This window comes from Cyrtonyx montezumae, unplaced genomic scaffold (genome assembly GCF_038088225.1).
Source record: "Cyrtonyx montezumae isolate F1298 unplaced genomic scaffold, pur_monq_1.0 scaffold_41, whole genome shotgun sequence".
Taxonomy (NCBI): Eukaryota; Metazoa; Chordata; class Aves; order Galliformes; family Odontophoridae; genus Cyrtonyx; species Cyrtonyx montezumae.
In genome coordinates, this window is record NW_027072047.1 from 2,521,847 (window position 1) to 2,666,025 (window position 144,179).

At 39.9% G+C, this 144,179-nt stretch overlaps 3 protein-coding genes across 3 annotated transcripts; 2 read left to right on the forward strand and 1 right to left on the reverse strand.

Annotated features, from left to right (window-relative positions):
- Positions 1 to 394: 394 nt before the first annotated feature.
- On the forward strand, positions 395 to 7,345 carry DNAJC25 (DnaJ heat shock protein family (Hsp40) member C25). The gene is made up of 4 exons (XM_065747063.1): positions 395 to 688; positions 1,731 to 1,883; positions 3,647 to 4,117; positions 6,612 to 7,345. Exons 1-4 carry the CDS (start codon positions 395 to 397, stop codon positions 6,732 to 6,734), a joined length of 1,041 nt encoding a protein of 346 aa, XP_065603135.1. The 3' UTR covers positions 6,735 to 7,345.
- Positions 7,346 to 9,878: 2,533 nt separating this feature from the next.
- On the forward strand, positions 9,879 to 15,514 carry GNG10 (G protein subunit gamma 10). The gene is made up of 3 exons (XM_065747064.1): positions 9,879 to 10,030; positions 12,932 to 13,063; positions 14,610 to 15,514. Exons 1-2 carry the CDS (start codon positions 9,950 to 9,952, stop codon positions 13,055 to 13,057), a joined length of 207 nt encoding a protein of 68 aa, XP_065603136.1. The 5' UTR covers positions 9,879 to 9,949; the 3' UTR covers positions 13,058 to 13,063; positions 14,610 to 15,514.
- Positions 15,515 to 19,650: 4,136 nt separating this feature from the next.
- On the reverse strand, positions 19,651 to 71,036 carry SHOC1 (shortage in chiasmata 1). The gene is made up of 25 exons (XM_065747073.1): positions 70,992 to 71,036; positions 68,004 to 68,133; positions 67,325 to 67,406; positions 64,004 to 64,194; positions 60,944 to 61,106; positions 57,948 to 58,050; positions 57,086 to 57,242; positions 52,466 to 52,595; positions 51,545 to 51,639; positions 50,614 to 50,856; positions 48,317 to 48,763; positions 45,406 to 45,531; positions 42,794 to 42,970; positions 41,195 to 41,302; positions 39,361 to 39,548; positions 34,573 to 34,645; positions 33,601 to 33,670; positions 32,905 to 33,083; positions 32,285 to 32,390; positions 28,032 to 28,125; positions 26,898 to 27,029; positions 25,446 to 25,595; positions 24,182 to 24,353; positions 23,411 to 23,965; positions 19,651 to 19,761 (listed from the first exon to the last, which is right to left on the reverse strand). Exons 1-25 carry the CDS (start codon positions 71,034 to 71,036, stop codon positions 19,667 to 19,669), a joined length of 4,011 nt encoding a protein of 1,336 aa, XP_065603145.1. The 3' UTR covers positions 19,651 to 19,666.
- Positions 71,037 to 144,179: the final 73,143 nt, after the last annotated feature.

The following is a 144,179-nucleotide window of genomic DNA, read 5'->3' on the forward strand; positions in this document are numbered from 1 at the left end:
CCTAGCGGCTCCCCGCGGCCCCGCCCCGAGCCGGCGCGACCCCGCCGCGAGGAAGCGGGGAGGGGGGGCGGGGGTCGGGCCCGGCGCTGGTTGAGCACAAGCACGGATGCGCTGGAAGGAGTGGGGAGAAGGAGAAGCGCGGGCTCGAGCAGACTCCGAGCCGGGGCAGCCCGCGGGAGGGAGGAGCGGTCGCGGACACGAGCCCGGGCAGCTGCGGGCGCTCCATCCAACGCGGGACGGGGTGGGCGGGGCGGGGCGGGACGGGGTGGGCGGGGCGGGGCGGGACGGGGCGGGCTTTGCCCCGCGCACCGCTCTTTCGCGCCCCTTTCCCGGCGGCAGCTCGCATGCGCGGCAGTGGCGCGCTCTGCAGCGCGTCGCTCCGCTCAGCATCGAGATGGCGGCGGCCGGCGGCCGGAGCTGGCTGCTGTGCGTGTGGCTGTCGGCCGCACTGCTGTTGCCGCGCCCGGCGCGGGGACTGATCGAGGGGCTGTACTGCGGCCGGCGCGTGTGCTACGAGGTGCTGGGCGTCGGGCGGCAGGCCAGCAAGGCGGAGATCGCCCGCGCCTACCGGCAGCTGGCTCGCCAGTACCACCCCGACCGTTACCGCGGGGAGCCGGCCGCGGCGGGCGGCTCGCAGGCGGCGCACGAGAAGTTCCTGCTCATCGCGACCGCCTACGAGACCCTCAAGGTGAGAGAGTGGGACCGCCGCCGCGGCCGGAGCCGCTCCGGTAAGAGACAGCGCGGGGCCCGGGCGGGAGCGGAACCCTCGGGCGGGCGGCGGCGGCGGCCCCGCGCGCCCCGGAGGCGGCGGCGGTGCGGACCCCGCGGCGGAGGTCGGAGCCCGGGACGGGGCGGGATGCGTCCGTGTCTTGCGGCGGAATGCGCCGAGTCGGTTCTGCGTTCCTTTGTGTACGCTCAGCCGGGGGAGGAAAACGCCGCCGATGTATTCCGACGGCTTAAGAACGTGGCGGGGTGGGGGGGGACGGACGGACTGCCCTTGGGAACCCTTCGGGGAGTTCCGCTTCGCGTACGGCTGTGTCTTGAAGCAGAAAAAGCGTCGCTAAGCGGCGGACTTTGCAGGTGAGACCTGCAAGGAAAACCAGACGGGGCGAAAATGCGTGGGCTGGCCGCGGTGCACATAAGGAGCGGCAGAAGGAAACCTGCAAGCGTTTTAAGGTCGATGGGGGAAAGAAACTTGAACTTTTAGGAGTAGAAAAGGAACGCTGACAAGTTAAGGCTGACGAAGTTTAGTTTCTCATCTCGTAATTGCCTGGGTGAAAGTGAAAACAGTACGATTTTGAAACGGCATCTTTCCAAGGAATCGAGACAGATTTCTTAGCACCATAAGCAAATCCTAAAAGGTTTGCAGACAGTGTTTTGGTAGTTGGTTCGTCCGGAAATCTTTTCCTGTCAGCTCCAGCACACCCGATTTCTGATTCAGAAAATAAATTTGCTGATTACATGAATTTCAGTTGCCTGTCTTTATTTCAGTATTAAGTCAAGTCATTTCAGAGTATATGCTTATGCCCTTAAGCCTGTCAGGTGCACCTGGGGTGATGAGGGTAAGAAAAAACAATTTAGCATGTAACAAAAAGAACCAAAGAATTTCCTCATTGCTTAGTAGCTGTGCTTTAGCAGATTTTGTAACAGCAGAGTCATTCACAAAGTAACAGAGTAAGTGAAAACAGCCATCTGAAACCTATGCTTACTTTTCCTCTCTGATTCCACAGGATGAAGAAACACGTAAAGATTATGATTACATGTTGGATCATCCTGAAGAGTATTACAGACACTATTATCACTACTACAGCAGGAGGCTGGCACCTAAAGTGGACGTCCGAATAGTGATTCTGGTTACAGTGTGTGCCATCTCTGTGTTTCAGGTAAGATTTCACCTTCATGCAGCAATGTCCAATGAATTTCTGAAATGGAAGAGATGTGTGGGCAGATCGTGTGGCATGACAGCCTTCAAGCAGTGCCAGCAAGGAGGTGCTTGTATGGCTGCTGTGGTGAACTTCCCCATGGCATCTGTAACAAATCAGAAGAGTCAGGGTGTGATGAGTGGATTTTGACTGCACTTGGTAGCTCAGACAAAGGCACAGTGTGCAGTCAGTGACTGGCTTATTCTGACAGCAGGGTGTTTCATGTTTCATGCAGTCTAGTGCAGCTCTCTGGAAGTTACTTAGTTCTGTGTGGCAGGCTAAGAGCAGCCTGTTCTGTGCACAGAGCAGAGTGGTGCTCTGAGGCAGAGTATGTCAGGTTTTCAAGCTGTATGAGGTTTTTTTTTTTAAAAGATAACTTTCAAAGTAAACTGAAAACTCAGTTTAGATGACAGTAGTAAATATTGGGAATGTTGTTTGCTAATGTGTATTTTATACAGTAGTTTATTTTAAAGACCAGTTTAGTGAAGTTTTCTTCACTGAGCGTGGTAGTTCCAAGCTCAAGGAAACAATCTGTGTTCCAAATGGGAGAAGTTGTGTTGTTGCTGACAATTGCTTTAGCTAGAAGAAGGTATACAATATACAAAAAGCTTCCATTAGATGATTCCAAACTTCCTTAAAAAATCTCCAGAAGTTAGTATTTAGGAGATGAAAATGCAGCTTGGTCTGTGGTCTAGACAACTGTCTTTTTAATTGGAAGGCAAAAAAAAAAAAAACAACAAAACATGGAGATCAGACTTTGAGAGTGTGAAATATTAAATCCCAGTGGCATACTCAGCCAAATACTTAATTTTCCATCAGACTGACTTGTAATGACGCTGTTTCATTCTACCTCTTATTTTGGCTATGGAAGTGCTCACTTTGCCTGTAGGTCACCTTCCAGATTATTAAATACAACTTTACACTGAATTAGCAAACTGATTTGTCTTTCTCTTGCTTACTGGTGTTTTTGCTTCTTTTGCTCTTGTTCAGGTTGTATAGTGTGTACCTGTGTGCTCTGCTGTTTTCACAAATGAAGATGCTGCCTCTTTAAAAAAAAAAAAAAGGCACAAATGGCATGTTTATCTCAAACGCTATTTCTATTATTACTTTTTTTTCCACCAATTGAAATTTGGAGGGTAGATGGAGGTTCGAGTGGGGTACTGTGTCTTGTAAATTCAGCCCTGTCCGACAAACACAGTTATCTTGTACTTAAGTCATGGTTAATTAACTATGTAAAGTGGATAATAATTTTATAATGAAATGTTCATATTCTGGACTTCTGAGAAAGGCCACCACAGCTCCATGTAAGCTTAGTTTAAAGCAGTGGGAGATAACCATCTTCTCACGAGCAAAAACAACGTGAGCAATGTCTTTCTTTACACTCTGCTTGACCTTCTTTGTCACTGTGTATTGCTGAGTGATAAATATGCATCACACATACACGTGCTGTGCATGTCATGCAGCAGTGTACATAGTTATGGCTGTTTCCCAGGTGCCATATGGGGTTTGGAAGAATAAATACAGCTTCTGTAACCTTCAGTTTTTCTGAAAGCCTTCAGTTTTCACCCTTGCTGTAGTGCAATTGTGGTTAAAGGGATATGAAGATATTTTTTTTTTTCCTGGCAAAGCTCCAGATAGGAATGTGTTCATGTAAAGACATGGCTTATTTTTTTATTGTTGTTTTTTGTTTGTTTGTTTTTACTTTTACTGTTCTTAAATTACAGTTCTTCAGCTGGTGGAGTAGTTACAATGAAGCTATCAACTATCTAGCTACAGTGCCAAAATACCGTATACAAGCTACTGAGATTGCCAAGCAACAAGGTTTACTCAACAAGACCAGAGAAAAAGGCAAGAACAGGAGGTCTAAAGAAGAAATTCGTGAAGAAGAGGAAGAAATAATCAAAGACATTATTAAAAATAAAATAGATATAAAAGGCGGTTATCAGAAGCCCAAGATATATGATATCCTTCTGTTTCAGATCCTTCTTGCTCCTTTCTACTTGTGCAAGTACGTGATTTGGTACTGTTGGTGGATTTATTGTTTCACTATTAAAGGGCAAGAATATGGTGTGGAAGAGAAGCTGTATATCATACGGAGAAATATGAAAATGTCTCAGTCTCAGTTTGACAGCCTAGAAGATCATCAAAAAGAGACCTTTCTTGAACGGCAGCTGTGGATACGAGAAAATTATGAGGTGAGTGCCTAGGGAGGAAAAGCTAATGTTATTTATGCACCATTCCCAGAGTAAGAGCAGGTACGTTGCAAAGGTGTTTGGCACAGTGATGTGGGAAGCGCTGCTTCAATTCTAGCTATTGCTGACTATGTTTAAGATGGTTGGAGAAGCACTTGCTCTGTTTTCTTCAACATCTTATGCTCACGTGCTGATAGGCAGCAGCTCCGGAACATGCCCATGGATGTAAGAAGGGATTTGCTTGCTCAGGGCTCTCATCCACCTGTGACAGTCAGCAAATCTGTGAATATAAGATTTACTGGATGTGACGGCAGGCTGTCGTGTGACAATGTGATATGGCAAAGTTCTTGCAGTACTTTAAAGACCATGGTTCTCCAAACAGTAGCAATTCTGTAATGAAGACCACCTGTAACTCCTATTATATTAGTCGCCTGAGCTGTTAACTCCCTTTTAATAACTATCCCTTTTATAACTGTTCTTTTGCTTCCACTGAGTCTGAGGCTGTTCTTTCTGTGCTGTATACCTGCTTAATTAGAAATGGTGTATGAAGTATCACAGGGCACAACGGCTGCTTCTTGCCTGGGATAGCCTGTTGCTAAAAAGCAAACTTATTTTTTATCAAGCTTCCTGTGAGAGCCCCAGCATGAAATTTGCATTCCAGACAACTCTGGATGCCAGGAGGTGGCAGATTGACAAAGCAGTCTCATTGTTGCACTGAAACTCATCTGTGGGCCATCTGGGTAGGAAGTTTCCAGAAGAGAAACTTCTTCAAATTCTCCTTCAAACTAGAAGGAGAATTTGGCCTGCCCAAGAGATGTTGCTGCTCTTCTGCTTCTCTGAGAAAAGATGGCAGAACTGCTTTTGCTTCTGATGAGGGGCACCAGAGGGAATATCTCCTTGAAAACGATTAGAACTGGATCAGTTTAGAAACTTGAAGAGAAAAATATTAGAATTGATGCTAATGTAAGGAAAGGAATAGTCATCAGATTAGCCATATGTGTTGAGTTGGGATAGGTTTTCTTGAAAACAATCTGGAAGTTTAAAGAGCTGATAATGTTAGCAGTCAAAGCATGTGTCCTAAGGAAAATGTAAGATAGAATGGCTGTTCTGTTGTAGAGAAAACATTGTATGGTTTGAGATGCTGTTTCTAACTGCTGTGCTTCTGTTCACTGAGTGTAAAAGGGCTATATTTATAAGAGGGAAGTCTCTTTAGCCCAGAGTCATCTGTGAAGGCCAGCAGCTGACTTTTAATGAAGAATACAAGACATTTGCACCCAAATAGCAATATTTCTCCCTTGCAATCTGCAGCTTCAGAACTTCCTGAACAGGAAATGTCATAGCTAACAGCTTTAGTTAGTTTTCTTCAATAAATACATCTATCCATTCCTTGAATGCATTGAAATGTTAATTGTGTACAGTGTTATCTAGTTGTGAGTTCAGCAATATCTGCAGAGAATAGATTTTTTTTTTTAAGACACCCAGACACCTGCTGATTATTGTTTGTATGGAGAATAAATTATAGGGAGAAGTAATCACATTCTGTTGGCGAATAAATTATAGGGAGAAGTAATCACGTTTTGTTCCATTTTACTCATGTCACCAGTTATTCTCTGTACCAGTACAGTAGACTTACTAAAAATTCAGTCTTGCCTCCTCAAGGCTGAAAATAGCTGGTTACTTTTATTACCACAGCTGCCTGTCTGCATATTTAGTTGTTTTTTTTCCAGTGTCCTTTTAGAGAATATGAGAATTCAATATATTGGTACATTGTATATTGAGCTGGTGTATTTATAAAGTCATCAAGAGTATTAATAAAAACCCAAATTTTTCATTTCCTTGAACAGAGAATTCTGACAACATAAACATTGTATGTTGTCTGAAATATATACTGGTATCTACATGAATTCCTTTCCAGAATAAAGTTGTTGATACTGTTGCCTCTTCTAGATAATGGACTGCTGTTGAAATCTACAGATATCAGCAGTGGCACCCTTTCTTGCCATGTTGTCTTTACTTGTCGTTCATACTATCAATGCTTACTGTAGAGATTCTAACTTAAACCGAATTAGGAAAATCATTGCAGTCTAACTGAAGGTGGAATATAAGCAAAGTGGGAAGCTAAACTGCACTGAATGGTATGTGTGCTGAGCAGAGATTCAAAATGTAATGTATGACCAGTTCTTTACTGGCAAATTTTTTTCTGCTGATTGCATGAGCATTTACTTCTTAGAACAAACAGACAGTAAAATTGGTGATTACAGCACAGTCTTCCAATGAAGTAGTTCAGCAAAAATCCAAAGTGTCTCAACTATACCTTCTAGGCACCTAGACTGAGAGCTCTTAGGCCACATGTAGATGAGGGTCTTCTGCTGTGCCACTCTTCAGCTTTCTTTGGAATCAAGATGACAGGTGGTTGAAGTACTAAAGTTCACACCCCACTAAAGGTTCACTGAAGATTTTTCTTTGGCTTTATTAAAACCTTCCATCTGTCTTCCAGGTCTATAAACAAGAACAAGAGGAGGAATTAAAGAAGAAGATGGCTATGGATCCCCGATGGAAGAGGTATCGGAGGTGGATGAGAAATGAAGGACCTGGAAGGCTGACTTTTATTGATGATTGAAAGTTGGTGAACACAAAGTGTGCTAACGTCGGCAGCGATCTGCAAAACTTTTTCACTACATCATTCAGAGTTTTATCTGCTGGTTTGGCAGTGACCTAAAACTCAGGAATTATTAAGTCAGGCCGAAAAATAGTACAGATTTATGGTTTTTATAAATCAGACATATAAAACAAGCTTAGCTCGATGTGTATACCTTACATGGGGATCTTAATGTGGAATTCATTATTTCAAATAATGTATTTCCTCTACATATTTCATACTCCTGATGAATGGAGTTTCATACTTTCAGTCTCTCTGGAAATGTTTCTTGATCTGTCCTTGAAAGTCTTGGTTTTCATTTCTAAACCGAAGGGTTCATGTGAGTGAAAACACACAGAAAATTTTGAAATTGCCATTAAGGGCTCTGAAGCAAGGGCCATTTCCTGCTTTCTTCTCCTCTCCTAACACCTACTTTTCAACTTAATTTTTACAATGCCATTTTTTTTTTTATGTAGACAATATGGGGATTATACCAGACTACTTCTTTTGCTATTCCTTCTCCAATTGGAAATTAATTTTATTCTTTGTGGGAATAAATGATGCATGATTGATCACCGTTATGGTGCAAACAAGCCTTAATTCTTTGTTCTACAGAGTGGTTCATGAAATAGCATACTTAAGTCGCTTCTGTTTGGTTTTGAATCTTGTACATTAGATTGTACCTACTTGTTCAGAACAAGCGTACCAGTGAATAGTAGTCCACTAAATGTGAAATTTCACCAAAGTATTGGTAAGGGGAAAATGACCCTTTTGTTTAAAAGGGCAATCTCGATGCCTTATGTAAATAAAATTTTATATAATATACATCCTGAATTTGTTTTAAATTTAAATCAGAAGTATTCTTTATCCATTCTGATTAGTCTGATGAGACGTCAGCATAAATAGAACTCAGCAATTCCCTTTGCTTTCATCTGTAACTCAAGCCAGGTCTGAGTTTCCACAGTTTGATTTCCATTTTTCTACTCAGGAACTTTAACGGGGAAGAAGTATGCAGGGCTTGTAGACAGGGCGCTTCTGTCTCTTCTCACGTCTGTGAAGATCTGAATCTGTGCAAGTTGGTTTTGGGAGAGGATCTCTTAAACTTGCTGCTGCTTCCAAAGCTTGTAATAGTTAGAAGTTTTGAAATGCTTATAGACCCAATTTCTTAAGTATGACAGTTCTGATTCTGTGAAGGTGGCCAATCATAGAATAATCTAATCTGGGGAAAAACTTCAAGATCTCTAAGCCCAACCATCAACCTGACCTACTGAGTCCCTTAACTAAACCATGCTCCTTACTCTTCACCTGTCTCTTACATACCTCCAGGAGTGGGGATTCCACCACCTCCCTGTGTAGCTGTCACCAGTGCTTAGCCAGCCTCTTTGAGGAAATTCTTCCTGATATCCAGTCTAAACTTCTCCTAACACAACTTCAGGCCACTACCTTACAACCTGTCACTTGAGAAAACGGACTGACACCCACCTTGCTGCAATCACGTTTTCTGGTATCTGTAAGAGAGCAATGAGGTCTTCCTTCAGCCTCCTCCAGACTAAGCAACACTAGTGTAAACAACCCATTCTTCACGCATCTTTTTTTTTCTAGTTCCTTTACCGGCTTAGTTGCTTGCCTCTGCATGCACTCAAGCAACTCAAAATTTTTCTTACAGTGAGTGGCTCAATCTGAGCACAGTATTCAAGTTGTGGTCTCACCAGTGCTATATACAAGGAGCCAATCCCTTCCCCAGTTCTCACTAAGCTATTTCTGTTGCAAACCAAGATGCCATCAGCATTCTTGGCCACCTGGGTGCACTACTGGCTCATGTTCAACTGAGCACTGATTGACACCCCCAGATCCTTTTCTATTGGGCAGCTTTCCAGATACTCTGCCCAAGGCCTGTACCACTGCGTGAAGCTGTTGTGACCCAGATGCAAGTCCCAGCACTGAGCCCTGTTGAGTGTCATTTGGCTGGTCTCAGCCCATCAATCCAGCTTACCCTACGCTACCCTCCTTGTGTAAGAATGAGACGGTGTTGCTTATCCAATAAGGCAAGGCAGTTATCCCTATAAAATAAGACAGTAAGAGTACTTCTATGTAGACACAGCTTCATGGGCAAAGAAAGAGCTGACAGCTCAGCTGCTCTCACCAGTTTCCTCCTTTTATACTATAGAAAAGTGTTTGAGTGATAAGATTGGTCGCACAAATAGGCAGGCAAGACCAAGGCCACACATCTATCTTCCCCCCTTTTAGGTTAGTTCTGACCAAGATTAATTTTTTGGCCTGATTCTGCAGCAATTAATAGGTGCCTTGGCAGGGCTTTCCCAGGGAGGATAGAGCCCTGTCTTTCAGCAGCAGTAGCACCTCGTCATTATAAAACAATGGCTGATATCAACTGCAGAAATGTGATAATCAGTGAAAATCAGCAGGTACACTGCTGCGGGTGGAAAAGAGCCATTGCACAGTGTTGATTCTGAATTTCTGATTTCTTCTACACATGATCTCATTGAGGATACCAAGACAGAGGCATAAGCTCGTGGGTTGTGAGCAGAATTTGCTGGGTGATGTCATTTGAATCTCTATGATGGAGGCTAGAAGAAGCAAGTGCCTGACACAGAGCTGTCAGGTTGCAGTGACACCTTGTTAGCTGAGGTCACCAATCATTTACAGCCTAAAGTCTTACTTAAGTTCTAAATGTACACATCTTAATCATATATTTTAGGACCTATTTTATCTTGAAATTGAGTCCACGAAGCAGCATCATATACAGATTGAGAAAAGTGCAGTTACAGCACTGAGAGTTGTGTTAATATGCTTCGTGAGCCCAGTGTAAACGGACTTTGGAGAGAACTGCCTACGTGAACAGGAACTGACCGTACTGTGTAGTGGTGAGGTCTTCGTGTGGCTGCCCTCGTGGTGAAGAAAAACTTCCTTACGTCCATTACGAACCTCCCCAGCGCCTCTTCGTGCCGTTCCCGTGCGTCCTTTTATCACTTCCTGGGAAAAAAGAGACCTGTCTATAATGGCATCTTGAAGGAAAAAGTCGGACTCACGCGTGGAAGATGGAGATCATCACCCGACGATCGCTTCTGGGGGGCGGAGCGGCCGCGGCCCCTCCCCCGGGCGGCTCCCGCGGTGCCGGCAGAGCCGAGCGGGGCCGTGCCGAGCCGATCCGCGCCGTCCCGTTCCTCCGTGCCCGCGTCATGTCGTCTGCCGGCAGCCTGAGCACCATGCAGCGCCTGGTGGAGCAGCTGAAGCTGGAGGCCGCCGTGGAGAGGATCAAGGTGAGCCGGGCTGCCCGAGGGGAGCCGGAGCTGCCCCGCTTCGCTCTCGGCGGGGCCGGGCGCGGGTGGCGGTGCGGGGCGAGCTCTCTGCCCGGAGTGCGAAGGGCGCGGGGGGCTGTGGGGGCTCCGAGCGCATCTCCGGGTCCGCCGCCCTTCCCGGACCCGCGGGGTAAGCGGCGCTTCCTGGCGGGAGGCCGTGATGAATAATGGAGCGTTAGTTGTGCTCCGACGGCCGCGCTCCACTCGCGGCCGCGCCCGACAGCTCCGCGCAGCCCCGCGCGGGGTATTTTCCTACCAGCTGACGGCTCGGGGATGCAGGCGATTTTCTACGCATGCATGAACCTTCTCCTGCTGCATATTTCTAGACAAAGACAGGCCGGTGAGGCAACACTGTCATCTGTCTGCTCCGATGTTCTTTTTCTCTTTTTCCTTTTTTATTTTTGGTTTTCTTTTTCTTTTTCTTTTTTTTTTTTTCCTCTGTCAATCCACAGGCAGCCCTGCAGTCCAACCTTGGTTCCCAGCAGGTGCAAGGTCCACAGGTTCTTCAGGGATGTGACTCTTATGCACAGAATCCATCAAAAGCTCCAAAGCAATAGAGGTCAAATTAATGAGCATCCTGTACTTCCCTCTGCTCTCACCACCTCTGTGCATTCTCCATTTTTCTCTGGCCAGTGGCAAAACGCTAGCTTCCACTGGATTAAGTTTATGGTCTTACAAATGATTTTGTATGCCTTTTCTCACTGCTCCTGCTCTGAGCCGTTGAAAAATGGAAGCGTCCATTGCACCACAGTGAGTGCTGAATATTGCCTTGACTGATTTCTTAATGCTACTAAATGTTATTAGTGACCAATGTGTTTGGCAGGTGTTTGATGCACTAACAGTGACCACAGCTCCTCATGGCAGTGTGTGGGAGCCTGTGAGAAACACCACAGTGCAGAACAGAAATGCTCTGTGACAAGGGGTTGTTATCCCACGGGGAAATAACTGACTCATCATTGTTGTTGCTTTAGATTGCATCTGGCCTACATCTCTCTGTTATGGCTCATTTTGAGGGAGATTATATCCCCCTCCCCTTCTTTAGGTGGCTGCAGCAGATCCAGTTTGTTTACCTGGGATTGCTTTGTGAAGGTAATAGATACTCACCTGGACCTTACAAGGCTACATGGTTATTATGACTTTGGGGGGCTATGGAGGCTGGACCTCTATGAGGCTTTGGTCTCCTCTTTCTCTCAACACTGTGTACCACAGTCTCTTTCCAGGTCTGTTCCAGGAACCTCTTGGTGTCCTTTTGCAGCAGCAAACCAAGCGAAGCATGACAAAAAATGTAATCCAGGCTTCTTGATACAGAGTGTAAAAATAACAAGGGATACATCTGGCTGGCAGAAACCAGGTGGATCAGCTTTAGCTAGTAGTGGGATAGGAGAAAACATTGTTTGGGCTATTTTGAATACACAATGTGTTTTCAGGAGGAAGCTGAATATGAAAGCAGTTTTATAAATACATCCCACACTACAAGTTCCAGTGGTGATTTTGTTTACCCTGACAGCTAAAAATGTAGACAGGAATAGTATTTTCAGAAAGAGGAAACCATGAAGGAAAGAAGTACCCCCACACGTCTTGCACGCAGGAGGAGGCTGCTGCTCAGAGCATGTTTGTGCTGGGATGAAATACAGAAGAAATCCCTGTAGTATCCACGTGAGCTGGAGGAGTAGAGTGCTCTGGGAGCTTGTGCAGGGCAAAGAGTGGAAGATCTTTTCTGGAACTCAGCGTGCTGAGGGCTTAAGTGTCAGCCTTGTGATTGAGGCAGGGACATTAATATTCCAGGGAACCAACAGGGCTAGGCAGGGTGGAGTCTGCATCTTCCTTTGCAGCATCCATAAAGAGGTTGTCCCCGAGAGAGAGACAAGTGGCAAAGCCTGCTGAGCAGCAGGGAATCCTTACTGCAGATGTTCTTCCTTGTGCTTCTCCCAAGAGGATCTGGCAGGCTGTGGGAAAATGTTTCTCTCAGCAATTCTCTGAAGTGCTAACATCTGCTGGAAAGTTAGGCAGTTACCAGGATGAGTGTTCTGAAGGAGAGCTGGCAGGCAGGGAATGGGACAGCAGCAAAACAGTGAACAAGAGCATCCGCCAGGCCAAATTTACTGTTGTACTTCCAGGTGTTGTCAGATTGGATGGCCCAAATGAAATGCCCACCGAGGCTACAGGGTGGCTCCTTCAGTCCAGAGGCTGGGGAGTGTGGATGGTTATCCTGGCTCATCACTCCTCTGATGACACTGCTACACTGCATAGAAGAAAAAGCAGTATTTCAGAAGTTCTGTGGTGGAGGTGGGGTCAGAGGAGAACTAGTATTCCAACAATATGCTCAGGATTTCCTTTCACCAAAATGTGGCAGACAGCGTGAACATAGGTGACTCCCTGTAGCTGTTGTCAGTGCATGTCCTAGAAACTGGGGACAGTAACGATTTGGACCAAAAGCTTTCCATCCTCATCCTCTTGCTTTCTTTTCTTATTGAATTTTGTGTTGCTGAATAGTTTGGATGTAAAAGTCCTTTTTGTAAATGATCTGAGAATGTAAGAACTCAAACACAAAACTGTACTGTACAACAGAATGGAAAAAGTTGTCGTCACAGCCTTGTCTCTTTCAGTGAGGATGCGTTCCACGGCACTCATACCTCAACCCTATGGGCAGCTCTGGTTCATCACCAGTGTAGCAGGACATGTGCCTCATCAGAGCTCTGCAGATGTGTGCTTGTGCTGATTTACTTGCTGTTTTAGAATTCAAGAGCTGGCTTGGCTTCTAACCAACTGTTTGACAGAGTTTCTTCAAGAGGAAATGCTCAATAGATGCTTGTGAATGAATTAGTTTCCTCTCTAGATTTGTTTTTCTTTTTCTGTACTCAGGTCTCCCAGGCAGCTGCAGAGCTCCAGCAATACTGTATGCAAAACGCCTGCAAAGATGCCTTGCTGGTTGGGGTTCCTGCAGGGAGCAATCCCTTCCGTGAGCCCAGATCCTGCATTCTGCTCTGAAATCAGGTAACAAAGTCACAGATACCACCACCATAGCTCTCGTTTGAAAGCTCTCATTTGAAAGCTCTCAATTGAAAGCTCTGGCAATGTCAAAGAGACACTGTGATAGATGCTTGAATTTTGAAGTCTTCACAACAAGTTGTTTGCCACTTTCCTGCTAGCTCTATTTTGTGCTTTTTTTAGGTATGGCAACTGAACTATGGCTCCTTTTTACTGTTCTTTCTTTAGTTTCTGCCTGTTTGTTTTTACATTTGAACTCACTATCAGCATCTAAAATAATAAAAACTTCCCATGTGTAATTGACAATACCAGAAACAAGAACAGTGGTGTACCTAGCTTGAGGAAGTGAGATAAAGCTGTGGTACTTGCATGTGTCTTGGACAAGATCATAGCTTTGGCAAGTTTTGTTAAAAATACATTTTGCCTTTGATATCCTACACAGTTCATTTGGCAGTATCTGTCTCCTTAGGGCTTTTGTTTTGTTATGGTTGATTTAGCATTGTTGGAAGCAGAGCAGAGCTGGAACAGATCTTTGCTTTCCAACTCTCCAGTTCTCACTCTTGTCTCTTCAGTTTGTCACACGGATGTCAGTGATCACAGAAGGAGGAAGAAACACCATGTATGCTAGTAGACTTGGGCAGAGTCACACATTACTTTTGTTCACAAATCTTATTTCTTCTACAGGATGAACAGATGTGGAAGTAGGACCATCAGAAGGGGCTATTCTTCTGTAAAATTAAAATAGTTCCTACTAAAGAATTGAGAAAGCTACAGGGGGGGGGAACAAACATTGAATTCTCTTATTTATTTGAGAATGATATCAAAGTGAAATGGAATTGTTTGCTGTAACACCAGAATTTAAAATTGAATTCATAACATTTGTAGGGTCTTCCCCCTCTCACTGCTGGAGTGCTTGAGCTTACAGTCACTTTTTGCCTTATTAATAGCAGGGTTCACATAGGTCTCCTACATAGGTCTGAAAAACAGAATTGAACAGGAAGAGAGAATGCAACTAAAGCTTCAAATGTTATTGTGGAAAAACTGGGGTAGAAGAAAGCACAAGCTGAAGACTTCCTTAATTCAGGTGTTATCCCTTAATTCTCCCTGCATCAAATAAAGTTGATAGTGACCGTTGCACGTTTACATGTTTTTCTGTTATTAAAGCATCCTTTTTGGGTTTGTGAGTGTTATTTCTAGAGTTTGATTTTGATTGCATCATCAAAGCAGGATGTGAAGTACTTTCCCAAGCTAGACTTTGGTGGTTGATGTATGATAGTTTTAGACGTGTAGCTGGGATCAAGATATCTTTCTATCACTTTTTGCCGTTATTTTTTCTAGTTGTTAGATTAGTTACCTTAGGATCATAAAAAAGAGAGCAAAATGGAAAAAGCCAGCGTAGAAATTTTGCAATATTCAAGGATGTCAACATCCACCAGAGGAAAGTGGCTATTCAGGTTTTCTCTGTTCAAATGAGCTTTTTGTGATATAAATTATATGTGAAATGTATCAGAATAGGAAGAAAGCACTTAATAATCTCTTTTTCCTTTAACAGGGAAGGTCGTCAGAGAGATGCATTGAAGCATGACATGACTAACAATGGCCTTTTCCTCAAGAAAAGTATCTCTGTGCCCTTACTTCTGTGTGGCTAAAACTTGGATATTTATCTGTTCATTCTTGTGCGTTCGTACCTCACTATTTTGCTAATGTTTTTATAGTTTTTTAATGTAAGTAGGGTTCTTTTTTAAAGACACCATTGTTACTACACTATACTATCTATACAAATGCTACTTGGGAAGTTTACATTTTAGAGAACAAAAACGTGGTTATTTTTACCAAATTTCCTATTTCTAACTTGGTAGGTTATTAGGCTGGAGTGATAGTAAAAACTATTTGTATTTTCCAAAACAGAACATCTGAAAAATGAGCTGTTAAAACATAAAAACAAATGTTGACAGTATTACAAGAAGTGTTCTCAGAAGGAAGTTTTCTTTAAATAGCAAGACCTGAAACCAGCGACACTGTGTTTTTTTTTTTCCAAGTGCTTCTAAGTTCACAAACAACACCTCTTAGAAACTGCTTAACACTGTGTGTAGCACACAGTCTTGTTCCATAAGGCATATTACTTGCAAAAGTCCTAAACCGTTTAATGTTTCTTGTTATTTCTGTTCATAAACATGCTGCCTTTGTGGAATCTTACATTTAGATCTATAAAACGTAACCAAACTCACTGTAAAAACACAGAAGTGTCCAAGGATAGTTGCGTGCATGATTTTCAAGGTTTGAAGTACACAGAATTTCCAAGTTCCATGAATAAAACGCTTGTTCATTTGCCTTCACTTTTCTATAAAACACTTTTACAAGGACGAATTTTTTCAGTAGGTTTTTCATTTTGTGTACTTTGTATTCTTTGTACTAATCTTTTAAAAGTTTGGAAATAAAATTCCTTTCCCTACTGGCTTTGATTTCATTATTTAATTGTAAAAGACAACAAATTACTTCTTGTACACTGAAGAAGATTCTTAGATTTTGCAGCAGGAGGGGAGGCTTCAAGCTATTTGCTTTTTTTTGGAACATAAGGTTAGTGTTGAAATTTTAGAAAATATTATTTAAAAGATCTAGTATATAGTTTTACATATATACTTATGCTGAATAGTGACTAAATTATTAGGCCCACTTAAAGATTTTGAAGTCTGCAGTGGGGCCTTCAGTAATCTGAAAGTACGATTTTCATTAATGCTAACTGAAATGGTACAGTAAATGTTCTGCGAACAGTTCAGGTTCAACAAAAGATTTTTCACACTTGCTGCCCTGCTGGGAGATACTGAAACAACAATAACAATACTACCAATGAAGTACAGAAGTGAATGTCCTTCCTTAAACGCCCTTCTTTGCTCCTGCTTCCTTTTCGTTGTAGGCTGTGAGAGTATGGCTGCCAGCTTTAATTTGAGTACTTGATGCATGCACATACTGTGGAAATCCAGATGAAATACTGTTGTTCTTATTTGCAGAGAGGTGCTTAGAGGCTCAGGCTGTGGTCAAAATGTTCATCTCAGGGAGCAGGGGAGAGAGCTGAGAGTTTGATTCAAAAATCTCTGAACATCCAGCAAATGGCTACTAGGCACTGCCTCACAAATAAACCCTTTATGTTTCTTTTACCTCACAGAACAAAACATACCCGTAGCACCAAAACTTGTTATTCACCCTGGTGCCTGTGTTATGGAGTCACTGTTGAGCCCGCAGCAGAAGCAAACTGAAATGTGCAGGAGTGGGTGGCTGCTGCCAGCAGGTCAGTCTTAGCTTTTGCCTCTTGATTGCCCTGCCCTGCTCTACCTGGTGACTTTCAGCTGAAACACCACACTCAACATGTAACAAAAGTGCAGCACTTTGGAAACATATTGTGTATGCCTATGAAACAGAGAAAATATCCTAAGTTACAAGCAGCTACCTCTCAGAGGCCTCAGGTGCCCCATGCTCTGCTGAATAAAACACAGGACTTGAGTCTCTGGGGGATCCCAGCTGTGTCCATGCCTAACAGCAGCTGTAGGTGAATGCCCTGTCCAGCAATGTGAGATGGGCTGGCATGCTGGTTATACTGAAGTCCTGTGAAAGCAAGATACAGATTCAGATATCTGCAGAGGAGTGTGCTTGCTGCACTACTTTGCCTTCTGGGTACATGCCTTCATAGGATTGAAGGCCTTCATAGCAATCTGCAGGTTCCACAGGATGCCAATGATAAAACCAATTAAACGACTGCACAAATCTGTACTCATACGTGCCGAGCATGAGATACAGGGTCACCTTTTTTCTATTGTCCCTCATGGTGAGAAGTGTGATGAGTCCATCAGCAAGGCTTTTTGTTTTATTTTTAATTCTACAGCTGTGACCTAGAATCACCTAGAATGTCACAAATTTGATGCAAAAATGAGCGTACCTGCCACTGATGAAAGTCTGGTGATCAGGAAGCCTCTCATTCTCACACACACAAAAAAAATGCAATTCAAAAACTGCATAAAGCTCCCCCCAGGTTTGGAATTCTCATATATACCTGCTTTTTTCTTTTTGAGTGGCGGGCAAGGGAGGATTGACATAGCACTTATTTTTCTCTACATTAAACAGAATGAATTAGGGGAAGAGTCTTACATGTGACAAAGGTGTCATTATGTATGTAAACTGTTAAAGATTGAGTCACAAATAGAGTGAAAATTGAACGGTCATTGCAAGTTCTTTTCTGACATTGCCAGTATCTAAATGTATGCTGGTATTTTTCTACCTATTAGAAACTGATTGCAGATGACCCTTGAATTTTCTTCACTAGTTGAATGAAGGCAATACATTGTTTGCCTTTGTTTTTGTAGGAATTGACAGATTATCTGAACTAGCCTATAATGAATGTACACATTGAGTTCTGATGATGGACATAAATACATAGCTAGGGAGTGGCAGCTGTAATTTTCTCCACTGTGGTTATCTGTGAATGAGTTTTTGCAGAGCTGCGCTTTTCAAAGAAGAAATCCCTGGGCCTGGCAAGCTAGGAGACAGTTCTGAAAAACAGAGCCAAATCTGTGTTGTAAAGAGATGGAAAATGGTTAGGTCAAGCAGCCACAAGAATGGGCCAGAAATAGCAAGCAAACTGCGACTTTTATTTTAGTAGCTACTTTCTACTGGTCAAACAGTTAAAAAGAGCATGGCCAGCAGGACAATAGAGGTGATCCTCCCCTTCTACTCTGCCCTAGTGAGATCTCACCTGGAGTACTGTGCCAAATTCTAGGCTCCCCAGTACAAAAAAAGACAGGGATCTCCTGGAAAAAGTTCAGTGGAGGGCTACAAAGAGAGAAAGGACGTGCAACACCTCCTGCATGAAGAAGGGCTGAGTAACCTGGATCTGTTCAGCCATGAGAAAGGAAGACTTAAGAGGGGATCTGATCCATGTCTATAAATATCTAAGGAGCAGGAGGCAAAGGGATGAGGCCAGACTCTTCTCAGCAGTGTGTGGTGATAGGACGAGGGGAAATGGCCACAAACTGAAGCATAGGAAGTTCCACACAAATATGCATGGGAACTTCTTCACAGTGCAGTGATGGAGCACTGGAGCTGCACACAGAGGTGGTGGAGTCTCCTTTTCTGGAGATGTCCAAGACCCGCCTGGACGCCTGCCTGTGCAACCTGGGCTGGCAGCTGCTTTGGCAGGGGGTTGGACTCAGTGATCTCTGGAGGTCCCTTTCAACCCCTACAGTTTTGCGATGCTGTGGTTCTGTGAAACATGGAAACATTGGTACATTCACAATCCTATAGAAGATTTTATTAATACTACACATGAAAACTATTTCTTTTTTTAAATCCTGCAAATAGTTTGAATACAAATAACCTCTGGATGTTACTGTAAACTACAGTTGCTCCTGAAATTGCCATAGTACTTTTAGAAATTCTCAGTTAACAGTCAGAGCCGTGTTTTCACTGAGAAGCCAAAGCTGCCCCTCTAAGAACTAGTTGTATTTATCCAGATAATTAATATGTGCTTAAAGAAGACTCAGTAACAAGAAATGATTTTATTGCAGGCCTAAAACATACATACATTTTTTCTGTTACTGCATTAAACTTAAAAAAAAAATAGTGAGTTAGAAAACAGAACAACCTAAATGGCAGCCCACTGAACAGACACTAATATTCTGAAGCTGGCAGACTAGGTACGCATTCCAGCAGCGGCATGGAGTTACTCTCTACCACTGCCTCCACAAATATTTCTAGCTCTGTTGTCAAATCTTTTGATGGAGAGTGGGGACACATCTCTCCCCTGTAGCTTGCAACTGGGATGACTTTGTTGTTGTTTGTCTCCTATCCTTTCTTGCTGCAGCCTAGAATTTCTGGTACTGTCTCCCAGATGATTCTCATCTTCTTTCACCTGGAAGCAGTGTAGCAAGCTGAAAAATGGGTACATCAACAAACAGCCTCCACCATATTATGTTGAGAGTTGGAGACCAGTGTTATTTTCTGAATCAAATCTAAGAGAATCATGAAGTTCAACTATCTTTCATGTGCTGTCCATAGAACAGTGGTTTCTGTGGGTTGATAATGACTAAAACCACACTCAAGCCATAAAGGAACATCACAGGGCTTCCAGAGCAGCTGTCTGAAGGAATGAAGTGGAACCAAACCCGAAGGACAAGTTAGAAAGACCTCTTGCTTTATACACAAGGAACTTCTAAGACTTTATCATCTGTTTTGAGATCCAGGCAAATCCAGTCCTGCTATAAAATGTGGAAGCCTACATGCTCAGGGAGGAAACACAGATCTCTTGAAAACTCCATGTGCTTCAGCATGTTTTTTCTTTTTTTCCTTTTTTTTTTTTTTTAATGAAGAGTGATGAAGTAACTGTGTATGATTAATATGAACGAATGTGTCAGTATTTATATCAGTAATTCTCCTGGTTAAAGGAGCCAGTTTATTTAGTGAGAACTAAAAAAAGAAATCCTTATTTAGCTAGAAATCCCAAACACTAATTCCTCTTTAAAAATGAACAACAGCAAAACAATTAATACATTTCCACTCAAATACTTTAAGGATGGGGGACAAAAATAACCCAACCATGTGCCATGCATGTCACCATTCCATTCAAAAGAATTTAAGACGTGTTTGTCCATCAGCTCTTCCAGGGACTCTTTCACACATCAATCTCCTTTTTTTGATCCTTGGTACTTCTTCAAATCCTGAATCTGGCAAAGGAGTGGAAACAAAGTATAGGCATAACAAGCCAAAAATACAAACTCAACTCAGATGCAGTAACAGACTTCAGCTTTAGCAAGTATAGTTGGCATGAAAAATGTTAACTACCATAAATTAAATACATACAGATATTAACTGCTGATTACTATTACTCATCAGTTTGATGCATTTTATCCCATAATAATAGTACAGGACCTTATATATAAAATGAACCTGCACTGTGCTTAACCACAATAATTCAGTACAAATTTTCAAACTTATTTCTATTTCTTTAAGATTATAATCAGTACAATTCAGTAATTATAAAAGTTGATTCTTTTAAAACAGAGACAGAAGTTGCTCCCAAGTTAGTGTAAGAAAGTTTTCTGTACTCTTAAGGTTCGAGTATTTTTTACAATAAAATATTTGAGAATTTATTTTATCAGTATACTTTAATGGAAGAGAATTCTGTTTAGCCCTTACAAAATGTATTATGATAGAACTCTGACACTTATTAAAGAATTTCATCTGTGTCAGTAAAAACCGTGGCTTAGCATATTAACTTTAATTGTTTGAAGTTTAGGTAATAAGTTTTTCTGAAAATTACAGAAATCCCTGAAGGTTTCCCATATGTCTTTCTAACTCAACTCTGTATGTACTTCTTAAATCTGAGACTTCAGAAAGCTTTCATTATGTTTTTCGCATTACCTTGTACTTAACAGACTTGGATTTTCCCTTGGCTAATGGATGATAAAGTAAAACATGCCTGTTCTCCCAAAATATCAGGCAAATCAACTTACTCCTTTCTGATTTGATTCAGTTGTAGTAAGTATATCTTTGCCATATCAGGCAAGAGTATCACAGAAAACAAATCAGTGGGAGATCACATTGTTTTTTTGAGTTCGAAGTAACAGAAGAACCTGCCCTGATCATCTGAAACTACTGTGTCTAGAATTTTCTTCTGTCAGTGTCAGTTACAGGTTACTGATATACTGTTAACTATCAGCAATACTGCAGGTCACAATTTTTAATTCAACAGAGATGCAAAAAGTCTATTCATAATTTTGGTTTAGCATTTTAATTTTCATAGGTTGATTGAAAGCAGTTCAGCATATCCAATTAACTTCTCCTCAGTTTAGTGGCAAAATTGCCTTAAGTAGCTCATTAAACACAATGATACCAATTAGTTACTTATGCTTTACATGAATGAGTCTTACCTAAATAGTGAAAATATTTAATACAGTGCTGACTTTGCTCTCACCAGTAGTTTTAACTACAGACAGTAACAGAGAAAACATACATTATACTTTCTATACTGGGGGTTAGAAGCTTTATTTAAGAAGCTTATTTTTTAAGAACTTGCCATCTCGCCTTTTAAGAAGGAGCAGATTAAAAAAAAAGAAAACCTATTATATACAATAAAATAATATTTAGTCTAATAGTGACTGATGATATTTTCTTACTTATAATGCTCCATGTACACATACCATCTTATAAAAAAAATGCCTTAGCCTAACTGTTTAGGATGGATAAGAAAACAAAACAGAATCACAGAATCAGGGAATTGTCGGGGTGGAAGGGACCTCTAGAGATAATCATTGAGTCCAACCCCCTGCCAAAGCAGCTCACATCCCAGGTTGCACAGGCAGGCGTCCAGGCGGGTCTTGGATGTCTCCAGAGAAGGAGACTCCACCACCTCTGTGTGCAGCTCCAGTGCTCCATCACTGCACTGTGAAGAAGTTCCCACGCACATTTGTGCGGAACTTCCTATGCTTCAGTTTGTGGCCATTTCCCCTTGTCCTGTCGCCACACACTGCAGAGAACAGTCCAGCCTCGTCCCTTTGCCTCCTGCTCCTTAGATATTTATAGACGTGGATCAGATCCCCGCTAAGTCTTCATTTCTCATGGCTGAACAGACCCAGGTCACTCAGCCCTTTCTCATAAAGAGGCTCTAGGCCCTTTTTCATTTTTGTAGCCCTCCACTGAACTTTTTCCAGGAGGTCCCTGTCTGTTTTGTACTGGGCAACCCAGAACTGGACACAGTACTCCACGTGAGGCCTGACCAGGGCACAGCAAGGGGGAGGATCACCTCTGTTGTTCTGCTGGTCTCATTCTTTTTAAGGCACATCAAGATGCCTTTGGCCTTCTTGGCCACCAGGGCACACCGCTGGCTCATGGCCAACCTGTCATCCACCAGGACACCCAGGTTCCTCTCTTGCAGGGATCCTCTTCAGCAGCTCATCCACCAACATGTACTAGTGCATATGGTTATTCCTCCCTAGCTGCAAGATTCTTCTGTTAAACCTCATCTGGTTCTTCTCTGCCCAACTCTCCAGCCTGTCCAGGTCTCGCTGAATGGCATTACAGCCTACTGTCATGACAGCCATTCCTCCCAGTTTTGTATTGTCAGCAAACTGCTGAAGGTGGACTCTATCCCGTCATCAACTTCATTGATGAAGATGTTGAACAGAACTGGACCCAGCACCGACTCCTGAGGAACACCACTAAGTACAGGCTTTTGAGGGTTCGAGGGTTCTGAGGTTTTTTGAGGGTTGTCATTGGAAGCTCAAACCTGGACTTTGAGCTTCCAATGACAACCCTCTGAGCTCTGCCAGTCAGCCACTTCTCAACCCACCTTACCATCCACTCATATGTCCCACACTTGCTCAGCTTTGTAATAAGGATACTGTGAGATGGTGTCAAATCTTACTGAAATCAAGGTAGACTACATCCACTGCTCTCCCTCCACCATCCACCCAGCCAATGGTGTCATCAGAGAAGGCACCAGGTTGGTTGAGCATGACCTTCCCATAGTGAACCCATGTTGACTACTCCTGATACCCTACTTTTCTTCTAATTGCCTGGAGATAGCATCAGAATAAGCTGTTCCATCACCTTTCCAAGGACAGAAAACAAACAAGTAAACAAAAGTACTGAAAACAAAACAAAACAGAAAACAAGTGGAAAAAAAAAAAAGAAAAAACCCAACACAAAACCAAGTTTGAATTTTGTATGTAAAAACACGCTAAACTTTCTGTTAGATGAAACATGCATTGTACTTAATTTCAAGATTCACAGTTTAGCCCTGGAGACATTAGTTGTGAAGAAGAGTCATGGGAGACCTCAGTGCAGCCTTTCAGCATTTTAAGGTAGCCCATTATAAGAAATCTGGAGAGAGACATTTTACAAAAGCATGCAGTGATTGAACAAGGAGTAAAGGTTTCAAATATGCAAGATTTAGATTAGACAGGAAGAAGAAATTATTTACTCAGAGGGCAGTGAGGTCGCCCAGAGAAGCTGTGGGTGCCACATTCCTGAAGGCATTCAAGGCCAGTTAGGATCAGCAGCCCAATCCAGTGGATGGAACACTGCCCAAGGAAGGAGGTTTGAGCTAAGTGGGCTTTAAAGTCCCTTCCAACCAAAGGCATTCCATGATTTATATTTTAATTTCTTATTGCTCCAAACTGAACATAAATTCTTAGGAATTTTTAAGTGCACAAGAAATATAAGCACAAGAGTTTTTCACAACAGGAATCTTGATTTTGTTAGATTGGATTAAATATTTAAAGAAAATATTAATTTTAGTTTTATAGATAGTACTTTTTCTAATGAAGCTGCAAATAAAATTTCAGAAAATTTTCCTTTTGTACATACCTGTTATTTTTCTTCCTTTTCCCCGTAAGAATGGTGGACTTTGCTTTCTCTTTCCTGAAGGTTCTTGACCTTGGTTTTGGAAACACAGACTTTCAATTTCATCTGGATCAACAAGGGAATCAAAATGAACTAAGTTAGATGCAAATGAATTGTACGTGCAAGTGGATGAAAAGTCGTTCTGTGGAGTCTCATCATTCAGAATTTCTGAGCTCTTAAATGTTGTGTCTCTAAGTCCTTCCAGAAAAGCTGTAGAGCTGTCATGAGGTACACAGTCACTGAAATTTGTAAAGAAATCTTTTCCAGAATTTTTGGAGGAATAATCAGAGATACAGTGTGTCCTGAAAGCCTGACCTTTAACATGAAAAGAAGTGGTAGCACTTAGATGAGCAAAATCTTCACAGCCTTTTGGTACAACATAGACATTTTGTTTCCTTTCTGGAGCTACTTCTGAAAAACATAGTATCTCATGCATACCACTTGAAAGGTCAGAGTCCATAAAACCTTGATTATGTTTCAGTGGAAGAAATGAGGCTTCCGAATTCGCGTGAGGCGGCCCTGATGGAGAAAAAATTGAATCAATCTGTTTTAAAAATGAAAAATTTGCATATCTCTCTAAATTTTTCAATTAAAAAAGGAATCAATTGAGTACTGAAATGCAGTCTGTCTTTTCAGAACAATTGATCTTTCAATGGTTAGAAAATAAAGATGCTAATATACTTAAGACTTTCACCTGGTTTCAGACATGATACATTTTGGCAGTAATTCTATTACCTGTGCTGGTTTGTGCCTTAGGTAGCAACTCTAAAGGCTGACAAGTTTGCTTATAATCTGGATAGAATCTATTAAAGGTATTCCAGTATTCTGGAGGTGATGCATGTTTCACTGTTGTTTTCAGAGAAGCAGCAGCATTTCGGCTGTATGAAGAGGTAATGTCACTAAAATGCTGAAACCAAAGAAAAGCACTTGAGCAGTGTTTGTAGCATAAGTCTACATTCTCAAATAAAAAAAATTAAATCACTAGTAAGGACTGTAAGGCTTACATATAAATTTTTGTTTGCTGGAAATAAAAGACTTAGCAATATAGAAAGAGTCACTTATGGTAGACAATATGCCACCAGTCTTACATCTATGAAGAGACTAAGTACTAAACAGCATGTTACTTGAAACACAAGAAAACCAGTACCTTAATATACTCTCCTCCATAAGACAGAACTGAAAGAAGCACCTGCAGTGTATTGGTGCGTTTCACACATCGTGGAAGGATTAAACTGATGAAGTACTTTTCACTCAGTAAACACAGCTATACGCACACACGGTTATTGTAATAACATACGTAAGTTAATAGTGCCCAAATATCTGTTCCCTTGCCCTTCAACCTTAACTGAATGATTCAGGAAAGCAGGATGCCCTCCCGATTTCTTGACTGATAAAAGCTGTGTTTTTTACCTATCTAGCTGACAATGTAATTTTCCCAGACTTGGCTCAACTGAAACAGTAGCAGCAAACAACTGCAGCTGCAGACCGAATATCAGATGCCATAGCTTACAGAATCCTTTCTCTTAAATTCTAAAGCTCTTTCAAATGATTCGTGCAGTGATCTTGTGGTGAGTATACTACAGTGTAAAAAAGGATGTCAGAAGAAAGGAAAGGAAAAGGAAGAAAGAAAAACAACTGGAAAACAATTCATGTTTTATAAATAAACATGTATGCTCATAGGATCCTTGATATGATACAGCTTCGACTTTTTTACATTTTATTTTTCCGAGTGTTTTCCCAGTTAAGGAGTTTTTCCAGTTCTGATAATCTTCACACAAACATAATTATGGCTGAACAAAACCTGTTGAGTATTAGCAAGGGCAATAATTTAAATATGAACTCATATAAACACTGAAGTTTGGAAGTTATAACACACTGCTTAGTTCATTTTTAAATGACATTAGCAAACAGCCATGTAGCACCAGATTAAAAAAAGAAAAAAGAAGAATGACAACTGCACAAACAGGCTGAGCTAATACATAAATTACTTTTGACTGACCTTTAAAACTTTTTTTGGAACCTCTGGAAGGAGTTCCTGAAGTTGATCAAAGCTTGCAAGAAAAAGCCTGTTCAAAGAAGATTCCTTCTTTAACATTAGCTGAGCAACCAGGGGGTTGATACAAGGAAAAGTAAGCAAGTATTTCTCCATCTGAAAATTGAAATAACTTTGTCAGGTGTTTAATTTATTTTTCTTCCTTTAATTACATTCCTATCGATAGGTCACATCACAGAACTAGAGCTTTGAATCTGTGCAGCTCTAGATAGGTGTTTTATTTTTTTGTTACACTTTTAACAGTGTATCATTCCTGTTGAAGAGTAAATTTTTGCACAGTAGTTTGATAAATAGGAAGTACAGTAAAAACATATTTCTATAATCTTCTTATAGAAACCAGTGAATAATTTAAACGATTTCAAAACACTACCAGATTTACTGCTTATTCTCTGTTTTCAAGAGAATTGTTTAAGTCAAGACAAATCAACTAAACTACTTTGTTTTACAGAAGCTACATTTGTAAACAGCAGTGAGATAGGTGCCAGAAGCAGGAATTACTAGGTGGAGACTGAATGTCACACAAGGGGCTGTAACTTGAAAGTTGTAGTAATTAAAGAATGTTAGCTTTCAGTTCCTGACTTTCATAAAGCTTTGCATTCAACACATCAGGATCTAATGCTGTTAACAGAGATAAAATACAACCAATTACTTCCCTCAGTCTTGTCTGTTTTGTTTTTTTTAACAGTATCCTTAATATCTAATTTGGAAGAGTTATAATCGCGTATTTTACATTTGAAAGGCTATGCCCAGGACTTATTCAAAACGCTTTTGAATTCTGCAAGCTCTAAAAAGTACCTTGACTTTTTAAAGAGTTCAAACTTTTCATATAAGATGACTGAATCCTTTATGTTTAATTTGGAAACCTCAGTATACACACCAGAAAACATCAATATTTAAACAAGATCGGTGGACATGGTCCAGTCATATCTATTTCCAAATAATCCATGTGGAATTAAGCAGATCTTTACTTGCTTGTGGTAAAATAACTCTGTAAGCAACTCCACTGACTTCAGTAACGGATTAGCATTGACAAGTTTAGCTTACTGACCAAATGAGACACTATATTCTTGACTTTTACAGTTTAGATAGTTCAACAAATGTAGTGCTGAATGGATGCCACAGTCATATATAATAGCCTAGAGATGTGGCGGATACATTTCTCTACGGAGTAATTGTTAAAACACAGGGAAAATCCTACTTCTGATAACAAAGTTGTCAGATGTCAGAAGCTTTACATATGTGTGTGTATTTATGTATGTATCTATAACATATATACCTCCAAACACATATGTAAAATGTGTAAATTAATTAATATAGCAATATATTAAAAAAAATCCACCTATAAATTAGTCTGAGAAATGGGAAGAAAATTGTAGTATGACATAAAATTAAATAAACCTCAGATGGCAAGACAGAAAGCCAAGATCTGTCCAGCCATTTGTGGGGACTCAAACTAGATGTCATCAATACGTTGTCAGCTATTTGACGAATTAGCAGTGCTGTCTCTTCAATCCCTGGTGTAAGAACTACCTAGAAATAATGACAATAATTTTGGTTAAAGCTTATAGTAAGGAATAAAACTCCAAATGTCTTAACTGACAGTAGTAGTTAGCAGACAGAAAAGCTTAAGTGTGACCCTGAGCACAGTAGCTAGTAAGGTGGACTAACTAAACCAGATCTATGATCATCATACAGTTGAACTTCAACAAGTGACCACAAACCTGGCTCCCAATTATAGTCTTTACTTATACAAATCCAATGTAGGCAATATTTAGTTGCTTCTATAGATCTCTTACATTGTATCAGATTTATTGGCATGAGTTCAAAACAGGAAAATCTGAAATGCCCAGAATAGTTTAAGACCATTTGAAGAGATTAAGTAATTTCCAAAAAAACTGTTGACTATAGATAGTGCTGTATAAATGGATTGAAAAAATTTTTAACTTAACCAGATAATTTTGAAACAAACATTAATATGTGAATAAGCTTTTAAAAATTGTCTAAAAGGCTACTTCTTGCAAAAGGAAGACAGATGAATATTTTGCTCTGTTTTTTTTTTTTTTTTTTTTTTACTGTGAGCTATTCCAAATACTGCATTTTTTAAATTATAATGAATAAAAGCAAAATATCTCTAAGTCACATAATAAAAATGAGGCAAGCTAGCTGACAATACAAAGAAAACGTACACTTTCTTTTCCACTACGTTGATAATCTAAAGCTTCAAATTTAGGCATTAATATGATAATAAGAGGATTACTACACACTCAAGTATTCATAAAATTAAAGGCACAACCTTATTTCTTCAATTCTCATTGTAAAATACTGCCTAGCTTCTGCACAAATCTGATTCAGCTTCTACTAGAGTTAATTCATTTTTTACTGACTTTGGAAGTACTAAACTAAAGTTATCTTATTTTCTGAATTTCAAATTATTTCCCGTTTCTGTTATTGAATGTGTACTTTAATAAAATTCTTAGGAAATATCACACAGTGAAGATTAAAATAGAAGAACTGCTATGAAAAAAAAATTACCTTCACTTTAAAGTCTCCTGACTTCTGTGTAAGTTCTATCAAAGTGGCATAAATTAAAACAAGGTTGAGAAGAGTATCTCCTTTGAGACTGTACCTGTAAGAACAGTTTAATTAGACCATTAATATTTTATATGAACATGTAATAAATACTTCTCTGTTCTCTGTGTTAATAAATTTCTGTTGCCTGGAATTCAGAACACTAGTATACTTCCTTGAACATTATTATCTTTAAAAAGATAACAAGGGTATATTAAATGACTGAGTACTGAAGGAGACATTGTAAAGAAGAAAATGGAGCCTGCTTGCAGCAAAGAAAGCCTGGCCTAAAGAAAAAAACGCTGAATCAGGGTCAGTCACTGGAGAAAAATCATACACAGAGGAAAGGTGGTGTATGAAAAATTAACCACTTCCTTAGAGAGAAAACCTTGCAATAGGAAATGAAGGACTGTTTAAGAGCTGTTATTGATAAGAGTAGCACTTCCACGACAAAATAACTACTAATGAACTAGAAGAACACCGGAAGAATATCTCCCTCTTGGGAGTGATAGACTGTAATGCTAAGGTAGAAGTAATTAATAAACATGTTTCTACAGTGATTAATTTACTTCAGACACCTTAAAAGCATAGTTCTGATTGATTGCATCCCCAACACTGTGAATGTTCTGAACCTGCTGATTTGAAATATTAAAAAAAAACTTGCCCTACATTAACATTACCTGCCTCAAAGCCTCCTATTTTATTTCTTTAATTTGTATGTCTTGGGGAAGACTAGAACCAACATAAAATATGAAAGTCAACCTTGACAGTTTTTGTGGGCCCTCCACTGAGTTTTCTAGTGAAGATCAAGACCACAATGCAACAAGGTGAAAATTTTAGAGCACATCAGAAATAAAAATTTAGAATATTCACATTCTTCTAAGAGAAACGTATCCCTGCACAGAAATTCAAATAACAAAGAGTTTTAGCCTGTTCTGATACATAGCTTCCCTTAGCAATTACTTTGTTCTAAAAATACCAAGACAGCGAAACAATTTGTTTACTTACTCAAAACTCAGTCTTTCTCTGGAGCAGAAAACCACCCAACAGCATGTATATTGGAGTGATAATGCTGTCAGCTTCAATATTACATTGTCACAGGATTGCTCATGATTTAATTCATCCATATTCTACCATGAAATTAACATAAAAAGTAAAAACTAAATAATAAACATATTACTGTATCTGTCACAATGCTTTCATATGCATTGCTGTATTATACACAGTTAGATCAAACATGCTTATACATTACTATTAACTTTTTAAGACGTTCTAAGCTTTTGGGAGGTTTTATCAATGCAAAATACTGTTGCAAACCCTCATAGTAGTAAACATGACCTGTATAAATCACACTACACGTACAATGAATTTATGAAGTACAGCACTGCTAATTGCATAAGCACTTGCAGTGCATAGCATGTATGAATATCTTCCTGCATTGAGCTTGCAGTCCTATTTGATTATTTTATTCTTTATCAGTAATTGCTCTTCTACCGATTAAGGCACTTGTCCAGGTATGTAACAGAATTTACATACTACCCTGTCTTTTAAAGTATTACTTTTTTTTTATATAAAGGAGAACTAATTATTTTCTAAATTAATTCAGTCAACGATCTGAAATGGAAAGAATTATCATGCATAGTGGTACAAGAATATAGTCACACATATACTTAAGTGGTTATTACAACATTCACCTATACAATTGTATCCTCAGCTATGTATTTTAACTCTATTTATACAATCAATTTGAAGTGAAATATGATACTTCTGTGAAAAATGTCAGTAGTGAGAGAATATTTTCAGCTAATCTAGCTGGCATAGCCAGAATTTTTGAGTTAATGAATTTGGAAATAATTTGTGTCATGAGAAAATGCATGATTTTGATATTATTAAGAACTGAAGATACATTAGAAGTGTGCAAACATGGTTGAGAAGAGATATATCCCATTACAGAATTTGAACATAATATTTTCATTTTGTACCTGCAAGAAGACAGCAGTACATTCATCTATTGTCAACACAACATATCGATCTGTATCTCCAAGTAGCCTTAGGGAGTAACTGCAGCTTCTCTCAACAAAAGTAATGCTGTAGCTGAATAAGTCAAATTCTGTTACTAAATCTCAGTTGATTAAAATACTGGTATTTTCTTTAAGGAAATAAATAGCATTCATTTCTTAATACAATTTTTATGGTTGTGTGTTGTTTTCATTTTGTGATCTTTCTTAAAAGGTCAAGTTAACGTTGAGGCACATTCAAAGAACAAACATCACTGCAGAAGTAACATTCTGAAATACTACTAGGCTAAAACCAGTTAGACTCCCAAACCAATGGGACACAAGTTGGACTAGATGATCCTAGAGGTTTTTTTCAACATAGGTGATTCTAATTCAATTACACTGCTTGCTTTGTGGCATGTGACCTTGATATACACTCTTTGAGATTATAAAAAATGGTTAAAAAAATAATACAGAAATGAAGATAATTAAATAAAACAAATTACATTGATGCTTATGGAACAATAATTAAAATCTCCTTAACTTCTTTTGGAGTAATAACATGTATGTTGCATTTCTTTCCTTACTTTCACAATTGTGTAGCATGGGGAAAGCAAACTGGGTGAAAAATTGCTGACTGCTGTTTGCATGATTCTAAATTTTTTTTGACTGAAAGAGAACTGCCAGCAGCACATTATTTTACAAGCAGTGCCAGCAAAAACTCACTGAACGAACACTTCATGTTTAGAAACTTAGATGAGTCTTGGCTGACTGAGGCAGGAAGTTCAGGAGAAATGATGTCACATTAGTTGGCCTCATCCCCAGGAAACACAAGGGACCAGAATCTGATAGGAAAAAGTTTCCTAAAAATTTGTATGGACAGCATATTCAGCCATGAGCTGAAAGGGGAACTGTAAGTACCTTTGAAACTACCTCTGAAAATGTAGCTAGTGGCCAAGATGAATAGTGAACTGGAGCAGGCCAGTCTTCAGAAGTGTATTTCAAACTGAACCTTCAAATTTTTAACTTTAAGCGTTATTTCTGCCTGTTAAAATTAGGTATCAAAAACTGGAAAGTATCTTCAGCAGCACAGTGAAATTAATAATGTGCCTCTCTGGTACTAGGTTTAATAGATGATACTGCTATTTCCTTTCCTTTCCCTTGCCTTCCCTCTCCCTCTCCCTCTCCCTTGCCTTTGCCTTCCCTTCCCTTCCCTCCTTTTTCTTTCTTTCTGTCTTTTTTTTTTTTTTTTTTTTAATTTGACAGAAGACTGTCTTATTGAGAATTTATTATTAGGAAAGTAAAATGCAAGAAAGTTATGTCAAAGAAAACAATAGATATGAGCAATGGTTTACAAAGACAAATTTTTGTGCAAGCTGTAAAGGAATTAAAAATATTCAAAATCAACAACTGAATTATTTATTTTTAACATAGCCTCTTCCAAAAGCTGTGATATATCAAAAAATGAAATTTTACTTCATTTGTAGTAACTTGAGTACTTTAAAATCCAAAAATACAAAGCAATTGTTATGAAGCATTAATTAAACTTCCAAGTACAAAGAAATGGGGAAGCAAAACACGTTTGTTTTTTACAACACTGTGATTTTCAGAGAATACAGACAACTAAAACAGTTGTTTTCATCAAAAGTTCCAGCTCATCTTTAAAATAAAATAAAAAAAAATCAAAATATTATTCTCTGGTTGACATATGCATCTACAGAATAAATGAGTCCAGAGGAGATGACAAGGGTCATCAGAGAGCTGGAGCACCTCATCTGTGAAGACAGGCTAAGGGAGCTGGGCTTGTTCAGAGAGAAGATAAGGCTCTGAGGCAGACTTCACTGAAGCCCTCAAGTTAAGGGAGCTTAAAATGAGCTTATAACAGCAGGGAGCACTATTTTTTGTGTGGTCTGATAGTGACTGGACAAGGGGAAATGGTTTTAAAGTAAACAGGACAGGATTGGATGTTAGGAAGAAATTCTTCACTGAGAATGGTGGGGCACAGGCACAGGCTGCCCAGACAAGCTATGGATGCCCCATCATGGAGACATTTAAGGACAGGTTGAATGCGCCCTGCACAGCCTAATCCAGTGCCTGATTTAGTGCCCATGCCAGAGGTCCCTTCCAACACAAGGAGGGAATCTATATCCTAGAAAACTGCTTCTATACCCTGGAAAACTAGAAGTAATTAGTAAGATTAAACAGGTCATTTTCACTCACTGAGATTCCAAAAGCTGAAGAAAATCTGGCATGTTAAAAAGACCTTCTGTGGTGAGAAACACGTAAGGAATCTGTACATCCAGAAGAAATGAACCACAGTGATTCCCTGAAACATTTTGCATACATAAGACAATAGTTCAGTGAGCAAAAAGTTAGTTATATTTTGCTAAATTGATACATGTTCAAAACATGCAGCTTTTATTCATCCCCATTATAATGCTTCCATGATATGCTACTTTTTCCCCAAAATTAAAAGTCTTCTGAACACTTTTCAGATTAAGCTGTAGCTTAGATTTATTCTTCTCACACCAACATTCTGTCAGTATGAAGAAAGGCAGATACAGCTTTAATCTACTGTCAACAACCTGTAAACATGGCAGAAGTGTTTTACAAGAGATCATCAACACTTAATACCACATCCTAGCCAAAAATAGGATCATAACCTAAGAAAAACATCTTCCTATCCTTCTGTATAGATTATCAACAGTATTTGCCTAGTTTTATCCTTCATAATTTATGACTCATCCACAGATACACAAATGCAGCATTTCAGAGAATAGAAAATACTTCCCTCTTCTATGTCAGTCCAATTGTTTATTGCAAGTCTGGAAAGCACTTACCCATTTGTACTGTTTCAGGAAGGATGGTTTTAAAAGTCATGTATGTAATATTTAGATTTTCACACAGTCTTTTCCAGCAAGAGTTTTCAGAGTAATCATATTCTATCACTAATGAGAAGTGTCTCAAAGGGAAGTCACCTCCAATGTCCTGATTTTGTATAATAACACAGGAATATCCTCTGAGGATTAATAAATAAATATGTTCAGGTAGACCTACACTCACAACAAAATTAACACATTTTTACTTTGAAGAATTATGGTTGTTTGAGGTCTGTTCAGGAAAAAAAAAGCTTACCCTTCTTAAATTTAAAAACTGTGATTTCATTAAAAAGCTACTTTAAAATTTAAAGCTGCACTCCCCCATACTCCATATTTACATACATATTTAAACAATTCCTATCTTCCTGCATCCTCATAATTCATCATTATTTCAACTTTACATCTTTTATTTTACACACCAGAGATTTTTTCTAAAACACTTATTTGCAATTGCAAAGGAAGTTCCTCTAAGCCTTTTAACTAAGTATTTTACTGGTTTGGACAAAATTTTCTCCTCTCAGAATGAAGATGTAGATCAGTATTATGAAAATTTATCCAGAACAAGATACTACAATGAAAATGAACAAAACTTTTACCGAAGATAGCCATGAGAAAGGACTTCTGGCTATGTTTTTTAGAATTCAGATTTTAACTTACTTTCTTATGATATCTTTATAACTTAGAATGTTTTCTTTTTTCTTAGAATTCCAATCAATAGCTTTTAAACCTGCATAAAAATAATTAAAGTCTTAATCAAATTAATTGGCTTCTGCTAGTATAAAGCTAGTATAGAAGGAAACATTTTTTGCCACTATGTTTTAAATTCATGTACAGTCTTTGTATGCTTTAAGTTTTGCAAACACATCTGGAGATTGTAGCAAAACGTTGTAGCCTCCTTAGAAAAATTAAAGTTAGTTGGATTGGCTTGTGTTTGAAATCATGTCTTAACATATGAAAACAAATCAAACACTTACCAGTAAATATTATTATAATTAGTAAAAACATTGTGAACCCTTCTTTATCATATTCTGAAAGACAAGTTGTCTTCTTTTTAAAGATCACAGATAATTCAACTTTACTTTAAAAAGCTGAAGAATGGTACAATACATCACACTGTTGTTAAAGTTCAAGGAAAGAGTCACATACATAAGTTTTAGAAAGCAAGATGAAAAGAATCAGTGGCTTGGCCTATACGTAAGTACAGCCTCAAATATCAGTCTTCTAAATTATCCCTAAAACTTGGCATGCAAGGAGGAAAACTTCTGACCCTCAATCAACTATAAACAGGTAATCTGAGCAACTGATAACAATTATATTAGACAATAAGTGCCACATATCCTTTGTGTCCTGTTTATTACATTTTTGACTTGACACATGAACTCTCAAACTTTTGTAACAAGATACCATATCAGAAGTCTAAATCAGGTGAAAATTAAAAAGACAAATGAGGGAGAAAAAAAGGAAGGTATATAGAAGAGTTTGGAAACAGAAAACAGTGAAAAAAGCACATAGAAATGTCCCCCATGAAGAGAAGAAAGATGAGACATCTGAAAAAGCAAACAAAGAGAAAAACAGGTAAGCACAGAATACACAAACTTTTTCTTTTAAAAGTAGATTAAAATAATTTACCTTCCATTCTAGTTACAGTATTAATGAGTGCTGCTTTTTCTCTCTCAGAGTCCATTCTTGTTATGATAAGTATCTGGAAAAAGACAAATTAAAGAAGTAAAAACAAACTGTAAAAATCTTCCTTCAGTCTACTTAATATTTTTTGTTCTCTTTTAAGCCAAAAAAATATGAGATTGACTAGGCAGGTGACAAAAATGGAAACATCAGAGTTTTCCAAAATTACAAGTATATGCAAATATTATTACAGTATTTGGAGAAATTACACTATGGAAGACACCAGTACCCTAATTCACTTTTATGGACAGGTCTCTTCTAATAGAAGTCTCAAATCTGAATTTTTAAATCAATGAAAAAATAACATTTAAAGACACTACTTAAGACATTACACTATATTATTACTGTTGCACTAGATAGAATATTACTGTCACATTAGAGATATTATCCCTATGGAGGCAAAATTTAAACTGAAGATATTTAGAATTAAGGTGGTGATGTACTGGAGGGAGATACAACATACTGCCAAACTAGTGAGAAAGCTTTTCTGGACTGTAAATGGATTGCTTTGAAGCACTGAAGACAGACTCTTTCTAAAGACAGATTACATTTGATAGTCACTAAGTATTGCTGAAGATGGAAACACTGAAAAGATTAGAATCCAGCAAATAACGAAACACTGGCCACTACTGGAAAATATGTTTACCTTATCCATGATTTTTAATGGTACAAACTGAATTTGTATTAAATAATAGAAACATTTAAATAAGAATGTGTACACACACACAGGACTTGCACCAGACTTCCAGCTTCAGACAGGATGATATCTGAACTGGTATGAAATATTATGTGTGCTTTTCATGGTATAAACAATATAAGACTTTTAAGAAGACATAGATTGTCTAACTCTAAGACTCTAAAGGGACAAGATAATTATATATGTAAATGTCAAGACTCTGTTAGACATTATCAGAAAATAAATTCTGGGTATGTATCCACCTGGCAAGCTTACAACAGAAAGATTTCCACACGTTGAAGAGAACAGTCCCACGACTATGAAGTGGTTCCTTTCAAAACAGCTTTAGACTTCCATGACTTAAAATGCGGATCTATTTTTTAACTACACAATCAAAAAGTATACTCAATACATCCTGTTGTGAGCAGGTGATATTATAAGTGATATTCTACATGATCATAAGTAGAAATAAATCAAAATGAATCGGAAAGATCAGAAACTCATTTCAGATTTCTTTCTTATATTTTGTTAATAACTTATTGCTTACAAAGGAGATTTTTTATTCTGTTATAATCAATAGTAACTTTGGCTCATTTAACAATAACTAGATTATCATGTTTCATGTTGTACTATCAGATGCTGATATGATATGACAGAGTAAGAAATGACTTAAGTAATATGACTTTCACTTTGCATTAAAGCTAGAATACTTCTTCTGTCTCTTCTATTTGAACAAGACCTGTCACTGAATGCCAGTGAACAATGTTATAATTGTGGATAAAAATCACACACACTTAAATTCTTCAGATACATCCAAACTGGCAAGTCAAAACTCAGTTATATTTCAAAACTTAAAAAATCAAATCTAGTGGAGTTCATAAGAAAGGCAAAATTTTCACTGCACTGACATTAAGATTACAAAATTATCATGTGTCTCCTAGTACAGTATGATCCTGGAAAGAAAAATGCATTATGATTAAAAACAATAAAATGGTACTGAAATCAACATATAGGTACTACTGAAAGATGAACACCAAAACAATAATATTTTGTTTTAGGTTCTTCATTTCCAATTTAAATTCCAATAAAACTGCTTGGACTTGACTTCATAGCACACCTGTATTGGGGGCAATCCTGAGAACAAGTAAAAAAGTTGGGCAATGAGTGCACTGACAGTAGCCCTGAAGGGGCTTACAGGAAAAGCGGGGAGAGACTTTATTGAGGATCGTGGAAATAGGACAAGGGGGAATGGCTTTAAATTAAAAGAAGGTAAATTTAGGTAAGGTATTTGAAAGAAATTCTTCACAATCATAGAATCAAAGAATTGGTCAGGTTGGAAAAGACCATCAAGATCAAGTCCAGCTGCAACCAAACTATACTACCCTAACTCTAATAATCCACCACTAAATCACGTCCCTGAGCATAACATCCAAACAGATTTTAAACAAATCCAGGGATGGTGACTCAACCACCTCCAGGAGGAGCCTATTCCAGTGCTTAACCCCTTCTGTAAAGAAGTGTTTCCTGATATCCAACCTAAACCTTCCCTGGAGAACCTTGAGGCCATTTCCCCTTGTCCTGTCACTTCACTCGTGCTGCAATCACCCTTCAGGTATTTTAAGAGAGCAATAAGGTCTCCTCTCCGCCTTGTCTTCCCCAGACTAAACAGCCCCAGTTCTTCAATCTCTCCTCGTAGGGCATATTCTCAAAGGCATTCCCCAGCCCTGCTGCCCTTCTTTGCACCTCTTCCAGCACATCAACGTCCTTTCTGTGTTGAGGTGCCCAAAACTGAACACAGTACTTGAGTTGCTGCCTCACCAATGCTCAGTACAGGGGCAGGATGACTTCCCTAGTGCTGCTCACCACACCATTCCTCATACAAGCCAGGAAGCCATTGGCCTTCTTGGGCATCTAGATGCACTGCTGGCTCATACTCAGCCAACTGTCCATCAGCACACCAAAGTCCCTTTCTGTCAGACAGCCTTCCGGCCGCTCCTCCCCCAGCCTGTAGAGTTGCCTGGGGTTGTTGTGACCAAAATGCAGGACCCGACACTTGGCCCTACTGAAATTCACACAGTTGACCTTGGCCCATCAATCCAGCCTATTCAGGTCCCTCAGCAGTGCCCTTTACCCTCAGGCAGATCAACACTCCCAACTTGGTGTTGTCTGCAAACTCACTGAGGGTTCACTTGATTCCCCTCATTAAGATCTTATATATATATATATTTTTTCTCATTTCTGTTTAATTATGTGGGAAGTGTTCTGTAAATAAATAATACACAAATGAAAATAGTATTATTCCCTGCATGGAAATATTCACATTTTCTAAAAAAACCTTTTTGTAACAATATTTCTCCCACAACTCTATTATCAGTGTCATAACCATGCCTTACAGGTATTTGCTCATAAAAAATAAGGGGAGATTGGCTGGATACACTGGTCAAGCAGAGACTATGCATAACAACTACCATACACTCCAGCATGTCTGCATTCTGAGAACTACTGCACAAATACACAGCTCTTTCTTGTGCTACAAGTCCCTGCACCAGAAGATTGAAGCTGACAAATAAAAGATATGTGCAATTTATAATAATTGATATGACACAATATACTTTTCAGAGGAAAAACTACCATCTCCAAAAAAATGATGCTATCATACTTGAAAAGTCACGGTTGTCAGGCAAAGTCCCTGCTGACTGGAAAGAAGGAAACATCCCAGCCATTTTTAAGAGATGGAAAAAGGAAGATCTGAGACAGGCAGCACAGCTTCACAATTGGGTAGATAGTGCCTGATAAATCTGGTGGCCTTCTATGACGCAGTGAATGCATCAGTAGACAAAAGAAAGAGCAACTGCTGCCATCCACCTGCATTTCTGCAAGCCCTTTTTTAAGGTCCCACACCACACCCTCATCTCTAAATTGAACAGATATAGATTTGAATTCTGGATTATTTAGTGCATAAAGAATTGGTTGGATGGTTGCAGCCAGAGGAATGTGGTAAATGGCTCTATGTCCAGTTAGAATCTGGTCATGACTGATGTCCCTTAGGAATGTATCTTGGGGCTGCTGCTCAACATTTTTATCAATGACGTGACAGTGGGATTGAGCGTATCTTCAGCAAGTTTGTTGATGACACTGAACTGAGTGGAGCAGTTGGCACAATGGAAGGAAAGGTGACTTGGATAAGCCTGAAGAGTGGACCAACATGAACTTAAAGAGATTCAACAAGGTCAAATGCAAGGTGTTGTGACTGTGTTGGGGCAATGCCTGTGGAGCTCTGCAGAGAAGGACTTGGGAGATTCTGGTGGACAAAAAGCTGTACATGAACCAGCAGTTTGTGCCAGAAACCTAGAAGGCCAAATTTATCCCAGGATGCAGAGGGTGAATAGGGTGAGAGAGGTGATTTGACTCCTTATGCTTTGCCCTCATGAGACTCCACCTGGAATACTGAGCCCAGGTCTGGAGCCTCCAATGAAAGAAGGACTGGAGCTGCTGGGGTGAGTCCAGATGAAAGCCACAAAGATGGTCAGAGGGCTGGAGTACCTCTCCTATAAAGAAAGATTTATGAAGCTGGGCTTGTTTAGCTTGGAGAAGAGAAAACTCTAGGGAGGCCTCACTACAACCTTCCAGTACTTGAGAGTATTAATGTAGGTGGGAGACCGACTTCTTGTAGGGGCAGAAAGTGATGAACAAAGGGAAATGGCTCTAAGCTAAACGAGAGAACATTTAAATTAGATGTTAGGAAGTAATTCCTTACTCCAAGGGGGCTGAGGCACTGGAACAGAATTTGCAGAGAAGCTGTGGATGCCCCATCCCTGGAGGCATTCAAGGCTAGGCTGTCTGGGGTCCTGGGCAGACTGATCTAGTGGATGGCAATCCCTCCTATGGCAGCAATTCAAATCAGATTATCTTTCTGGTCTCTTCCAATCTAAACCATTTTATGATTTTGTGATTTTCCTTACTTAACAGATACCATTTCTCATTTAAATGTGTTTTTATAATTATTAATACATTTTAAATCAATTCATTTGCTTAGAGAGATAGTTTATATTGCCTACCTTAACACTGTGCTTATCTGTGTAAGTATGCACCCAATTTAACATTCGACATTGAAGCTCTGTTAGTTTCGGACTGGATTCATGCTTTTTCTGGCTGCTGTACTGTACAATCTTCAGCTGCCTCCAGATCTTATTCAAACAGGATTCTAAGATGTTTTTATAGATATCCTTTGCTGTAGACAAATATTCTGTTAATAAAACAACAACAAAAAAATCTAATTGCAGGACAAAAGACGTTTGCTAATTTGGGTACTTAATCTACACATACACTAAAATACGTGAGGGTAGCTTGCACAAAAAAGCTGAACACTTAATGGGAGATCAACAAGGAAGAATACTATTATTATTAAGCTTGTCTGTAACTGCCAGTTATAAAGACGCTACACCTCTTATAACGTCTACTATATGATTCCAGCTAGAGTTAAATTTCCGAAGCACTACATTCTATGTTTGTTATATTTAATTGGTCTGTATGGTTTATACTAAAGAAGTTCCAGTGTCTAAAGCTTTACTTGTCCTGTGTTTTTATTACTCTGTTCCCTATTATTGTAATTACTGCTGAGCTCTCAATTATGTATCTTATACAAATGGTGAACAATGCCAGAGTTATTCAGAAATGCATAAAGAAAAAAATAGATCTAAGATACTTATGTAATGAATCACACATCATCACACGAAGTCATAACAGTAAGTGAGAACCACAAGGCCTAAACTAAACTTGGTTTTCAAGAATCTTTTTAATTTGCCCAGTATCTTGAGGCAGATGTTGCTGGCATAAGGATGGACAGGTGCTGATTAACATAATAGGGAGAAACTTGTCCTTTCTCTCCCTCCCATCCTACTACTTTCTACTATAATAACAATTGAAAACAACTCTTTTTAGAACTCCTATGTTCATTCTGAATTTTTCTCCCCATTTTTAGTTGCTAAGAAGTGATTAGGCAAATACAAATCAATTATTTTCCCAACAGTTCAGCTTATGGCAGATGTTTTCCATTTTAAGTCATCTTTGAAGAAGCATTCTCCATGAAGGTGCAACTGAGAGTAACTCATGTTTGAAACTCGATGTTTTCTATCCCACAAACACAAAGGGATCTTAGGGCATCCAGAAAGCCACCATTTAATCTGTTCTGGTAGATCCTTCTGAAAAATCACTGTAAAATGGGAACTTGAGAAGCATGGCATTGTGGCTTTAGACATAAAATTAGGTTACAATTAATTTTTCAGATCCCAAATCTGAATGGAATAGTAGCAGAGAAACACAAAATGGTCACTGTGAGTCCAGTGCTAAGAAAGATCTGGATGGTAAATTCATAATCCCAGCCTTAGAATGCATCTGTTAGACAATATTTAAGATTGGTTGAAATAGCCTTAGTTTTAAGTCTCATTTTTGATGAACCTAAGACTATTTAAATGGTAATTTAAATAAATAAGTTCCATCTCAGAATGTGAACTGCATACAATAAATAATTTGTCACTTTTGCACGTTCTTCAGTTCAATGCAGAGATTCCAATTAAATCTTATCATTTGGAGAGAAGTAAACACATTATGCATGCAGAAGCTCACATAGATGTTCCCTGGGCAAAATCCATGTAATAACACAAACAGTAGAATATTAGTCAGGAACTGATCATACACATTATCAAAGCACAGTCATTCACATTTAATAATGTAACAGAAATAAGCAAGTAAAGGGAGATGAAAAACCACACTGAAATTATGCTGGAGGTTTACTGGTTGTCAGCCTGCATGGTTTACAGACATGAAAGACTGCAGAATAAGCATGAAAAACATGGACATTCTAGGTATCACTGTTCACTAATGAAAACAGACCTAGTGTTGTGTCCAAGCCACATGTTAACAGAAGGTCTCGACCTGTCACCAGCAGATGCACCAGAGCAGCATGTCTGAACAGCATGGTCTCTTTCTCATCTACTTTACCTTTATGAAGAGAAGACTTAGCAGTTGTCTATATAACATTTCAGAAATTACACAATACATAAGCAAGCTATTCAAAAGATCCCAATATCTTAGAATTTTCCTTAAAACAATTAATTAAGTGTAAACTTGAAAGGCTGCTCAAGAAGCAAAATAATTTGATATAGCCTAATTTTTGTCATGTTATCTGATCCAGAGCAAGTGTCACATGGGGAAGCATTTCTGAAAGCTGTGCAGGGACAGATAGTGATTGTTGAAGGAGGGAATACCAGTTCCTCTAAGTCTGATGTTAAATTCACGCTGCCTTAGTGATTTTAATAAGACAATTTTCAAGCAGACACAGAAACATACAAATTTCTTACCTTTTGATCCTTCATATTATTTCCTCATCTGACTAGTAGGTTTTTGAATACGCTTCTCAGAAATGTTTTCTTTTCTGCGATTCTCTGATACTGACATAGATTTCAGTTTCCCCCTCACATACTGGTGATGTTGATTGCTATGAACTTCTTCACAGTGCAGTGACGGAGCACTGGCAACAGTCTGCACAGAGAGGTGGTGGAGTCTCCTTCTCCTGAGACATCTAAGACCTGCCTGGACGCCTACCTGTGCAACCTGAGCTAGGGAGCTGCTTTGGCAGGGGATTTGGACTAGATGATCATTAGAGGTCCCTTCCAACCCCTACAGTTCTGTGATTCTTTTCTTTTTGAAGATTAAGAAAAGATCTCTCAAATTAAAAGAACTCTGCTGATGACACTTAATATGGTAATCATACAGATCACAGGCTGTCATCTTTCAGAGACCACTAAAGTAATTTTTGTTTATCTTCTTGCTCATTCGCAATTTCTTTGACATTACTTTTATTGTCAAGAAAAATACATTAAGCTAAGAAAGCAATAAAATTAAAACAGCTGAAGTTTGTCTCGGAGCTCATGACACATACAGAGTAGACAGGTAGTAGGCTAGACTACTTGCTGTATTATTCTACAGACATCAACAGTAAAACATATAATGATCTTTGGTAGTAAGATATTTTTTCCCCCCTCTCCTGGTACTACAGAGTTTGCACATACCAGAAATGAAATGAATATGATTCTTTTTTCCTTCTAATTTCTAAAGTTGGTTCTTAGCATTATTCATTTATTTTCCCCATAGTCATGTAGATGTGAAAAAAATAGCTACCAACAGTAACAGCAAAAACATATAGACAACTTACCACTTTAAAATATCTAAAATTAAACAAATCATTTGAACAGTTTGATATAGAAGCAACCATATATAAAATACTTTAAAATGAAATTCAATTGGAATACTTCTTGTGTTACAATATTTAATTTAAAAAATGTAAAGCTAAAAAACAAGGAGATACCATTTTAGAAATAAAATCACACAAGACAAACTGATGAAACTTTGTTACTTAACAAACACCTTGATCTGTGTGTCACCAACTTATATTAGTACGGCACATGAAATACTGACTTTTTAAAAACATACCTTCTTTAAAATGATCACATAGTACCTTCTCCTGTTGTTTTAGGAAAAATCTTGTGTGATCAAACGTAATGTTGTCAAAGCTCCAACGTACAGAAGCAAGTACACTCAGGCATTTCAAGACTTTTAAAGCAGAAGTGGCTGCCCCCTTCAACAGACAATATGCCTGGCATTGGCTTTCTGAATAAAAGAAAATGCAACAATAAAGCACGGTTTCATGTACCAGATGACAACATTCAGAACACCTAGCAGAACACAAAGAACACTTCCTCACAAAAGCTGTAACATTAACAGAAAAACAAATGCTCGCTGAAGAGCCTGCTGGGTCACAGAACTAAACTACTACAGAGAATCAAACTACTCACAGCAAGCAACTGTATTATTTCATCCATCTCATAAAGAGATGAAAATCCATGATTTTGATGATTTTATGACTCTCACTAAGATTGTACTACTTCATTTGTTATGAAAACTTCAACTTAAACAGCACTTCTCCTTCCTTGGCATTCAACTTCTAATGTCTTTGGATAGCCAAGCTAAAAAAACAATCTCTTCCATGTTTTCATACTAATAGTCCTTAATAGCTTCTAGGTGGCTGTTCTATAATTCCTCCTAAGTCATAACCAAGTTTTTGCAATTCAAATCCTTGCTGGAGCTGCTAAATGATGAGTGAGTTGAAAGGAATGAACTTTTCCACAGGAAAAATAGTGAAATTATTTAATTATTAATCATTTAATTATTATCTTAATATTTTCATCATAACATTTGAGTTGATCTTGTTAAGAAGATCAGAACTCAGAGAGTCTTCTTTTCCAAGAATTTATTATTACTTTTCAAAGTACTTTCAGCTGGCCTATACAGATCATGTAATTTGCTAGCTGACGACCTAGGTTTGGTCACAGCATTACTTCCTAAGAATTAAAAAAAACCTCACTGAACATTCAAAAAAATTACTATTATGTCCAATTTTTCATTGTGTGACAATAGCAGATACTACAGTATTTTGGATGCCCACTGCATAATCTGACCCAGGCATTCCAGTACTGATGTATCATTTTATTTTTAAAGTACAATTCTAGTCATCTATCTTCACTATTTCACTGTTTAAAAAAGAAAAGTGGATGTGAATCTTTCAAAACTCTATTTTGCCTATAGCCTTTTTTTGAGAAAGACTCCTTTCCATAGTATGCAAGGCCATCACAGAATGGATTGGGTTGGAAGGACTTAAAACCCATTCAGTTCCAACTCCGACATGAGTAGGGTTGCCATCCACCAGCTAAGGCTGCCCAGGGCCCCATCCAACATGTCCTTGAATCTCTCCAGGGATTGGGAATAAATAGTTTCTCCAGACAGCTTGTGCCAGGTCCTCATCGCCCTCTGAAAGGAATTTCTTGCTAATATGTAATCTAAATCAATACCTTATAAGCTTAGAACTGTTATCCCTTGTTCTGTTACTGCATATGCTCGCAAATGTCTCTTTGTTGTAAGTACCCACTAAATACTGGAAGGCCACAATGAGGTCTCCTCTGAGCCTTCTCTTCTCCAGACAGAAAAAACTTAACACTCTCACCCTTTCTTTGTAGGAGAGATTCTTCAGATCTCTACTCGTTTGGTGGTGCCCCTCCAAATTTGCTGTTACTGGTTTTCAAAGCCAGATGCAGTACTGTAGGTAGGGCCTCACAAGAGCAGAAGAGGACAATTACCTCTCTCAATCTGCTGGACATGCTTCTTTTGACACACCCAGAACAGCACAGGGTTTCCAGACTGCATATGCACACTACCAGCTCATGTCCAATTTTTCATCCACCAGTACCCACAAGTCTTTCTATGCAGGCCTGATCTCCATCCTTTCATCCCCAGATGTGCGCCATTATTTAGGATTGCCTCAATCCAGGTTTAGCATCTTGCACTTGGGTTTGTTGAAACACAGTTAAACACACTCCATTTCAAGGACTGTAATGGATTTGGGTGTGCTTTGTATGTGTTTGAGGCTGTAAAATATCCTGGATAAATATCTTTTTTATATTTATCTTCCAGGAATGATTCCTATCTGCAACTCCTACTGTATGGCAAAACTGTACTTCTTGGTGCACGCTCTTCGATGTAATGCCTTAAAAAAAATACAGTAGCAGGAGTTCACTGAGTAAGGCTCAGTCATTTACAGGATAAACCCATAGCAAATTGCTATTGTGTTGATGTAGCACAGCTAATTTGTTGAATCGTACTTCATTAAATTAGACACATTCACTGCTAATCTATCCTGCCTCCCGTTCTCTCATTTACTCCATGGAAAAAGCATATTTGTAATTTGAGAATACTGATTAACCTGCAGAGATTTCATGTCATCTGACTTGAGTCAGACATAACTAAAAACCTGTTACTTTCTGGTTTGCATGGGATTTGTCTTAGTCTTAAATCAGAATTACATAGCTTGTTAGGCTGTTCACTCAACAAAGTACACAAATATCCATCTCTTTTGAATGTTATCAGTAGTCACAAGGTCATCAGCAAACTTAACTTCCTATTTGTCTGTCAGTTTTTAAAATAAAATGATAATATGCTACTACTGTACTATGCATCTGTAGAGCTATAAAGTATCTTCAAAATGAGTATACCTGATGCTCGAATTTTTACTATGATTCTGCTGTCATTCTCTTGTTCTTTTTTCTCTATTCTAACAGGCTCACAAACAGAACTGTCCCCTTTGTGCTCAGGTAAATGTTGTTCTTCAGGCTGTAGCACTGAGTAGACAAATCAGGGACAAACGTTTTGATACAAACATAACAAGACACTTTCAATGATAAGAAAATTGTTTTGTAAATGGCTTTACATGCAAAAAAAAAGCTTTCCAAATTAAGTAGCTTGTTTGACACATACAATGTTTTCTTTTCACATCTTTTTTTTTTTCCTGTCTCATATACTACTGAAAAAGCACTGAGACAGACCAAGATGTGGCAGAGACGTGTTGCACTTCCCAGGAAGTGAGGCACTAACAAGCTCTCAGTCAGTATGAGTGGAGATGGTAGATAATGAGCACGTAAAAGTAAAAACGATTAGATGCAAATAGCAGAAGAAAAATTTTCTTTGAAAAATTGCTTATTGAAGATAACAGTTTTTTCCTATCTTACAGCTATCTATCACAAGCTACAAGGATTTCAGTTTTTTTTTTTTTTCCTTTGTTCTCTATAAATGCTGTTGTATGACCTCCAAGCACTTCTGTCCACAAAGCTTCCTTTGGCAACACTCTTATTTCAGAAAGGGTTTCTTGTCTTGTCTCCTAAACACTGCCAATCATTTTTAATTAAGAACTTCAATTTACTCAAAAAACAAACTGATCAATTAGAAATATAGCATTTTTGAATGAAGTTCAAAAGCCCTCGTTTTAAAAATCTAAATGAGGCTTAAAATCGGATCAGTTGCTTTTACTTCTTTTGTCTTGTATATTTTCTAAACTAAGTAGTAAGCAAAGTGGAATCCTTAAAAAGTAAGCTAAATGATAAATAGAGGAATAACCCTATCAGAAGCTCAATTATTTCTTCAGCTAAATTTAGAATGGCATTATTTTAATAAGGTTTTAATTCTTACAAAAGAATTTACACCTAGGAATCGAATAATTTACACTTAGAATAATTTACACCTTTTTCACATCAGTGCTTTTCACATTCAAAACTATATATTCTATTGGGTTGTTTTTACATCAGATGTAATGGATCCGTTACTGGGGTCCACCTGTTAGCATGTATCTTTCTATAGTTTCATTAACCTAAACTTCCAAAAACTTAACTATTCCCTGCTTGAAAGTGTAGAATTGACTGCTTGCCTTCAAAAACATTTTTATTGGTTCTCCTAGGAGATGCAGTTGTAGTCAAAATTCACTAGATGGTAGCATAAGGCTACAATTCAGAAAACTTGCTCTAGTAGTTTTAAATGTGAGACTGTGTAGAGCGGATAATTCGAAAGGATAGATTCAGAGGAGATATCATGGAGGATATTTTCCATGAGGCATTATCTAGATGGTACACAGACTACTGGTAAGTAAAGGGTGGCTCACCTTTTACAATGGCTGAGGCTTGCCAATGACTCCACATGGAAGGGATCTCCAAGAAGAGATCCTTCCCTGGTGGTGGTCAGCCCTTAAATGGGGTCTGGGAGAGGTGGAGCCAGACTCCACCCCTTCCAATCACACAGGTATATCACCTTCATCTGTGCCCCTGTGGCTGACTCAGTGCTTGCCTCATGTGACCAATCAGTGGTTCAGGCTGTGATTCAACAGTTCCCATACAGACTGTTGTGTGACATGGCCATGAAAGTATGGGCTTTTTCTTTTTGTGTTTTTTTTCCTCCATGTCTACCAGAAACCGCAAAAGATGAACTTCACCCAGAAGTAATTTGCTCTATAAGATTAACAATAATTTGTTAAATAAATATCTTAACTCAATTCCAGAGGAATGTTTCCTTACAATTTTTATTTAACATTATTTTTTTAAAGGTGAGACTTAACTGAAATGCATATAAAAAGTTGGTGTAAAAAACTCTGCTACACAAGTCCAAAAAAGGAAAAAAATTTTCTTTTTTCCATATGACTGTGTCATGAGTTTGGAAATATGTCAGTGTCTCACAAAATACCCCACTCCTTTATTCATTAAGACAGATAAGGAATTCCTCCTACTTCTTTTCCCTCCCTTACCATTCCTGCAGTCCTCACTCCTGACTGTTTCTCACTGTTATCTGTGAGAACAAAGCTGCCTATAATTTTTCTTTTTCTAACAACTGGACTGTCTCATTATCTCCTGGAGTTTTTAGAAAAACAGTTTTTAGAAACAGTTCCAACAGTTCTTTTAGATAACTTCAACTCTTATTCACTATCTAGGCTATGCTAATTCTACAAAGACAAAAGTAAAAGTAATTGATTTCTCCAAAGAGGTCTGGAGACCTTATTCAGGATATACAGAAAGAAAGAGAATCCCAGCATGGCTAAGATCTGGATCTGCCTGTTCCAAACCATGTTCCACCAGGAAGACCAAGAGCAGGATGCCTAGGACCACATCCAGGCCCCTTTGCGGATCTCCACGGAGGAAACTCCACAGCATCTGGGCAGGGCTCAAGCACTCACACAGTAAGTAAGTGCAGCTGTCATTCAGATCTTCTGGAGGAAGAACCACTTAAAGTCACTCTTCAGAACAGGAATAAACTCATATTACAATAGAAATAATAAAACAAAAATACCACCACCAACAAAAAGAACAAGAAAAAACAAAACCAAACAACACACACACAAAAAAACACAAAACAACAAAAAAAATCAAACAAAAAAAACCAACAAAAAACAAAGAAATCTAAAGAACTAATGAAGTCAAGAACTGTAGATGAAAATTTAACAACATTAAAGATCTTAAAAACTTTACTACTGCACTGAAATTTTTTCCCACATAATTCTACACACGTGAACTACCAGCATCTATGGTAACTGGCATTAGAGAGCAGTACTGAAAATGGAATAATAGCAGAATAAAATGATTCACATACCTTTTTCAGGACTATCTACACCATTTTTTTCCTGTCTTTGAGAGATTGTGTGTTTACACCTTAGCATTATAAAGTTGTTCAGATCAGAATCACCACTGTCCCATTTTGAATCAAGTGTGAATGATGCAGGCTTTGGACCCTCAGAAGTGTTGTGCTGTTTAAAAGGCACATCTTTACAGATGATGGATGCAAGTGATTTGTCTGTCTTCTCTTCTTGGCTTAAGAAATAAATAGGCTTTTCTATATTACTCTTTTGTATTCTTCCAACGTTTTCCAGAGAAGTATTTGTTCTGTCTATTTTGAAAGAAGATGCAGCATTTATAGGCAGGTCTAAGTGCTGCATTGTGGTCTGAGGTGATGTGCAAAGATCATTTATTTCATCCATCTGATGTCTTTCAGTAAAAAGCAGCTCCTGATCTGACACGGAATTCTTCTCTTCAGGCCATCCTAAAAAATAAAATTTCTCTGCTGAAATGCAGATACATTTTTTTTTAATTGATCCTAGTTGAAGTAAATTACTTTGGATTGAAAGCTATTTAGTATTTCCTTTTTCTGTCTTCCCAGATTTTCATTTTAGAAAATTTGTACTGATTACTCTACTCCTAAGTCAAAATGTTCAATTCTGAGAATCAGAAGGGCCATGCTGTTTTGTTAAGTTACCAGTTTTCAAAAGTGCTGCTTCCTGCTGCTAAGAAGAGCATGCTAAGAAGCTGCTTTCTAAGAAGAGCAATACAAGACATTTGATTGGAAAAAACTTCTCCTCTATACCCAATCCAAATTTCTTTTAGTTTGAAACCATTTCCCCTTGTTCTATCACAACAGACCCTGCTCAAAAGTCTTCCCTTCTATCTTATAGCTGCTTTTTAGACAATTAAAGGCCACTATCAGTCCTCCCTGGAGCCTACTCTTCTCCGGGGTGAACAGCCCCAGCTTTCTCAGCCTGTTCTCACAGGGGAGATGTTCCACGCCTTGGAATTACTCTTGTGGCCCTCCACTGGATGCACTCCAACAGGTCCATTTCTCTCTTGAACTGAGGACTCCTTATCCAGACACAGTGCTCCAGGTGAGGTCTCACCAGTACAGACCAGAGGGACAGAATCATCTTTCTCAAACTGCTGGACACACTTCTGATGCAGCCCAGGACATGGTTGAGTTTCTGGGGAGTGAAGGCACACTGCTGTCTCACATCCAGCTTCCCATCTACCAGTACCTCCAAGTTCTTATTGGCAGGGCTGTTCTCTATCCCAGTATTTCACAGCTTGTACTGATTGTGAGAGTTGCTGTGATCAAGGTACAAGACTTTGCACTTGGATATGTTGAACCTGAAGTTCACTTAGGTCCACTGCTCATGCCTGTCCTGGCCTCTGTGAATGGCTTCCCAACTCTCATGTGTGTCAACCACACTGCACAGCTTGGTAATATCCAGACTTGCTTAGGACAGAAAGGTGTTTATCAAAATATTCCAAATCAAAATTACTACTTCCAAAGGAATTCTTCTGAACAGAAATCACAGAATAATCACCTTAATGGAAAAGACCTCTAAGATCAAGTCCAACCACTACCCCATCACCGAAAAGCCCACTAAAATACGTCCTTAAGTGCCACATCTACACACTTCTTGAATACCTCCAGGGATGGTGACACCACTATTTCCCTGGGCAGCCTGTTCCAATATCTCAACACTTGCTCGGAGAAGATATTTTTCCTAATATCCAACCTGTACCCCAACTGATGCAACTTGGGACCATTACCACTCATCCTATATTGCTGTTACCCAGGAGCAACCCCCAGGAGGCCAACCTCCCCTTGCTACAACTTTCATTCAGGGAGTTGTAGAGAGCAATAAGGTCTCCCCCGATCCTCTATTTCTCCAGAATGAATCATCTCAGTTCCCTCAACCTCTCCTTGAAGACTTGTGCTTCAGGGCTTTCCCTTCCTTGGCCACACTCCAGTGACTGTTTTTTACCCAAGGAAGAATATAACTGCTCAAGCTACAGGCTGCAATGTATGAAATCATTTAATTTAAAAGTATTATGGTTGACAGAGGTTACATTTTATCTGCATACTTGTAGAAAATATAACTTTCTGCATTTAAACAATTTTGTTACTTCAAGATGTTTTAAGTTTCTGAAAGTATATCTTAACTACAGAAGTGTTTCTGCTTCATAGTGTTATATTTTGTTCTTAAGAACAAAATCTTTCATTGCCATCCTGTTGGAAGTATGTAACCATCCCTATCTTTTTCAGTTCCTATCTTTGCCTTTTTATAACTTTTTTTTTTTTAAGAAGATACTTACTTTCTAACTGATGTGTAGAAAATGGTGTGAATGTTTCTACTTCTGTAGAAAGTAAACAGTTTGTATTATTGGAATCCCTTTTCAATTGCTCCAAAGTATCAGTGCAAATGAGATCAAATCCCATATGAAGCCACCAGTCCTCCTCTAGTGAGATAAACACTGGTGTTTCTGCATTGATTGAGAGCATTTCCTTTAGTTCTGTGAGAGAATAGCGCCAAGACTCAAGTTTAAATCTCTGATGCTCTACAAAAACAGAAATCAACATATATTAATAATTTAGAATGAAAATAAGCAGAATGTAATCTTGGAAATGAAAAATACCTGGTAGTCATGACCTGTGTAGTACATGTTTCCCTTGTTTTTGTTTCTGTTTGTAAGTCAGTGCCCATTATGAGACTTACAAGCAAAGCAGCTACTAGTAATGAGTATTCTGGTGCTGTCAGAACCACCTGTTTGTTTTTGGGTTTTTTTTTCGCTTTGTTCCATGATGTGAATTCAGCTCTTGTCAAGTCAATTATTTTCCATTTTCAGGATTTTTCTATTGCTTGACAGATATTTTGAAACATTACTTTAGGTAAAATAGCATCCAAAATGGAATTACTTCAATAGATTTTATTACCAACTTTAAATTACCTCACTTCTTAAGTACACTTAGTAGTAATGAACAGAAAATTTTGTAGTGAAATGTAACTCTTCATTCAAATTATCTCCACAGAAGGATACATGACATACTAAATTCTTTGCTACCATATTGCTACTAGTTATATTTACTAAAAAAAGTCAGCTTATCCGAACCAAAGAGTTACATTAACAGGTTAAACTTCAGTGGTTCAGAAGACATGCTCTTTATTATAACATTATCTTTTTCACTACATTTTTTCAATATATGTAGAAATGTTCAACATAAATTAGAAGTTCCATATTTCCTTACCAACAAGTAAAAGAGAGGTCACATTATCCCAGTACTTCTCTGACTGCCATACCAAAGAGTCTAAGTATTCCATAGAGGGCTCTGTAATCAAAATACTAAGGAAATAAAAGAAGACTTAGAAGTGTGAAGTTTAACAGTATTATCTGTTGAATTTTAGAACTGATTGATCTATACAAAGCTAATTCAAAAGATACACCATCTCTCTACATTTCGTGTTCATACACGCATTCATTAAAAATATTTTCTTGTTCATATAAGACATCATTTCATACAACACCACTGTAAGAAGAAAGTTGTGAGAGAAGGTATCTAGTCTTTTTCATGAAGAAAAGTGGCGCTGAATAAGAATTCTATCTAGATTATGCTCCCTTCCAAAAAAGGTACTTAAAGCCCTTCTGGATAAGCAAAAGACATAGGAAGACAAAAAAATGCTAGTCTTACAACAAGATAAAATGGAAAGGATGAAGCCATCTTGATTCTATGTCAGTACGAAAAGGCTTAAAACACTTTCTTCAGAAACTCTTCTGGTAGGTGATTCTTGGTAAATGTAGATACTTGGTATATGCATAAATATTTATATATATATATATATGTATATACACACACACATACATACATGCTGCATATAAATATTTACTATTGTCTATTCCAAAAATGAGAATAGACAATGAAAAATTCAGTCTATCAAGTCTCCTAGGAGAAAGAGAGTTACCATAGAAACTGTGGTTTCTTTTTTCAAGCTCTGTTGAAAAAGGGCACAGATAGGGGTAACTCACATTATTTACACTGTAAGACAAAATATTTATAACTATCTTAGTGCTCATCACTACCAATTCACAAATAGCCATTTTTACACTAATTTTAAGGATTTATGGTTTAGAGTATTTATGACATAATTTATTATTATAAAGTTTTCATTACCTGTTACCAAAAAGAGGACTAAGTTCTTCTTGAAGGCCTTCACATAGAAAATTCAGCTGTGGTCTTTGTTGTTTGCGCAAAGGAGTTAAAGGTACTTCAATTTCAGCTTTCAGATATAATATGTGGTTGGCTAGAGAATGTATAAAACCCCATCCAAATCAGAAAAATCTAACGCAGTTCACAAGGCTTCATGTGAATGAAACACACAAAGTTAGAAATTTTACACTGAGGAAGTTCTGCACTAACATTTTTAATACTTTAATGGGATAATCCACTACTTCAGCAATAAAACACAAATAGGCATACTTCATATTTAATTCCCAGATAGTTTGGATATAATAATGTACAGGCATTACATTTCCTTACCCATTCTGTAATGTAATTCTGGCTGCCTACTCTTCCCGTGTAAAACAATGCTTAGGATTAAATCACAAGGTGTTATGGGTGAAGTTTGATGTTACATGATGACCACTGTTGGCATTCTTATTTCCCACACAGGTGAAACTATTTAGATTGGAGAGATCAGACAATTTGGGGTGGCTGGAAAAGTGCACATATAACTGAATAGACCCAGAAAATTGAGGAACAAATTTCAGACTTATAAATAAGTACATTTTAAAAAAAAGTTAATGTCATTTTAATTTATAGGTGTCACCACTGAAACGAATCACAGCACCGTTTTCTAAAAACAGTGTATAGACAAACTTGCTTGCTACTAATATGAGTCATTTTTCACAAGCTTTTTTTTACTAATCATATTAAATGTTAATATTTTAATTGATTATTTCTTTCAATTAAAATCTTATAGAGAATTAGAAACTTGGTGCGTTTTTTGAATAATTCCATTAAAATTGGAGGTCTATATGATTGGCTTGGTATTCATCTGTCTAGCACTCTTCTAATGGTACTGTTAATTAAGTTTGACCAGAAAGCAGAGATCACAAAAAACAACCAAACAGAAAAACCCAACAGTTCTTCCATGTTCTGTGAGAATGAACATCCAGAAAAAATAGAATTAAATTAGTGCCTCCATGCAGAAAACATTTGTAACAAGTTCCCTACTCATTGGAGCAGGCTGTAAGCAGCTGTAATCACCACAAGCACACTGCTAGGCCACGTGGCACCCAGTAAGCTACGAATCAGCCATCTCCACAGCTGCTCACGGCTGCTTGCTGTCCAGATTTACAAGCAGATTGTATGGCAGGAAGGATAGCATTAGACAGAGAATCACAGAATAAACAGCATACATCAAAAAGTACGAAATTAAAGTTGTTGCAAAAGAAAGAAACAGATTTCCAAATAGTATAATTACCTTCTCACTTAGAACCAAAAACAGCTCAGTAAACTTCAGCTGTGAACTTCAGATTCACTAATTTCTTTTTAGTGTCAAGAAACAAATTTAACCATTTTTCTTGAATGGGATAGGAACTTATCTCAGGACAGCAAGATTTCTGACATAAAGAACAATTATTTTTCCTTTAGCAATACTGTTCATTATTACTATTCATTCTCATCTAATTATTCTGGCCTTGAGACAGAAACATTTTGACCCACTACATTAGTTAAACATTGCCTACACTTAGGACTGTTATTTACTTTCTAATAGCAAATAAAAAAAAACGAATGAGTGACTTCTCTTGACTCTCATCTCCTTTATAAAAAATAATCCCTATAACTAGCAAGAGAGGTCAATAAGTAATGAAATGTTGATAAAAAATGCCATTATTTTATGACTGTTTCTTCTTGGAGTCTAAGCAAGTATGTTGTGCTTCTGTTAACACATACAGCAAAATGAAGAAAGAGGAGAATACTAAGGTTTCTCTGTTGAAATTTGACTTTGGGTATAGGAACTTCCATTGTTTGCAGTGTCTTAGTGATAGATTTGGGTCTGCAGATGTCAAGCCTACAGATCTGTGAACAAAGACATGTAAGCTGAAGTGACTGAATCTTGCCTGATTCAATAGATCTCAGCCAGCAAATTGGTAAGAATTATTAATGTCACTTTCTTTTAAAAAACAATTCAAGATGTTTTGCCTACTCCTCTATACTGGAAGAATGGATAAGATCCTAGGTATGGCCATAGCCACCTTGTTATTACCACATTCACGAGAGTCCTTCTTCAGCTTATCACAAGCACTTCAAGTAAAGAACAGGCTGCTAGTTTAGTGGGTTCAGATTAAAGTTGATCTTGAGGGGAAATAATCTCCAGAGGGAAATTAAGTTTAACTTTGTCTTGATGGGAAAACGTAGAAGCCCAGGTCAAACCCCCTGTACACCAGGCACTTCCAGCTGGTACGATTGCTCTCATCCAAATGTCTCTACAACACAGTGTCAGGAACAAGAAGCTATTAGTTTGAAGGAGAAAGACATCCGTCTTCCTTTTATCACAGTAAGACTGAGATAAAAGTACAGTTTTGGATCTGAAGAAAACACAGAATCAACTAAGAATTTTTATAAATGCTGGAAGGAGAATTAGCAATTGAACATGTACTGTATGTTACTGCCCAATAGAAAAACGGGTAGACTTTCTGCAAGATAGAACATACATTAGAATGAGGAATTCTATAGATTCATAGACATTAGCATTGGAAAAGACCTCTAAGATCATACAGTCCAACCATCCTAATCATTATTCATTTAAATACTGTTTATTCGAGTATTACCACTTCTTCTAGGACACAATGAGTTTCAAATGTCACTTTCTGTGCAGGTCTGTCAGAATGAAATTTCCTGATTCCAACAATAGGAAAAGCAAAGATTTAACCTACATGTTTCAGCTCCTCAACATTTTCAGTTTATTTCTGTGGAAAACACCTTTAGAGGCTATTTGACTTCACATCTCAGTCACACAGCATTAGTGAACCACCTGACAAAAAAAATGCCTGTCCAGTAGTTTTGTACCTCTGGAACACCTGACCTTGGCACTTCTCCCAGGTTTGTCCTACAGCACCATTCTTTGAATGTATTTACATAAAGACTTAAACTTTAAACTGCACTCTTTCACTCCAAAATCGTAATCAATTTGACATCCCTTTCCTCTGACCTCTGTGAGTAGATAAGTTGCAAGATAAAAAAACAACAACACACTAAGGCTAATTAAATGTGAACGTTAGCCAGAAGAAATGTAAAGAACCTAGAGCTGGTTGTCGTTAGCCTTCAGCATTCTTGAAAGGAGCATGGTTCCTCTACCCATCTATGGTGAAGGTACAAAATAGATAACCCAAGCCAATGTTCTTATTTTAAGTAACTGAGTCACACATGCACCCACGAACATAATATAGAGACATTCACTTGAAAAATTTATTTGAAGTATCAGTATTGGTTGTAGGTCTTCTTACCAGATTCAGAGATTTCCAACATGGTTATGCTGTTATTGGACCTAACCACTGAAGTAGGACAGTATTTGGAAACTTCCATTTTGTTCACAATTTTTTCTTTGAGATCTGAAAACAGATTTTAAAAGATGCCACGAATTAATCATTTATCGATCTTTCCTGTCAAAGCAATTGAAAAAAATCTCCTTGCTGGATCTTCGTTATTTATCACTATGAAAAATTACCATTATGCTCAGTAACACAAGTGCCACAAATCAGTGATTTTTTATAGATCAGAACAGTGCCCAGTCTTGTCCCTTAAAGGTGCTGGAAGACAATTGCAATATACTATAGTAGTCATCTGAACCAGTCAGCCTTTTTATTACTACAGTGATATGATTTCTGCAACAAGTAGGTAGCCTAAATGTAGTGTACTAAGCATTTGCATATGCAGATTCTTGTGCTACTGGATGAGGACTAAAATGAATGTCAACCTATTCCTTTTTATTTTATATACAAAATCCTCAAACATCTGCATTTAGCTTGGTAGTGGAATATGACAAGTAAAATTTAATGTACTAAAATGTATCAGATAAGTAAATATGAAACTGCCCTGTGCAAATGTTGTTTTAAAGTTCTGCTCCTACCTTCAGTAAATGACAGCTTTACTCAAAACTGCATCCCTCAAAAAGAAGCAGTTTTCCTCACTTGTTTGCCAAAACTAGCAGAAGTTTACTTATAATTTTTTTTATTTTTCAGCTCAAAATAATAAGTCCCAGGCAGTGGCTTCTTCCCTTAACCACACAAAGTACTTCCACAGATAAAAGTGCAACAGTCAGTAAGTGTCATTAAGTCACAATTATCTGTACTGTAAAAGCTTTTATTAACTTTCATTAATCTGCTTTAAAGAAGTTGCTACTGTCATTTAGAATATTTCTGTTGTCAATGGGAATATTTACCCCTTTTCCCATAGAAATGTTATTTCACATTTGCAGTTACAATGTAATTCAAGTAATGTATATGGCATGAATATATTACATACAATCTTCTTGAAGATGTCTCTGAAAGTAAAATTAATTACAGATAATAAAACATAGCATAAAATAACCATAATAACAGAAAAAAAAGGTATCATGCTTCATGTTCACTTGCAAGTTTACAACATAACTGAGGACTGAACCAAATGGCACAGGCCATTTCCCCTTGGCTATTTCATGAGACCTTTCTAATACTTTGAAATTTGGGTATGGCATAGTTTAGCCTGTAAAAACAAATGGGTAAAGCGTTTAAGAAAACCAGCTCTCACCTTCTTTGATCACACCTTCACACATATTTTCATCAGCCATAGTTTCTGGAGCTAAATTTAATAACTTTTTCAATTCCAAATATGATGGATTCTTAATGGAATCTGATTTGCTGTTGCTGCTTTTGCAGAATTCTAACTCATAAGACACCATGAAATACTGAAAAACATTAATCCCCACAGAACGGTAAGTAAATTTTAGACTTCCTTTGACATTACTGTTCAGTCTTAACTTGGAAAAAGTCTTGAAATAGTTAATTAAATGAAACTAACCTGATCTCAGAAATTTTAAGAAAGAAGACACATGAAATATACACGGCAGACACAACGCCTTGATCAATACACAGAAAAATGACAGTGTATGATTTTTCAAGATGAACCAGTGCAGTAAAAAGAGTGGATCTAAAAAGGTATTTCTGAATCAAGTAAAATCCTCATTTGTTTAACCAAATCTTTTTTTGGTAGAATATTAAAAAACAGAGAAAGAGTTAAAGTTGATTTTCATTTTGTTTGCTCAGAAAAGAAGCTTGGTTCCAGAGCATGCATTAGAGCCTCCCCTTTTCTATAGACATACCATGACTTTCTATTTCAATTAATTTTTACTCTCAGTGCAACATCACATACAGAAATCTACCAACATGTCAGGTTTCAGTAAGAAAATTTAATATGGAAGATTCCTAACAATTGTATGAAAAAATAATAATATGCAAATAATGCGAGTGTTTTTCTAACCTCAGAAGCAAGGGGCTTTGTATACTTACCGAATATAAAAAAACCTCAATAAAATTACCAGCAGATAAACAAGCATTAATACACATAAAGCAATCACTAATAAAATAATAGGGCAGAGACAACATTGTGATACCTCTTCATCTTTTAGTGCTGTCGTACAGAAGTCCTCCGTAATTCCTTGCAAGTCTTTCTTTCTCTCCAGCATTTCTATTTCATTTTGGAAAGTCAAACATCCCCTTTAAAAGGTCAGAAAATAAAGCAAGTGATTAGTCCATATCTAAGACTGAAAATCTTAGCAGTACTTTGACAACTAGATACGTGGCAAAAGGTATTTTTTTCTAAATCTATGCTTGGAGCTTCCAAGGGATGTTTTAACAAAACATAATTATACACAATTGTTTTTCAAGGAAGTATACATTACATACAGAGTAGTACCACTTATTTGGACCTGTCTTAAAAAAACTACAGAAAAAAAAATATCTATTTTTTAAAAATTGTTCCTATTTATAACTGCCCTGACTAGTGAAAGTGCTTGCTTTCTGGAAAATCTGCAGATCCGTTTTTCTTATAAGATTTCATGCTTTATACAAAATTTCTGTAAACTACAATGATATTATTTTATTTCAGTTGCTTTTCATTCTTATTTTCAGGACTCTTTGTTGTACTAAAAAAGTAGAATGTGCTGTCTATTAAAGAGGAAAAGGTATTTTCCTTGATTTAAGTGACAATACAGACTCCCACAGTATTCTCCTAAGGAAACTGGCAGCCCGTGGTGTGGACAGGTTCACTCTTCTCTGGGTGGAGAACTGGCTGGAGGGCCGTGCCCAGAGGGTAGTGGTTAATGGAGTTAAGTCCAGCTGGCGTCCTGTAACGAGTGGTGTCCCCCAAGGGTCAGTTTTGGGGCCCATCTTGTTTAATATCTTTATTGATGACCTAGACGAGGGAATTGAGTGTACCCTCAGTAAGTTTGCAGATGACACAAAGCTGGGAGGATGTGTCAAACTGCCTGAGGGTAGGGAGGCCCTTCAGAGGGATTTGGATAGGCTGAACAGCTGGGCTGAGCAAAATGGGATGAGGTTCAATAAGACCAAGTGCCGGGTCCTGCACTTTGGCCACAATAACCCCATGCAATGCTATAGGCTTGGGGCAGAATGGCTTGAAGAATGTAGAGAGGAAAAGGACCTGGGGGTGTTGGTTGATGCTCGGCTCAACATGAGCCGGCAGTGTGCCCAGGTGGCTAAGAAGGCCAACAGCATCCTGGCCTGTATTAGAAATAGTGTAGCCAGCAGGAGCAGGGAGGTGATCATCCCCCTGTACTCAGCTCTGGTACGGCCGCACCTCGAGTACTGTGTTCAGTTTTGGGCCCCTCACTACAAGAAGGACATTGAGGTCCTGGAGCGTGTTCAGAGAAGGGCAACAAAACTGGTGAGGGGTCTGGAGCACAAGTCTTATGAGGAGCGGCTGAGGGAGCTGGGATTGTTTAGTCTGGAGAAGAGGAGGCTCAGAGGAGACCTTATTGCACTCTACCACTTCCTGAAGGGGGGTTGTGGTGAGGAGGGGGTAGGCCTCTTCTCCCTGATAAGTAATGACAGGACGAGAGGGAATGGCCACAAGTTGCGCCAGGGAAGATTTAGATTAGACCTCAGGAAGCATTTCTTTTCTGAAAGAGTGGTCAGGCACTGGAATGGCCTGCCTAGGGAGGTGGTTGAGGCACCATCCCTAGCGCTGTTCAAGAAGCGTTTAGATGAGGTGCTAAAGGACTTAATTTAGTAGTTGGGTAGAGATAGTGATAGGAGGATGGTTGGACTAGATGATCTTATAGGTCCTTTCCAACCTTATGAACTTATGAACTTATGAATATTCTAAAATGGCAAGTAAGAGTCAGAGTGTTACTATCCATTTAAAGCAACAATACAATGACAGGGCTAAAGATTTTCCAGGCAGAAAGAAACCTGTTCATTGGACCTGCCTCTTGTGGCCTTTGTAGGGTGGTAAAACTATGAAAAGAATGACTCTTCTAGGGGGACAGCTTTTTCATACACCCCTGGCACTCACTTTGTAGAGTAAAACTGTAGATTGAAGAGTAAAATTAGATCCATGTCTAGCTTTGAGATAATCATCTAACTTTACAATAATATGAAATTTGTCTAAATGGATCTTCATCTACATGAGTCTCCCTGGGTGCACTACTAGGCGACTGGGGTGCCCTCCATGATATATTTGGTGCCTTGCTGGCTGTGCATCACCAGGTCAGAGATAGTTTTCTAAAAGTTCACACAGGTATTTTTTCCCATGTGACTGTTACTTCTGAAAGTTATAGGGGAATTTGGATTACATTTTCTTGAGGAAATTTACTAAATTCTACAAATGCACAATGCCTTAGGTCTAGCACTCACTGGAATAATATGTTCCAAATAAACAGGAAAATAACTCATCCTTGTCCTGTTGTTATGTAAGTGCAATTAAATTAGCTAAATTCTACTTCACCTTGCTTGCATGGAGTGAATCAGCATAAAATTTAGCCAGACCTCAGGAATGTATATACATAGATTAATATATTCAGAAAATATTGAACACATTCTGAATATACCTTAAATGTTTTCATGATCCAATTTGCTCAGATCCCTGATATTGATGCCTTCCAATTAAATTCAACCAAACAAACAGCATGAAAACAAGAAAACCAGAACAATAATATTGAAAGTTGAAAACTGCAACTCAGGGGGGTAAAATAATGGCTTTACAGACAGCATGACAGAGAGGAGGGAAAGAAGGAATATGGAAGCATGAGTAAAATCATGACTCAACTAAATTTAATGGAATTTTACTGAGGAGTCAAGCCACAAGGAACATGAGATCTCTTGAAAATGGACATTCTTCTAGCAAAGGCTAAATTCCTGAGCACAATTAATACTTACAAAATGTACTAATGACATGACTTCATTTATTCACATTGTTTTAAATAGTATATATAAATTTTATCCTGTTAATTTTTATTATGGGAGAAGAAAAGCTGAAATATTTACTTGTTCAATTAGATAAAAAGTTAATATATGAAATACGTTAAACTGTTAATGGCTTTACTTAAAAGTTAGTATTTATATTTAATGTTACTCAATTTGTAGATACCTAAAAATGTTCTCTTCTGTTAAATTCTGTCCTTCAGAATCTAAAAGAGGATCCCTCACACAAAAAAATTTTAGTCTGCCCAGAAGCGTAGACAAATTAGGAAGTTTTTTACAATAGCTTTTGAGATTATCAACAAAAACAAATTCATCTCCAACATGTAGATCTGAAGAAAAATAAGAAAAAGAATGATCAGAAGAATTGTTTAACGACAGTCCAAATGCTATAGATACTAGCAAAGCAACAATGATTTCTTAATTTAAATACTTTAGAGTTTTAAAGTTTCAAATGCAACTTAGTATAGATTTCCAGTGGTCCAACCAATAAGTTTTGATTTTCTTCAGTTTTTTTTTCCTTTGCTTTCACGTAACACTCATTGGGAAGAAAAGCTACTTTATTTTCATTCCCTTTGCATTATCAAGTATCATAAGGGTCTTTTGAGGTAGGTTTTGGCTGAGTAACTTAGTTCAATGCAATTTGTAACAGGCTCATACATTTCAACAGGCAGTAATGAGGCAATATGTCCATTACATCTAAAAGGAAATGTGGATTCACTAGTTCTGCAACCATGATAAACTTACGGAAAAAAAAAACCCAAAAAACTATATATATAGGGGTTAAGAAATGATGATGTTTTCATGAAAGAAGAAATTAATGACTTTAATTTATTCTGAACTTACATTAGCAGGAATTTTGTTATTGTATTATTTGTATTAAATATTTTGTTACACACAGGCTGGTAGAAAAAATAAAAATATCTGGAAATATATTTAGAATTACACTTTAATTGAATTTATCAATTATAATTTCAAATTCTCTATCATGTTCTTTCTTAATTTAACACTATTCACTTTTTCCAGTCAAGGCACACAGCATCACTCTTAACATTCCAGTTCTAGTAACATTAATCTATGAGTAAATTTCTGTGTTTTGGTATTCACTGTATATATCTTCATTCTTTTTCTGAAAACTTAGATGGTTTTATGCTGCCAACAGACTAGTCAGCATCAATTAGGTCTTCACTGACGCTAAATAGCTTTAAAATCTTTCAAAATTAGAAATATAAAAATTGTTTGAATAAACACTTCCCTCACCGATCAGCCTTTGGCAAAGATTTCCTTCTTCAATTTGACAATAGTTAATAAAAATTTCTTGAAGTAATGCCATGTTTATGTTGATAGGTAACTGTTAATCAACTATTTCAATAAGCTTGTCAAAAGACTAGTGAATAGCCTGATGTCTGTCATGGTTTAATGATTTTTGTTACCAGTATTCCACATCACAACATAGGACACTGGGAGTTTAAGAGTTAATGCTCCAGCTCTGTGGATTTTCAATAGTTCCAAATATATCTGTCTCAGAAGAGAAGAACTAGGTACCGCAGAGGACTATTCACTGCTCTGTTTCTGTTTTCCATTCAGAGGGAAATATAAAACTATTTGCAGGACATAAGATGTCTCCTTTTCCTTTTCTGCTCATTTCTGCTCCCTAGCCGTCTCGCCTTCAGCATTATGGTTTTGGACACTCTCATTTTATTTGATTTATTAGCTTCAATTCCAATTATATTGTGCTATATTGTGCTATTCTTGCATTCTTATATTTAGTAAATTAGCTTTCCTTCTCAGACCATTGCTGCTGTTTTGTTTTAGGCTCATGTTCCTACCCTTTCCCATTTCTTATTAGTCATGAAACTGGACCAAACAGGCCTGCAAACTGTTGACAATGTCCTCTCATAAAAAGATAATAGAGTACTTTAAGTTTGCTTCCTTACTTCTGTTTAAGTACAATAATTATCTGTAAATCCTCAAAAAAAAAAAAAAACAACAACAACCCCCCCAAAAAAAGCAAACCAAAGCAAAGCAAAAACAAACAAAAATAAAATTAAAAAAAGATTCTTTTTTTCTGTAGGGACTCCTCCTTCCCATAGCAATTTATCTCCATTGAGAGGCTTGTTTCCAAAAAGTTATGAGTTGAAGTATGTGAAAGCACACAAATTCTTTTTATTCTCTGTAGACAAATACGAGGGCTGCTCTGAAAGTAATGCCTCCTACTTTACTATGTTCTTGCACAAGGTCAGAGGTGGATGACGATGACATGGCAGTGCATACACGCTGAACCTTCCCACCAATATTCCACTACATTGTCATGCAACAGATAGCAGAGGGACAGGCTGACAAAACAGTGTTTTGTAGCTCAGTTTGCTCTATCAAAAAGTGTTACTTTGCTCTTTGTAGTTTTTGTAATTTCCACAGAAACAGGAGACATTACTTTCGGAGCAATCCACATAATATAGAGAACTTCATTAATGACTGAAATATTCTGTTACATACTGCATATCTGGATGAAAATCAACTACTTGCTTAAGGAAATGAACTAAGAATTACTAACTGTAAAACAGTTGTATTGTTATTTCCCTAGTAAATATTATCTTGTACAACCTCACAACAAGAACCACTTGTGCCCTCTATGTGTCTGTGTAGCGGCCCAAGTAAATGATTAAGTTACTTCGCTTCCCTATTGTAATCTAATTTACTGATAGACAACAACAAAATCTGATAGTTCAGAATAATATGTCATAATACTCAAATAAAAAAATTCTCAACATTTTGTTTCTGCGATCAGAATGAATTGTACCCAGCAGGGCTCAGAACATTTTTGAAAACACAAAGGCACACTACCCAATTTGAAATACCTTAATCCCAGGAACAAAACAGAAACTGCTCGATTCTTTGTCACCTTTGATATGCTAGAAGTATATGACTCAGAGATCTAACTTTATTGAAGTACAAAGGACCATTAGCATTTTGACCAATGCCTAACAAGATCTATTTATTGTGATACTTTGAATTCACTTTCTGCCATGTGCTATTATGACCTGTCCAGCTCTGCTTCTCCATTGGAAAAAAAATCTCTCTTAAACGGTCACAACTTCTGCAATTGCAAGTAATGCGATCACCCAAACTATCTCTTCCACGATCCATTAGTCATAAACAAAAAAATAATAAAAAAAGGAAGTTTACAAGCTAAGTTTTGTAAAAAGTTAGAAAATATTAAACACCTTACCTTGCCACTGTTCCTTAAGTTCACTGGCACAGTCAGCCTTCAAATATTTCTCTTCAGTTGATACATCCTTACAAACAACCTTCTCAAGTAAATAATGTGTTTCTGTGTCAGTCTGAGAATTGGGATTTGAACTTGGAATAACTTCCATTAATTCATTATTGATAAGAAACCCTACAGAACTGATTGGTTTCCTAAAAAGCAATAAAAACATTCCAGTACTTGAACAACTGTAAGAAATTTCCATAGCACCCTTGACTCCTGAGCGTACCAAAGGCATTCACAAAAATAAGAGCTTTCATAGTCACTGTAGTTGGTCATAACAATTATAGAGTTGTTATCATTATTCAAATATAAATACAAAACTCAACTGCCAATTTACATATTTAATTCTCTCCCAAGATAAAACTCTTCAAATTTAATCTCAGCATTAAATTCATCAAAGGACAATGGCTAGAAAAAAAGCATCAAAATTACTCATGTCATAGCACTTATGATCGAAAAAGCTGCTGGGTTGAATGTATATGTATCTTTCATATATCCTACAGAAATTACATGCACAGCAGCAACTGCTGAAGGTGAAACGCAGTATAACTGAAGAAGTAAAAACATCTCATTTTCTTGTCTCTCTTTGAACTGATGTCAGTGTTAATACTATCTGACAGAGAGAGAAGCTGGTGACCAAATAAATAGGAGTCATTAGACAACATTTTTTTAAAAATCACAGTTCTGCATTAACTATACACTGGATAAAATATTTGTAATTTCTAATTAAAATACAGCTATTTTAAAGCTACGTTATCTACATGCATTGAATGAACTATAAACTGACTCTGACAGATGGTGCTGACGCTTCTGAAGAATCCAGGCTTTCTGCTTGCATATAATAGCTCATAGGTTCATAGGTTCATAAGGTTGGAAAGGACCTACAAGATCATCTAGTCCAACCATCCTCCTATCACTATCCCTACCCAGTGAACTACTAAATCAAATCCCTTAGCACCTCATCTAAACACTTCTTGAACAGCGCTAGGGATGGTGCCTCAACCACCTCCCTAGGCAGGCCATTCCAGTGCCTGACCACTCTTTCAGAAAAAAGATGTTTCCTCAGGTCTAATCTAAATCTTCCCCGGCGCAACTTGTGGCCATTCCCTCTCGTCCTGTCATTATTTATCAGGGAGAAGAGGCCCACCCCCTCCTCACCACAACCCCCCCTCAGGAAGTGGTAGAGTGCAATAAGGTCTCCTCTGAGCCTCCTTTTCTCCAGACTAAACAATCCCAGCTCCCTCAGCCTCTCCTCATAAGACTTGTGCTCCAGACCCCTCACCAGTTTTGTTGCCCTTCTCTGAACACGCTCCAGGGCCTCAATGTCCTTCTTGTACTGAGGGGCCCAAAACTGAACACAGTACTCGAGGTGCGGCCGTACCAGAGCTGAGCACAGGGGGATGATCACCTCCCTGCTCCTGCTGGCTACACTATTTCTAATACAGGCCAGGATGCTGTTGACCTTCTTGGCCACCTGGGCACACTGCTGGCTCATGTTAAGCCGAGCATCAACCAACACCCCCAGGTCCTTTTCCTCTCTACATTCTTCAAGCCATTCTGCCCCAAGCCTATAGCACTGCATGGGGTTATTGTGGCCAAAGTGCAGGACCCGGCACTTGGCCTTATTGAACCTCATCCCATTGAGCTCAGCCCAGCTGTTCAGCCTATCCAAATCCCTCTGAAGGGCCTCCCTACCCTCAGGCAGTTTGACACATCCTCCCAACTTGGTGTCATCTGCAAACTTACTGAGGGTACACTCAATCCCCTCATCTAGGTCATCAATAAAGATATGAAACAAGATGGGCCCCAAAACTGACCCTTGGGCGACACCACTCGTAACAGGACGCCAGCTGGACTTAACTCCATTAACCACTACCCTCTGGGCACGGCCCTCCAGCCAGTTCTCCACCCAGAGAAGAGTGAACCTGTCCACACCATGGGCTGCCAGTTTCCTCAGGAGAATACTGTGGGAGACCGTGTCAAAGGCCTTGCTGAAGTCCAGGTAGACTACATCAACAGCCTTTCCCTCATCTACCTGTCTGGTCACCCAGTCATAGAAGGAGATGAGGTTGGACAAGCATGACCTGCCCCTGGTGAACCCGTGCTGGCTGGGTCTGATCCCCATGTTGCCACGCGTGTGATCTCCCTCTAATGTTGTTACTAATATTGTTATGTAATATATGTATATTGTTAATGCTGTTACTAATATTCTAATTTCGGACAACAAATTCCTCATTAGTTCATCCTGTTGATTTACACAGAATTCTACTAACCTGTCGCACTACACAGTCTTGCCATTTAATAGCCTTCTGGAGGTTAATCACATAAATGGCATCAGTATAGAGTACAGAGTGCATCTCTTAATTTCAGCATTAACCTTCATGTTTAGCCAGTGATAGAGAGGAGTATCTGCTACTTTTTTTTTTTTCCCCAAAACATTTCACAATGCAGCACAGTTCTAAAGTTGTTTTGCAAGTACAAGTAGTACAGCTCAGGAGTGATAACTGGGTGGTACTGACAACAATAAATGTCCAAACTTAAATGAGGTATAAGCCTTTGAAAATCCATAGAACTTTGAACACTGTGCCAAATGAGAGTGTTATTTTATTAAATCACAGCTAAGCGAGCTGCTGAGATGTGGTCAATGGCTCTATGTCCAAGTACAGGCCAGTCACAAGTGGTGCCCCCTAGGGGTCCATTTTGGGACTAATCCTCTTCAATAATTTTATCAATCATTTGGATAGTGGGATTAAGTGCACTCTCAGCAAGTTTGCTTGTGAAATATACCATCCACTGCTCACTGTGCTCACATCCACTGTTTGGTCTCCATAAACATTCAGCAGAAGTTGAAGGACATCAGTGGGTGTCTTTTTTTAAATTTTTTTTGCACGAGGGAACCAATTCCACACCTTTGCTTCATACACACCTCTATGTCAGAAGACCTTTTTGTCAGACTGTCCTCTGCTGCCATCCATCACAAAACAACAAAATGTAACAATGTTGGCAGAAGGTTCAGTCTGCACTGTGATACCACCAATACCTATGGCATTTTGGGCAAAAACCACAAAACAGGAGGCAGTACTTTCAAAACTGCCCTCATAAGTACTACTTTTAGTAAATAAGTCATCTTTAAGCTGTATCCTAGAACAGCTCCACTACAGTGTCCAGTTGGTACCACCAGAAGACATTTCCATCTTCTGTTATCACTAACTTATCACTCACAAAGTAGCTGAATGATATTAAAGAAAACATATATGCTTTAAAGATAGGGTTACTGACTTTTCCACAAAATCCTCCACAGATAAATTTTTCTTCCACTGATCCAATACTGAAACAGCAATCACATTCTGTGCTGAAGTAACTGAGAAAGAAATGGATGAAAAAGAATCACATAAAAAAATAATAAAATAATAAAATCACTTTTAAGTATAAATCAAATTATTGCAAAGGTTAAACTGCAGCTAACATATATAGAAGAGGCAAAGACCGTTGCTTCTACTGTTTTCAAGTGAATGAAAATACACCAGAAATATGCAAATATTTTTATCTAAATTCATGTATGTTTACCTCTGTGCTTGTAAATACCCATTTTTTTTTTAAATTTCAGCATCATCTTCCAGAACTCTCCCAACTGTACAGCTCTTTTCATTACTTATTTAGACAATTTTCTTACACATGTCAGGAGACATGCTGTTGTGCATTTGATTAATTCAGCAGGATGTTTTACAGAGATTTTGACAATCTGATCAAATACTGCCCTCATTTGTAGCACGACACACAAATAAATATCCATTAGCTATCAATTTCTGCTTAGGCGATGAACAAATCTTACTTTCAAATGCTATATGACTGCTACTTCTGGAAATATATATTTTCATATCATACTACATTATATCATGCCCAAACAGAAACTTTTCTGTCACTATGCAGTGAATTTAAACTAAACCAGACAAATTACCTTTTGTCCAGGGCCTCCTGTACTTATCATGAGCAAGAAGTCCAGTCAGATGATACTTTTCATGTTGTCTTAAATGGGTAGGAAAGCAAAGTGACAATCTACAGATGGTATATTTTTGCCTTGCCACACTCTGCACACACAAAAACAGGCATGTGATAAGATTATGAGACACACTTGCATTTGTCTTCTTTTTGTGCACTACATCTTTGGTCCCACTGTTTTCAAGTGTCAACTACTAAAACGTATTTTATGTCTAAGTTTTATGTTTCTGTGAAACTAGCACACAGTCCAAACAAAGATATTAATATTTGCCAGATCTGATATTTAACTTTTAATCTACAGTTCTAAATAGGCAAAACTTGGCATATGCTCAGCTATACCAACCTAAACTTTGCTTATGCAGTCAAGGGTGATTATCATCATCATTTGCACTGGCCTCCAGAACAAGTACATGTGTGCATAAGCTAACTAGAAAGGATTTAACATTACTCCAACCATGGTGGCTGTAAGTGCCCAAACATTCTAAAGCCTCTCTTTTCATGTGCCATTATGAAATAACAAAAGGCTACTTTTGATATTGGTTATTATTATTTTGTTATTATTAGTTAGTGACTCGTTTTATGTTCATTAAATATAGCAGGAAAACATAGTTGTGTTTTCCTACTAAATCCTAGAATTTAACAGTTCAACTATATGTCAACTATGCTGGCTTCTCATTCAAGACCATTTTCAATAAAATGTCCAGAAATTATTTTGTCAAAATTTCTACATGCATTATTGTATAAACAGTACAGAACTCCAGAAAAATCTGTGATTTTAGAAAGCTGAGAAAAATAATACTTACATAGGGGGTTTGGATTTGACAAGCTTATAGTCTAGGAAGAAACTGTTGTCCAAAACTCTGTTCTACAAAAGGCATATTGGAAAAGACATCTAACTACAGAAATGTGGGAAAGTGTTACATGTAAGACCAGAAAATTCCTCCAGCTCTTAGTCATGGCCTGACCAATTCTGTTGCTTCAGGTTGAGGCGATGTCCATCTGTTTCTGCATATGCTGTCAAACCTGTTACAGTTTGTACAGTTAGACATCCCAGATGACAAACTAAAGATTGGTCACTGACCTGCATTACTACCAGAACTATGCTGTCAGCTACACTTTTGGAAACCTTCCTGAATTGGCTAAGATAGAATACAGAAAAAGAAAGTGGGAGAGATAAGAAGGGGAAAAGACATGGAATGTAACATTAGCCCTCAATTATTCAGAGAACATAAAACTCAGTTCTCTCAAAGGTTATAATTATAACTTCTTTTTCCTTTTCAGTTTAATCCTGTCAGATATTTTAAATTGTCAGAATTGCTAATGACAGCCAATCCTAAGAAACAGGTGAAAAAAAAAGATTGCCATTATGCCATCTTCTCTTTAGAAAACCCTTGCAAAAAATTTTAAGCACCATATCGATGTAATAACTTTTTTTTTTTTGTCTAAGGTAAAACACTATGTTTATTCAGGGATCTTCTCTATTAATTCTGAATAAAGATGGCAGAAACAATCAACTGGAACTCAGTCTGGCCATATATCAGCTTAAGTAATCTCTATTGAAGTTATTATTAATACAGCCACATTTGCCATAAAGTGAAGGACAGCTAGTGAACTTCCTGGCACAGATCACAGAATAGAGCTGATCATGACCTTTCCTGTCTCTAAAACAAGCTATAACGACTGTGACATAACAGTTCTTGCAGCACTCTGAGGTTAAAGATAAACCAGCTGCTAGAGTTTTAAGTAGAAACTGCTGAACAGTAAATGCAAGCAATAAAGTGTCAGGGATCAGAAAGAAATTGTTAACACCAGTATGCAGTTCTGCTAAGGATACCTTCAGCTTAATAGCCTAGAATTAAATTTATTTTCAATTGCTGACATTTGCAAAATGGAGCAAATACATCCTAGGGCTGTCTGCACATATGGCGTCCTTTTAAAAAATAAGTTGAATTTATAAATTCTGCTACAAAAATTCACACAAATACTGAAATGCAAATTGAAATGCTGTTGGAATTAAAATGCTACATTCTAAGAAAGCAGTAGGCACAGAGATGTTATGGAGAATACCTTCTGCAATCTGAGGAAAGGTACTGCATAGCATGGATCTCAGTCTACCTGCAAATATTTGTACTATTCTAGACCTGTTCAGAGCTACATTTCTCCAGCTATGTGCCAGGCCTACTTGAGAGTGTACTTGCACTCTTCCTGATTTCTTGAAGGTATCATGTCTCATGACCTCATTCTTCTACTTGCACACTAGAAGTATCCCAAAGTAGCGCTCTGCTTAAGCATTTTTTTTATATGACTCATATGATTTATTTGAAAATGTAAACAAGTAAATCCTCAATAAGAAAGGACAGTGCACCAAATGATAAGCAACTGGTAACATCACACAGATGCAGATGGAAAGAAAGCAGAACTTGATAAACGTCTTTTTTATGTCATCACAGATCAATATAAATAAAAGCATGAGATTCATTGTAGACATCAAAAACATCTGCTTTGCACAACATAAATTTCATCTGTAACATACAAATCCTATCTTTAGTAGGAATACAATGATTTGTAGTATTGTTCTAGAACACATAAAAATAACTAGAAAATTGAATTAGTTCTCCAAAAAGGTAACTAATTGAATTGTATGCATTAGAAGACATAGTGCACACTCCAAAGGAAGCTCTGAGTAACAGGCGATGAAACACAGTCATAAATGCAACAGACAATCCATAAAAATGAAACACGCTCTACTGTTTCGGCAAAATTGCACTTTAACTTTCTATTAAAAAAAGGTAACCAACTTACTGTTACAGCAGCAACAGCACAGTTCAACAACCTCACTTAAATACAATTTCTAAGACATGAGTTCTCCACTTTTTAAGGCATATTGAATCTTTTAAATTACCAACATAGTTCTTTCAGAATAATACGAGAAATTATAAAACTGCACCTCATACAAATAGTCTGTTGAGTGATACTTTAAAGCTGCAAACATCCCTCCTGTTTTGCGGTTTTTCCAACACTTGCCTAAAAGAAATTCAGAGAAAGGATTAGTTTAAAAGTTCTTATATAAAAGAGTTGAATGAGAAGACTGAAATAAAGGTTCAACGAGAATAATTACTGAACTTCTTCTAACATATACACCTGGAACTGAACTTCCTTTAGAAAAGTATTTGGTATTCCTCCTTTGCAAGGATGTTAGCAGATGAACCAGTGACCACAGGCATCTGATCTAGTGCAAAAGTGCCATTTTCTCTCCTCTCCCTCTCTGCCTTCTGCCTCTCCTCTGCTGTTCTTCCACTCGCCTTTCCTCTCTTCCCCCTCCTCTTTCCCTCCCTTCCCACTACGCCTCTAGCAGATCACAGAAAACCCTTCTGCCCTTTGGGGGAATGTAAGCAGTCCTAGTTACCTCCCCTAAGTGGTGATTCTGAGAATTTAACAGATTTAATTGTTGAACTGATTGAACAGATTTCTTTATATCTTATGGATTCTGATTCAAAGATTGTAGCTTAGCTATCTAAACCTAATTTTTCACTGACCAATGTGTATACTGGGGGATTTTTTCCCCACTCCTTCAGTTTTAAAAGCCAAAAGGAATCACATGGGCTAGTTATAAGCAAGCAAGAGGTCCTGTTAGAACACCAAGTCTCTAAATTAATTAGGGATTCTGATGTAACTAGGAGCACAAGAACAGATATATCATGTGACTGCTCACGTATGTACAAGGTAGGAGTACCTGTTCTTAAATAAATTTACAGGTAATAAGAGAATCCTATCCAAGCAGTGTCTGATGCAAATGAAACATTGCCAGCTTGAATTGTAGGGCCACAGGGGAAGGTTGGGACTGAAGGCTGACAGTAGTTATCAGTAACATTATTAGGCATTAGGTAACAGCATCAGAAAAAAATCCAGCTATGAAAGGAACAGAGACTAATAAGGAAAATATAATTAGGAGCTCGTTGCTTGCTTGGAAGTAGCTTGGACAGGGAATGCTGGTTCCAGGGAAAGGAAAACAAAAACCCACAAAAAAAAAACAACAACACAAAACCACACCAAACAACAACAAAACCTAACTAAAACGTGAACAGCGGTGTAAGAGCAGATGGAGCAGACACAGAGGGGAAACCCCTGTCGGAAGGAAAGGCAGACCGCGTTTTACTGCTGCTTCCTTCGAAACGTCTCGCTGCCTCACACCGGCCCCACGAACCACGACCGACGGCACAGGCAGCGTGTACCTCAGGAGCGACCTGAAGGCGGGAAGCCCGCCTGCCGCCTCTGATTGGCTGCCGCACTCCCGCCCTCGGAGAGACCCCGCCCCCCACCGCGGTCTGGCTGTACTGCGTGGCTGCCTTCCAAATGCGTTCCCACCGCGCCGGGGGATGTGATGAATGGCCGGCTAATGCCGGGGCGGTATTATTTTCATGTATGTGCCTAACTTCATTGAACCTAAACCACCTTAGGGTTTAGGTGATTTAATTATAGAATAGAATTGGGATCTCTGTATACATCGGCACTGTGATAGGAGTATATGAATTAAATAGAGTATGTTGGAAAGAAAATACATCAGGTAAAATTACTTCAGGACAAGAAAAAATTCTAAGTTCTTTATTAACCCTTTAAGTGGTAGAACTGCTAAGGCCGTACTAGCTCATCAGTCTTTCCTTCTTGAGTGTCAGTTGAGTAATTGAACCACAGTTGTAGGGCATTCCACATTGCACTGCACTGTTTATCAGAAAAATAGGGGGCTTTTTATTGAATTCCTGTATGTATGCAACTGTCGTGAAAAATGCAAAACTTTTGTTCCTAACTAAATTCTGTCCAAATCAACATTGCAGATAAAGGATATGAAGAAAAAATATAGGAAAAGAAAAATTAAGACCCTTTGATTGCATCGCTGCGCTTTGTGAACACCACTGCTTTGAGTAACAGTAACACTTGTTGCTTTACTTCTATCCACCTACATGTGAAGCTCCTGCAGAGAAAAACTGTCTGGAAGGTACACATGACTCTTGGAGCACTTGTCTGATTAAACTTTGAGTAAGAGTTTAGAAAAAGCAGGCTTTTTTTCCTTCCACAATTAAATTATGACATTGCTGATATGCTAACACTCTCAGATTGAAATAACCAAAACCAGGAAAAATTGCCTGTCACAACTGCTTAGCTCTGCAGCCAGAAACAGTTATACCCAACTGAAGGTATTGTATGGGAACAGCTGAATCACAACCTGAACCACTGATTGGTCACCTGAGGTGAGCACCAAGTCAGCCATGGGGCCACAGGTGAAGGTGATATACCTGTGTGAGTGGAAGGGGTGGAGCCTGGCTCCACCTCTCCCAAACCCCATTTAAGGGCTGACCACCACCAGGGAAGGATCTTTGCTTGGAGATCCCTCCCATGTGGAGTCCCCTGTGAGCCTTGTCATCCTGAAGGTGAGCCATTCTCTCTTTTGTATTATTTGTATCCTATCTATATAGAACTGCTCAAAATATACCATCACCTATACTATTTCTTTGTGGAGTACCATCCTTGGGAGTTATTTACCCCACACTTGGTGAGCCAGCCAGCTCTAGTGATAATAATCCATACTTACCCAACATGTCCTTTATTTGGAATATGCTTAAATGGGCCAGGGGGGAGAACATTACCTCCCCTAGACCAGACAATCCCTGGTCTAATTCCAGGGTTCATGGGGTTCCCCTACTATGGGTTGGCATCCATTATTGAGAAATGGGGACCCATGCGGGTTCCAGGGACTGCCTCTCTCTCCCCATCTTATTTGACTGACTACATTCTAGGATTAGATAAGGACATACTCATTACCAAGGAGTGGTGGCTAGCCGCCTCTGTAGTAGCCTGGCCTTTAGTAATGGCCATACTTAAATTAGATACTGCAAATGTTAACATGGAAACTGAAAATCAATTATTAAGAGAGCGTATTGAGAAACTTGAGCAACAGCTGGGTACATTAACAACCAAAAAGCCTGGCCTAAATGTCCCCACAAGACAAATACAGAGTATATCGGTAGAGGACATCCAAAAATCAGAGGAGGCAGACTTAGATGTGACAGGAAAAAAGATCTCTAAGGCAGATCTCGAAACTCCGTCTATGATGGACCCATTTGAGATTCGGCCTATTATAACTCAAAAAACAAAAAAGGTACAGGATAGACCAGCAGGGGTGCCTCCTGACCAATGGCCCCCTGCTGAAACCTGCTTCCATGTGACCGCTCGTCCATATACAGCTAATGAGTTGATGGACCTAGTACAACAGTTCCATCAAAAACCAAGGGAAAGCATACCATCATGGCTCCTAAGGTTATGGGATGCAGGAGCTGAAAGTGTTTTAGTAAATGGGACAGAAATGTCAAAATTAGCGTCCATAACAATAAACCCGGCCTTGAGACAAAGGTTATATGCAGCCGTCCACTACAGTGACTAAAACCATTCTATTATAGATTGGTTGATGGCAGCATGCCGCCTAACATGACCTAACAAAACCGATGTTCCCCTCAACACCGGTTTGTGGTCCTCTATGGAGGACTTCCAGACATACATCAGAGAATTAGGTATGAGGGAGGCTATGTACGCAGACACTTTTGAAAGCCCCGATACAGAGAAATTTACAGCGGGCATGAGAGATCTGATACTGCAGCAGGCCCCCTCCCACCTTTACAGGATGCTGGTTTCCATACTAAATCCGTTGGTGGCATCAGAGGCCATCATACAGCAGGCAGCCCAGTTAGTGGCAGACTTAGGAGAGATGGAGCGCGTAAGAACCAGGCACAATGTTCGTGTAGTGGAAGATGCTGAGGCCTTCCCTATTAAAACTAAAAAGCCTACTCCACGGATACCCCGATCAGGCCCTGTACGGGTATCCTGGAAGACTATGTTTAACGACCTCATATGGGCTGGGGTTGCGTTTACCAAAATTGATGGACAACCCAACCATGTTTTGTTACAGCTGTGGAAACAGCTTAAGAATGATCAAAAATTTCAGAGTGTTCCCAGAAAATCAGGAGTACAAATTATACAAGAAACACCGACAACAACCTGGAATCTGGACGACTTTATAATACCAAACAGAAGGAAAAACATCCGCAGGTGTCGCGGGCTACAGTGCCTGAGCCACCTGTGGCAAAAGATTTGGATCTGGCAAAGTTCATGGATAAATGAAAATCACTGGTCCCCATAGGGCCTCCAAATGTGACCGGAGGCCCTAAGTAGAATTAACAATATTCTGGTCTAAGACAAATTTGCAGAAGGTGATGGCTCCCGTGGATACCGGCACAGAAATGTCAATTATATATGGAGACCCAACAAAATTTAAGGGTAATAGAGTGATGATTGGTGGGTTTGGGGGACAGACTATTCCAGTCACCCAAACATGGTTGAAACTGGGGGTTGGGCGTCTCCCGCCCTGGAAGTATAAGGTGTCGATTGCCCCAATTCCAGAATATATCCTGGGCATAGACATTCTATGGGGTCTGGCTCTCCAGACCACTGTGGGAGAGTTCAGACTACGGCAAAGGTACATTAGTATCTGGGCAATACGGACAATATTGAGTGGCCATGCAAAACATGAGCCCATTTGTTTGCCGAAACCACGCCGGATTACTAATGTAAGACAGTACAGACTCCCGGGGGGGCAAGAAGAAATATCAAAGACGGTGCAGGAATTAGAGAAAGTAGGTATTATAAGACCTGCACACAGCCCATATAATTCCCCCATATGGCCAGTACGGAAGTCGGATGGAACATGGAGAATGACAGTGGATTATAGGGAACTGAATAAGGTCATGCGGCCGTACCCAATATTGCTTCCTTAATGGACGCTCTTAGTAGGGAAATTAAAACCTACGATTGTGTCCTGGATTTAGTAAATATGTTTTTTAGCATACCTATTGCTAAAGAATCACAGGATCAATTTGCATTTACGTGGGGAGGCAGGCAGTGGACCTTTCAGGTCTTGCCACAGGGGTACGTGCACTCACCAACATACTGTCATAATTTGGTGGCACGTGACCTGGCTGATTGGAGAAAACCGAAGAATGTGAACCTATACCACTATATTGATGACCTCCTGTTAACATCTGACTCACTGGAAGCAGTAGGGGAGGCAGCAGATTCATTAACTGCCTACCTAAGTGATAGAGGATGGGCTATCAATCCTCAAAAAGTGCAAGGTTCAGGTCTGTCCGTAAAATTTCTGGTGGTAGTCTGGTCAGGAAAGACCAAAGCGTTACCTAATGCCATTGTAGATAAGGTTCAGACATTTCCAGTCCCTACAACACCAAAGCAGCTGCAGGAATTCCTAGGTATATTGGGATACTGGCGTTCCTTTATACATCATTTGGCACAGCTGCTGAGACCTTTATATAGACTTACAAAAAAGGGTCAATTATGGGATTGGGGGAGTACGGAACAAGATGCTTTTCAACAGGCAAAACAGGTGGTTAAACAAGCCCAGACATTTGGTATATTTGATCCTATCCTCCCAGCTGAGTTAGATGTTCATGTAACTAAAGATATCTTTGGCTGGGGCCTGTGGCAACGTCGAAGTTCTGTTCGGACCCCCGTTGGATTTTGGTCTCAGGTGTGGCATGGAGCAGAGGAAAGAAATAGTATGACTGAAAACCAGTTATTGGCTGCCTATTCCGCATTACAAGCGGTAGAGCCAATAACCCAAATGGCCGAAGTTATAGTCAAGACTACATTGCCAATCCAGGGGTGGGTAAGAGATCTGACCCACCTTCCTAAGACGGGGGTGGCCCAGGTGCAGACGGTGGCATGATGGGTCGCCTATCTCAGTCAGAGGAGTAGTCTGTCTTCCTCACCGTTGAAAGAAGAGCTGCAAAAGATTCTAGGTCCAGTAATGTATCATAGTGATGCACTGAAACAAACTTTGGTTGCTCCACCACGGAAGAGTCCTATCCAGGAAGGAAAATATCCTATTCCTGAAGATGCCTGGTACACAGATGGGTCCAGCAAGGACAACCCAAGTAAGTGGAGAGCAGTAGCGTACCATCCTACCACAGACACAATATGGTTCGAAGAGGGGGATGGTCAAAGCAGCCAGCGGGCAGAGCTGTGGGCTGTGTGGATGGTTATAACCAAAGTAACTTGCACAGATAGTTGGGCTGTGTATCGGGGGCTCATTCTTTGGATCGCACAGTGAGCACCCAGGATTGGACTATCCACTCCTGACCGATCTGGGGCAAAGATATGTGGTTAGACATATGGAATACTTCTATTGCTTGAATTTTTTAAATTGCTTTTTATTTTTTTAGAAATTATGTTCATTTGAAGAGTTAGCAAATCTTTTAACAAAGGAGAAGTGGGTTTACAGCAACAAAGTCACATGAAACTCCTGAATGTTCATCATGGGTATTATAGCACAATCTAATGATATGATATTTAGAAACATTGCATGTGAAAAAATAACAGAAATTGAACAACACAAAACAAGAGTAGCATATACTACCAACAAGTGGTTTTGTCTCACAGGAAAATCCTGTCTATCTGGTATCAGGTTTCCCTTGGACCTCCCTTCACCTATCTTCCATCCGCCACTGGGACTTTGTGCCATCCTTTGTACTCCCAGTACGTAAGCTCTAAGCACGAACAAAGTCATAGATGTATTTAATGTTAACCATATTGCTGCTGGCAAGCAGTCCCCACTCCTTGCTTTTCTAGGCACTGGCCTTCAAATGTTTTCATTAGGAGATACCCCTTAGCCCAACTTCACAGATGATTTTGAGCTTCAATAATAACAGATTTTTATTTTGCTGTCCTTTCTGGCAGTTATTTCTCGCATGGTGTACTGGGACCTTCTGTGAAGGATGCTAAGCAAGAATAGGGATTGGATTGGCTGGGTAATTCTTTTTGACTTCATCAGGTTGTTAATCCTGCATGCCTGTGGTGATAAACCCAGAAAATCCAAGATAATCCTATATAATATTCAGGCAGAGCTCACATAATAATAAATACATATCTAACTGTCAAAAAACATTATCATTTAAGCTACTATGTATTCCCTTCCAAATTACATTAGAATATCCAGGCTTAACTTTTAACTCACTCCCCCACCCCATCCTTTCTTGCCTCTTAATGACATGGTCCTATGTGCAGCTTACCTTGCAAGTTTAGTAATGGATATTCACTGCACACCTACCTTTTAATGCAGTTCCATGTCTACGCTCATCCTGCTTCCTCATGAATCACAGCACGGTGAGGACTTGCTTTTTCCTACGTAAGGAAATATTTTTTGGTGCTTTCCAAAACTAAAGGATCACAATGCCAGAAGGCTTCTGTAGCAAACTACATGGAACAAATGTTGCCACTGCAATTCTGAAAACACATCTTAAATATCTACTTTCATTAATATGCTGTTGTAGTCTTAGTGTCTGATTAGATACATAACACAATAACAAAAGTTTTTTGTTTTTGTTTTTTCCCTTTTACAATTTTAGGTTGGCTAATAGCCAGATACAAATAACCATTCAGTGTCTGCACTGCAGACCCCGTATTTAATACAATTATAATTATCAGTAGGCTGTGAGTCTTTCTGATAATAAGAAAACCTCAACCTTTATCCAAACTGCTCTTCTGTCCTTTTAATTCTTCCTTACAAGGGGGAAATATTCATCCCCTTTATTTAAGATATGAGAAAACATTTATTGTTAAGTCCCTGATTAATTATACAAGTATAAACTGGGAATTTCTCTACTTAGGTCAGTGGGATCATATAGAAAGCAGGGTCTGAAAAGGAGTTATACCTTTTTTTCAGAAATATAAAAGAAGTGTGCAGTGGGCATCTTTTCTCTGCCATTTCCTCCCTCAATTAGCTATCCAGAGACTCAAGCATGTAATTAATTACCCGGGCTAATGTCAGAGAAGCTGAAACCAAAATATTACATACAAGGTCTTTTCAACAGAAATTAGCTCTTGGAGCACAGACCTATTTTAAAATCATTTGATCCTGTTCTTTCAATTGGATAAAGATCAGATTGTGCTCACCTGATAAGGAGGAATGCACATCCTATCAGCTTTCTATCTGGAAACTTAATGCAGCATTCATAGAATTACAGTAATGTTCCAATATTTTCTGCCTCCTACCCAGAAAATATTTCTATAGTTCTTGCTTTAGTTTTAAACGCTGAGCTATTACTGACATAACTGCATTTCAAGTCTTATTTCTTCTAGCACAGAGCACATTTAAGAGGTCACATCCTAAAAGAACTGAACTCATGAGAGCACTCCTGCTCTACCTGCATTAAGAGGATCTCACACAGGAGCAGACTCTGTCCTTATCTTTGCCATCACTAACCACTCACTGTCTTTTCATCTTCTTTTGTTTTTTTTATGGGACGTTATATTTTGGCACAGGAGACAAACCAGCCCAAACTCACCAGTCATTGTGAGATACCTGAGAACAGCCTGATGAGGATCAGTCTGAATCTCCAGGCATGTCTGAACACTGCATTAAGGTATGGACTAGTGGTAACGTGGATAACAAGGTGTCACTCATGACTCTGAAACTGTCTGTACTTGCAAGAACCAAGGAGATGGCACTGGAGTGGCCTGACTTATGGAGAAAATGCCATGGCTCAGAAAATGCAATCATTCACATTGCTACTATGCTGAAGTAGAAACTCTTCTATAATATTTTGTAACAGCATCTAGTTGGGTCAGAATGGTGGTTCCTAGAGTATTCAAAGGGTCACATAATAGAAAAAATGCAGCATAGAGACATAGCAACATCTTAGGAGATGTACAGAGCTTTCTTCCGAGTATCACTTCCAGTATAAATCTCAGATAGTCAATGAAGCGAGGAAAAAGATGTCTATTAGAGAAGAAGACTTGTCTTCCCATTCAGTTAGAGCAGAGAGCAAGGGCTGAATTTGGAGCTGTAGCTTCTGTAATTGATTTTTATCTTAGAATGTTCTTATTTCATGGTGACTGATCTTCTCCTGGTCAATGGTCTCTCCAAAGAGGCCATACGAAGAGTTAACAGTCACCTAAATGTTAATCAAAAGCCAAATAATGATTGTGTTCTGCTTAAAAGATTTGTCAGTCCCTTATCAGCAATTTTCATAGCTGTTAACCTTATTTTGGGGTCATTGCAATAAGATGAAATGAAAGTAGATAAAATGCAGAGGAAGAATATCAGGGTCCACATGTTATGTTTATTGTTCTGTTGATTTGTTTTGTGGGTAGACTATTTTACCTGCATGTATAGAATTGAGGGAAGGCAGTGGTGTAGTTAAAAGCAAGGCACTGCACTGCATTCATTTTTATTTCAGAGTTTTGACTTTGTTTATCATGAGTATTGGATATACATATATTCGTTTTTCAAGCCTTTGGGATTTTGCTGGACATTTTGGGGCTAGCAAAAAGAGAAAAAGTATATATAATTTCAAAATGCAGAAATGTTCTTTGTAGTGAGTGTTCAATTAGAGAATGGTGTTTTTGTGGCTTTGTTTTACAAATAAATATGCATTTGAAATCTCATTTTTTAAACATCTGCCTTTTTAAAATCAGCTATTCTTCAACAAGCTTTGTAAACAAAGAATTATAGAATCATGGAATCTAGAATGGTTTGGGTTGGAAGGGACCCCAAGGATCACCAAGTCCCACCCCCTGCCACTGGTAGGGTTGCCAGCTGCTTGAGCAAGTCTTGATGAGATTGCCCAGGGCCTCATTCAAACTGGCCTTAAACACTGACAAAACAAAGGTTGCTTTTCCCTTCAGAGTCGGTGAACACCTGTACAGAGATTTTCAGTGATCACACTACATTGCCTCAAGAAGCTGTCACGGTGTTATCTGTGACAGTGACCCAAGTGAAACCGAGAAGGGAGAGAGAAAGGAAAGAAAACTGCACCGTCAGTGGCCACTTGGCAGCCCGAGCAGAGCGAGCAGAGCCGTGTGCTCTGGGGGGAAGGGGAAACAGAGGGAATAGATGGGTTTACAAGAAACAACGGCACAATCTGAGAAGAAGTGGTAACTTTACTAAATCTAATAAAATTGAAGGATTGAGAGGGAGAGTTTCCTAACCAAAAGATGTGAGCTTATGTTAAGGAGGAATGGCTCACGCGCTGAACCTCCACAGCAGCCCAGAGGAGCGCGCCCAGGCAGAGCGCCGCCTGGCATCCGGTGCGGAGCTCCGCCCCTCTGCTGCTCCCACAGCATTAACTCCTTCACTGCTGCGTGATGCTCTGGTGTGGAATACTGGCATCAAAACCACAACAGAGTAATTAAGTAAAACACTTAACATATCATCTTCACTGATATACGCTATTGTTACTTTTTTCTTGTAGACATGATGAGCTGGCAAAAGCTAATATGAGCTCCAGGTTAACACATGGAGCGTTACTACAAGTGATACAGTTTTATCATTTGCCAAATTTCAGTCCCTCATCTCTCATTACTCCATGTCCTCCACATTCTGAACAAATTTTACCAGTAAGCGTTTATCACACATTATCTGTATTAGAAAGAGTGTAGCCAGCAGGAGCAGGGAGGTGATCATCCCCCTGTACTCAGCTCTGGTACGGCTGCACCCTGAGTACTGTGTTCAGTTTTGGGCCCCTCAGTACAAGAAGGACATTGAGGCCATGGAGCGTGTTCAGAGAAGGGCAACAAAACTGGTGAGGGGTCTGGAGCACAAGTCTTATGAGGAGCATCTGAGGGAGCTGGGATTGTTTAGTCTGGAGAAGAGGAGGCTCAGAGAAGACCTTACTGCACTCTACCACTTCCTAAGGGGGCGTTGTGGTGAGGAGGGGGTGGGCCTCTTCTCCCTGATAAATAATGACAGGACGAGAGGGAATGGCCACAAGTTGCGCCAGGGAAGATTTAGATTAGACCTGAGGAAACATTTTTTCTCTGAAAGAGTGGTCAGGCACTGGAATGGCCTGCCTAGGGAGGTGGTTGAGACACCATCCCTAGTGCTGTTCAAGAAGCGTTTAGATGAGGTGCTAAGGGATTTGGTTTAGTAGTTCACTGGGTAGGGATGGTGACAGGAAGATGGTTGGACTAGATGATCTTGTAGGTCCTTTCCAACCTTATGAATCTATGAACCTATGAACACTGCTGGACATTTCTGAGCTCTTCTGGAGTTTAGAGGATAAAAGTCACAGGTTATGGGGGGGGTTGTACATTAACAGGAACAAGCATGAGTCACAGAAGACTCTTAGCTCTGTGGAACTGTGGCCATACTAATTTTATAACAACAAATTGAAACAACAGAAAACAATCATGGCCCTTTGTATACCTGTAGGTGTAAAACAAATATTACATCACAGTAATATGATTAGATGTTTCCTGAAGTTTCATCTTCTAACCTTTGGCTCTGGTGTGCATTTCTGTTCTTACAAGGTCAGAATCCTCCTGCTTAGAAGGGATTATGAATGTCTTATTATTACTTTTCTGTTTTTCTTGAGTAAACTTGTGCAGTAGTCAGAGTCTCACATATCTTGTCTTGCTAGCTCCCCAGATCTTTCTGGAAGAAACAGAGGATGGAACTTTTCATCCAGAATATTGCATGAAAGTTGCAGAGTTTAAAGTTGCAGTTACAATTTATATATCTCCAATAATTCACCTGCACCACTGAAAAAGTCAGCTAAGTTTTATGCACACATTTCATTATGTTAACAAGTGATTTCATTCTTCATTTTCTTCTGCTCCCTGACATTTTCTCCCCAATATGTCTTTGAGAAACAACACAGAGAAGCAATTTTACCCACCTAGGTAATAATTATTCAGAAATCTCACTGCATTTATGTTCATTTCATGCAATTTTCCACAAACACCTGCTAGTATACACTATTCAGATTCATTCTGACATTGTTTAAGCTCTCAGAGAGAGAAAAAAGAAAAAAGAAAGAAAATCAAGAGCTCCTAGTAGGAATAGCTCCACAATTTTGCTCTAATGTTCTCTGTTGTGCCAAGCTGGTGCAGAAATAAAAGAGAACTTCATAGACAAAAGCAAATTGTGTAACATAATATCTGGAAATGTTCTTTCAGCCCTCACATGTTCACAGAACTCCTCATACAGAAGGAAAAATTGCCTTTTTCTCTACATGCAACAGTTCTTTCTACAGCTCAGATGACTTAGAGAGTCTTACATAAATTCTATTTAAACAAACTAGTCAATTAATACTTATATTGAAAACATGCATCAGAGTTGTAGGAAAGAGGTTTGGATTTGGGAGGATGGTGATTTATTTGTGTTCTTGCTTCTTACTGCAGTACAGTAGGTTTTAAGTTGGGTTTTGAAAGCACTGTGTATTTTCTCTCTGCGATTCTACTAGCATGTCATGTTTAAGAATACATCCCATTGCAAACTGAAGTGCAGACCATCAGCAGCCCACTCATTCATTTTCCATCCATACTCCGAGGTCAGTCATGGTTTGCGCCTCTCTCAAAGACAGCACCAGCCCATCTTAGGGTTCATCCCACTCCCAGACACAGTGTGCTCAAGCTTCCAGTGATTGCTTGAGCCTGGCCAGTAACAACATACCCAACATATTGCTGGTTCACTGCCCCTGCTGAGGGGTTGGAAGCAAAAACCAGAAAAACTTGTGCTTGGAGATCAAAACAGTTTATTAAGTGAATGAAAGAGAAACAAAAGACAAGTGTTGTGAAGACTGTCATTCATCACCTCTCACAAGTATGCTGAAGGCCAGACAGTCCACCCTCTCCCTCTCACAAATATTTACACATTTGTTGTTGTTGTTGCTGTTGTTTTGTTTTGTTTTGTTTTATCACTAAGCAGGATATTATAAGACATAGTCAGTTTGGTCAGTGTGGGTCAATGTTTCCTACGCAACATTTTGCCCACACAAATCTTGCTTGCTGGAAGGAACAGAGTGGGAAGCAGATAAAGCCTTTTCACTGTACAAACATTGTTATGAAACAGCCAAAATACTGATGTGTTATCAGCTCTTCAGTCTCAAACGTAAAACAGCATAATAGGAGGCTGTTATGAAGAAAGTTAACTCCATCCTAGCCAGAGTCATTACATGCTCTCCTCCTCAGAGATCCAGAAACCAAGAGATATTTTGGTTTGCAAAGAGATATCTGAGTTACTAGTCTCACCCAAGCAGATAAGCAGCAAAAGCATATCAGCATCTCTCTCAACTGTGCAATAGTTTTGAATGTAAATAATAGACCAAATAGCCTTTACTTTATGGTTTACACAACCACAATTTCAAGGAAAATGGAAAATATCTTTCCATCTCCAGCAACTACCTGTGATACAAACTACTATGTGCTCTGTCACAGAATTGTCGGGCTTGGAAGGGACCTTTAGAGATCATCCAGTCCAACCACCCTGCAAAGCAGCTCTTTAGACCAGGTTGCACAGGTAGGCATCTAGGCAGGTCTGGAACATCTCTAGAGAAGGAGACTCCACAGAGCAGCCTGTTCCAGAGCTCCATCACCTGCACTGTGAAGAAGTTCCCATGCAGATTTGTGCAGAATTTCCTAGGCATCAGTTTGTGGCCATTTCTCCTTGTTCTATCACCACGCACTGCTGAGAAGAGTCCAGCCTCATCCCTTTGCCTCCCACTCCTTGGATATTTATAGATGTGGATCAGGTCCCCTCTGAGTATTCTTTTTTCAAGGCTGAACAGACCCAGGTCTCTCAGCCTTTCCTCACAATGGCAGTGTTCCATGCACTTCATCATCTCTGTAGCCCTCCACTGGACTCTTTCGAGGACATCCCTGCCTTTTTTGTACTGGGCAGTCCTGAACTAGACACAATACTCAAGGCTAATAAGAGAATGCTTAAACAGAGAAGCAAACAAGCAGCTTGCAAATGTGGGATAATAATCTGCAATAACTTAACTTTCATAAGCACCAGTAGAGAAGAAGAGTGCTATTTCAAAAATTTTATGTAGATGCAGATGGCAGGTATCTTACATGAACATACTGCAGTGTAGATTGCCAATGGAGACAGCAGTGTGCCTTGGAGAGAAGCTGAGAGTCCATGTGAATGTGAGAGCCCATGCTGGCAGACTACACTGCAGGACAAAGTTTTGCCTTTCAGCCTATTGCCTTTCATTAAAGGCTGAATTCCTAAATAAATGGTGGCTCCCTACCCATCCATAGAGCTTAATTTCTCTTAATGCACATTCTGCCTGTGAGTTTTAATTCCTTCCTTATTGTCTCTGTTTCCTTCAGACCAGATGGAAGCTTTGCCATTATACAGTTCCACAGAAGGGATGTATAAAAACATAACCACAGGAATGGAAGATGCAGATTATGCTGTACTGTATCATCTAGGCTTATAAACTTCCTCCCTCCAACTCTGAAATAACACTGTTATAAGCAGAATTCTACAGAGAAGTGATTGATTTTAGTTGTGCTTTGTCAAAAAAAAAAATTGAAGATTCTCTGTAAGGAAGATGTTCATATTTACTCAGATGTCAAGTTTTGCCTTTCACTTTCTGGAAAACAAATTAAAGCTGATGCAGTTACACCAGTTTGCATCATTTGGCTAGGCTGTAAGAATAACTCATCAGCATTCGTAGAAATAGAAGGTTCTTTTGTACTTCTTAGTAGTAGTACTTTTCATTTTATCTTTGAAACAAAAACAAGGAAAAAATTGTTTAATTCCCACTGATACTATGATGAATACCTGTATTATGTTAGGTAAAACAGTTTATTGCATCCTACGTCTCAATTTGAATCCAAGCAAAATAATAAAAAACATCTTTGTGTATCTACAGATAACAGCTTTGTCTTGAAGAAAGCAAGTTAATGTCCTTGGATAACAATATATATATATATATTCAAAGTCCAATTTCAAAGGAAAAAAATGTCTGATCTGTTGCATGCTGTTACAGAATCTCAGGGGTTGCAAGGGACCTCAACACATCATCAACTCCAAGCCCCTTGGCTATGATAAGTAAGTTGCACAGGTAGGCATTCAGCCACGTCTTGAATATCTCCAGAGAAAGAGACTCCACAACCTCTCAGGGCAACCTGTTCCAGTGATCCGTCACCCTTACTGTAAAGAAGTTCTTATGCATGTTCATATGGAACTTCCTATGTTCAAGTTTTAGGGCATTACTCCTTGTTCTGTTGCTACACACCACTGAGAAAAGCCTGGTCTCATCCACTTGCCTCCCATCTCTATTTAGATATTTATAAACATTAATCATATCCCCTCTCAGTCTTCTTTCCCCAGGATGAACGAAGCCAGGTCTCTCAGCCTTTCCTCACAGGGGAGAGCCTCCAGCCTTTCTCATATTTTTGGCCCTCCACTGGACTACTTCTAGAAGATCCCTGACTTTTCTGTACTGCAAAGCACAGGACTGGACACAGTCTAAATGTGGCCTCACCAGAGCAGAGTAGAGGAGGATCACCTTCTTTGACATGCTGGCCACACTCTTTTGAATGCATCCCAGAATACCATTGGCCTTCGTGGCCACCAGGACATGCTACTGGCTCATGTCCAATCTGTTGTTCACCAGGACCCCCAGGCTCTTCTCTGCAGAGCTCTTCTCCAGCAGAGCATCCCCCAACCTGTACTGATGCATGTGGTTATCCCTCCTGAGATGCAAGACTCTACACTTGCTCTTGTTAATCCTCATCAAGTTCTTCACTGCCCAGATATCCAGTCTGTCCAGGTCTTGCTGAATGGTAGCACAGCCTTCTGATGTCAGTCACTCCTCCCAGCTTTGTATCAGTAAAGTTTTCCTAAAGTTTTTCCTGAGGAGAAAGTAGTTTATACTTGTGGGTTACATAAATTTCTGACTTTATCTGTTCTGGATGAACAAGATCATGTACTTCACACGTAAGGAAGATACACATACCTGTACTATGTCTCTGGATCATCTTCTTCCAGACCAAATAAAGGCTAAATTCTGATTTTTCATCCAATTCAGAGCAGGGAGTGAATAGCTCATTTTGATATTTCCACCTATTGCTTTTGCCTCCATAGTGCAAATGAGTGCAATTTTCTGAGCAGCAGCATCCATGTGGAAACAAGGCAACTTGGCTATAAGGATTAATTATGCTGTAACACAGTCCCAGGAACATTCATGTAAATGAGTCACTAGAGTGAACCAATCAAACTTGTGAATCAAATAGAAACATGAATACAGAGCTAATTAATAATTTCATTTCTTGGAAATGTACAAGGCACTTCTGGGAGCTGCATACCTCCTACACAGCCAAGTCTACGTGGCATTTTCTCATATTGCAGTAGAGCAAACTGAAACAGCGTTTGATGAAGAATTTGAAGAAAAAAGGAATGTTTACATAGTGGCATGAAATTAGGTGTTCTATCATTCTATAACAGATTGTACTTTTAAATGAAATATATTGCTTGTTCCTTGAATACTTTTTGCTCTCGCATGATTGCCAAATAAATAAAATGTCACTGTCCAAAATTATATTTATTTTGTAACAGGGAAAGAAGTTTGAATATTTTCAGTCAAATTATGTATTTGGTTTTGTGATGAAATCTGAGATTTCAAAAACAAGAAATCTGTACCCAAAGTGTGGTGAATAAAATAGCAGTTTGATATTTTCAACTGTATTGTCACATGTACATAGACACCCCAAAAGAAAATAAAATTATGAAATTATTAAATGAAAGAATTCTAAATGCCTTACTAAACATACAATTAATTAATCACACTTTGAGGTACAGTTTCTAAGTGAGTTTTCAAGACGTGCACCATATTATGTTGACCAGTAAGAACACATTCTGCAAAAGACCATGAACAACAGAATTCATGATGAAAAGCAAACATGTAAGTCATTTATTATTAAAAATAAAAATGATCTGCTCAGGCTTTGCTTTTGTCAGACTGCTTTGAAAATTCGTTGTTTTGTAAAAGCCTGCTCTGCAAGCAACAGAAATGACAGAAATTCACCAGGAAACATCAGAATAATCTGGATCCCAAAAATAAATAGTCAAAGTCTTTCAGAGACTGGGTCTTACTAATTGAAATTGTGTACTCATTTCCTGGATACCATGGTGGCAAATAAATGCAAAAGATAGGTTTGATCTTGACAGATTAGCTTGATAAAATAAACACATAGAGTGATTTAAGGGTAATGGAGCACTGGAACAGGTTGCCTAAAGAGGCTGTAGAATCTCCTTCTCTGGAGATATTCAAGACCTGCCTGGAACTATGCTATCTATTTGTAGGGTACCTGTGTTAATAGGTGGGAATGACTTGATAATGGTCTTGAGATCCCTTCCAACACCTGTGATTCTGTTATTCTGTCATGCAATTTAATCCAGTCATCATGGGTTTACAAATGACAGATCCTGTCTGACACATCTGATTTCATTCTATGAAAGTAATAGAAGGTACCTTCTATAAGGTGACCTGCTTAGTGGATGAAGGTAAGGCTGCTGATGTGGTCTACCTGGACTCCAGTAAAACCTTTGACACTGTCCTCCACAACATTCTTGTGGAGAAGCTGGCTGCCCACAGTTTGGATGGGAATACGCTCCGCTGAGTGAAATGCTGGTTGGATGGCTGGGCCCAAATTGTTGTGGTCAGTGGAGTTAAATCCAGTTGGTGGTTGGTCCGGGTGTCCCCCAAAGTTTTGTACTGGGGCTACTTCTATTTAACGTCTTTATTAACAATCTAGATGAGGGAATTGAATGCACCCTCAGTAAGTTTGCAGATGGCACCAAGTTGGGAGGAAGTGTTGATCTGCCTGAGGGGTGAAGGACACTACAGAAGGATCTGGATAGACTGGATTGATGGCCCAAAGTTAACTGCATGTGTTTCAGTGGAGCCAAGTGACGGGTCCTGCATTTTGGTCACAATGACCCCAGGCAACCCTACAGGCTTGGAAAGCTGCCGGATAGAAAGAGACCATGGTGTACTGATGGACAGTCAGCTGAACATGAGCCAGCTGTGTGCCCAGGTGGCCAAGAAGGCCAATGGCATCCTGGCTTGTAGGACTAGGAAGGTAATCCTGCCCCTGTACTGAGCATTGGTGAGACCTCACCTCAAGTACTGTGTTCAGTTTTGGGCACCTCAGTACAGAAGGGACATGGAGATACTGAAGCAGGTCCAAAGAAGGGCACCAAGGCTTGTGAAGGGCTTGAAGAATATGCCCTGTGAGGAGAGACTGAAGGAACTGGGGCTGTTTAGTCTGGGGAAAAGGAGGCGGAAAGGAGACCTTATTGCTCTCTTCCAATGTCTGAAAGATGCTTACAGTGAGAGCGGGGTTGGTCTCTTCTCATTGGTGACAGGTGACAGGGGAAATGGCCTTAAGTTGTGCCAGGGTAAGTTTGGGTTGGATATCAGGAAACACTTCTTTACAAAAGGGTTTGTTAAGCACTGCTAGGCTCCCTAGGAAGTTGGTTGACTCACCATGTGGATGTGTTTAAAAAACATTTGAATTTGGTGCTCAGGGACATGATTTAGTGGAGGGCTATTAGAGTTAGGGTAGTATGGTTAGATTGTGGTTGGACTTGATGATCTTTGAGGTCTTTTCCAACCTGAGTGATTCTATGATTCTACCTGTGCAACCTGGTCCTAGGGAGCTGCTTTGGCAGGGTGGTTGGACTATGTGATCTCTAGAGGTCCCTCCCAACCCCTACAATTCTGTGATTCTGTGAAGTCTGCACTCAGTGCAGTTTCTTGGAACAAAGAGCAATGCTTATGCACAGCTTTCCCACTATGAGAAGCATTTAAAGACAGGGAAATCTGTTAAGAATACAGGCTGCAAAGAAAAAACATGGGAAGAAGAGCTTTCAAGTTTTCTTCCCATTGAGGACTTTTTTCTCACTTTTCTTCTGTGGATTCTCCCTGGAAGGAAGAAATAAGAATGAAGACACTGTTCTGCCCTAACACCAGCAAACCACTGAAGTCTTTCTTAAGCTGTTATCACCGATGGGCACACAGGCAGTCTTATTGCAGAATTTTCTAACTGGCAAGCTAAGAGTACCTGGAGTAGTGAAAGAAAACAAATGTATCAGGCATGACAATTTACAGATAAGAGCAAAATAGTCAGGACTTAATTTTTAAAGTTATGATAAACAACTAGAAATGCATCAGCATTTTGTCCTCTCTTGTCTGCTTAGCTAATACTCTACAAGTACCTGAATGTTATTTTTCATTCAAGTGGGCACAAAGACTCTTCAGGTAGATATGGAGTTGTAAAATCAGTCATATATTGTTAAGAGTCTGTGTCATGAAACAGTCTGACACTTTACTTCACATGGCTGAACCTATGAATGAAACAAGGAATTGAAGTGAACTTGAAAATATCTCATAGGCTACAGTAGGACCTGAGCTGATAATAAGGGGAATCTTTTACAGTTCTTCACCCTCAACCCTCATGCCATCATCCTGCTGTCTTGCTTAGTTTTGGTCTAGTGAACAGATCTAACAAGAATGAAAACAAAGCACACTATCACAGGAACTCCAGATAGATGTTCTACTTGAAGACACAATCTAATACCACAAGCTTATCTCTGAAAGGTTGACAAGCATTACTGAGACAATCACCAGCAAAACACCAGCTACATTCAGATGAGAGATGAAAAGAATATGTCATTATCTAGTCAGTAATTTCAATCCCTACCAAACTCTACAACTTCATCACACTGCTACATAGTTCTTTTAAAATATCACTCATTTTTTATTCATACATCTGAAATGACCTATTTCCCCCTTAAGACTAGTTACACATATGCTTGTATTCACAAGTTGCACCGCTGTCTTAGAGAAAGCCATTCTCACTCCTAAAAGCAAGCTCCTTAAAACTAATGATGGCTATGGAAATCAGTACAATCCTCTGTAGAAGATTCAGCATTCAGAGTCAGCTGATTGGTTGGACACAGTGCCAGTGCTAGAATATTTCTCTCTCTTAGTCTCATAGAGGTAGCATTTAAGGAGCTGAACAACCAAAACATAAAGAAACTCTGATGACGTTTTCTTGTAATGTAATGGAGAAGTTATTCCCATATTCAGAAATCTTTCCTCCTGTTTTCCAAAATAAACGAACCTGCATTATCCAGTCTTTATAATAGCCATCTTTGTATCCATTAAAAAAAAATCACAATTAAGGGTCTCATTTTTGCAGTAACATGAAAACTGTTTTGATGACTATCATCATAATCACCAATCTGAAAACATTTGAGATGCGCTAACACAGCATCAGTGGGCACTCACTGGAACAAGAACACCCTGAGTCTTGCTTAGAAATTAGGTCCCTGTGTCAGTCTATACACCTGCCAATAAATAATGTCATAGCCCAGGATTTGGAAATATCAAAAAGTGGGAGAAAAAAAAAGAGAGACAGGTCCATATTCTCTCACCCTGAAACAGAACTAAAACACAAATGCATCAGCAAAATCACAGCCAAACAGGTCAGAACTTCATTGGCATATTCTTTAGAAAATATACTTGTACACATAGATATTTTTATTTGTTTATTTTCCATGGCCAAGTAATGCTTACAAAATGGAATGTGAAATGGAACAGGGGAATCAGAGAAGTGTGTAGCATGTTCCATACTGCTTTTATAGTTTGAATAAATGGATAATGGACATCAGTAGAAAAGGATCTGATTTTGAATGAGTCTGACTGACTCAGTCCTGATAAGCTATGTCCAGGCAACCTACATTTCGTTTTTAACAGAAATTCACAATAAAATTAACTTTCTTCCTACATCAGTTATGATAAGGGTGACAAATGTTTGAGAATATTAGCTTCAATGAATGTACCTTAATTTTACCTTTATTTTCCTGAGTTATGCCAAAATCTTCCTGCCAGCCTCATTTACAGCCAGACAGCTGGGACCACCAAGAGTCCCACTGAGGAAGAAGAGACCTGCAATTCCACTGTTCACAACCAAACTTCACAGCCAGCTCAGTATCTTGTTTTGATTCCTAGATCTCTCTTTTTTTAATGCTTTGTTTTGTTTTACATTTCATTCTTGAGAAAGAAGCTGACCTTGGAGGTTTGAAATCTCATTTGATTTCTTTTGGAGTCTTGGGCTTCAGATACATCCAGGATGCCTTTAATGAATTTTAACTGAAACCTTGACTTCAGCCTTATGAAGCTTGCACAAACAAATAAATAAATGAATTCATATAAGAATTATCACCCTTTCTTTTCTCTAAACAATTCCTTTCCAACACTCCTTTAAGGCTGCACCTTTTTGAAGAACACAACATCAGCTTATAATTCGTATGTATTAAATGAACTCTTTAACTATTTGTACTTTACTGCTGTTGGCCAAAGCACGTGACTCTGCTGCTCAAGTTGAGAACATAAAGGAGGTGGCTTTGTAGCAGAGTGAAAAATAAGCAGCAATTTCTCTGATCACATTCTAAGATTTATCATTCTTTGAAGGCACTGTCAATGTCTAACAAGTTCAGAAAGTGAATAATTATTCTGAAGTGGTAAATGGACCAGCCAACTTACCTAAGAAAATAACAGCATTCTCGAATACTGTCTGATAACTGATGAGATACTTCTAGCTGCCCTTCAGTCTGTTCCTAAATCTCTCCTGCATTACATTATCTTAGAAGAATCATACCCAGCAGGCAAGGAGCTGTTGTGCTACAACTGCTTTTCGCCCAGTATGCCTCCAGGCGATTCATCTTTCTTCAAGTTCCCACTGGTCCGAACCCTCCATTCATTGTCTCCAATATTATGAACCCATGGCAGATTCCTAGAGGGAGGGCAAGGGTTTCTCATCTGTGCCACTAAACAGGTCTTTGCATGATTGAGGGCCACAAGAAGACCCCCAGGCATAACAGCACTGCAGACAGGCATGGTAATGGGAACCTCAGCCAGAGGAGGGGGTTCATTGCAATATTCCTTCCTTCTTTCTTTTTCTCACTCCTTTCCGGTTCTGTATTCATCCTAGGATTAACTGACTATAATAGCAGCAAATGATTTTAATGAAGGAGAGTTACTCTAATTAAATTGTGAATGGATTATGTACTTATGTATTTAATCTCTTTACAGAGAAAACGAAACACGGTTCTAGCATAAAAAATGGATAGTATTTAAGACACACTTGGAGTTCACAAAGAATTGTGAGGTAAAAGTAGTCCACTTGTGATTAGGGAAGTTTTGCTATTAATGGCCTAATAATTTATTTCCAGAGATCAGTATCATGTGAAGGGGAATTCTGTGATTCAAGTAAAGTCTCAATACCTATTGGTTACTCATAAAGTACTCTTCCAAGGACACTGACTGTCCTCTCTCTGCCTCTCCACCTGCAGGTGAAGCATCACATGCACTGCCTTCTCCCCTGCAGAGCTGAGCCATCCTGCATCTCTTAGCCTGTCCAATTGCTTCCTCTGCTCCAGTCACATGAAGTCTGGGGATCATTCATGGTATTTCAGATTGGCTACCAACAAATTTCAGCCACTGCTGCTCTCCTTGCCTAGTTGGCCATTAACAGGACTATCAGCCTACTTGAGACAACCATTTGATCAGCACCAGCCTGCAATAGCTCTTGGCTGGACTGTTCTAGCACTGCTGTGGCACAGCCTAGCACCAATCTCCAGAGAGGCATCACTTCCCGAACAAGTGTGCACTCATGGTGTAACAAAACAATCCAATTTAGAAGTTGTACTGAGTTCACAAAAGACAGTCAGATATCTTCAGAATCCATTTGCAACATTTCCTGAAAATGTGTGACTTACTTGAAGCATCTGTTTCCCAAACTTTTGAAAAACCACTTAAAGAAAACAAGTTGAGCTTGTAGTATGCAGAAAGCAGAAAGTTCTTTTTTGTTAGGAAATCAATACCATGGAGAATCAGGTGGCAGTTTTAGTATTAAAAAATCAAAGGAAACCCTTCTCTGGAGCTGAACGGTGGTTATTTGAATATACCTTGAGAAAATGAGACTGGGTTGTCTTCACATGGCAGTCAGTGGAAAGAAATTAATCTCACCACCCTTCAGATAGTGTTTCCATCTAACTGATGAATAGGACTCTATGTGGTGAGTGAAGTGAGCTATTTCTTTGTAAACTCAGTTCAGCTGACTTTTTCTAGGTGTTCACAACTTGAAGGAGGTAGCTGACCCTGAGAAGGATTGGTTTTCATGACTTGCAGAGGCACTGGATGCTCCCCGGGTCTCTGCCAGTACTGTTCTAACACCATCTGCAAGTATCAGCCAACAGCATAGTGCAGGGTGGGGTTTGATGTTCCAGGGTATATCTTCCCTGCAGTTCAGTGAATACACAGTGAAGAGAGAAAAGACACAGTTAGGAATGGGAAAAGGTCACAAAATCAAACCATTGCACTGTTAGGAATTTAATAAGGTGATCTGCTTCAGACAGGTATCATTATCACTTCACTAATGTGAAGAGAGAAGATGACATGATACAAGATTGACATAGATTAAAGAATGAAAAGGAAAATAATAATAATTAAAAAAAAAAAAGAAATTGAATGAAAGTAGGTTGCTACATTTGCTCTGCAGAAAGCAGATCATGTCTCAGCCACCCAAACTGGTGTGAGTGCTTTCCACTTATAAAACTGCTGTTTCCAAAGATCTTCAAATAGTCCAGATAGAGCTACAGAATTGAAAAATTGCCATCACCTGGAAGAGAAATGCTAACTTTTTTTTTTTTTTTCATTTTGCCTCCATTCTCAGAGCAAGGGAGGCAGTACCACGCCTGGCAACAGATTCTTTCTCTTTGGTGTATGGGAGGAAGAGTAAGCACCATCTACTGTTTTTGCCTGTTTTATCCCTCATCTGTCTCTTCCTCTTTGCCTAAGCCACCTCATACCTCTTACTTTTGTAGCCCTTTGGAAAGTGTTTTATCTTTGATCACTCCTAACACTAAGATACAGCAAAAATCTTTTCCTGATGAGAAAGAAAATCACAAAATAATTTTGTAATACAAAAACTGTGCTTTAGCTAAAGTACCATGAAAAATAGAGACTCAGTACTTTTTACTCTTAATGGTTATGTCAGGGTTCCTGCAGTTTCAAATTAGAGCTGTGTTAGTGCACTGGAGAAAATAAAACACTCAGGGCTGCAACTCAATCTTTAGCCCTCCTGCATTACAAAAGTTAAGATTTCCCCTTTTGCACTCACCTCAAACTCCTGCATCTGCCTAAGACTGGAAGTCGATGCCTGTGGTGACATTTCTGTAATGACTGCCAGCAGTGAACACAGCCTCAGTGTATCTGTGACCATGGCCTCCAACTGTTTGTCAGTTTTCCTTGGGAGCTGGATTATTTGATTAGTCTCATTCCTGGATTTTCACCCTGCCTTGTGTAAAGATGATTTCCCCTCCATGATGCCACAGAAGTCTGCAATGGGAAAAGTTCAAAAAGAAAGTGCTTGATGAGAAAATTCACAGGACTGATTTCCTTGATGGCTCATTCTGCAATCCCTTACTCCTTCTGCAAGCCTTCTCTGCTCCTTCCCCCCATCTACCCCATCACATGCAGCAGCAGATGTGGCAGCAATGGCCCATGAGCAATCTGTCATGACTCATGCTGGTGAAGCTGAGAAACCCACTGAACCTTTTAGTCTACAGTGGCAAATAGAGAACTCCTGCTTTCCTTCAAATGAACCTCTTCCCAGGTGGCAGCTCTTACACAGTGCTATCTCAACAGAAAATCCCACCCTTCCACAGCACTGCCAGGCGCAAGTAAAGGATCTCAACTCTGCACACACTCCCTGTGCTGGACAGGAGAGGTGAGAGACACATCCTGAAGGCTCTGGAGGTCTCATCCTTGGTGTTCTCCATACTGACTCCAAATGTCAGAACTAGAACAATGCTGTGTGCTCACCCTTCCATCTTCTTTGGAGAAGTAGAGGCAAATGGGAAGAAGCAGACCAATAGAAGAGGCAGCACAGCCTGTCAGAGCTCAGCACTGTGCAGGGATAGCAGGGATTCTACTTGTATGTGAGAATGCCCCAGTCCTCAAACCCTGAGAATTACAGCCATAACCTCACCACACTGTGGCCCCACTGCTTCTGCCAACTAGAAAGATATATGTAAATGTTTTCTTTTAAAGACTGATTAATGTTACTTGATAGATCATGTTTCATTAGATTAAATAATGTTTCAATTAATTGTTCTGTTTGCAGACATTCTTAATTTAGTAAATGCTGAAGGAAATGCTAAAATTACCATTATATTTCTGACACAAGCACTCTGAAGTCTGATAATAGATAGCTTTGCTGTTTTCTCTGATGACCTGAAAAGCTTTTAAAGCTGAATTCTATAATTTGTTCATCTTCGGGAATTAGTTTTGTGAAACCACACATTTGCTTCTTGCTGAGAAATCTCATTTTAGTCATTTTTAACATAATTTATAATGCATAAACTAGATTAGCTTTTGTAGCTAAACCGGCACATTTTTCTCTAATTTATATCTCTTCCTGATATATTTTTGACCTTGAGAACAGCAGCGTCTGTAGGATACTGCAGCCTCGGAACAAAGGAATCATTTCCATTGCATCACTATGGTTACACTTTCTTCTATCTCCAGCATGAAGCTGGCTGGAAATATTGTACCTAAGTCCTCAGGAGGGCAAGAAAACTTCATTTAATGTCATTTAGTTCTGATTACACAAACAAGCACAAATAGCTGAGTCCTGAATGTAGCAAATGACAGCATTGTGCTTACATTGCTCATGAGATTAAACCAACAATAATAAACAGCACATAATGAGGTGCTGTCCCTTTCCATGCTGTTCCTTCAGCCATTAATGCTCATTCCTACTCATTGCAGGTGGTTTGAGCAGAGTGCTCTGCCCATTCAGTTCCTCAAATGTCTTCATTTCCCATAGGGACAACAAAGACAGACCAACACTGAGAATCACAGCTTCTCTCTGACCACCTGAAATTTTGTTTGGAATATTTTTAAATGTTCTCTCATGGCTTTATTCCAGACCATCCCCACCATGGACACTCCTATGTTCCTCAGTGTCACATGCCCATGCTTGTTGAACCCCTCCAGGAATGGTGGGTCAAAATTCCCCTCCTAACATCCATCTTTTTTTTTAGGCAAAACCATTACTGTTATACTTAGCACTTTTTGCTTGGAAAAGCTTGTGCTCTGTGTCCATGAAGGAAGTTTTACTAAGAAAAATATCCTCCCAAAAAACGTCCTCCCAAAACTCAAAAGAAAATACAACTTTTTCCCTCATATAAGTTTAAGGGCTCAAGAAGTTCTTCTGAGAAGTAACTAATATGGAAACGAAGAAAAAAAAAAAATCACTTTCCAGATTTCAAATCAGCAAAGGTTTCCTGTGCCTGAAAAAATTAAATCCATGTTGAATGTTATTTTTATTTGAAGTGTGGCCTTTTCACTAATTATCACCACCTCTACATCACAGTGTTTGCAGTTCATCTTTTTTTTTTTTATTGCTTTTTTCTCTCTGTCTCATTATGAATAAAAAAAATATGTCATAAGACATTCAGGCTTTAAAAATATTTATCTGAAAGATCTTTTTGCTTGGAGGTGTTAAAAATAAGAAAGAAAAAAAAAAGAGAGACAACATAGCAAAGCATTATCTGACCTGAAAGGCAGGCACTTTTTATAAAATTTCAGTTTTCACTTAAAAAAATATTAGAAGATTCCTTTTAACCACAATTTTTCTGTGAAAATCTTATTGACAAGAACCTATCACTGAAATGATTTTGTGAAAATCAGCTCTCTTTAGAGTTCTCATGCCAGATTTTTTTTCTTTACTTTATTCAGTCCCCACTATATACTCCCTTCTTAGACTTATTCCCACTGTGACTCCTCCATTCTACCACCCTCCACTTGCTTTGCTTTGCTGTCTGCACAGAAACTGCTCAGTTCTTGCACTATAAAAGGCTGATCTCTTTTTTGTCATTTTCCTCTGAACAGTCCTAAAAGCAGGCTGCTGATATTTTCCATTTTCAACAAACACCATGATTTTGAAGCTCTTTAGCTCTGTAATGTGATCAGAACAGGAAGTGCTTAACACCTGAAACTCATACAGTATGTCACACCATGGCACTAATGCCCAGCTAAGGCAATTCACCTTCACGAGCTCAAGTGCGTCACATAAGCCTTCAAAGAAACACCTTCCAAGAGTCTAAGGAAATGTGAGAAAAAAGTATGTTCAATTTAAAACAAACACTAAAACAAATAAACAAAAATACTACAATCATATGTAATATCTGTGAAATACAAATGAGTGTATCATTTGAATAAGTTACTCATTACAGACTGAAGGAGTTAGATCTTTTCACCCTTGAGAAGACTCAGAGGACTTCACAAGAGTATTTTAGTAGTTAAAGGAACAGCTGCAAAGAGTGCAGGGACACTTTCTTCACAGGTAGCCACATGGAGAAGATTTACAGCAATGGGGGCAAGTTGTGCTTAGAAAAGTTTCATTTTGATATAAAAAAAAGAAATTATTCGCAAGGAGAATCATTCACTGAAACAACCTTCTCAGGGATTGTTGAATACCCATCACTGGAGGTTTCCAAGGTGCTACTGGATAGAGTGCTAGTTAATCTCATAGTAGGTTTCCTCTTCCCTCAGAAATGTTGAATTTGATGCTGCAACAAACAGGACCCGAGGAAATGACCAAATGTGTGCCAGAGGAGGTTTAGATGGACATAAAGAAAAACTTTTTTTCTGAGTGGTCAGTTACTGAGATGACCTGCACAGGGACTTGGTGGAGTTGCCATCCCTGGCAGTGTTCAGGAGTTGTTTTAGATGTTTTAAATTCTTAACTATCATAATTTAATTTGAAATTATATTCAGACATTGTACATGGGCTATGAGTGAGAATATTCTAGGGAAAAATGGCAACAGCAGTTAAGAGTAAGGGCTGTTCTCATAAAACTGTCATCATTTTAGAAATATCTGTAATAGTGTTTTCTGTCAATATAATTCTTTTCACAGGTAATAAAATAAGGATGTGTGTTAACAGCATGTATACTGACAAATCAGACCTGCAGAAACTATTTTTCCTGTGTTCCTTATCCAGCTAGACTTTTAATATCTGGCTCCCACATAAAGTGGGTGTAAATTTCTTCACAATAATGTGAATAAGTTGTTTTTTTTTGTGAATAGGTTTTATTTTTGTAAGACGTACATTACAAATTTTAAATTTAGTGTCTAATTTCCAGTTCTAAACAAATATGTATGCTTAAATATGTACGTACACACTTCCGTTACTTTCATGAATATTTCCTCAATAAACTGATGCTTTGGGCACAAATACAATAACCCCAATAAATTCTTGGGCTAAAGTGTTTCATGCTAAGACCTGCTCCTCAGGAAGAATGGTTTTGGAAAACTTAAGCATTTCAACCACTTCTGAGAAACAGAAAAAGTTGTTCTGCTAATTAAAAATAAAAGAGGAGAGGGAGTTTCTTTTGTTTTGCCTTTGAATAGAGAACTGTCACTTCCTGCTTTGTAGCAAGGACACAAGATTTTGTAATGGAATTACTTTTTTGACAAAGAAATGCCCTTTACTGCCACCATACCTTAGAAAAATATTGGTTTGCCCACACTTAGCTGAGATGTGCTCAGTAGTGAGTGCAGCTGTGGCCACGATCTCATAGCGATCATGGAGACATGGACAGTTCACATGACTGGAATGCTGCCATGGGTGGCTCTGTGCTTTTTAGGAAAGACAGGATGGCAAGGTGGAGTGGTGGAGTTGCTCTTTATATGAGAGAGCAGCTGGAATGCACCAAACTTCACCTGGGGAAGGGTACCAGTGGAAAGCTTGTGGGTGAGAATTAAGGGGCAGGCTAGTATGGGGGACACTGTTTCGGCAGTGTATTATAGGCCCCCTGATCAGGAGAAGGAAGTTGATGAGGCCTTCTACAAACAGCTGGAAGTAGCCTCACAATTTCAGGTACTGGTTCTTATGGGGGACTTCAATAATCCAGGTATTTGTTGGGAAAGCAACATGGCCAGGCATGCAAGTTCCAGATGGTTCCTGCAATGTGCTGAAAATAACTTTCTGATGCAGGTGGTGGAGGAGCCGACGAGGAATGGTGTGTTATTGGACCTTGTTCTTACTAATAAGGATGGACTTGCTAGGTAAGTGAAGGTTGGGGGCAGATTAGCATGTAGTGATCACAAGATGATAGAGTTCAAGATTTTGAGTGGAAGAAGCAAGCCAAAAAGTAGAATTGCTACCCTAGACTTCATGAGAGCCAACTTTGATCTCTTCCAAGACCTTCTTGGAGCTATCCTGTGGGCTAGGGTTTCAGAAGGTGAGGGGGCCCATGAGAGCTGATCAGCACTTAAACAGCACTTCTTCCAAGCTCTGGATCAGTGCAACCCTATGAGTAAGAAATCAGGCAAGGGTGGCAGAAGACCTGTGTGGATGAGCAAAGAGCTCTTGCATAATCTCAAAGGGAAGAGAAGGGTCCATGAAATGCGGAAAAAGGTGTCTGATCACTTGGGAATAATATAGGAATGTTGTCAGGGCCTGCAGGGATGTGATGCAGGAAGGCCAAAGCCAACCTGGAACTGGATCTGGCAAAGGAGATAAAGGATAATAAGAAAGGGTTTTTTTTAAGTATGTCAGCAGTAAAAGGAAGACTAGGGAAAATATGGATCTCCTGCTAAATGAGGGGGGTGTTCCAGTAATGGAGAATGCAAAGAAGGCAGAGATACTAAATGCCTTCTTTGCTTCTGTCTTCACTATGGGAACTCCCCCTTGGGACTTCTGGACTGTGGGGGTAAGTGAGAGGGTCTGGAGAATGGAAGGTTCACCTTTGGTGAGGGAGGAGATGGTCCAAGAGCATCTTGGCAACATCAGTGTATGTAAATCCAGATGCCCCTATGGGATGCATCCATGTGTGCTGAAGGAGTTGTTAGAGGTGATTGCTGAGCCACTCTCTACCATCATCAAGAAGTCTTGGAGAATGGAAGAGGTGTCTGAAGACTGGAGTATAGCCAATGTCACTCTGGTCTTCAGAAAGGGCAAGAAGGAGAATCTGTGGAACTACAGGCCAATCAGCCTCACCTCTGTCTCTGGAAAGGTGATGGAACAGTTTGCTCTGGATGCCATCTCCAGGCAGTTGGAAGATAAGAGAGTTATCAGGAGTAGTCACCACCAGGGGGGAGGTTGTGCTCAACCAACCTGGTGGCCTTCTATGATGTAATTACTGGCTGGGTAGATGGGGGGAGAGCAGTGGATGTAATCTACCTACATCTGACACTGTCTCCCACAGCATCCTTATAACAAAGTGAAGAAGTGTGGAATAGATGAGTTAGCGGTGAGGTGGGTTGAGAACTGGCTGACTGGGAGAACTCAGAGGGCTGTGATCAGTGGTGCAATGTCCAGTTGGAGGCAGGTACTTAGTGGTGCTCCTCAGGTGTCAGTGCTGGGTACGGTCCTGTTCAACCTCTGATGAGAGGATAGAGTCCACCCTCAGCAAATTTGCTGATGATACAGAGATAGGAGGAATGGCTGGCATGCTGGAAGGCTCTGCTGCCATTCAGCAAGACCTGGACAGGCTGGAGAGTTGGGCAGAAAAGAACCAGACAAGGTTTAACAAGAGCAAGTGTAGAGTCTTGCACGTAGGGAGGAATAACCACATGCACTGGTACAGGATGGGAGATGACCTGCTGGAAAGGAGCTCTGAGGAGAGGGACCTGGGTATCCTGGTGGATGGCAGGTTGGCCATGAGCCAGCAGTGTGCCCTGGTGGACAAGAAGGCCAAAGGAATGCATTTGGAAGAGTGTGGCCAGCAGGTTGAGGGAGGTGATCCTCCCCCTCTATTCTGCCCTGGTCAGGCTTCACCTGGACTATTGTGTCCAGTTCTGGGCTCCCTGGTACAAAAAAAGACTGGGATTTCCTGGAAAGAGTCCAGTGGGGGGGCTACAAAGATAAAACACCTCCCTCATGAGAACACCTCCCTCATGAGAAAAGGCTGAGAGACCTGGGTCTGTTCAGCCTTGAAAAAAGAAAACTCAGAAGAGATCTGATCCACATCTATGAATATCTATGTAGCAAGAGGGAAAGGGATGAGGCTGGACTCTTCTTAGCAGTGTGTGGTAATAGGATGAGAGGAAATGGCCACAAACTGAAACACTGGAAGTTCTGTACAAATGTGCATGGGAACTTCCTCACAGTGCAGTGACGGAGCACTGGCAACAGGCTGCACAGAGAGGTGGTGGAGTCTCCTTCTCTGGAGACGTTCCAGACCCGCCTGGATGCCTACCTGTGCAACCTGGGCTAGGGAGCTGCTTTGGCAGGGGGTTGGACTCGATGAGCTCTAGAGGTCCCTTCCAACTCCTACTGTTCTGTGATTCTTCTAAGAGAGGTGCAATTTTGTGTTGACAGAATAGTAGGTGGACTTAAACAGAATGTCAGAATTAAAACCAAACTGGGACAAATGGCTGAGGAGAAGAGAAAGGAAAACCGAGGTCCGAAGTGGCAGGAGTGAGGCAGACAAGAGGCTGGAAAATGGCAGCTACATTTTACCTAATTAGGGTCAGAAAAGCCAAATCCCAGACCCAACCTGTAGACTGAAAGCTGTCTGAAACCTTTGCAAAACTGTGTGACTAAAGACAGTGTCTGTGTGCAAATAGACACAGGCCAAAATCAAAGTTTTTGTCTGTCACCTTAACTGCCATTATCCATCAGTAATTATCTATTTAACAGCTTCATCATCAATATCTATTTGTAAAACTAAACTCAATCTGAGTAGATAAAAATAAATTCAAAGGTTAAGTCTTGGTACAGTTGAAAACTATTGTAAATTAACATTGAATTTCAGCTGACTGAGGTTATAACAGCATCTGAGTAGAATATCACAGAGTCCAGTTAGCCTCTTTCGAGTAGGTTTTGCACATCAAGTTGCCAAGCCATCAGGCTTCCAGTAGAGTGGTAGAATTTACTACATTTGTAAAATTTGCAGCAGCACAGACTGTGTTCTGTTAATATATTATCATCAGTTTCTGAGAATATAGGGACACATCTATACAAATATCTATTAAATCAAAACAAAGAGGTGAAAGAACAGTCTCTTGACACCAAAAATTCAGTTATGATCAGCACCTTCTTAGCCAATAGTAAGTTTCTTGTTAAGCACGCTCAAACCAATCAGCAAAAAAATACAGTGGGAATAATCATTCAACTCATAATATTGTAGGTGAATGCATTCTAGATTACTTCAAGCATGAAGCAAGGGTCCTGCAGCCTAGCAGCAAACAACTTGCAACAATCTAAATGCAAATGTACAGATAAAATGAAAATCAGTCTCCTGGAATAATTATATGATCCTTCAAGCTCTTCAAACAGATTGTAGTGAAAAAAAAAAAGCAAATAATGCCTGGCTATTCTCTTGTACAAGTAGAAGTTTTCTACTAGCTGTAAAAGATCAAAAATAATTTGTTGATGGTTCATATTTGTTCTGCTGAAATACTTGGGTTTTTTTTTGTGGCTTCATTTAATGCTGCAATGGCAGTGAGAATATTAACCATCTAAGTTAACCATCTACTTTCAGAAAAAACAAGCAACTACAAAGATGGTAAAATATACTTTGAGCAGAAACACACTGGAAAAACTTTCTTTCTTGGAGGCTCCAGAAAATACTGAATTCAGTTCAGGAAGATAACTGGGTCTGTCTCAGCCATCTTCAGTGGTACTTAACTCCCTGCAAGTAATGCTAGTCCCCTAAAAAGAAACATGAAAATTGCAGGGAAAAACAGAACTTGCTTCAGAGAAGTTATCTGAAATTAGAATGGGTTCTGGACAGAGTTCAACTATCAGCAAAGTGCTTCTTGCTGATGCAGTTGGTTGCCTACCAATCCAGATCTTATAAGCTCTTGCCATGTTTATATTGTGCTACAGATTTGCCTAAGAAAAACTCATCTGCATTCCTCCAACCAATGGCTCTACTTCCCAGAAAAAATATCACACAAATAGTACTTAATGAAGGCTTCCAGAGACTCAGCAATGACAACTGCATCCCAAAGATGGGGAGAAAAGTAGAAATGTCATCACCAAAGCAGGAGGATCACAGAATCACAGAATTGTAAGGGTTGGAAGGGACCTCTGGAGATTGAGTCCAACCCCCCCTGCCAAAGCTGCTCCCTAGACCAGGTTGCACAGGTAGGTGTCCAGGCAATCCTCTCTAAATTGTACTGGAATGAGAACATTCCTACTGAGGTGAACCAGATATATTGGCTACTACTACAGATATCTTGGCAAAGAGAATAAAGATAATAGAATCACACTAGGGTAGTTTCTCTAATCTTATCATATCTAAAGTAATAACATAAACTTCTTACAGTTTTTGATAAAAGGTGTTTGGGAACTGGACGAGAAGAGCATAATTCTTTTGGATTCATTGCAATAAAAATAGAAGTCTAACACCAGGAGCTGGCAGAGAAGGCATAGGAAAGAAAGAGAATTTCTACAGGAATATCTTTATTTTATTGAGTTTTAGAATCATAGAGTTGTTAAGAGTTGGAATGAACCCCTGAAGGCCACCTAGTCCAACTTGTCGGCAATGAACAGGGAGACTATAGCTAGATCAAACTGCCCAGAGCCTGACCCAGCCGCACTTTGAAAGCCTCCATGGATGGGGCATCAACCATATTACTGGGCAACCTGTTCCAGTCCCTCACCACCCTTACTGTAATCCCTTATATCCAACCTAAACCTACCTTCTTTGAGCTTGAAGCCATTTCCCCTTGTCCTGTTACCACAGACCCTGCTAAAGAGTCTGTCCTCTTCTGCCCTGTAACTCCTCTTCAGATGCTAACAGGCTGCCGTCAGGTCACCTGGCCGCCTTCTCTCCTTCAGGTTGGCAGCTTTCTCTCCTCCAGGCCCCAGCTCTCTCAGCCTGTCCTCGTACAAGAAGTGTTCCATTTTGTGGATCATTCTGGTGGACCTCCTATGGATGTGCTCCAACAGCTCTATGTCTCTCCTGTACTGAGGACTCTGCATCTGGATGTAGTACTCCAGGTGAGGTCTCACCAGCACAGAGCACAGGGGCAGGATCACCGCCCTCGTCCTGCTGGCCATGCTGTTTTTGATGCAGCACAGAATACAGTTGGCTTTCTGGGCTGTGAGGGTGCATTAACTTACTCACCTCCAGCTTTCCATCCACCAGTACACCCAGGTGTTTTCCAGCAGGACTGTGCTCAATCCTTTTGTCTTCCAGTTTGTATTGGTAATGGGGGTTGCCTCGATCCAGGTGCAGAACCTTGCACTGTAATTTGTTGAACCTCATGAGGTTCACCTTGGCCCACTGCTCAAGCCTGCCTAGGCATCCCATCCCTCTGGTGTGTCAACTACATCCCACAGCTTGCTGTCAGCAACAAACTTGCTGAGCATACACTTGATGCCACTGTTAATGTCATTTATGAAGATATTAAAGAGTATTGGTCCCAGCACTGATTCCTGTGGGACACCACTCATCATCAATCTCCATCAAGACACTGAGCCATTTACCACCATTCTCTGGACTCTGCAACCAGTTCTTCATCCATTGAACAGTCCAGTTTTGAATACACTGTGTGAATATTTACTCTTTAGAGAAAAAGAAACACTGCCATTGACTTCTTTTCCTGATGGGTTTAGTTATCCAATGAAGTACAAATATGCTGAGCTGAAGTGCAGGAGAAAACAAAAGATCCCCACTTTGGCTCAAACACACCATGTTTAGCAACTTCCTGCCTTTCCCAAGGCACCTATATTTACTCAGACAGTGTCACATTTCTGTTTTTAATAATGTGTATAAACTAGTCTGTTGAGAAGGAATTAAACAGACTGCTGAAAGATAATGGTATTTAAAAATTTGTGTCTGCTGTTGTACAGAAACTTTACAAAAAACAAAAACAAACAAAAAAACCCCACCTGTATTGAGTGCATACATTTATATTTATAATCATTATAACATATATGATAGCATATGAATCCTGTAAATTTCACAAGTCATAGTAATATAATTGAAAAAGTTCAAATTTATATTATAACTCTGAGACTTCAAATCTGATCACTGTAATCCATACCATACCAGTGCTATTTGTTGTAAGCTCTGAATCTTAGCAAATGAACTGCAGCAAGTCTCTACAACACATAACATACGTGTTACCCACAGCTTCATAATGTCATACACAGTGTTATTCATTAGACCCTGGCCAATGTAGTGTCCAATATCCAACAGTTTTAGCACTCTTGAAAAGCAGGGATAAACTTCTGCAGTATGAGTGCATGTCACAGCAGCACTAGTAGCCTGACTGCACAATGGGAGCAGTGTGAGAGTCACAGATCTTGGCCAGAGGAAGACACAGCCAATGGAGCACATAGTAGAAAGCTGACTTGCTAGTTTCTTAATTACACAAATTAGAAAAGAAGAAACAGTCAGAGATGAAGTTAAAAAAGGTCCCAGTAAAAGTCATTGCCCAAATTTTCCATAAGTAACTCAACAGGGAAAGCCTGGATTAAATAGAAGAACTGAGGTATGCACCTTGTGAATCTGTATTTGGGTAAAATGCAGACACGGAAAAAAATGCATCTCTGCCTAACTGCAGTAGTAATCAACATTTTTGTGTGGTTCTAAAACAGGGCATTTGCTTAAAACAAGTTGAATATGGTTTTAAAATTGTTTAAATTCTCTTGGAAAGCCCTCAGACACTATACCTTTTAAAGAGGTGACCCAGGATGAAAAATCAGAGTTTCAAAGATGTTTTTATTTTGTATACAGTCTTGTTTTTCCTCCCAACAGGGGGGAAAGTCAAAAGCTGCCTGAAGCAAAACTCTCATCAAGTTCTGATGGGAACTGAACATTCAAATCAGTGCACAGCATGAAAATGTCAGCTAGAAAGTCTCAGCCTTAAACATCCTATTTCTCTTTCCTGGAGGTTCAATAAGGCCAAGTGCCGGGTCCTGCACTTTGGCCACAATAACCCCATGCAATGCTATAGGCTTGGGGCAGAATGGCTTGAAGAATGTAGAGAGGAAAAGGACCTGGGGGTGTTGGTTGATGCTCGGCTTAACATGAGCCAGCAGTGTGCCCAGGTGGCCAAGAAGGCCAACAGCATCCTGGCCTGTATTAGAAATAGTGTAGCCAGCAGGAGCAGGGAGGTGATCATCCTGTGCTCAGCTCTGGTACGGCCGCACCTTGAGTACTGTGTTCAGTTTTGGGCCCCTCACTACAAGAAGGACATTGAGAAAATCATAAAACCATAACAGTCAGGAAGCAATCATCCACACATTCTAGAAATCTCATGAATTGCTCCCTCTGTGCAGTATTATATTTCCAGCATATGTCAGGGAAGTTGAAGTCCCCCATGAGAACGAGTGCTTCTCCCCCATGAGAAACATTGTGCAACATCTACGAGTTGTTTATAGAACACCTCGTCTATTTCTTCATCCTGACTAGGTGGTCTATAACAGACCCCCACCACGATGTCACTCCTAAAGACTATCCCCCTGATCCTTATCCATAGGGACTCTACTTTATCATTTCCAACCTCAAGCTCTTCAACATCAAAACACTCTTTGATATAGAGAGCTATGCCACCACCCTTTCTTCCCTGTCTATCCCTTCTGAAGAGCTTGTAGCCATCAATCCCAGTATTCCAGTCATGGGAGAGGTCCCACCATGTGTCTGTAATAGCCACAAGGTCATAGTTAGCCTGCCTCACAATGACTTCAAGCTCTTCTTGTTTATTGCCCATGCTGCATGCATTGATATAGATGCACTTCAGCTGAGATATCTGCCTCACCCCTTTCTCCAGCACAGCCTCCTTAGGCTCTTTACTGGTGAGCCCTGTTTTATCCCCTTCCCCCGTCACAGCTAGTTTAAAGCTCTCTCAATGAGTCCAGCTAGCTCCTGTGCTAGGATTTGTTTCCCCCTTTGAGATAGGTGCATTCCATCAACAGATAACAGGCCAGGAGCTGAGTAAACTGCCCCATGGTCAAAAAATCCAAAGTGTCTGTCTCTACACCAACCTCTCAGCCAATTATTCATCACCTGTGTTTTCCTAGCCCATTCTGTGTCCTTCACCGCCCCAGAAGGTATGGAAGCAAACACCACTTGTGCTCCCACCCCTTGAACTTATCGCCCTAATCCCCTGAAATCTCTTTTCATAGTTCGCAGACTTCTCTGTGATATTTCATTGCAGTCTGCCTGAACTACGAGTAACGGGTAGTAGTTGGTGGGGCGTATCAAATCCGGGAGTCTTCTAGCAATGTCCCTGATCCAGACCCCAGGGAGACAGCACACTTCCCTGCGGTTTGGGTCTGGTCTGCAAATGGGGCCCTCAGTTCCCTTTAGAAGGGAGCCACCCACTATGATCACCTTCCTTTCTTTCTTAATAGTAGCAGTCTCAATGCACAGAGTTGACTGCCGTGCCATTGGTGACCTCCTGCGGGAATCTTCCTGCACTTCACCCCTTATCACCTCTTCAACATCCAATGCTGCAAATCTATTGCTTAGGGGTATCTGGGGACACTGGAGAGGCAGAGGGGGAGATTGTCCACGGTACCGAGCAGGGTACTGAGCAGGGACTCTCTGCCAGCCCTCCCTATCCCTCAGATATCCCCCTTCTGCCCTACGGGGACAGGTCAGGGAGTCCACCACCAACTGCGGGGGATCTCCCCGCTGCCTTTCTCTCTGTCACTCTAGGGAGCTACTCCACCAGTCAATCTCCCGCTCACAGTCCCTGATGGCCCTCAGTCTCTCAACCTCCTCTTTCAGTTCAGCCACCATGCTAAGCAGATCTTCCACCTGCTCACACCTTGCACAGGAGAACTGCTTAGCACCCTCATCCAGCAGTAACAGGCTCTGGCACTCCTTGCAACCAGAGACCTGTGTAGCCACGCTTCTAGGCAGACCTTCTGTCTGGGTCGCCACAGCCTTTTTAAGGCAAGCCCTCTGTCTAGTAGAGACCATGGCACAAAAAAAATCAAAACAATAAATGAGAAATTAAAAGTAAATAAATAAATAAAAATAGTTTATAATAATATATATATAGATATGAATTGTAATAACTTTAAAATAAATAAATAATAATAATAATTAAAAAAAAAAACCCACAAACAAACAAACAGTGGGTAGTGACACTTCGCTGCCCTCCCTGAGCCCTATTCAGCTGAGGGGTGTGGGCGAGGGCGCTGAAACCCTGGCAACGCCTACGCCTCGTTAACGCCTCGTTAACCTCTCGCGAGAACAGCCTACGGGACTGGCCGCTCTCACTCGGTTCCCTTGAGACAGGAACCTCCCGAAAACCCGCCCTGTACCTCAATCAGCCACTGCAGCTCCGGCTGTGCCGATTTCAAAGCAGTTGATCATGAGGACTCATGTATGGAATACAGAACTGGAAAGAAAGAAACTTTAGGAGGCTCCACAAGGGTAAGTGTAGGTTAATACACCTGGCATGGAGTAACTGCTCACACCAGTTACAACATAGGGGCTGACCTCATGGAAAGGAGCTGTGAAGAGAAGGACCTAGGCATCCTGGTGAACAATAGTCTGACCATGAGCCAGCAGCGTGCCCTTGCGGTCGACATTAGTGGCAACAGTGTCTCAGGGTGTATTAAAAAGAGCATGGACAGCAGGTCGAGGGTGGTGATCCTGCCCCTCTACTCTGCCCAGGGGAAGACACATCTGGAGTAGTGTTGGCAACACAGCCACCTGCATCCCACACATCCCTTTCTGCAAACAGAATTGCAGGCAGTAGCAAGCAGTGCCTCCAGGTTGCTGAAGCAAAAACACATCCTACCACCAAGTCTGTCTGTCACCACTCTGTTGCCTGGAATGCTTACAGATCCTCAGCAGCCATTGCATACAGGTAGGAAGCCCAGCTTCTGCCATCATTATTGTAAATATCTAAAGGGTAGGTGCCTAGAGCATGAGGCCAGGCTCTGCTTGGTGCCATGACAATGGCAACAGAAACAGGAACGCAGAAAATTTCATCTGAACTTGAGGAAAATCTTCACATCTTTTTCTCGTCACAGAAGGGCCATAGGCCATATCAGGTTTGTACTACAGGGCACCCATAGGTCAGACTCATTCCTCAGTGGGTGCTTGAGCTCCATCTGGTGAGGCAGACGGCAAGTCTTCAGCTTCTGCTGTGGCTTCAGGTCCTGGGTTGGAGTGGCACCATGTGCCTATCCTTGCCTCACTGCCTAAGAAAGCCTCTCCCATGGCTGCAGAATCTCTAAGGGAGGAAAATGAAGTGTTCCTATCTCTATCTGCATAAGGGAGGAGAAGTAGCAGCAGCTGCTACTGCTAAGCTTGAGTCACCCAGGCCAGGTCCAAGAAAAAACCTTGGATATTTCAAGATGACATCAAGATCGACCAGAATGAAGATTCTGCTCTTGTGTCCCACCAATCTGGACTGTTCCTTCTTGATGAATTAAGGCTGATGAACAATGTTATCACCTGAATTATGCAGACATCAACTGAAAGGACAGAATGCTGTATAGGCTTAACACACAAAAGCTCAGAACAATTGCATAAATATAGGCTTAAGGATAGAATCTTGAAAGTACAATGAGGAAAAAAAATGGACGCCTCAGCAATGCACTAGCAGAGAACAGTTTGGGTTCAAGCTCCTGATATAGGTTGTTTTGCTTAGCAATAGGAATTAGTACATTAGTTTAAGAACCACTATATTAGTTTAGCAAATGGAATCTGCAAGTGATAGTTCTAAAACTTTCCATTTCAGCTTTAGTGGGTGAACAATCTTGGTTTTCCTCAATAATTTTTCACTTAAGACAAAGCAGAATACTTTTATCTTTTGTCTCAATGATTTTGCCTCACAAGAAGTACTGGAGTCACAACAGAATTTTTATTTATTTATTATTATTTTTTTTTGCCTTGAAACATTTAAAGACATTTTCCTTGAGTTCTGTGGGAGTATAAGAAAGTATATTCAGAGCAGAAGCTGTGGAACAAGAGAAACAGCATGAGAAAGGAAAGCTGAGAACCAAGGACACTCTAGAAGAAAAAAAAAATCAAGTAAGCTGAGTGATGGGCACATGATGATGACCCTGATTAGAGGAAGAAGGCATGGCTTGTAATGACTCATGACCCTGACTGGATAAGCACCTGTATGCGCAGTTAAGGAACATTTGTGGAGTATTATGTTGACATATAAAGGCAGGTGTGAAAGTTAGAAGAGAAAACTTGTAAATGTATATAATGGATGTTAGAACCTATAATAAACGATTTGGATTGTCCACATTTGAGTCCATGCCTCAGATGCTGCAGAGTTCCACATACATTGTTTTTAGATAGTGGCTCACTGTGGTTTAATAAGCAATGGATCTTCCAAACTGGGGAAAAGTGAATGAAAGTGAGTCAAAGGCTTCAGTGATAAAGCTGATGGTGAAAAAAGGAGAAGAAGTAGGTGGGCACTCGACCACCCTGATTACCACTGAGTATGCCCAAAGGGACATTAGCATCTATCTATGTCCTTGAAAAAGAATATGCCTGCCAACATACTGTGTATGTATGTCCTAACCGCATAAATGTAGAACCTGAACTCTGAGGTGTGCTTGCTTGGCAAGTCACCCAGTGCATGTTGTGAGGATAGAAGGAATGCCTCATTCTAACACCACGTTGGATGTAGAGAGTTTTCTTCATGGATTTTGGATGATACTCCCCTGAAAGTTCAGGAGCTTGCAGCAAGGAAGCCTTCAAGCCTTCATGATGATGACTACTAGTGTTCATCCAACAACCACCAGATGAAGCCCAGAGATCCTCCACATATTTCAGGATGCATGCTCAGAGGGACAGGACAACATTTCAACAAATTATTCTCAGAAACTCTGTGCATATGTAACAACTTTCTTCGAATGTAATTAATATGTATATGTTATGTATTTAAATATGTAATTGTTGTTTCCGTTGGTGTGCATGTTCAGTGGAGGAATGCCCCATGAACCCAGAGCTGTAATAGAGGGAATACCTGCTTGACATAATTCACTGGCATGCCAAGTAACTCTGTTGGATTTCATGGCTTCATCAAGATGAAAGTGTATGATTTTTTCTGCTGAATAAATGGGAAGACACCCACCTGGATCCTGCTTGGCCCTTGCCTGTACCAGCAGCAGAAGGGCTGTGGTCTCAGGGGCTCCTGAACACAAGGACCAGAAACTGGGGAGAATGGGAGCTCTTCGTAGCTGTTGTAGTTTCCATGGAAATAAATAAGAGGCATTACTTATAGAACAACCAGTGTAATTTTTTAAGTGAAAGCCATACTTGACTGTTACAGACTCAGATGCAGTTGAGATGGAATGAGCGTAGAAGATATGGTTATCTAATGTGATCTACTTTCTACTTTTATCAAATGGAAGTTATCCTGTTGATAAACAAAATCTCCAGTTAATTTCTTATGTCCTGTGATTTAATTCTACAGAAACAGTTTATCCTCCAGAATCTGGAAGCCCTTCTACAGCCTGAGGGAGGAGGAGGAGGGAGAGGGTGTGATGGGTGCAGGTCTGTCCTGAATCTCCTTGAGCAAAGGGTCTACGGCATCTCTGTTATAAGGAAAGACTGAGTAACCTGGGACTGTTCTACCTGTGGAAGAATGAGGGGGGATCCAATTGATGTTTATAAATATTTGAAATGAGGTGGGAAGCAAATGGATGAGGCCAGGCTCTTCTTGGTGTTGTGTGGCAACAGGACAATAAGTAATGGCGTAAAACTTGAACATAGGAAGTTCCATACAAACATGTAGAAGAATTTCTTTTCAGTGAGGGTGACAGAGCACAGGAATAAGTTGCCCAGTGAGGCTGTGAAGTCTTCTTCTATGGAGACATCAAAGATTCACCTGGATGCCTCACTGAGAGATGCACTTTAGGGTACCTGCTTTGGCAGGTGGGGTTGGACTCAATGATCTCTTGAGGTCCCTTGCAAGACCTGCAATTCTGTGAAGTCCAACCATCTACCCATCACCACCATGCCCACTAATTCTCAGTGCCAGATATACACATTTTTCATCACCTACAGGGACGTTAACTTCATCATTTCCCTGTGTTCAATACATCATGCCAAGCAAAATTTGATTTGATATCACCTGTTTGGCACTACTACATATAATAAGACTGTCATGGGAAAATGAAAACAATAGACCACAAAAAGAACAGTTTCCTCCAAGGATAAAAAAGGGGTCACTGCCAGCTTCTGCAGAGGCATTTTTCCTTCATTTGGATGTCATACAGTGTTGTATTGCAGTCTTTTTGCACCTAGTTGTGTTAGTTTTGCAGTTCTTTGCAGTGAATTAATCAGGCTTTTGCTTTCTGAACGAAGTCATTGTCAGCATAAAGGCAGGGACCCTCATGAAAGTGTTTGAAAATACACAGAACAACTTCCAGTGCAATATTAACTGTTTTCTTGTACAGCACATCAAGTTAGCATGTCACTGCTGACATGTTTCTAAGGAGTCTTTTTGTTTCTCTTCAGTATTACTGTTTGCACATATGTATTTCCTAGTACACCTACCTCAAGGTCAAGTAAAAAGGTTCAAGTGAAAATTCAAGTAGAAAAATGGTTCAAGACCAGTTTTTCAGAGTCCCTTTCCATTTATCACTGACAACTGTTCTGTTAACAATTTTGGAAGCACATAATTAAAGTGTTCTATTTGCTTATGAAGTAACCAAAAACTTTATCAGCACTTTCTACTTCACTTGTGGTGCTGGAGGAGATTAACATGTTTCTTCCACACTCTTCCTATAGTAAGATAGCTGAAATGGTGGAGTGGCAAATGACAAATTATCTGAAATGGTTTCTATGCTCTCTGAAATGCTCTTTCCTCTTGGTGCCACATCTCTTTTCAGGAGTCACCTCCTTTTTTAGTAAGATAAGTGATTTGGGTATAAAAACTGCCAAACTGCCACTTCACTCACCTACTCCCTAACAATCCATCCAGTTTAATTCAGTAGTGTTATAAAAGCTCATTTTACAGAATGAACTGGCTTCTCTGGTGGTTGTAGGAGCACTTCCATTATATTAATTGAATTTACAAGAAAGAGAACATGCTGGATTTAAATATATTTTGGTCTTTGTTAAATTTTCCTAATAAAACCTTCCTCTGATGAGCCATCAGCAGCAACAACACAGCAGACAAGGTATTTTATATGTACAGCTTTTGTAGTAACCCCAAAGCAGTGATTCCTACCACATGACTGACAGACTTTTTTAACCCTGTATCATGGTGAGTGGCTGGAGACAAGAAATGAAGATCAGTCTTTTACCAGAGTCTTGACAAGCCACACATTTACAATAATAGCACATTACAGGCACTGTTAAGGGAGCACTTTTCCATTTGTCTTGGCACACTCAGAATACTTAGCCATAGCAGTATTTGTGTCCCTAATCTGATTAGCTCAATGGTACCTAAGTCTCCATTCCAACAGCAGTCAATTTACAGCAACTATTGAGCTGAAATAAAATGATGATTAACAACGTGAGTGTGGGCAAAGGTGCTTGGAAGCACAGGGGAGAAGAGGAAATGGAACAGTAGATACTGTGGGCTCTGAACTTCCAAGTAGTATAATTTAGCCACTTTGTTTGTCCTGCACTTTAAATAGAACCACACTTGGCTTCACTGCCTCATTTGTGTGTACAGAGGATTCAAAACTGCAAATTGCACAAGTTCCCTGTCATACAATGCATCATTGCATGATTTTTAGCCAAAGATTATTTATTTTTATTCTTTTGTCCTGTGTCAATTCTCATTAGTGTAAGGAATGGGAAAATTCAGTAATTTGTACATCCAATGATAAATACACAGTTGACTAATTACCAGTTCCAAAAAAGCAGTCTTTTTCTTCCTGTCCAAACTGTACAGATAACTCCACCAAACCAGGAAAGTTTACTCACTCATCTAATAGCCTGATTTTACTGGACTAGTGCATATGCTTTAAATCTACCAATTATGAATGTCTTTTTTTTTTTTTTTTTCTCAGTGTTTGAAATGCTCTAAGTCAAGAATTTTGGGTTAGGCAAATATCTCAGTGATAGCATCAATGGGCACACACTCCCTACTGACAAGGGAGAAATCATGTGCCTAGTCAGTGAAATCCATCCTGTTTATATACCCTGGGTCCGACGCAGATAAAACCTCTCCTGGCACTCATTGGTTGAGCATCTCACGTTCACAATCTTCCGATGCTGTTGCTACATTACATTTCCATACAATGTCTGTTACCAATCCCACATTCTTCAGGTATTTTATGATGATAAGAGGACAATATTTTCAATAAATTATGCACTAGTCCTGTCCTGTACCAGATTCTCCCCTACCCTACATAATTACCTTATGTAGTGCCTGGGCCAATTTTACTGAGGTTGGAATGCCCCAGCCTCAACTTTACTCTGTTCAGCAACTTATCCAATACTACATACAGAAATACTGGAAATTTCCACTGCAAAAACAACATGCCGATGTGACTCCCATCTACAAGAAAGGCCGTAAGGAAGACCCGGGGAACTACAGGCCTGTCAGCCTGACCTCGGTATCAGGGAAAGTTATGGAGCAGATGATCTTGAGAGAGATCACACGACACGTGCATGGCAATAAAGGGATCAGACCCAGCCAGCACGGGTTCACCAGGGGCAGGTCGTGCTTGTCCAACCTCATCTCCTTCTATGACTGGGTCACCAGACAGGTAGATGAGGGAAAGGCTGTTGATGTAGTCTACCTGGACTTCAGCAAGGCCTTCGACACGGTCTCCCACAGTATTCTCCTGAGGAAACTGGCAGCCCGTGGTGTGGACAGGTTCACTCTTCTCTGGGTGGAGAACTGGCTGGAGGGCCGTGCCCAGAGGGTAGTGGTTAATGGAGTTAAGTCCAGCTGGCGTCCTGTTACGAGTGGTGTCCCCCAAGGGTCAGTTTTGGGGCCCATCTTGTTTCATATCTTTATTGATGACCTAGATGAGGGGATTGAGTGTACCCTCAGTAAGTTTGCAGATGACACCAAGTTGGGAGGATGTGTCAAACTGCCTGAGGGTAGGGAGGCCCTTCAGAGGGATTTGGATAGGCTGAACAGCTGGGCTGAGCTCAATGGGATGAGGTTCAATAAGGCCAAGTGCCGGGTGTCCTGCACTTTGGCCACAATAACCCCATGCAATGCTATAGGCTTGGGGCAGAATGGCTTGAAGAACGTAGAGAGGAAAAGGACCTGGGGGTGTTGGTTGATGCTCGGCTTAACATGAGCCGGCAGTGTGCCCAGGTGGCCAAGAAGGCCAACGGCATCCTGGCCTGTATTAGAAATAGTGTAGCCAGCAGGAGCAGGGAGGTGATCATCCCCCTGTACTCAGCTCTGGTACGGCTGCACCTCGAGTACTGTGTTCAGTTTTGGGCCCCTCACTACAAGAAGGACATTGAGGCCCTGGAGCGTGTTCAGAGAAGGGCAACAAAACTGGTGAGGGGTCTGGAGCACAAGTCTTATGAGGAGCGGCTGAGGGAGCTGGGATTGTTTAGTCTGGAGAAGAGGAGGCTCAGAGGAGACCTTACTGCACTCTACCACTTCCTGAAGGGGGGCTGTGGTGAGGAGGGGGTGGGCCTCTTCTCCCTGATAAATAGTGACAGGACAAGAGGGAATGGCCACAAGTTGTGCCGGGGAAGATTTAGATTAGACCTGAGGAAACATTTTTTCTCTGAAAGAGTGGTCAGGCACTGGAATGGCCTGCCTAGGGAGGTGGTTGAGGCACCGTCCCTAGCGCTGTTCAAGAAGCGTTTAGATGAGGTGCTAAGGGATTTGATTTAGTAGTTGGGTAGGGATGGTGATAGGAGTATGGTTGGACTAGATGATCTTGTAGGTCCTTTCCAACCTTATGAACCTATGAACATCTACTTGTCACATCAGCTACCTGACAGGAAGGAAGTTTAGGTGCCTAAATGACAGCCACATTGTAGTATTTGCATATTCAAGTTACATGCCTGTACAAGAAATCCACATGTAAGGATGTAAAACTATGCAGGAACATTTACTTAAAATTAGGAAACATTTAGTGTTTTATAAATACAAATACCAATTATGACCCTGTATCTATCTGTGTGTGCATCTGAGTACTATGGTACTGAGAAGTTGTACGAATGTGACAGCAGAATTAAAGAGCATGTAAGGATTCACCACATCAAAGGGATTCTTTTCCTCCACCACTGGAGACAGAATGTTATCATATGAATGCAATCACAAATGCAATTTGCAACCCTTAAGCTCTAGAGAAATTCTGACAGGCGGCACCCTTTCCTGAGAGTGTCATCCATGCACTGCTCTTTTCACCATCCATATCCTTTGAGGGTGTTCCCCAGACAGCCTCTAGCTCCAGTTTTGCTCCTCAGGTCTCTGCCTGAGGCCAGACAGCTGATGAACTCTTCTGCTTTTTCTTTTCTTCTTCTCTCACACATCTCATCTGCAACAGGAAGACAAAAGACAATTTTTACAGCTAAAAGTTGGGCATGCCTAGCTAGTTTACATGAAAGCAGGAAAGTTTAACACCAGTCCCTATGTTGCTGTCAAATTAATACTTTGATAAAAAAAAAAAAAAAGAGTAGAAATGCACAGATGCAGATATTAATGAAATTATGCTTCTCTCATAGTCCCTGTCATCTATGAAAGGTCATTTGCTTACCAAACAAATCATGTTATTTTACATCCATGGGTAGCATTTCAGTTGTGGGAGGCATTTCATTCTAAGTTAATAGCAAGGAGGTATGCCTAACTAAAATACCTATTAAATGCATTTTCTAGATATAAGAAAATTGTTTTGTAAAGAGAGACATACATGTCTGTACACATTAAATTTTTAAAATCCATGTATTTAAACTTTACTTAGCACACACAATTCTATCTGTTCTTGCAGAACCTCTTTATTGACTGAAGATTTTAATGAATGCTATTAATAGACTGAGGAAGCAGAATCTGTAGCACTATTGAACAAAAGCATGAATCTAGCCATCCTTATGAGAGAAATTAACTCTCATTTACTACAAAAGAGCCCTATATGAACTTACAGCCTCCCTATATTTAGATCCAGCTATGTGTTCTCTTCCTTATCTAATTAGCTGCTCAAGACTAATAATAAATTTCCTCATAACTCTATAACTGACATTTCATTCTTAATTACTTGTTTTAAAGTCAGAGAGACACACTGAGACGATAATCTGCTTATGCTAAGTGCTGTACATACTACACGAGATGTCTGAGCCTAGAGATTTTATAGACCAGATCACGTGCTTCTCTGTAGAGTCAGGGCACTGCGAAGGAGCCAGTATGATGGACAGTGTGATATCAGAACACAGTACGAGGCTGTATTTGCAAACACACTTTGCTCTCTATGTTCCTGGTAATTTCAGACAAGTAGCATCTTTTAATGTGGTACTATTATGCACTCAGCAGTACATCCAAATCAGTTTGTGAGCTTCCTACTTCCTTATAAAGAATTCTGATGTACAAAAAAACCAGAAGCTACCTAGTAAGTCAGCCAAACTAGTCAAACCTGTGTCAGTAATACTCTCAGTTTCTTTAACAATCATTGAGATTAGGAAATGCTCCATAATAAATAGGCTCCCATAACCTACAAGACAGGTAATTCAAATACATCAAAATAACAGTGTAAGACATTAGGTAGGCAAGTTTTCAGGGTCTTTCAAGTTTCCCGTGAATAAAGTAGTGCTGTACACTGACAGTAGTATTTCAAGCAGCATTTCAGAATCGGTATATCTGTTGAAGTTTTATTCAGCTGATAGATTTCATCTCATAGCAAAAAGAATTTGCCACCTCAACCTTTTATTGACTAATTTGAAGGCTACCATTAGAATGGAGGTTAATACAAAAAATGTATATATATATATACACACACATGCATATATATACACATGCATATATATACCCATACCTATATGTATATATACAAATATATATACATACATATGCGTATATATATATATGTATACATATACATATTTCTTTAAGTTCTTCTCTAGTTTGATTTAGTTTTTGTCACTGTATAGACAAGGTGTGCTCTTAGTTGGGTGCTTAAGGCTAGCCTCTGTGGACGAGCAGTCACTTCTATGTCTAAAAAATATGATTTTCTTTGTTTCATGGTATGTTCTTCTTTGCACCTGTAATGCAGGAATGCACAACATACCCTGGCAAGCATCCAGCTACCACAGCCTTACCTTTAATTTCTGACAGTCTGAAAAGCTGTCATCAGGATGACAATTTTTTTTTTTTCCAAATGAACTGTGAACATTACTTCCTTAAAATACCTTAAGCCAGGAAAAACAACAACAAAAAAACCAGATTAATTACAATCCAGTGAGAGCTCCTCACTGTCTCTGCGTAGACCAATTTAAAAAATAGAATTTTAGTGCCTCCATGGGGCCAAAAGCAATGATGTTCATAATTGTAAAGAAGATTTTTTACCTTGATGTGGGATAACAGGCCAAAAATAAGAGACTTGAATATAACGACATTATTAGAGGCATGCCTATGCAGCAGTATTAAATTTTGTGCAGAGATCTTCAAGCTAGCTTAAGGACAGATACAATACTATATTTAACACAGAATTCTGTTCTTGTTAATCATCTCTGCTAAGAAGCTGGCAACTAGCAAGGGCGTAATAGAACTAATGCATCCACACTGTTCCCATTAATAGCTTCATACAAGATAGTGTAAGGTGAAATACCTTAGGTGCTATCTGAAGTCAGTTTTAAAGATCCACCTTACTCAGTGTTTATTTTTTCCTTCTTGTGCTAAGAGAATTTACAGATTTATAGTTCAAGCAAATGCAGTGTAGAAAAAATCTATGTTGCACTGCAAAGTTTTAGCAATACTCTTCTGTCTTCCCTTGAATTTATTCTGTGTGCTCACATAGCACATCTTGAATATTTGTTATTCATTTGAGAATACCTTATGCAGGTTGATTATATCTGAAAAAAGATTCTGGTTCCACACTGTGAAAGCAAAATTTGTTCTTGCTTCTAAGTTGGTTCTCTTTTAAGCATTCTTACTACTGGATAAGTAATATCATAAAAGTGGTATTAAATATATGTAGCTTTTAAACCTTCAATATTCAACTCTGGGTAGCAAACCAGCTACAAACATCGGTTATAGATGAAAAACAAGTCAACAAGATGCAGCTTCCTTTCGCTGAGAGTTGAAGAATCTGCATTTAAATAGACTTTTGTTAGAGTCTTTTTTTCCTTTCAACTTCTCTTAGATCACCAGATGTTATATTTTCCTTTTAATTATTTTTAACGGAGACTTAGAAGACTACCTTTTAGGACTTGAGTAATTTGTTCTTACACCTGCTATCACTGTCTTAAATCTAAGCTTAACACACACACAGAATCATAGAATCATTACAGTTGGAAAAGACCTCCAAGATCATCAAGCCCAATTGTTGACCCATCTCCACTGTGCCCCTTAGTGCCACATCTCCACATCTCTTGACTATCTCCAGGCACAGTGACTCCACCACCTCCCTGGGCAACCCTTTTCAGTGCTTGCCCGCTCTTTTGGAGAAGAAACTTAATACCTTAAAACCTAATATCCAACCTCTGTCTCCCATTGATGGCATCACTTAAGGCCATCACTTCTCATCCTATCACTATTACCTGAAAGAAGAGGCTGACCCCCACCTCATCACAACCTCCTTTCAGGTAGTTGTAGAGAGCTATAACATCTTCCTTGAGCCTTCCCTTCTCCAGATCAAACAATTCCTTCCTCAAAAAACTTGTTCTCTGCACCCCTCTCCGGCTTTGTTGCCCTTCTCTGGAAATGCTCCAGGGCCTCAATGTATTTCTTGCATTGAGGGGCTCAAAACTGAACACAGTACTCAAAGTGTGGCTTCACCAGGGCTGAGTTCAAGGGGATGATCAGTGCAGGCAAGAGTAACAATTGCTGGACATGACTCCTAATGCCACTCAGAGAGCTGCTGTTACATGGTGGTGATTTTCTTGCAGCAAGCATTCAAAAACATTGCAAAAGTAATGGATCAAAATTAAGTTGAGTGTTCCATCACTGCTCGGGAGAAGAACAGTTGGTTTGGGTTTTCCTGGCATTTTAAGTAGCTCTTGGAAGGCCATACTTAAATGGCTACTCCAGTTTCAGCTGAAAGTACTCCATCTGGGAAGAAGGGTCAACCTGCTCACCCACATGCTTTCCAGCCAGCTGAGTCACCTAGACTATTGTGTCCAGTTCTGGGCTCCCCAATTAGAAAAAAAACAGGGATCTCCTGGAAAGAGTCGAGCAGAGGGCTACAAAGATAAAAAAGGGTGTGGAACACCTCCCTTATAAGGAAAGGCTGAGAGACCTGGGTGAGGCTGTTCAGCCTTGAGAAAAGAAGACTCAGAGGAGATCTGATCCATGTCTATAAATATCTAAGGAGTGGGAGGCCAAGGGACAAGGCTGGACTCTTCTCAGCAGTGTGTGATAATAGGCTGAGGGGAAATGGCCACAAACTGATGCATAGGAAGTTCCACACAGATGTGCATGGGAACTTCTTCACAGTGCAGTGGTGGAGCACTGGCACAGCTGCACAGAGAGGTGGTGGAGTCTCCTTCCCTGAAGACATCCAAGACCCACCTGGACACTTACCTGTACAAGCTGGTTTAAGGAGTTGCTTTGGCAGCGGTGTTGGACTTGATGATCTCTAGAGGTCTCTTCCAACCCCTACAATTCTGTGACTCTGTAGTTCTGTAAAAATTCATGATAAGAGTGTGCCAGCTTATGTGCATAGTCACTGATATAAATATACTAAATTTGTGAATCTTTATGGACAAACATTGTTAATACTGACACTGTTGGCATTACTTTGAAAAACCGGATTTCACAAAATTCTCTTTACAAATAAAACTCCTTGATCACAGCAGTTATAAAGGGTCCCTTTATCCAAGCTATACCTACTTTAACCACTACTCAAATCCAAACATATGTCTACACCATAAAAAATCTAAAATCATACTATCAGCAAAACAACGAATTTGCTGAACTACACTACTTTTCCTCTCATGATCTCGCCCAGTTTCACCAAAACAATGACTTTTTCCTCTGAGTCTAAAGGATTAAACATTAGGCTGTTTTGGGGATTAAATTCACATTCTGTCACCTCCCTGCATACAATTCGGGATTTGAGAATGAAGTGCTTAAGCATCTTTTTTAATCAAGAAAGTTTCAGAATAGCAAGGAAGAATTACTGGGAGACAGGAGCTAGAAAATCCCTTTCTAGGAGCAAAGGTGCTCTGTAAATATAACTAATGTAAAAGCTGCTCTGTAAATTCTGAGATGACGATACAAGTCTTATACGCAACTGAATGATCTGGGATTGTTTAGCCTAGAAAAGAAGAGACACAAGGGAGACCTTATCACCCTCTACAACTGCCTGAAAGGAGGTTGTGGCAAGGTGGGGGTTGGCCTCTTCTCCCAGGTAACACTAACGGGACGAGAGGAAGTGGCCTCAAATTGTGCTGGCAGCTGTTCAGGTTGGATATTAGGAAGTTTCTTTTCCAAAAGAGCGGTCAGGCACAGGAATAGGCTTACCAGAGAGGTGGTGAAGTCAATGTCCCTGGAGGTGTCAGAAAACACGTAGATGTGGTACTAAATGACATGGTTTAGTAGGAAACACTGGTGGAAGGTGAACAGTTGGACTGGATGACCTTGGCTGTCTTTTCCAGTCTTGCTGATTTTGTGGCAATTTTCAGATGGTTTACATGTCATACACAAGCAAGTCTCTTCTTTACAACCTGTTTGATCATCTACGTAAGGCACAAAGTCATTAACATGCAGCTATGAAAGAGCACCTAAAAAGTCACAGTACAAATAGTGTAACTCATAAGCGCTTAGGAAACGTTCTGATGATTGAGATGTTCATATGCAAGTAAGAGGAAAAGCTAATTGCTCCCATTTATAAAGAAGCCATTTCCCATAGGAAGACCTACAGGATTTAACATGTCTTCAAGAATTCAATTCTTGTTATCATACTAACCACAGTAACAGCTAATTCAGTCAGCAGCGCATACAGCTCTGGTTTACGCCACACTAATTTGGGAAAAAGGCAACTATGAAATTCAGAAATGGCAGTCTGTAGAAAAAAGGTATAGGGTAGGAGCACAGTGCACAAATACTTTTATTTTACATTGCATTGCAGGAAGATTTTTCTCCTTCAAAATTTTAAGATGCTGTGATTTGGAAAAGTATGTTCTTAACAGGCACTCCCCATTCCAAATGAAGAACTTGATCACAATGTACTTTAATCAGAGATAACCCCTAACATCAAGAACCATTGCTTCTGAGTGCTATTCCTCTCTGTTGGTTTGAGATATTGTTTTATAGCTGTAGTTAACATAATGCAAAATGTAACACAAATAGTTGCATTACATAATTCTGGTGCTAAGTAGCTGTGGGAATCCCACTGCTTTCCATTTTTTAGGATGTAAATCTATAGCATATCATGGAGTTGTGATCTGCAAGAAGCTCACAAACATAATGCCTTTTGGACCAGCACTAGCCAAAAATGGGAGCTCCTGTGGACTGCTTCTGCTAGAAGGGGAAATCACAGGTGCAGTTCTTGTGGCAGAGCTTTGCAGAAACCAGGTGCTACAGCATGACTTCTGGAACAGGACAGAAGCCAGCATTTAGGCTAAGAACCCTGCTTAGACAAGGCATGGTAGCTATATGCCAAAGAAACTCAGCTGTCCTTCAGAACCAGGCTGTCTTCTGGGTCCACTGTTACTTTTTCTATCCTTTTCTGTGCAAAGCATTCAGAAAAATAATAAGGGCAAGCCAAACCTCTCTCTCGGCTATATCCTGTATGTTTCTAGAGGATAGCAGTGAAAAGCTGGAGGAAATTGTTTCCATAATCAGAACTGACCTAATTTCTACAACTCTTTGACAGTAAGTAGCTAACACTCCTTTAACAATACTCTCCCAATCTGGGACAATGCAAGTGTTCTTAGGAATTTAAATGTCACATTTTCTGTTGCTTTTAGAATAGATTCCTATTTCATCAAGCTCTTTACAGCTGCTTGAGATACTCCATCACCTGAAATCAGTGTGCCCTGACACTGAGAAAGTCTCACAATGAGCAGTGTGTGAACCACAAAGGGATATTTGAATGAAACACATGCAGATTTCACTTTCTAAAGACACAGTTACAGGAGCCACTTACTGTTTTCAAAAGGAACTACAGGCACTTAAGTTTCTTATCAAAATACAGAAACAAAACTGAAAACTTGAACATCTGTTAGGAAGCTAAGGGTAGGTGTAGCAATGTGAAATCTAGAAGTCAGGCATTGTAACTCCTGATGTAAACAAAAATATCAGCTTAGCGGATGAAACAGGCAAAAATATAACCATTCAGAGAAATAAAATTCACTTTGTATGCCAAATGTTTAAGTTAACAAAGAACACAGAATTCACAGTTATCTGGCAGTGCACCACCTGCCAGAATAACCATACCCTCTTCTGCAGGGCACACAAAATAGCCTCTTCTCCCTTCAAACCTATGTACAGTAGAACAAGTTTCCTCAGTTTCTGCAAAGACCTCTGCATTCAAGGTGAAGCATTTAGCTTACCTGTATAAATAACCAGTATTTTAAGGCTACAAATACCTCATGCTTTGAAAGCAATGTCAAAAGAAACCTACTGACATATCATGGAAGCATAGAAACAAACAGGTTATTAGAGTGCTCTGGAAATAACCTGGTTAAACAGCCTGCTTAAGATAAGTTCATAGACCAGGCTACTAAGGAATTTGTCTGGGAGAGGTTAGAATATTTCCAGATACAGATTCCACCCAAATTTTCACTGATTAAATCTCTCCAAACCCATCAATCCTACCCAACTTTTCAGCTACTTTCACATTCATTTATTTATCTCATCTAGTTAATGAGAAGAATACTACTTAAAGTTGGAAGTCTGTAACACCCACAGTGCTGGCCACCTCTGGATTTGCCTTTGGGACACCCACACTGGCAGCTCCTTCTACTTCCTATGTCTGGAAGTGGCTTCCAGGACCTTTGCTTTGCCTCAGACTATGGGAAATCTCCTCTAGCTTCACAGAACTAGCAAGCCCCTTTCCAAAGAGAATCCCAGCTGAGAAGTCTCCATTTTTTGAGTAAGGTCCCCAGGAAAGAATACTTGCTCATATATGCATGCATGACAATATTTTCATCATCATAAAAACTTAATGTTTGAGAGAGGGTTTCTGCTTCAGATTCATGAGTAAATATCTGGATTTACTACTGATTTTTACTATCATCAGGCTTGCTTCTCAGATAGGGAGAAAACCAAACCCCATTCAAGCTGAGAATAAAGAATGCAAAATATAGAAAGATATAGGTATATATTACATATGGACACCTATAAGCATTCAACTTTCACATTATCCTCTTGAATGACTGTAGACTAACAGCCACCACAATTAATTTTAGCAACAAAAGTATGAACTACCCAACTTGATTCAACACATTTCTACAACCTATGAAAACTGTGCAAACCTGCAAGATATTTTTGAGTTTTGTACAGCTAAAATGAATGCATAAAGAAATACTATTGTAGGCTTCAGATTTGAAACTAGTTTGCTTTGAGTTTCTGGCATGCTACTCTACAGTGCTTCCAGGTTAAAGCTCACCTAAATACAGTTTTAGGATACAGTATAATTCTTAGGAATTGTGATGTTTGTATTATTTCTCAATCAGAATGCAATAGGAGACCTTTTACCTTACCTTACCTTACCTTACCTTACCTTACCTTACCTTTACCTTTACCTTTACCTTTACCTTTACCTTATCATCTTACTGCCTCTGCTCCACAAGCTGAAATTTGTGGAACTTTGTGTATTTCCAGAATGCTTTACGACTGTAGAAGATAAGATCTAATTAGCCAATCTTAATATTTTTTCAAACTGCAGTTGGACAGTTGTGATTATTTACTGCTATATCCTACAGCTGCCGCCTTTTTCATCTCTCACTGTTCCTTCAGGAGCTGGAGAAAGATGACTTAAATACCTCACACAATGCAAAATGATATCCTTTATTTTACTCAAAAACTTACAAAGGTACAAACAATCTCAAGAGCACAGAGAGGACACAGCTGAATGCATGAGTGTCAGCAAGAGGAAATGATATAATGACTGTGTTAAACTACAACAAGATAGGCAGTAAGAATTTTAACTGGATAGCCATAAAATGAATAATTCACCATTTAAGCTAACATTGTCCTAGTAACTACAGTAAGACAAAAAAAAATTCGGTCAAGCTATTACATGCTATCTGAAGTTTCTCCCCACCACATTTTACAAATTCATAATATGTCAGTACGTATATTTCAAAAAGCTAGCTACCTGGAATACTTTCAATGTAGGAAGAGGGGACCACAGGTTTCACCTCTGCCAAGCCAGCAACCTATCTATATACTGAGAACAGAAGATCCTACTCAGGAGATGGCCACCATTCCCCTGTTACTAAATTATCCAATTCCCTTCTCTTGTTTGAAAGGGAAGCTACATTACTCACACTTGAATCCTCATGGTTTTCTAGCCAATACTGATTATTCTCAGGTGCAAAGACCAAGTCTCAGTCTTCAACATTGTCATTCTTTTCTATCTGGGTAAAAGCAAGGCAAAAACAAACAAAAAACCCACAAACTGAAATGTTATTTACTTATTCTGTAGTAAAATGCATCCATATACATCCTTTTTTTAAAGGGGAAAATTATTATTTATTCCTAAAGTACATAAAAAATATTTCTAAATATCCTGGTGAATAAATAATTATTGTTATAGCTAACAAAGAACTGCCTTCTGCTACTACAGAGTGACAATTAATGGAAGCTGTAAGCTTTTAATTTATGAATGGACAATTTGCTTTACAGCAAACCGGGATAGATCAGCTTCTTGCAGCCTAGCTGATATAAAGAACAAAGCCTGAATTGCAGGTGCATTGTCACATCCGCAAAATGAATGCAAAATCGTAGAAGCATCCTCTCTGCACCATAAGGAGCATATTTGACAGGATAAAGGGAAAGAAGAAATCAAAAAGCTGTTTTGTTCAGGTGGTAGGCATGTGACTCAGGAAACAACAAAAAGATTTAGGAGGGGAGTGCTTTCCTCCTCTGACACACAGTTAAGGACAGCTCTGATGCTCAAAAACCCATAGGAGTTTGCAGCCCTTTAGCAGACAGAACAGACCTTTGCAGATTTCTTGCAGCTAATCCTATACCGTCATTAAAGAAAAGCAATACTCACACTCTGATCTGTCTTTCTGCTATCTCCTCTTCATCAGTGTGTAAATGCAGACATCAAGCTGTCCATCATCAATCAGCATGAAAACGTTCTACAGTCACTTCTTTTACAAGAAGAAAGTAGCAACTAAGTCTTCCTGAACTGCAGCAATAGCACAAACATGATCACTTTTCTGGAAATTAAAAGCAAAAAGACAATGCATTGCTAATATTAGTCTACTTCATGTATTTTATTTGCAGAGGACATATACTAGTTAAATCATAAGGATCAACAGCCTCACACTAAAAAGCCAATTGAAATGAAAATAATTTCTTCTGCATACTTCTTCCCAAATCTTACTCTTACAGCAAAGGAAATAAATTGCTCTGTAAAGCAGAGCAATGAGCTAGAAAGAAATGGTTTTAAATTTCTACTTCCAGCATACAATTTTTCTTCTTGGTGGTTCTCAGACATTCCAATGGCTAAGGCACTGGAAGATGAATCGTTTCAGATAGTTTGTTTCCCTGCAACACCCTGAACCACTGCTCCGAGCCCATTTGTGCCGCAGTTCTCCATAACACATGGAATAAATAAAACTTACGCATGCTGAGCTGAGATACTGAATGGAAATTGTTCCTGGTAAGCCAGCAACATATCACATATATTCTGCCTTGCCTTTTCTTAGTGTAGTCTCTTAGGCATTCAGTGATTAACAAAATATATGACCTAGTTGATTCATTTTGTCCATTTTGTCTTAGGCAAGGACATTTCTTAATTGCATATGAAGTCTGTTCCATCAGGAATGCTGATATCCTCCTGATAAATCCCCAACACAGAAGAGCATAAATACAGAAGTAGAGAAGTTAGGTCCTTCCACACACCAACTGTAATACTTATTGCTGTTTGACCACCTATCAACTGCATATGCAGTCTTCTCTGAAGCAGCTTCTTCCCTAGTCACCTGAAGATTTGTCTGTTCCTAAAGAGCAGCTTTTTTTTAAAAAAAAAAAAAAAAAAATTTTCCTAAAATCAATACAAATAGGATGCCCACGTGACAAAATTCATCACATGTTGACTATCATATGCTATGTTAAAACACTGACTTGAACATTATCTGTTAAGTACCTGGATGACAGCTCCTTGGCTTGAACAGACACAGGAGGAGAATTAAAATCAGCATAAGCTATTGTGCAGGTTGCTTTGATTCTGAATTCAGTTTGAACCGATATTTCAAAATCCTGAACACTGCTCAAATATTTTACAAACACAGCATATACATATTATTTCAGTGAACTGCTTCTACTACAGGTTTTCTTTTATAGAATTTTGAACTTCCTGAAACTCTTCATTTTTTAAGCGTTAATTGCCTTTCACTAAAATACAAAGAGACAAAAGGTTTCCAGCAATATAGCCAGTATACATTTGATAAAGAAAACGTTCTATTTATTTCTCTCCATCTCAACAGTTAGCACCTGTTGACCATGGAGGGGAAGGGAAAAAGAATAAAAAAGTTATAATTTTGTTGTTTTACTCTCTTTAAAGCATTTCTATATTACAGTACCACAAATTATGGCTTATAATGGCTTTAGTAGTTACCATCATTGGTAGCTGCTGTGTTAAAGGTCTACGACTGGCCCCGCATAGGCGTGCACTCTTACCCTGCCTGGCCAGGGCCAATTGACTGCACTTCACACCAATGGGGTGAGCAGCAAATGGTGTTTATTGTCTGAAAGCACTCGCTTATATGCCTTGTGTCCATGTCCCCAAGCATGTGCAGTATTCTACTGCCAACGTGGCACTTCCTAGCGCTGGCGTGACACTCCCTACAAGCTACCACAGAGTTGGAAACAGAGCAAGGGAGGGCTTCTACTGCGTCACATCCGAAGATACCCCACAGGTGCCTACTCCTGTCGCGTTACACTGTGAGAGTTTGCACATCGCCTACTGCAACAGGTAGCTGGCCTTTTTCTTTCACTTTTTCAAGTCACAGATCTTGGAAGACATTAAGATCAATTTTCCACAGGGTAATATAATAGTCAGGCAGCAGGAACTATGAGTTTGGCTAAAACATTCATTTATATACTTTTTTCCTCACTTTCTGCAGGACAACCTTTAACAAGAGCTAGCAAGATTTCTAGTTTCAGTTGTACAAATGAAAAACAAACCTTATGGCAAAAAAATTGCAATTGCTTAATAAATGTTGCAACTAGGAGCCTAGAATTTGGGCTATATCTCACGATTTCCTAAAAACCTTGCATCTGGAGGTCATCAAGACAAAGATTACTTAAACACATTCACCTATTTCATACGTATAAGCATTCTTTTATATTTCATTTCAAGTCAACTACTGTCTGGAACAAACCAAAGCTAAAAAAAAAGCAGTGTGTACTATAATGCAGTGCTCAACAAAATGTCTTTTTTCTTTGTTGTGGTGTTGATGCCGGTATTCCACACCAGAGCATCACGCAGCAGTGAAGGAGTTAATGCTGTGGGAGCAGCAGAGGGGCGGAGCTCCGCACCGGATGCAGGCGGCGCTCTGCCTGGGCACGCTCCTCTGGGCTGCCGTGGAGGTTCAGCACGTGTGCTTCCCCTGCCATTCCTCCTTAACGTAGCTCACAGCTTTCGGTTTGGAAATGTTATCTCTCTCTCAATTGTTCAATTTTATTATACTTAGTAAAGTTACCGTTCCTTCTCAGATCGTGCCGTTGTTTTTTTGTAGACCCACCTCTTCCCGCTGTTTCCCCCTCCCCCTGGAGCGCGGGTGGCCACTGACGCAGATTTTTTTTCTCTCCTCTCTCCCTTCTCAGTTTCCCTTGGGTCACCGTCACCTATAACACGGTGACATTCTTAAAGTAGCATGTGCAACAGGTTGGCTTCTAGATATATTTTATACTTCCAGTTAAATTATTTTAAAGGTATCTCAACTGTTTTCTTAAAAGAATTTTGTTTTTATTTTAAGGCAAAAGCAAAAAAAAGTATGCATTTTTCCTAAAATAACCTCAAACTGCTTCTTCAAATATTGAAATAAAAAATTCATGCTTGTCTGTAGTTTGGAAATTAGAATAAATATTCTGGTCTGCATTGACAGTCATGGAAAGTACAGGAAATTCTCAAAGAATGACTGTTTTCTGACTATGTACAAATTAACTGGAGGGCTTACAACATTGCAGTACTCCAATTTACAAAGAGTAAATCTTCTTGCAGTGAGAAATGCCAGGGCTTGGCAACACATACCAGACTGCCTAATGTTTTTTGTTTTGTTTTTTTCCTAGGAATTATTTTGCTTGAACACATTTGCTTTGATGAGGTCTCTGTTGGCATTCCACTCAGTTCCTCATATTCTCAAGTCATTCTTATTGTTAAGATTAAATAATTAAGAGAAAAATCAAACCAGAAGTCTCCCGTACTATACCCTGAAATCTACCGTGATATATTTTTTGGCAGCTGGATTCCTTTGACAAAAGAACTGAAGGTCAAGAAAAAGATAGTGCTCTTCTGTTAGTCCAATGTCAGGCCCAGTATAAATCTTAGTGAAGTCATGACTTTGGTCGCCAGCAATACACACATATAATCAATATTGCAAAAAATTTTTACTACACAAGACATCAGTGTGTTTTTGGTCATTCTTATGCTTCACTGATATTATCTGAAGGCACTTCAATAGTTTCAAATGACACTTCAGCTACCAAATACACATTTCATAGAAGGTAATCAAAAGGATTAGCAAAACCTACTCATTACACCTACAACAGAACACAGAAGTACACAAAATACAGAAGGGAATCCTGTGCATCTGTTTCTGAAGAGCAAAACATCTTTATGACTGTATGGATTACAGTTGAAGGGTATATTTCAAATATACTTAAGTGGAAACAATAAACAGTGACAGTGGGAGTTAAGTGAGTCTCTTCCCACTATAACCCAACCAGACAGATCAACTGCTTAGCTGAGAAGTAGGTCTTGGATTTGGGCATTTTCTTAGCTACCAACATGCCACAGGAAGCACAGGCATTTCAGGACAAGAGATAGCTCTACTGGTGGATTGTTTCTTACTCTTGCATTGCAGTGACCGGATATGTCCTACACTTCTCAATATTTAGAGCTAAAATTTCATTCAGTAAGTTTCAGCTGTACACAGAAAATTCTTGCTTTTGAAGAATTAAAGATGTATTTAGTACAATTACAAAAATTCTCTTAAATGATCACATGGAAGCAAACTTCTGTGAGATGCACAAATCAGTATAAAACACCACTGCAAGATAATCGACATTGGCTGAGTCTCATCACTCACTGAAACAGTGTGTGCTTTTAATCTGAGAAGCTGAGAGGTAGTCCTACTTTCACGTATCATTTGTCAACTAAGCCACGTGCCTTAATTAAACATTAAATAACTATAAGTTGTAATAGTTACTTTGGCTAGCGTGATTTCTCCAACAGCATGCATGCAGTGCACTGGCTGCATTAAGAAAGTTTCTTTTTCCACTCCAGGAGCCTGAATAATTTACATCCTTTGCATAGCCAGGCAGGTGTGAGAAAAACACCACTTTGCATGGCTTACGGGTACACCAGTCTGCATACAGGCCGTGAGGGAGACAAACAGCTGCAGCTTCTGGGACGCTTGTCAGAGGAGAACAGTGCACTACTAGGATGGTGCCTTCCATCAGGACTTCAGTTGCTGTACAGGAATAGCTGGAAAAATGTAAACAATCCACATCAGAGTAACTCTGAGTTATGTAAAAGACCAAAGGTTCCTTTTCTTGAATTATGTAAAAGAACAGAGATTCCTCTGAAGTAATAAAATAGAAGCCTTCTTGTCCTAGTAACGACTATGATTAAAGAATGCTACCAGCTTGAATATCCCCTTCTGCATTCACTCTGTCACAGACAAATAAAGCAAATTCAGGATGTGGATCTGTCCTTCACTTCAGTCACAGTTCATCTTCCATGTTTAAAATGTGACTGTCTTAATGTGAGCAAAATCAGCAGTTACAGTGATGAACAATGACAACACCATTAATAGGCTCCTACTTAAATATCTCTGCTAAACATAGACACTCATTGAGGCAGAGGTTATGATGTCAGTTTAACAAAAGCTGACTGGTGTATTAACGAGAGAGGTTCATTAGCAAAATTAGCTCTACTGTTCAGCAAGGGCTGATATTGTCACACTGCGAGTGCTAGAAGAGAGTGCTCTGGCACCCGGGATCTCTGCTAGAAGACTCCTGGGGATAAATCCCAACCCTTTCCTCATGACACAGAAGCTCAAATTCAAGAGCAATGCCATTGGAAGCAACCCAATACAGCATTTGGCTGACAACAAGGAAATACTTCCTGCTGGCAGCAAGCCATCCCCCCTGCAATGCATATGTTTATGAAGGAAGCTGTAAGCATGAATGGTAGACTCTGAGTGTACTGCTATATCTGATAGCACTACCAATGGTTCGTGTCACCTTGTCACTTGTCAGAAACTCCAGCAAAGTAAATGCAGATCCTTTGGGTGAATAAAGTGGAGGTGCAAACTGCAGTCACAGCTTCCTGTCTCACTGCATATCACTTGTCTTCCTGAGCAACATGGTCTCACTTGTCTGCTTGTAGAAAGTAGCCACAGTTAATGCTTGCAATAGATATCAGTCACAACACGACAAATGAGTTCCAGGCTATCCTGTAAGAGAAGCTCATGCACAGGAGGTAAAAAAAAATGGGCCTCAGCTTTATTAGATATTTGGACTCAGAACTGTTCTTCTTAGAAGTCCCCTTCCCTCACCTCTATCATGAGGGACGTAGTCTGTGTGTGTGTAAGGGATTGAGACTGTGGTGCTGCAGGTTCTGTTAAAAGTATTTCTGACAGCTTATTAAAGTTTTGCTATGATCCAAGAAGCTACTGATTACAGGAGGGATAGATTCAGCTTCTGATGAATTGAAGCTCATATGGTTAAAAAAAATAGGAAAAAACATTCAGACATAAGAGATTCAAGTCAAAATTTGGTATTTATCATAGTTTACTTTGAAGTGTTCACTTCAAAGGGTCCATGAAACACCTACTCTTCATCTAAACCATCAAATCTTGGCATTTGAGTTTGGTCTTGTAGTAAGTGCATCTACCATGCATTAAACTTCACATTAAAGGGGAAGTCTAACACTGAATATATTTATAGTTAGACAGTACTAATTCTTTAACAATTCTAAATCTTCAATCATGCTTTGTTGCAAATATTTTCAAACATACCATGTAAAGATCCAGGATTGTATTTTATTTACCATGCAGAGAGAAACAACACACAACTACTAGTTGCCTTTAGAGACGTTTAATGCTGAACAGTAGGAGCCAAACTAGCATTAGTACTGAATGAGTTTGGATTATTTGCCAAAATATTTAGGAAACTTCAATTAAGCACAGAGTACAGGTAGAGACAACTAGCGTGGCCTCAGAAACCTCAAAGAGGAAACCTGAGATAAATGAAACTGCCTTTTTCATGAAAAGATTAGTACTAAAAGGAAAATTTAAATAAAACAAAAGCACTGATGAGTTACATTTATGGAAAGGAAATGAAGACTAGAAACGCAGAAGAGAAAAAATATCAATTCCCAATGAGAATCCCCAGACTGTTTTGCATGAGGGGGAACAAGCATCCAACAAGGACAGGGACAGTTCCTAGAAAGCCCTAGTAGAATGCTGCATGCACAACTTTAAATGGTAATTTGCATATCAATATCAAAGACTTCTATTAGAACAAATTGTTAGCTTGAATCAGAGTCTTGTCAAGTAGCTTCTTTGAACAAACACATGAGCACATTTGCTGGATTTCAGTTCTCAAAAGCAGACTTCTTACAGTCTTCATCTTAAACACCTGAGACATTGCCTGCTAGTTACTAGTGAGTAAGGAGACCTCACCTACATCCAGATGTGGAGACCCCAGTACAGGAGAAAGGTAGATATGTTGGACAGCATCCAGAGAAGGGCTACGAAAACAATCCAGGAGATGGAACAGTGCACCCTGGTGGCCAAGAAGGCAAATGGAAACCTGGGGTGCATTAAGAGTATGGCCAGCAGGTTCAGGGAGGTGATCTTCCCCTTCTACTCTGGTCAGGCCTCACCTGGAGTACTGTATCCAGTTCTGGGAGGGATCTCCTGGAAAAAGTCCAGCAGTGGGCTACAAAAGATGAGGAAGAGTGTGGAACACCTCCCTTATGAGGAAAGGCTGAGAGACCAGGGGCTGTTCAGCTTTGAGAAAAGAAGACTAAAGGGGATCTGATCCACGTCGATAAATATTTAAGTAGCAGGAGCCAAAGGGATGAGGCCAGACTCTTCTCAGCAGCCTGTGGTAATAGGATGAGAGGAAATGGCCACAAACTTAAACATAGGAGGTTCTGCACAAATGTGCGTGGGAACTTCCTCACAGTGCAGTGACGGAGCACTGGCACAGCTGCACAGAGAGGTGGTGGAGTCTCCTTCTCTGGAGACGTTCAAGACCCACCTGGATGCCTACCTGTGCAACCTGGGCTGGGAGCTGCTTTTGCAGGGGGTTAGTCTCAATCTCTAGAGGTCCTTTCCAACCCCTGCAGTTCTGCGCTACTCAGCCTGTGATGGAACACCTCTCCTTCAAGGATAGGCTGAGAGATCTGAGGCTGTTCAGCTGGAGAAGAGAAGGCTCTGGGGAGACATGAAAGTGGTGTTTCAGTATCTGAAGGGGAGACAGAAAAAAGAAGGGGACAAACACTTGACCACAGCAGAACAAGGGAAATGATTTCAAACTAAAAGAGGGGACATTCAGACTGGACATAAGAAAGAAAGTTAATACAATAAGGACAGTGAGGCACTGTCAGAGGTTGCACAGAAAGGTAGTGGATGCCTTGTCCCTAGAGACATTCAAGTTCAGACCAGTCCGAGCTCTGAGCAACCTGATGTACTTGTAGGTGTCCCTGTTCATTGCAGGGAGTTGGAACAGATGGTCTTTAACGGCCCCTTCAAACGATTCTGTGAAACAAGAAGCAGGTTATGAGAGAAGACTTGTTTTGTGTTTGTTCTCCTTTGATCATTAGTCCATGCACACTCACTGGTTAATGACTAGGAATACATAACTGCTCTGATCCAGAAGGGAAACGCGAACTCTGAAATCACAATTCCTTTCAGTGTTACTCATCATCAACATGTATCTTGAAAGAATATAACACCAGAAAAAATCAAACTGTGATCCATTTTCAAGTATTTTGTCATGCTGACTTTTTATTGTGTGTTGTGAAAGTTGTTGCTTCTTTCACCTTGACATCAGGATGTTACTCTGTAAACTGGAACCTGTAAAGACAGCTCTGTTTTAAAGCACAATAAAGCTGACTTTGTATTTTTCAAAATAAACCTAAGTACTGATGTATGGTAATGCTGCTTTCTAGGATAATCTGTACTTCATTTACATTGTGCTCTGTAGATATTTTTGCCAAGTACAGCAAGCAGGCATGTATAAACAATTACAGACTGAGTGAAGATTGTCTTCATTAAAGAATCATCTAGAAGATGATGTGTAGAAACTAACCACTTCTTGCTGAGACTACAGACCTTTTTAAAGTATACATTCCTATTTACAGATCTTATTAAAACTACACGTTTTGAATTTTTAAACATTTAGCTGCTACAACTGTGACAACTTCAAGGCAGAATGGAGATGAATTAAAGCATATTACTGTGTATGCAATGACCTAGCAAAGCAATGGTTTTGTAACCAGACTTTTGAAAAGACAAATCATCCATTACCTCTCCATGTCTATATAAAAAATTACACATTTTAAATCTAGAACATCAGAAGTTAAGCATTTTTTAAACTTCTCTTTACATCTTCATCAGTGTCTTTAATTTACAACCCCCCCCACCATTTATATTTTCATGAAGCTCTTCCCATGTCTTTTAAATTATTATTTTACATATTTAAGTATAATGACAACAGAAATGCAAGTAGAGAGCTTCTTCCATTAAAACTAATATCTCAAAACTACTTTATTCTGCTTTAAAGAACTTGTATACCGACAAAATTTAACACATCTTCAAGACAAATGTTTAGTTCCTTGAAGAGACAGAAAAGCTGATGTAACTGCCATATTTGAGAAAAAAATCATGAGCCTCAACCAAATTTTACATTTTTCTGGTAGCAACATCTTGAGGTTCCTTTCACAGATAGGAGCACAAATGACAGTTTTGGATGAATCAAAGACACAGTGTCACCAGCTCTTTGCAAATAGCTGAAAAGCATGAGAACTCCTCACCTTCGGTGCTCTTCCCATTTTTTGAAAGGAGCTGACAGTCACACTAAATCCGAATAGCCATGGGATAGAGTTGGGGATTCGCACAGACTTTTCAGTATGTTATATCCTCAAAGAAAACTCAATAGAAAGCAAGCTACAGAACTTCAAGATACAACTTACTGCTTCTGTGAACTCAAGTTTCCTACATGGTATCTTCCTGCAGTTAGCTGCTGCAGTCTGTGGAGTAGGAGATGATGTATTACTTTTGCATAAGTAATAGAAAATTGTGCCAAAGGGACATACCTCAGAACACATTATACAAGGTAAGTTTTTGTCTGTGGTTAAAGAACAGGGTATGCATATTCTTGTGAGGCAAAAGGAGAGTCTGGTTGGCATGTTAATTTGTGCACTCTCCCTCCCTTGGGGAGACTGTGGGAATTGTGGGTTGACCAAAGGTATAGACTGTAAGATACACATCTGCACCCAGAACTGTGCAAGAAGAAACAAACTTACCTGGCAGGGCATACGGTAGAGATACTGAGCTGGTGATTATTTTATGGATTCTGCTTACTTGGAGAAACAGAGAGGTGGACTTTGTCAACTTCCTATAGGATATGTGTGTGAAGAATGTGAACCTGGCATCTGGGGAGGGAGTAAGCATCAGCACCTAGGAAATATAAGAGCTTGTTTTTCTTACAGCAGGTGCTTCTGCTTGCAGGATGCCTGTCACTGAAATTGCAAATTAAGACTTTTTCAGAAGGTTTCTGGTCTCCAAAAAAATCATTTTAGGTATTTCTCAGTTGGGTCATGGAAAGTACATAAGGTCATCTATTTTCCTAATCAGACAACTGACAGCAGAAGCCAAGAGATTAAAACCTGAACTATGGCTTTCTACTATAGCTGCATTTTCTAACACAGCAGAAAGAAAAATCCACCAACTGATGCTCATGCCAGTCTTATTTCAGATGTTGCATCTACTACTCCAGAAAACTGCTGTATAAATGTCTTTCTATACACACAAGAACAAAATCTATGATACAACTCTTCAGCTGGCCTGATGGGCATTCAGAGATCTTCTGTCAAAATCACAGAATACGTAGAGTTGGAAGTGATCTACAGATGTGCATGCAATAAAACCTGTAAGACACACTGGTCAATCTGCATTTTTACACATACCAAATTGGGTTTTGCAACAACACCCAGTTGCTCAGCTGAAAACTAAAAGCATACAAGTGACAGAAAATAGAGTAACCAATTACTAAGCAAACAGCAGGGTCTCTTGCTGTTAATCAACCCAGGTCAAGGAGTTGTCCTATAAACAAAGCCACATGGCTGCACAGTAAAACAAGCAAAGCTACAGTCACACAAAGCTCAACACATATCTGTGCAGACTCAATGATTGCCAGCATTCCCTGATGTAAATCACTCCAGATCCTCATGGCATTACACGCTGAAGCTACATGCACACAATGCCTCGATGACCTCTGCTGGATCTCACAGAATCTAGCAGCTGCAAGTGACTGCACTGGCTAATTATGCTCTATAACAAAGCGGATAAACAATCCTGATGGGAAGACAACTCCGCCAGTGAAATGTTAACGCATTTTTAGGCAGCTGGTGTCTGTGCTAAATTTTAGTTAGATTTTAGTTGCTCTTCTCCTGCTTGTTTTTACAGATTTGCAAAAATAATAGCATGGTCTAGAAAATATTTGAAGAAGTCCTCAGCAGTTAACATCTCAGTCAAAGTTCAGTACAGTACCTTTGTTTTCCTTGCTTTGGGGACCACTTCTTACCTAAGCCTATATGCTCTTGTAGAGCACCAGCAGTTCAAAGAAATATTTCACAGCATCTTCTAAACACAGCTGAATGTTCCATTCTCTGGTTTGTTACAGAAGTCATTTCTTAACTACAGTGTCTTAGAGAATGCTTTTCACTGAGCTTATTAGCACATTTTCCAGTACATTACTGTGCCTTACTCCAGATGAATGCAGGTGCCTTAGTGACTCTTAGTGCTGATTTGCTCTTTAGCAGTCACTGATGAGGCATTCAAACACAGGATATAGCATGAAGCAAACTGGTGCTGCAGTCTAAAAGCACTAGCAAAGATGATCCCTGCAGTTTTTGTAGCATAAACCATGAAGAATAGCACATAATAACGCAGAAATTTGCACATCATTATGCATTTACAGCTAAGTGAATATGATGTTCTAGATGACTGGTGAGGCACATATGGAAACTGTTCACAGTACGGACGAAGTATCTGAAATCAGTTTGAGGCACTCCTTTTATATGTAGCTTCAGTAAATTAGTTATAACATTCATAGCTTTTAAAGTAGGGTTTATTCCCACCAGTGGAAATAAGTTCTTCAAAAGCATTTTCCCTCTGACTTGCATTTTCTGTAGGGGAGCATTCCTGCTCTGCACGTGCTTCACAATCTCCCATGAAAGGAAGCAGAAGCATCAATCACATCTGCAGAGACATTTGGGACCAACTTACCAATGCCATACTTTGATGCACGAAGGTTTTCTTAGCCTTAGTCAGAAACAAAGCAAATGGAACAGAGAATCACAGGAGAGCTGATAAAGCAGGTTCCCTACAGAAGGTTGCACAGGAAAGCATCCAGAGAAGACTCCACAAAATCTCTGGGCAGCTTATTCCAGCACTCTGTCACGCTCAAATTTTAAGTTCACTGTCGTGCTCAGATGGTCCAGTGAGTGCTCCCTGTCCTAACACTGGACACCACTGAAAAGTGGCCCCATCTTCTTGACTCCCATCCTTGAGTTATTTATAAGCACCCAAAAGATCTTTTCTCAGTATTCTTCAGGCTGAATGGTACCAGCCTTTCCCCATCAGGGAGATTCACTATTTCTGATAACCTCGCTCACTTGCTTGTAGGTGACATCCAGAATAAGTTGGTCCATCACCTTGCCAGCAATGGAGGTGATGGTTATTGGCATGTTGTTTCCCACCTCCTCCTTCCTGGTCTTTTTGAAGACTGAAGTGACACTGGCTTTCCCGCAGTCCTCACGCACTACTCCCATTTTCCATGCTCTGTCAGAGATGATAGGGAATTCAGCAATCATTTCTGCCAGTTCCCTCAGCACTTTGTGGGTGCAGTCTGTTGTGGCCCATGGATTAGTATACGTCAAATTGTCCTTGATAATCTCTGAACAGATGCTCCTTGGAAAAAGGGAAGTCTTATTTTCCCCTGACTCTTTATCTCCATGATCTGGGATTCCCAGGGGTGAGTCTTAGCAGTCAAGGCTGAAACAAAAGCAGCATTCTGAAACTCTGCCTTCTCAGTGTCCTCCATTATGAGGGCACTCATCTCATTCAGCAGCAGGCCCACATTCTCTGTAGTCCTCCTTTTGCTGCTGATATACTTAAAAGAAGCTCTTCTTGCCCTTGACAGTCTTCACTGGATTTAATCTCAAATGGGCCTTAGCCCATTTCCCTTAAAAAAGGGAACAGAAGATGCAGGTTTCCCTAGCTTTCTGAAAGCAGTTTTCAAAACAACAACAAGAAAACAATCCAAAAACTGAAAACTTGCTTGTTTGAAAGCACTATCTCCTGCTCCCTCTTTCAGATGGATATCTCCCTCCTGTTGCGTTTACACAGAACACTTCCAGTAGTATTCCCAAAATATAAAAATTCATTGTCAAACAACTGACTGCCAGGGTGATTACTTATACATCATAACAACTCTTGCTATGCGCAAAACTGTTTTGACAGCACAGCTCTGGAATGTTCATTTTTCTTTGATCCTGAAATTCTAGCAAAATTGTATGTAAATTTACTTGCCAGTGGTTCAGTGGAAATCATTGTGAAGTCTCATTTTCCTCTCCAAAGTGATGGTGCACTAAAAAAGAAAATATTAGCGGTGGGATTTTCATAAGCTCAAACTACACACAGAGTCAGAATTGTAGGGACCTCTAGAGGTCATCCAGTCCAACCTCCACGCCAAAGCAGCTCCCTAGCCCAGATTTCACAGGTAGGTGTCCAGGCAGGTCCTGAACATCTCCAGAGAAAATGTTCAAGACCCACCTCTCTGTGCAGCCTGTGCCAGTGCTCCATCACTGCAATGTGAAGAAGTTCCCACGCACATTTGTGCCGAACTTCCTATGTTTAAGTTTGTGGCCATTTCCTCTCATCCTATTGCTCCTTGCTCATCCACACATGTCTCCTGCCACCCCTGCCCAATGTATTACTCACAGGGATGCACTGATCCTGAGCTTGGAAGAAGTGCTGTTTAAATGCTGACCAGCTCCCACAGGCCCCCTTTACCTTCTAACATCCTAGTCCATGGGATAGCTCCAAGAAAGTCCTGGAAGAGATCAAAGTCAGCTCTCCTGAAGTCCAGGGTAGCAATCCTACTTTTTGCTTTGCCTCTTCCACTCAAGATCTTGAACTCCACCATCTCATGATCACTACATCCCTATCTGCTCCCTACCTTCACTCCCCTAACAAGACCCCACTCCTCATAGGCTCTTCCACCACCTGCAGCAGAAAGTTTTCTTCAACACACTGCAGGAGCCATCTGGAGCATGTGTGCCTGGCCACATAGCTTTCCCAAACAAATACCTGGATAATTGAAGTCCCCCATAAGAACCACTGCCTGAGATCATGATCAGCTGCTTGTAGAAGGCCTCATCAACTTCCTCCTCCTGATCAGGAGGCCTATAATACGCCCCCACAACAGTGTCCCCCATGCTAGCCTGCCCCTTAATTCTCACCCACAAGCTTTCCACTGCTACATCACCCTCCCCCAGGCAAAGTTCGATACATTCCAGCTGCTCTCTCACAAAGAGCAACACCACCCTGCATCGCCATCCTGTCTTTATTCTAAAGAGCACATAGCCCTCCATGGCAACATTCCAGTCATGAGAGCTGTCCCACCACCGCAATGAGATCACGGCCTTGCGACTGCACACAGACTGCTACATCTTCCTGTTTATTTCCTATGCTGCACACGTTAGTATTGTTACAGGCAAAGAGCAAGATATCGTGAGAAGAGACACTTCTCCACTTTTGCTGAGTTGCTTCTAGAAAGTTTAAGAAAGTAAAATGCTGAGTCACTTACGAGTAGTAACGTGCATGCACGACCCTAACTTATATGGGGATGCTGCTGCTAACAATAAACGCCATTTGCTGTTCACCACATTGGTGTGAAGTGCAGTCATTTGGCCGCAGCCAGGCAGGTCGGGTGCACAAACCCTAGCGGGGCTGGATCCGCAGGCCATTAACTCCTGAAAAAGGCAACAAATGGTGACCCCCACGTGATACGTGATGTCGTCAGGAGTTTGACATTGCCTGCGAGCCTGCGGAACCAGGACCGCGGAAGGCCGGTGAGGTGACATTCCGCCGAAAGGGTGGTGCCTGTGGCGTCCTGAGCGCTGAGTCCGTCAGCGGCCACGGAAGTGTGGAGCGGTGAAGATACTGCGGTCGGCAGCTAGGCGTTCCCGAGCGCGATACTGGTGCCGTGCCGGTATGGAGTAATTAATTAAGGTACTCCTTTATTTGTCTAAGGATTACTGTAGCAAGAATGCACCTTCAAAGAAGGAGATTGCTAAGCTCATGTCTTGCTTGATGGGGGGAGCGGATTATCTTCGCTCCACGGGATGTTAGATACCCCGAAAAGTGGGATGATATCACGCCCTAGCACAGTATTCTATGCGGGATACTACGACTAAGAAAGCCGCGGAGTTGAAAACTTGGGGGTTGGTACTGGGCACGCTCAAGGCAGCCAGGGAAGAAGGGAAGCTCACGTGCACTGTGCGCGACCTTGACAGCCTTGAGAAGGTTACGGGGGATAAAGGGGGGTCGGGAGGCTCTTTTCACAGATGATCGCGTCGAGAAATATGCGCAACAAAGACCGTCAAACTCGAATAAGATGGTGCCTGACGACGATCAGAACAAAACGGTTTCCCTGGAGCCACCTCGACCGGTTGAATTTCCGCCCCCCCGCGTCGGCTCCACCTCCTTACCCGCCCTTGTATCCTTCTCTATCCCCGTTACCTCCCACAGCGGGGCAGGACGATCCTGTTATCACTCCCGACCATAGCAAGGCGGATCCCTGCCGCCCCCCTCGGAACCACTCCTCTGAGGGCAGAGCACGGTCACAGTCCCGATCACTGATTGGACAGGGATCAGAGAGGCCTTGTCTGGAACATCCGTATCTGATGCAGTTGTACTTCGGGTGGTGGTTGAGGTGGTGGTTGCGGTTTTTTTCTGCTGGACCCAAAGGGTGTTGCCCGCTTAGTAGAGGCAAATGAGAAAAAAGGCTTGGGACCACCACTAACGTTGAATGCGTTACAGCTTTTGGCAGGAGTGATAAGGAATGCTGTGCATGTGCACCAAAACAACAGAGTTGCATGCCGACCACCTGGGACTGTTGCTGCAATTATACCAGATGGTGGAAGCAATATGGGTGGGGATATACATACCGTCCATACAGTCTTAACGATGGTCTAAGACAGAAAGAAAGATTATGGGTAAATGTAAGCAGGGTATTACCTCCGGGAGTGTTGTTGATTTGTGGAGATTGAGTGTGGCAAGGAATTCCAAGAAAGGTGTTTGGGGGGCCATGCTACCTGGGAAAATTAACTATTCTATCACCACAGATGAGGGACTGGATTAACATAGCCCAGAGTTTCACACAGGGACGGAGCAGAAGGTCAAAACACACACTGAAGGAGGACTGTGGCGACGAGGTTCGGCTGTGGGGACTGGCTGAAGCAACACATGCAAAAGATAACAGTTCAAAACGACCCGATTGGAGACTGGCTGAGGAATATCTTTGGAGATTGAGCTAATTGGTTATCCCCTGTATTCAAGTGGCTAGGAGGTGCCCTTTTGACACTTGTCATATTGTTGCTGATCATCCCATGCATACTCTGATGCACACAGAATTGCTTACAGAATGCACTAGATCGCGCTTTTGATCAAAGAATAGATTATCATAGGGTTAAGGAAAGCTTGTAGATTAAGGCACAAAAGTAGCCATTACATAGAAGGGCGTAGAATTGGGAAAACTGTATTCGCAGTGTAACGGGGCAAGGCTTACATGGCTTACTCGAGTGGACAATAGTATGTATAGGCGCAATGCGTGGATTTCGGGATGTATGCGATAGGGTCCTCTTGAGTTGTATTAGACTTGCTTTGGCAAAAAGGGGGGGAGATGTTACAGGCAAAGAGCGAGATATCGCGAGAAGAGACACTTCCCCACTTTTGCTGAGTTGCTTCTAGAAAGTTTAAGAAAGTAAAATGCTGAGTCACTTAGGAGTAATAACGCGCATGCACGACCCTAACTTATATGGGGATGCTGCTGCTAACAATAAACGCCATTTGCTGTTCACCACATTGGTGTGAAGTGCAGTCATTTGGCTCCAGCCAGGCAGGTCGGGTGCACAGACGCTAGCGGGGCTGGATCCGCAGGCCATTAACTCCTGGAAAAGGCAACAAGTATAAGACACATTAGGGAAGCAACAGGTGTATTTATCCCTAAAGGGACACAAGAAGATTTCAGGCAGGGAATTCACAGTGGTAATTCCTCTGAGGAGTCCCCACAAAATCCTACAAGACAATCCAGAGGTATTTCATTGCAATCTCACACAATAACAACATCCCCAAGCCCTTCTCTGTCCTGCTGACCTGCAACCCCTCCCCCATCAGATCACGGTCAGCCTTTCAATAGTCATTTCTAGTGTAAATTTGTAGTTTTGGGCAGTTTATTTTCCTGCAGCAGACACAGTCAAAACATTTTTTTCCTTAACTATACTGGAAACA

Coding starts and splice junctions, on each gene's coding strand:
- GNG10 (XM_065747064.1), top strand. CDS start 9,950: ATGTCGTCTGCCGGCAGCCTGAGCACCATGCAGCGCCTGGTGGAGCAG. Junction 10,031..12,931: donor CCGCCGTGGAGAGGATCAAG/GTGAGCCGGGCT, acceptor TTCTGTACTCAG/GTCTCCCAGGCAGCTGCAGA.
- SHOC1 (XM_065747073.1), bottom strand. CDS start 71,036: ATGTTTGCAGCTTTAAAGTATCACTCAACAGACTATTTGTATGAG. Junction 41,303..42,793: donor ATGTGATCATTTTAAAGAAG/GTATGTTTTTAA, acceptor CTCTTCATAAAG/GTAAAGTAGATGAGAAAGAG. Junction 33,084..33,600: donor TATAAAGATATCATAAGAAA/GTAAGTTAAAAT, acceptor ATTAATCCTCAG/AGGATATTCCTGTGTTATTA.
- DNAJC25 (XM_065747063.1), top strand. CDS start 395: ATGGCGGCGGCCGGCGGCCGGAGCTGGCTGCTGTGCGTGTGGCTGTCG. Junction 689..1,730: donor CCGCCTACGAGACCCTCAAG/GTGAGAGAGTGG, acceptor CTGATTCCACAG/GATGAAGAAACACGTAAAGA. Junction 4,118..6,611: donor GGATACGAGAAAATTATGAG/GTGAGTGCCTAG, acceptor TCTGTCTTCCAG/GTCTATAAACAAGAACAAGA.